This window comes from Calypte anna, chromosome 15, assembly GCF_003957555.1.
Source record: "Calypte anna isolate BGI_N300 chromosome 15, bCalAnn1_v1.p, whole genome shotgun sequence".
Lineage (NCBI taxonomy): Eukaryota > Metazoa > Chordata > Aves > Apodiformes > Trochilidae > Calypte > Calypte anna.
In genome coordinates, this window is record NC_044261.1 from 9,978,593 (window position 1) to 10,116,121 (window position 137,529).

Consider the following 137,529-nt stretch of genomic DNA (forward strand, 5'->3'; position numbering starts at 1 on the left):
TACTTCACGATGTCTTTCAGACTTGGTATTTTTCATGCTTTCTAAGATCCCCAACATCACCTGTGTGGCAGTTGCCAGGTGAGTGTGTGTAAGCAGGGCTCTCAACTCAGATGAAATAGTTTAATATGATTTGTCCTATTTTTCTTAGCTAGCAGTCAACAAAGACGAGCAGAGACTATTCCAATGTGAAAGCAATACTGCAGCAATTTCAGCTGAGTCCTGTCCATTTGATACTCTGCTTAAACTTCAAAGGCTGAGCTAATGCACCTGTTTGGGGGTTTTTTTCAAAATTGTCTGAAATTCAGTGGTAAGCCTCATCCTGCTGTGCTCCAGGGAAGGTAAATGCTTCAGAAGGTGATCCAGACTCCAGGCAGCTTTTCTTTCTTGGTGGGGACCAGTCCAAGAAGCATGGCTCACATCTGTGCTCCCCAGGAAGAGTTAAGTATTTCTTACCTGTGTGCATTTAATTTTGACAGCCCAGAACAGCTCTTCTCTTCCTTCAGTCTGTTGGGAACTCACATGAAGAGATTGCAAGCTTCACATACAAAGTAAAATATATGAAATCTACAGATGAAGAAGTAACTCATCCTTACTCTAATTGTTTCCTAAAAAAGGATTATAGATAGGACTCCCCCTGCTTCATTGCCAGTAGTCTGCCTCATAGCCCGTTTCATGTACACTTGGAGTACTTGGGGCAAAAAATACAATGTCCTTGAAAAGTGTAGCTGTGGCTTATCTCCTTCCTTTCCTCTTTCTTATTTATGTAATACCTGATCTTCATCTCAATGGCCTGACTTTGCAATTTGTCTGAATTTGTTGGCTGAGTTTGAAAACTGATAAAAACTTTTGGCTTCCCCTGTAATAGACCCTTTCTCAAAGGACAGCCTGGCCCTACCCATGCCTAGGTGAGTGCTGTCTGGGGGTGGCTCATGGTGAGAGCTCCCTTTTTAATGCTGCAAAACTTGTTTGTGTTCTGCACTTTCAGCAGTTCTCTTCTGCAACAGCCCTGAGGAGCAGATGCATTCTCTCAGCCATCTTAGGATCCTGTTCTGAGAAAAGCCAGTTCTTTGCTCCCAGGGCTCTTGGGGCAGGGTTTTGCATAGCCATGCTGTTTACCCCAAAGCAGTGCTGTCAGTGGTGCTATGGGACAGGTTACTGCTCCCCCTCTTGACCTGTGGCAGCAAGGAAGGTACTGGAAAGCTTAAGAGACTTTGTACCCTAAACACACATTTTAGGTAATACTGGAGCATCTTCAGAGGTTCCTATGCTCAGGAACCTAACTAACATGCTGTACTTATGGTGGTTTCTGACCAGATCCACCTTTTCTGTAATTTGATGATGAGCAATATAATGATCTAGACTATGGCAGAGGTGCAGAACTCAGCTAGTTAGCATCAAGTATGCAGTTTCAAGCCAGGTAATCTTGTACTGATGGCAGAGCCAGCAGGAAGCTTGTTAACAAGGCATGAGGTGCATGATCCAGGTGCTCCAAAAGCAGGCTCTGGTTACAGGCATAGCAGCAGGGCCTCCTCAAGAGCAGACAAGTCCTTGGTGCTGCATCCTCCCTTATTCTTTGCAAAAGGTCCACCATTGCATCTGGTCTGCAGGTTCTGGTGTGTTCTCTGTCAGTTGAGAGAGCTATATTGTAGCTATTCTCCTTAGGTAAGCCAAGGTGCACACAAAGCAGCAATTTCTCTGGAGATGCTGCAGTAATTAAGAGTTGGTGAATGAAGGAGGTATGCTGTTGAAGAGGAGCAGTGTGAAAGCTTTAGTGAAAATCTGAGAGGAGCAACTAGCTGAAGAGAGAAGCAGCACTTCAGTCAGCATGGCCTAATCATGACTGGGTTACCGGGGAGGAGTCCACTGGACCTCAGCACACAAGGTGGGTACTGAACAATAATTCTGCATCCTCAAGTCCTCACTTTCCTGCAGTGAGCAGCTCTACAGCTCCTGTTCTAGCCAAGTGGCTGCAAGAAGTGTAAAATAGTATCACTTCCTCCTACACAATCACAGACACCAGCCTTTAGCAACCATCAGAGCAGCAACAGGGCTGAAATCAAGCTAGAAACACTCTTAGAAGCCATACATGTTTTACAACACAGTCACAGTCTCTAGAGTGGTTTTTCCAGTAGAAATACTCCTGCTGAATTCACTGCCTGGCTCTGTTTCTGTTAACCCTGAGGCTTATAAGAACAGCAAATAGAATTTCAGGACTTGAAGACTTTCCCCCGACATGCAGTTGCCCTCTAGTGCCCTGCAAAGGGATTACTGAGATCGCTGAGACGTCTGCAGTAGCCAACACCCACTGTAGCTCACGGCGTTGTCCAATAGCGGTGTGTGCTGGCCCTGCCAGTTTATGCTTTTGTGTCTTGTCACTGGAAGAAAATATTCTACATGAATTCACATTTTCATATTAAAAAAAAAATGGGGACTGGTGAACCTTAAAAAAATCAGGCTTTATTTGTCTTCTCTGCTTTCTTATATGTAGTAGAATCCTCTTGGTTTTTCTCTCCACAGAAATCTAAATGAATGTCACCACGGTCAAATAACCATTGCCCTCTAGTGTACTCGTCTGGAAAAGGGGTTGAGCCATACAGGGTGCAGTCTTAATCCTGTCCCTTTTTTTCCTGAGTTGAGATCTTTTGGCTGTTAAATCTTCTACAAGTTAATTTCTTGCCAAAGATAACTGAGGATAATGTTCTACTGCTAAAGCTTCCTGGTAAGGTTTTCCAATGTCATCTGTTTATTTCCTAGTTGTTGTCCAAAACAGGTTGAGATTAAAGGCTGCTACTGCCACTTGATGCACTCCTTCCTGTTGGGTAGTTGTTGGCACACCAAAAGCAGCTTTGGGAGCAGACAAGTTTTTGGTGGACTGTGTTCTGTTTTTTTTTTTAAATCATCCTCAGGCATTATACAGCTGTTCTATCCTTAACTCTCACACCTACAGCTGTAGGTGGCTGAGCAAGCAGGCTGCTGGGCTCTACTCCCCAAGACTGAGAGGGTTTTCCTGACTTTTGTACATCTACATAGTCTGTATGAAGAGCCCTTTATGCATAGGTAGTACCTGTGTCCTCCTGTCTGGCTCCTCTCCTGCTGCAAGTGGGGAAAAGTGCACTGCTGCACAGACTACCTCAGCTCCAGCTGGAAGAATCCCACACCTGAAATTCACTGATGTCTGATCAGAAGCAGCAGTGTAACCCACAGCCTGGAACAGAGCACAGAGGTCACATCTCTCAGTGCCTCAAACTTTGTCACTGGTTATTGAGTACCAAGTAGTGACAAATCCTTGCAAAACAGGCAGTGACTGGGAAGCACACAAGGAGAGCTGCTGGCTTTACAGAACAGCAAAGTCATTTTGCTGCTACCACACCAAAACAATGCTCCAGTTTAGGAAAACACATACGCTCTCCTACATGGACAGGGTGCCTCCTCCCTCCTGCACTCACAGCCATCATTTACTAACCTAGATACAACCTTCCATGCACCACACTTTGTCCAAAGCAGAGTCAGCACATTTTTTAACAAAAGGGTCAGTTACTCATTGGTGAGGAAATCTTCCACCAATAGCCTCATTCAAGCAGGCCAAGACTTGATCACTGTTGTGCACTATTACAAAGCACTCTGGAGCAGTGTCTTGCTGTACCCAGCCTCTTCAGCTACGGTAGGCCTTCAGCAATTGTCCTGCTATCACCAGTCTTTGGATCTCACTGGTCCCCTCGTAGATCTCGGTGATGCGAGCGTCCCGGTAATGGCGCTCAGCCGGCATCTCCGTCACGTAGCCCATCCCACCCAGGATCTGGATAGCCTGAGACAAAGGCAGCGGGTTAGAAAGGAAGCAGGGACAAGGAATCTGTTTTCCAAAGCCACCTTAAAAGGAGCTAAGCCCACTGCAAGCATAACTAGAGGCATGGGGATGACACTCTGGGACAACAGCACCCGTTTGCAGAGGAATAAATAGGTTTAAGGCAATACTGATGTCCCAGACAAAGCTCTAATCACTTCAGAGTTACTTGTTAGGGATCCACGTTCAGCTAAGACACTTTGGTGAAGAACAGAGGAAAATAAATGCAGACAAAGGTCCTGCTTCATTTGCTTACTTATGTCACAAACTTTCTAATAGTCCTGACTGCTCCACCCATGCTCCCACCACCATTGCTGATCCCACTCAAACCCTTGCCACTGTCCTGTATCAAAGCAGGCACAAGAAGACTTCAGTAATACAGCCAGCATAAACCACCACAGACCCCCAAACCAGGAAGATGGCTGTGCTATCCAGCTTTAGCCATGGGGGTGTGTTTAAGAACAAAAAACAACAGAACTGTTAAATTCCATCCCACCTTCCCCAAGCACTCATATAACAACACAAACTCCCTTTCAGCATGCTGTATGTCAGAAACATCAGTTGAGGTAGTTACCTGATGAGCAATGTTTGTTGCAGCTTCTGATGCAGCCAGCTTGGCCATGGCAGCTTCCTTTGGGGAAGGAAAACATCACTAAGGCTGCAGCTCTCACATAAAGGAACACCACACTTGCATGAGAAGCTGGAACACTCGCAGTCCAGCTGTGCAGAGAGACAGGCCTGATCCTTGGTGACAGCTGAGAGATGCCACCCTCCTACCCCTGGCTAGAACCAGGCCAGGGCTCAGCAGACTGCCAGAGCAGAGGCAGCACAGCCCACTGTCTGCTGGTGGGTCACACACTGGCAGCACCCACACTGCACTAGAGCAGTTTGCTTGCCTTGAGCCTGTCCCCTGCGTTGTCACTGCTGGACAAATGCAAGAATGGGAATACCTTTGTGAAGGGCTTCCCATTGTCTTTCAGCATAGCAGCTCTCCAGGTCAGCAAGCGTGCACCCTCCAAGGCCACAGCCATGTCTGCCAGCTTAAACTGCAACAACAAACATGGCCCCTGTTCCAGAAGGCAGCCTCTGCCCACAGGAGAGCAGAACAGACATCTCCTTTTTCCCCCTCCCCTCTCCCCAGCCAGAATTGCTAGAAAAAAAACATATGTCTATTGCAACAATCAGTTTTAACAAGTGTCTGAAAACAAAAATTATTACAGTGTTTATCCCAGACAGTACAAAGTGCACTGTGCCTGAAGCCATGCCCAGGTGACCTTTCCACCAGCACCAGCAATGTCCAGAACTGCCCCATCCGCCTTGCTCGTACCTGCACTGCCTGCAGCTTTGTGATGGGTGACCCAAAGGCCATTCTCTTTTCAGCATAATCCACAGCACAGTCCAGAGCTGCCTGTGCTATGCCAAGAGCCTGGGAGGCAATGCCAATCCTTCCTCCATCCAGAGTTTGCTGTGGAAGACACAAAGTAAGTGTGTTAAATCAAGTCACACATGATCAAACATAATACATTTGCATGTCTGCTCTTTCTGGGAAGCTGCTGTAGCCTTAACACCTCCTTGATTCAGAATATTGCCAGTTATACAAGTACAAAGAGCTATAAAAGGTACTGGACACTGCAGAGAGAGGCCAGGGGTACAAAAAGCAGGGCAGAAAGGAGAGGTACTGCTTCTTAATAGCTAAGGGTGAAGAGAGGGGGGTGCAAAATAAGGAAAACAGCACAATGAGGAGCACCTGCTCTGGAAGGGGCTGAAAGGAACATTACAGCTACACCCCCTGGAACATTACAGCTGATTCTACTTTAACTAAAAAAAAATGGAAATCTGGTCAATTTTCCTCTTTGCTCTCATCATACACAGCTGAAGCAAATGTTTTCAAAATTACTAGTGAATGCCTCAGTAATTTCTTACCTCAAACACCTGCCCATTAGGTTTTTAACCATTTCCCCTCCTCACAATGCTCAGGAAGAATTTAAAGCACAGTGACAGAAGACTTAATCTTCCCAGTCCTGGGCTGAGTGTCTTTGAAAAAAGTGTATTTTCTAAATGGAATGGGCTGGTCTCCAGGGATTTCTCTCAGCCATTTTCAAAAAGTGAGGCCACCAGAGAAAGTAATGAGAAGTTGCTGTTCCACAGCTGCCTGGCTCCTCCTCAGAAGCAACTCAGATTTCATCCCCCTATAGACATTACCCAGAGGTTTTCCTGGGTCTCCAGGACAGCCTTCCTCTACGAAAGTATTTAGGGAAAATGCCATGTTTTCCCTCTATCTGTGGGTACAAACTGGAGGAACAGAGGGTAGGGAAAGAAGAATTAAAATACACCACCCCTGCTGACACATAACCTGGTAAATTAATGATTCATCAAGCTCTATGAATTATTTCTCTCATGTTGGCCAGAAGGGTCAACTGCTTAATGTCACACAGAACAGTTTATGCCTGCAGTTCTCACCAAAGTGATCCCAAGTCTGAAAACGGCTGTGGAAATGGCTGTCTTGGGAAATTGTGCTTTACACACCCACATCTGCACCCTGACCCAGCTCTTACCATGGCAATTTTGAAGCCCATTCCTGGCTGCCCCAGTAGGTTGGCCTTGGGTATCCGACAGTCCTCAAATATCAGGTTGGCAGTGGAAGAGGCTCGGATTCCCAGCTTGTCTTCTTTCTTCCCCAGTGACAGCCCAGCAGTTGGCATGGGAACCAGGAACGCACTAATGCCCTGTAACAAGACCCAAACTCTTAGGAATGGTGCCAACTTCCCACTTACCTGGCTGTCAACAGGCTTTCTCCAAACATTTTTCACAGAAACCACATATCTAGGTAACCAGAAGAGAGGGGAGAGCTGAGGCAAAACAAAGCCAAGACACATCAGCCCCTCCTCAATGCCGACAAAGCTCTAAATAGCTCACAGCTTTTCCAGAGTGCATCTCCTGCACAACCCCTTTAGCCCTGGCCCTTTTTTCTGACTGACCCAACTGAATGCACCTTGTGCTTCAGGGATTTATCCGTAGTAGCAAACACCACAGTGGCTGAAGCATCCCAGGCATTGGTGATCCAGGCCTTGGTGCCATTCAGAACCCACTCGTCACCATCCAGGCGTGCCACTGTGGATGCTGCACCAGCATCACTGCCATTTCCTGAGCGAGACACCAGAAAACAAAAATCTAGTCAGAGGCAGACTGGGGTGCAAACCCACTCCCTGCTCACACCCCCCCCACCATCAGCCCGCAGCACCTCTTGTAACAGCAGTAGTGTCAGCACTGTCCCTCCCATGGGGTTCAAACAGAAGGGGGAAAGGCCCATGTGTCATATGTGGCCATCTCCAGAGCTCTGCCCACAGAGGGGACGAAAATTTTCAGCAGGGACCATGGAGATGTCAGTTGATACCTTGGGAACTGAGACTTCCCTTACACAGAATTGCTGTAAACCACCTTTCTGAAAACTGTTACAATTTGACAGACTTCAAAGTCCATCCTAAACCAGACTAAAGAAAGAAGCTTCCCTAGGTTCTTCTTTGCAACAGAACAGTAACAGTCACATCACCTGGTTCACTAAGGGCAAAACAGCCAATTTTCTCTCCACTGGTGAAGGGTGCAATCCACTTGTGCTTCTGTTCCTCAGAGCCAAACTTGAGTATTGGCCCTAAATAGAGAGACTTTAAGAATTGAGAGTTGAGTTAGTGCATCTTGAAGGCTCAACTCCCTAACATCTAAGTGCTCTACCACACACCAGAACCCACTACAGGAACAGATCCCATTTCTCACATACAATAAACCCAATAAACCCCTGATGCCAGCCTTGGTTCCTGCCCCTCCCACACAACCCAAACCACTTACATTATTGACACTGACAATGACACCGGTGGACGCGCAGCCCCTGCTGATCTCCTCCACAGCTATGGAATAGGCCAGGTAGTCCAGGCCTGCTCCTTTGTACTCCTCTGGCACATCCATAGCCAGCAGCCCTAAGGCACCCATCTTCTTCACCTGCACACAGGGAACAGAGAACTAAGATCCTCTGCACCACCTGTGCCCCAGCAAATACATGCAGACACATGGATATACTCAGGTCATAGCAGGGCTACACACAGAGGAAGAAAGCATACAGCTCCTGGTGAAATGGGAGTCTGACTGTACAGGTTGGTTAAGTGCCCCCCGGTCCCAGTGTCATCAACAAGAGCTGTGCACAGTCACTTCTGCCTAAGACAAAGCTCTTGCTTATTTAAGAGCTGTTTTCAGCATCAGGAAGCAGGGAGCCTTTTGAAGATGAAATAGGGAGATGCTGATAAAAATCATGAGAACTTTACCTTTGCATCTGCTGAGCTTCAGCCTAGGACTGCACAAGGAAAGAATTTTACAGAATGAATGATCCACAGAAAGGTTTGCAAGATGGTGATTTTTCATTCCCATTGAAGCTAGGCCTTGCTCCCCAGAAAATGTAATTGTTGAATACATTCCAAATTATTCCACCCAAAGCTCCTCAGCTGGACCCCTGTCTTCATGACCATAAGCTCTTCTGTCTCATTCAATTTTTCTTGATAACATTTTGCAAGCAGAAGTGAAAACCCAAGCTTTCCTCTGCTTTTATATCCAAGATGTCAAGCTTTTGTTTTTGCAGAAATGAACACGCTACCAGTCTCTGCTTGCTTTAAGAGAAACCAAAAGGAATTTTTAAACAAATATTCTCCTTCCTGTATGGGCACCCAAAACACTAATCAGTCACATCAAATCCAGAGAATGAACAAAACCAGATAGTTCTATGTATGTTTCTTTATCTTAATAAACACTTCACAGTTTTTAATTCCCCACACACATTCAACAGAAAAGACTCAAAATCAAATGTAAAATTCTCAGATAAGAACAGTGAAGGAAAGAGGACAGTATTTTCTTCCTTAGAGTATGATTTTCTTGACTACCTTCCTTACTCCTTAATAGAAAGGGGCATATGGCAAGGCTGCCTCTGACTGTACTTGCTTAGCTTTTGGTTAATAAAACAATATTTACTTTTCTGGAGTTTAGTATTTCATTGTAATGAAAGAGGTGAGTTTTTCTACCCAACATGACTGAGACTATAGTGCTGTGTCTGTGCTGCTTTCCACAAGAGAAGTCACAGGTTTGACTGGAATCCTGTTTCTTCACAGCCCTAGAGAATAACCAACATGCACCTCACATCTCCTGATGACTTCTTTTCACCATCTGAAAGGCACTCAGGTCACCTACGCTTCCTCACTATAAAACGTTTTTATGGTTATGGGCAGTTTATAAAATTATTTCATTGATTTTATAAGTCAGTTGTATAGCAGCCCACAGGAAAGTCAATAAGAGAACTGAAAACTCAATAGCACTAGAGCCCAATACACAGAAACACAAGTAAAGGGCTCAATATGTCCTGTGGGCATGACAACCTCCACATTCAAAGAACTCTCCCACAAGTTCTAAACCAACTTCTCAAATTGGTCTAAACTTCCATTTACTGCTAAGCCAGTGCTTAAAGAACATTTTGCTCCAGGCCCAGGTGGTCCTGCCCCTTGAGAAGAAGGATGCCAACCTCCGAAAGAGCCAGTGGGCCTCTGTCGTGCCTAGCTCCCGGCAGGAGCAGCACGCACCTGCTCGGCTGGGAAGCGGTGCTCCTTATCCAACTGAGCTGCCACTGGCATCAGCTCTTTTTCTGCGAAGTCCCGACAAGTCTGACGAAGCATCTGGTGGGTTTCTGGCAGCTCCACTGACTGGTACACGGTGTGCAGTGTGCGGAGGCATCCAAAGGCCAATGCTGAAAGGAAAGGAATTAAGCGCCGCTGTTTCCCTTCTCGCCTACGGGAGACTTGAAACCAGCCCAGGCGGGACACATGCAACGGGGCTGGGGGCCATGCCGGAGGGACATCTTTTCCTTTGCATCAAGGTGTTGGGACCGCAGCTGCGGCACAAGCGGTCTGGGGGCTCGGCTGAAGGGCGGCACCGCCCGCCGCGGCTGTGGGGGCCCACACCGCAGGGCCTGAAGGGCACCGGGGCGCTGCCTCCCCGCCCAGACCGCGGCTCCTTCCGATCCGAATCGCGTACCCCGCAGCCCCCAACGCCCCGAGGAGTCTCGACGGAGCAAAACCGAGCCCGGCACCCTCACCCTTGGGTGTCCCCCGGGCCCTAGCCAGGAAAGCCGCCGCCGCTGCCGCCGCCATGCCCGCCGCCCGTCGCCTGAGGAGAGTGAAGAAACAGCGCACGCGCCCGCCGCGCGGCCGGCGCCCCCTGGCGGCCCAGCCCCGCCACCTCCCCGCGCCCCGGGCCCGCCCCCGGAGCGGCAGCGCCTGTGCCAAAACGGGAGAGGTTCCTTTATTACTGTTGCTGGTGACAAAACAACCTTTTTGTACAAAAACACCGCCACCCGGCAGCCTGCTGCGAGCCACCAGGAGCCGGCCACCCCCCGGCACTGAAGGGCTGGGCCAGCACGGCTGCTGCTGCCCCGAGAAGGGAGAGCACGGAGCCCCAAGGCCACACTGTGAGATACAAATGGTGCCCGGGCACAGCAGGGAGAGCCGGGCAGAGGCTGCTGCTGGTGTTCCTGTGGCCTTTGCTGCAGAGGAAGAGGCGATGACCCCGCCAGGCAGCTGTCCGTCAGCCCCATCCTCATGGCAAAGCTCCGGGGAGACGGCAGTGCTGGAGTCAGAGGGCTGCACCACGCAGCCTGATGGGACCAGGAGAGAAGGTAAACTCCAGAAAACTGCTGGAGAGGATCCAGCGAAGCACAGAGCTGAGGAATTACCACGTTTAGATCTTACTGCTTCACCATACTGCTTGCTCATTCTCTTCTGCTTTCTAAACACTTGTGGTTTTCTTCCTGAACCCTCAGATAAGCAGAATAAACATCCCCAAGCACCAGAGATGAGGCTGCTGCTGCTTCTCTGCAGCAAGACGCATTGGAAATCCTAAGGTAAACACACAAAGGAAGGCTCTTCCTACAAAAACAGAGGACAGGAAGAGCAGCACCCAGTCCATATAACAAAAGATGACCTTCCTTCACAAGGTGCAGTATATATTCCTCAGTCAATCATGAAAATAGCTGTCCAGGAAGCTTGCTTGCATGGATCCAAAGCACTTGCCTCAAAAAAGAAGTGAAATAGAGTTCATGGTCCTAAAAGGACAAATACTGTAAAGATTTAATGTAAGTTTGTGGGTATGGTCCCTTTGTGGGGTTTTGGGTGGGTTTTTTTGGTTGGTGTTTTGGTTTTTTTAATAGCAGAACACAGTATGATCCCAATTCTTTTCTCTTTCCAACTCGGCACATGATCTAAGGGAACCTGTCTGCACAAATCCTTTTCTCTTGCTCAAACTTTAACCAACACTGAAAGCATCTCCCTTGCATCCAGCACCTGGCTAGGACACGGCATCCACCTGACAAGGACAAGGTCCTACTGGAAGTTCTTCCTAGCTCACTGGCATGATTAGATTTGATCCATGATTAAAGCATCAGAGCACAAAATGCAGAAGGAAAGATACTCTGTGAAACCAAGTTTACCAATTACATTATCCCTGCCACACAGAGAAGAGACTTTATGGAAAATATGTAAGAGAAAAGAAACCTTAGGGAAGCTGCCAAGGTGGGGACAGAGGTTTGGAAATCCCTGACTTCAACCTTTCCAGTGCTGGGTTGCCCTCTTGTAGGGACTTTTTTTCCTGCAGCTCATCTTTTGGGCAAAGACCTTCTAATTTAGCAAACCAAAAACACACAGCTAGAAACTGAAGGGTGCTACTGCTGCCTGCAAGTCTTCTGGTTGTCCTCCAGTTTTCTTTTCCTTATTGCTGAATAGCTGATACATTCACCGATGGGAAAGCAACTGCTTCAGTGCTTTTTTCTCATCACTCCTGGCAGAGGTACTGACTGAAGACAGGAATCCACATTGCTATAAGCATCAAATGTCTCATTTACACCGGGCAGTGCTCTCCTGCTGTCAGCCGCCTTCTGCAAAGCAGCTGCTAGATGGCACTCACACCCCTACACAGCCCCCGACCGTGCAGAGCTGCATGTTGACTGCTACAAACGGCTCACACAGTTGGTATTTGCATACAGTGATTTCTGGTGCTCACTCTGGCAACAGCCTGTCTTCCTTTTAAGAACCTTTATGCAGTGACATAGAAAACAGATGGGAATCATCCAACTCATGAAAAGCAAGAGCTTGCTTCATACAGAAAATATGATAAAAGTAACATTTAAAGGCACGTGGATTTATACTACATACAAATTGATTTCAGGAATGTAAAACTTCCCAGAAAATAAGTAGCAGGCTCTTCAGACATTATCCTGAGAATCTCGGAACACTTTAGGATGAAAAAAACACTTCTGGGCAGTTCTGCCTTGTCACTGAAACAAATGTTTCCCACCTCACCATCATGCCACAAGGCCTTCTGAAGACAACCACTGCAAGAGACATCTCAAGCTCCACTTTACAAGTAGCTTCAACTAATTCTGAGCTAACTAAACAAGATTGTCCAAGCGCTGCTGGAGATGCTGGAGGGGATTGATGGTAGCATAATTGTTCTTCATCTTTCAACCAGGCAGACCTTGCCCCTCCACATTCCCAAGACATTTGTTGTGGTTGGCTCAAGATTAATGCTCCACCCAGAACAGGTCATTTGTTGTGGTTAATCATAATTAAATATCTTCCCAAGAGCTGGAAATTCTTTCATGGCTGCCACCTCACACACTCTCACTGCTTACCCTGCTGTGCCAAAGTTAACGTCATTAATCTGTGAGGTAAAGGCAGTGGTTTCCTACTGCTGTCTATGCATTAACAGGCTCCAGGCTCTGATCCCCACTGCATTTAGTCCTGCTAAAACATAAACTATGCTGAACCTTACACTTAACACAGCAGGTAACCAACTGGATCCACCAGGGAATTAGATTTCAACTGTCTCAAGGAAAAAGTGGAACTAATACTAGAAAATGTCTCTGGTCTAGACACAACTGACCAGCCCAGCATGGGAACAGGAACAATGCCAGTCTTAAGAGTCAGCAAAATAGGCAAAAAAAGGTTTTGTTAGCAGACATTTTTGGGCCCCACCATGGCTGCTGAGAAGATATGGATCTACTCACCACATGATGCCATTTCCTATTGCCAGACCCAAACATAGGTGAAACATATCCCCTGATCTGGCAGTAATTAACTCAGCAGAACTTCCTATACCATAAGTAAGCAGCTAAGCAAGCAAAGCAGGGATGTCAGCTCAGCTGAAGAAAACTTCTGTCAGTTCTCAAACTGTAAGAATCCCATTCTGTAACATTGAGTGATTTGACCTGAGAAGCTTTTAGATACTAATACCTCAACTGCAACAAAGCAAATGAGCTGAGAACACTGCCTCTGTCATATCATCCAGGTTTAAAAGTATAGAGATTGAAACCTAGGAAGTTATTGCTTCCTACACATTTCTAAGTGATTTTCCACATTCTTCCTTTCTATAGACTGATGCCTACCCTCCACCCGAGCAAGACTCACAATATGCTGTCCATCTAAAAAGCAATACATGCCACAGCAAGAGCCAGAATTCCTACACAAAGGAAAACAGGAGAAATGGTAAATATATTGATTAAGTTCTGCTATAAGGTTGACCCCTCAGCTGCAAAATTCAATATTTTGCTCTGAAGAGCTCAAACGGAAATGCTATCAGACTGACTCAATGACCAACCTTGATGAAGCCCCTTTTTTCCTCCTATTACCTATCTGCAGTGAAATCTCTAACAAGACAGAGATCAAGCTGTTCCCAGGGGCCTGGAGGCAGAAGGAAGGTTCCTGCATTGCTTAGAAGCTGAATTTGTCTCTTATTTTCTTTCCCACTGGAGAATATTGGGATGCACCCTAAAAAGCAATGTCAGCCATACTACAAACTAAACCACTGTGCACTAAATAGATGATCTATCCAACCAGAGATCTGCTCTTCAGGCATCACTGGCTACTTGAAGGGGGAAGATTCCTGCTAAGAAATAGCTTACCCAAACAATATGACTTCTTGAAAGAGGGTAGTCACCCAACAGGTGAAACATCAAATGCACTAGAAGTGCAACCTAACTATAAAGACTGTAACAGCAAGAATGTTCTAACAGTGCCTCTGATCCATAACCTAGCTAAGGGACCAGAAGGTAATTGGAAATAGTGAGAGGCACAACATGTTTGGTGCCAGACAGAGAAGTGTTGCAGGGAGATTTCCATTACTTCCATGAGCTGTCGTCTTTGTTTCATGTTTTCAGCCTCGTGTAAGACAAAAAGGTTTGGCAAGAAGCCTTGTTGCACGAGACAGCAACTCCAGTCCAGCCCTGGACATCGGAATGGTTAACGGGATCACAGCATCCAGCAGACACAGAACAATTACTGTCCTCCGTTGTAAGCATAATCGGCCTTGTTGTGCATAATCAACTTGTTGTCCACAAAGTAAAAGCTGTCTGAGCGGGTCTCGTATGGATTTTCAACCATCAGACGGACTGTGAAAGAGAAAGCTCAATTACATTCAAAAGCCTGCCACACTCCACTGGGCACCACATGGTCAGAAAGAAAAGGACTCTGCCATTCTGCTGGATTTACCAGGTTGATGCCCTGTCCTACACAACTAAGGGAAGCAAACCACTCCGCTGAGTGTGCTTCAAAAGCTCTGGCCTGCCCCTTCTTGTTCTTTCTATTCACAAGACAAGTGCTGTCAAAAGCAAACAAATGGGGATGGAGTAATCTCACACAAGGGAACCTTAGAAACTGTTGGAGCCATCACTACAGCAGAGCAGCAATCACATCTTTAAGCAGAGAGGTAGCAAGCATTCCCAACAAGTACACAGGCAGGGTACAAACTCTGCACCTCCTCCCACACCCAGGTAGCCACAGATGGGCCCACAAGCTCCTGCTCTATCCACCCCCCAAGCTCAAACATACCCCCTACAATGGATATTTGCAGAGATCTTGGTAGGTTTAAGACACCTCTCGGAGAAGAACTGGTTCTGTTCCAAAGCAGGAGGCTCAAGCCATAACCAGCATGTGCTGAAAACAGATGCATGGCTACCAAAAGAACCCTTTTTCAGGGTTTCGTTATCTTCTGGGCTATGCTGTTGGGCAACAGTCAGGTAAACCTTGTGACTCTAATCAGTTCTTGCAGCCTGTGACTTGACAACACAGTTGTCTTAGGCTTTAATTTTCAAAGAACTTGCAGCCCAAATGTGTAATTCAGTCAAGGTTACACACAGCTTAAACTAGGAATCTGCATCTATCTATTCCTGTCCTACTCATCCCAGTCACAGCTTCTTTCACAAGCAGAGAGAGGGAGAAAATGAGCATATGCACATACACAAACAGAACACAACTCAGTGTGGGAAAGGAGATACTTACTAAGGTCTTCTGAGAGCTGAGGGAATTCGTAGATGTGTTCACATGTGTTCCTGCTACTGGGAATGCAGAAGCCAAAATCAAAGTCAAAGTTCTTCAGCAAGCGATCTCGGAAGTAATGTCTCTCAATCATTCGAAAGTTTGACACCGGTTTTTCTCCAACTGTGAATTCCACTCTGCAAAAAAGCAGGAAAGAAAAGCTAAGATGACATACCACCCTTCCTATTGGGAAGAACGATGTCTTGGACCCAAGGCTACCTAAGTATCCATCAGTGCATTCCAGAGACACTTTGATATTTGTAGTGTAAGATGGGTTCTCTGTAGTCTTTGACTCAGTTTTGCTATAAACTGCCATGCGACACTGTAAACACCTGGTTCTCCCTTCTTTGTATAAACTCATACTCACGTTGCACCAACAGTCCGGAGGCGGAGAAATGCTGGGGTGAACTGGTAGCGGACAAAGCGGCCTGCACTAGCATCCAGCTCACTGTTGTCATCTTCATCCTCATCATTGTGCTCTAGAAAACACACCAGCTCAGAGTTATTCAGCTAACAGAGTACCACATAAGGTGATACTGGCTAGTGGGTATATCAGGACAAACTATTACTTGAACTGAAAGGTGGCACTGAACTGAAAGGGTAATAATTGGTCTGAGATTCATACTGGCACTAAGTAATAAAGATATGCTATGGCAGCTGGCACAGTCTTGGTGGCTCCAGAGCTACAAGCACCCTTAACCCACACAGCATATTCCCCCTTGCAATTGCCAAAACACATGAAAGAAACTCTGAACCATAACCAGCCACCAAAGGAAGACTTGTCAATAGTACTTCCCCATCTCATAATAATCACTTCACATTTTTATGACAAGTTTTTCAGCAGAGGCAAATTCAGTCCTATGCCTAAAGCAGAGGCATTTAGTCACCAGGACATATCAAAGGACCTTTCTGCTTGGGTCCTGCAGTGCAACTTCTTGGCTCTCTGAGTCTCTTTAGCCTCCCTGCAATGTTAGCATGACATACCTGAAGGAGATGGCTTCGCAATTTCAAACAGCACAGTTCCAGTTTCAAGGTCCCGGATCTTAAATCTGGTGAAGTCGATGTTGTAAATGTTGTCCTCAGGTTTGCATAAATAATCTAGAAGAGAAAGAAACATACAGTAACATTTGAAAAAAACGCTGAGCAATTACCACAGAAATGTCTTCTTTTGCCAGCCCCAGTCCATTAAGACACATAGTGCAAGTTGTTTTGCAGAGGCTTCAGGAACGCGAGGCAAAACTGAGGCAATAAGAAACAAAGGCACACTAGGTGCCAGGTAGCACAGCAAGAAAAAAAAAAAGAGCTCGACAGAAAAGCAGAGATCAGCAACTCAGAGGAAAAACAAAACAATAAAAAAGAAAAAGAAAAAAAGGGAGGAAAAAAATCCCATACACACTAAAAAAATCCAACCCATCACAAACTTTCTGGAAGTTTTAACAAAGCTGAAGGCAGGAGCACACCGCGCTGCGGTCCGGTACCGCCAGTACCGGACAAGGCTCACACTCCTCAACCGGTCCCAACGCCGGGGCACCGGCTGGCAGCGCTCACCGGCCCGATGCACCCCCGCCTCTCTCCCCTCCGTCCCAGGGAGAGGGGACAGCCCGGCCCCGACCCCTCCGCCCCGGCCCTTCGAGGACGAACGGAGCAACGCGGGGCCATGCCCGCCCTGGCCCGCCGGACCCCATCCGAACGCCCCCTCCCCGGGCCCGGCGCTCCCTCCCCGTCCCGCACTCACTCTCCGTCACCCGGCACAGCCCCAGGACGTGCTCGGGCCGGACGGTCTCCAGCGCCAGCAGCTCGGACTCGGTCCAAGGTGTCCGCGGCGCCGTGTCGGCCGAGCCGCGCCGCCCCCGCAGGAGGCTGAGGCCCCCCCCGGTCCCTGGCGGCGGTTTCTTCTCCGGCCCCGCCGCCGCCGCCCTCGCCTTCGAACCGCTCATGGCCCCGCCGCGCCAAGATGGCCGCCGCCGCCCTCGGTAGCTATGGGAGCGAGGGGCGGGGCGGCGGGTCAGGGGGCGGGGGGCTGCCTGGCAACGAGGGGGCCCGAAGCGAGGGGGTCCCCGTCGCCTCCGGGGCCATCCCAGAGCCGCGTCGCGAGTACCAACCTGGCTGGCTTCCTCGTCCCGGGGCGGCAGCACCTTCCTCCCGGGGCTCCAGAGAGCGGGCGGATAGCAGCGGGGCAGGCCGAGCGGAAGAGCTAGGAGTTACCTGGGGAAGAGAGACACAAAACCCAAACAAAAGCACCCACCCCCGCACCCAGCAGCACCCCTCCAGCTGTCCCCGGCGCCGGCAGCACCCAGGAGGCGGGAGATGCGCGCTTCGCTGCGCAGCGGGGGCACCCGGGTCTCCCGTTAATTAGATCACGGTCTGAATCCCGCAGTGTAGTGGGTAATTACAGAGAGCGGTGTCCCCCAGAGAGCCCTGGTCTTTTTAAGGAATGGTGACAAGCGCTTTTCAGGAAGCAGCTACGAGTCGGCGCGGTGTCAGCAAGGGGATGCCATCCATGGCACACACGCCCCAGCTGCTGTCCCCAGGGAGCTGAGACACAGACAGGGGCAGGAACAGTAACAAGACTGTGTGCCCCGAGAACAGTCGCCCAGGGTGTACCTGTACCCTGCGAGGCTCTCCCGGGGCCAGCCAGACTCACAGCTGTGGCACTGTCACCCCCACCCCGGGCTCCGTGTGACAGTGGCAGAGGTCAGATGAGTCTCCTGAGTCTGGCACGAGGGACTAGGGAGGTCCCAGGAGCATCACACCGAAGAAAGGACACATTTCTTCAACCCACCAGCCTGCAGTAGGCACTGAAGAGCCCCTGAGAGTCACCTCCAGCCATTCAGGGAACTGAGGTAAGAACAAGAAACATCTTGCGTCCTCTTTTCAGGCTCCTGCCAACACTCAACACGCTCAAGATGACTGGAAACAGATTCAGAGCAGTGGTTAGTGACGTTTGCTGCTGTTTGTAAGCAGCACACGCCTGCTACTGCCAACCAAATGCTATTTCAAACAAGCCTGTCCATGCCAGTGCTCCCAAATCCTCCATGGCAGATGAGGTTCAGTCCCTCCAGCCCTTGCCCTAGAAAAGGCAGACCAGGGCTCTGAAGTACCTTATCACCTAAGAGCAGGCACCTAGAGGAGGAAGGTGCCACCTTCTCTCTGCTCCAGCTACAGACCCTTCTGACCACCTCTGACACAGATTCAATCTGAAATCAGGGCAGCTTGCAAAACCTCAGAAAGCTGATTACATCTCTGGTACTCCTGACCTGAGCAGGAAGCAACAAAGTCCATTATCAACACTTCTAAGAGGATGTTGAACCGTTCAACTTGCACTGAAATCACCCAAGAAAACCAGCAAGAGAGCAGCAGAGCTGTACCGGAGGCAGGCAGGCAGCGGCAGGGAGAGGCTCCAGGATGCAGCAGTGGTGGGATCGCAAACTGCACCTCCAGCCCGCAGTGCCACCAGCCCCAGCCACGGGCACAAGGCAGAGGGGGCTCCTCCACCACTAGAAAAGAGGGACCACCTCACCCAAGTGACAATATAATTCTGTTTTATTTTCCTTTAACACACTGCTGGTTAAAATCGCCAGGCAGTAGATTTCAGAACATTCCCTCGACCGAACATCCTGGGGAAATTAAAAAATAAAACTGCTACCATGTACCAAAAATAAAATAACCCACCCACACACATCTTTTCCCCCCAAACTAGTCCCTGCAAAGCCAATGCAATCAGAAATAGGCATCTGTGCTTTTCACCCAGGGCACAAGCTTGCTGCAAATCAAACTAAAAAAATGTCACTGCAAGTTGTTATAACACAAAGCAATGGTCAGTAAAATAAAAAATCCTCCCTAAAGACCCCTTGCTACTGGCAACAAGTACAGATGGAGATCTCTCCCCACACTGCTGAGCCATTACAGACAACTTGGGCCTGCAACTTCAAGTAGTTTGTGATGGGTCCTCAATGCCAGCAGCATTTCCAAGCATCCCAGGCACTATACAGCCAGGAACTACAGAGCAGTAGGACCATCTGCCAATGTTATAAGCTGCTACCATGATGGGATCCAAACTTCACTGTCACCTGCCCAGCATTTCACAGTACTGGCTACTGCCTCCTGCCACAAAGCACAAATCCTGCCTCTGCTCTCAGGTTCTCCAAGGCTGCTTTACCAACCTGCCTGTTTCTCAAATGAGAAAGCCCTGAACACACAAAGACCCCATGGAAACCACAAAAAATTCAAGACCCCACTTGGCAGCAAGTTTCCAGACACAGCTTCACTCCAGGGCCTGAGCTCACAGAACAGCCCTGGTAGCAGAGGCAAGCACATCCTCACTACATGTGACTGGAAACAACTCCAGGGCAGAGATCCCACATTTCCCACATTCACACCCTCCCCAGTTAAACTGGTTCAAGCTGTAATTTGCTCCTTGCCTTGAAAACTCCATCACACAAACTCTTTAGCAGAGACCTTAATGCTTGCAAAAGATTATTCATATTTTCCAATAATCTAGCACTATTCTAGGAGGGAGGAAAGCACTTCTGTTTCGTTATTATTTTTACTTTTTTTTTTAATAAAGCTCTTTTTGGGGGGAAAAAAATATCAAAACCTATCAATAACCTGCAGTAGCATCCCACTGATATGCCTGGGGACAGTGCCACCACATCCCTCCCCCTCCCACATCTTTCCCCCCAGTCTCCAAAAATAGTATTTAATATACAGCAATAAACTCTGAGCAAGCCAGAGTCCCAGAAGACATGGACCTGCCTTCACCTCTCCCACCCAGCCCAGCACCATTTCAGTTCAGTTGCTCCTATACTCCTGGGACAAATCTGTTTGGATCCAAGGTGAAAGGCACACACCCCAGCCCCGCTGGGCAGTGTATGAAGCAAGGGTGCAGCACATTCATATAATCACCCCTCTGAGCCTTCACAGCTCCAGCCTGGTGTTGTGTTTGTGCCACTGAGAATACTTGTCTGAGCCCATTTGAGACCAGCCAGTGAGGACAGACTGGTGGAACCAGGCCGACGTTAAAAAAAGCATCCTTGAATTGTATTAGACTTTGGCATTTGTTATGGAGATGCAGAAGAGCCAGTAGGTAAATTAGCTCAGTGCTGGCCCAGCTCCCATTTCCCTTGGATTCTGAGCAAGGATATTTCCCTCCCTGTCACATAAGTGCAAGAAGCCGACAGATCTCTCCCATACTTGAGCACCAAACAGCCTGAAACACTTGGTACTTCACAGCTGCTCCAAATCTCTCACATCAAGTGCTGATGCTGCTCTGCTGCTCCTCTCCCTCCTCCTTCTGTTTTCTACCACAGACAGGCCTGTTGAGCCCAGGCTTCCATGTTCCTGACTATAGCAAATCCCATTTCAACTTAAAGGTAGACCAAGGCACAAAGCACAAGTCTCTTACCTGTTCAAACCCAAACAGTGTGGGTCAAGCCCTTGGTGAGTGAGCTGGGATACAGGACCCCAAACCACACTGCACACAGAAGCTGTAAACACCACACAACAACCAGGACCCAGCTGTGACTCATTGCAGACACACAGGCACCAGACTGTCTGGAAGTTCTCCATCCTGCCTTTGGGAGATTTCTAGGGGAGACCAGACCTGAAGGAGCTCTTCCAGTTCTGTGCCCTGCTAGGTTTTTTCCCCATTGACCTCCAGGGCTGGAACCAAAGATATGTGCAGCTCCCTGCTTCAGCTGTGACTTCTGGAGCTGGCATCCAGGGACATCAAGACAGTTCCCAGTTGATCACAGGGGCAGGGAATGCCTGTCCCTTGGGGAAAAAGAAAAACAACTCTGAAGCTCCTTAAAAAAGAGAAGCTTCTTCAAATAGACTTTCATTCAAAGCCTGTGAGGAAGGCACGAAAAAGAGACAGGAATTAATTTGGCTTTCTGCTCACTGCCACCTGGGACACTCAAAAAGGGTCAGAGCTGTTGTTCTAGTCACACAAAGAGAAGGGGAAAATGGCCTGGCTTTAAGGTACAAAAGGAGGAGCTGATGACAGGGTAGTTAAAGCAGACTTTGGAACTACCACCCTGAGGCTGGATCCAGGCCCAAAAATGAGATCAATGGTGTCATCTTCCCTTTTTCAAGGGGAAGCTTTAATAAACTGTCTTATCTGCCCTCTCTACACAACTGCTTCACAATTCAAGCCAGGGTCTGTTCTGACCCAGCTCCCCACACAGCTGCACAGGGACATGCACTTCATCTGTTTGATGCTGGCTGTCACAAAGCACAAACAGGCTTGTCTCTAACTGGTCTCAGTTAAACAGCATCTTCGACATTCCCACAAACACCTATGGTGGAAAGCTACAGCCAACCTAAACTTTCTTTCCCTGGTCAGTCCCAGGTACTCACTGTGCCCATTTAGCTGGCTTGCAGATGCCAAGAGATGACAAGGGGAGCCAGCCTGAGTATGCCACTCCCAGCCAGATGCTGACTCCTTAACCTCTACCATCCTCTGGTGTTCCCACATTCTTTGTTTGAAGGCTCCTTCCAAGGCAAACCTGGAAGCCCATGAACAAGGAAGATTACACAGCACTATGACAGGGCCAGGAACCCCTCAACCACCAGCTTTGTAGAGACAGAGATGCATAAAACCAAAACCAACTAAACCGAAGACATGAAGGATGAACTATTCTTACTCCCTATTCTTATTCAAATAAGACAAATTCATTTGAACTGAGCAACTGGAACATAACAGATCACACCCTGCACAGCTTTGCCTTAGGGCAGATGATGGCACCAAATCGATGCCCTAGCTGCCAGGAGAGGCAGAAATCTTGTCTCCAACTTCTGCACACCTAAATGCACACCCTTTCTCTCATGCTAGTCAAGGTGCAGAGATTCCTGGGTGAGCCACAAGAAACTGAGTAATTCCTTGCTTCAAGGATGCTCAAATAAAATGCAATCTAAAAGGCCTGGAGGAAAACAGCTCCTCACAGAGAAGCCTACTTTCAAGCCCAGGTTCTTTGCTTAACAAATCAGCAGTTTATGCTTCTCAAAACTGATAAGATCTAAATGTCTCCATGCTCTAGTAACAATCCTAAAAACTGCAGAATCTTTGCAGGCACCACTACCAAACAAAACAGAGTTCATATTTTATAGGAGTTTTATAAGTACTAGAATTTTAGCAGCAGATGAAGCAGACAACGTCAAGCTGGCCACCTTTTCATCCTAAGATCTGTTCTTAAGATCTGCTCCCCCTAAAGCACAGGTTCTTGTTCCAGTGAGGCAAGGACCCTCTTGCTTCTCCCAAAATGACTGTTACCACTCATGTAATTGGAGAGGAGGTAATTAAGGTCCTAGTGCTTGCTTTTTAGCTCACAGACAAAGAATTAGGGTCAGGGCTACAGCAGTGATCAGAAAGGCAAGGGCTCAGTGCTCTGACACCTGCCCCCAACTCCAGTTCTGGAGCTCAGGAGCTGACAGCCCATATCACAGCTTAAGGGTTAGAGGGAAGTAAAGACTTCAGCTGTTTGGGCCAAGCTGAGCAGAAAGGCTGCTCCTCCAATTTCCAGAAACTAGGGAGTTCTGCTGACCCTTTTCAGAAAGACTGAGACACTGCTAGGGATCAAACACACAAAAAAACCACTCAGAAAACTCAGGCCCAGGGAACAGCAGCACAGAGGACACTGCTCGGTCCAACTGCTCTGGATGGAGAGAGCACTTCCAAGAACAGAGACAGCATGAGGTAAAGTGTTCTGCAAGCACACAGCTCACCAGAATTAAAGCTGATCCAAAAGAACCCAACCATAACTGGGCCAGATCATGCTCCTGCCACCCAGAAATGCTAAACACATCAGAGGCCAAGACCATGGGAAGGCAGCTCTGGATCAGCAGGAGCAGAGAGGGCTTTTGCTCTGCTGGCACAAACTCTGCGTGTGGAAACAGAAGTCTCCTGCAGAAATATCCCCAGGAGCAAGCAGGTGACTTTGTCTCCAGCGTTCTGCTGGAGCGAGATTTTTGAACAGATTGAGCAGAGATGTATATGCCCCCTTCCTGGAGGTGTTCAAGGCCAAGCTGGATGAGACCTTGAGTAACCCTGTCTAGCTGAGAGCTGTCCCTGCCCAAGGAAGGGAGGTTGGAGCAGATTATGGGCCCCTCCAACCTAGGCCAGTCTATGATTCCAGTTCTCTGGAGGGCAACAAACCATCTTCCTCTACAGTACTGAAATGCTGGACATCTGCCCCTTCACCACAGGGCTTTGACAAGCAAAAGGCTGAGCTAACTGAAGACATCAACCAACTCCACTGCATTTCCACTGCTGGCAGGCCTGGTGCCTACGACAGGGAATGAGCACTCATAGAGAGCACCCATGAGGTTGCTCTGCTCTGTCCTACAGCACAGGTTGTTCACAGTTCCAGGACAAGGGAGGAAAGCTAACTGCTGGGAAGGCCAAGGAACAAGTCCAGAACCTTCTCTCTGATTCTCAGCTTCTTCTAAAGAAGAGATCACTTGCTATAAATGGCAAAACAAGGAACCGGGCTTAAAATTAAACCTTGAAAATAAAAGAATATTAAAGGAAACAAAAGCCATAATCAATACAGAAAACAAGTGCATCTGATCAGATGCTAACAACATCAGCCTTTCACAGGCTACAGCAGAATCCCTCTGCAATGGATCTAACGTTACAATTGCCAGACTAGGAAAGTCTCTCCTAACCGGTGCAGCACAATCAGGCCAGTTAAATCCTTCTGCTCCTGGTGCAGTTTGCACTCCTGGGAGGGGAACCTCTCCACAGCAGCTGAGCTGCTAGCTGGAGTCTTGGTGTCTTTATGCAGGTGAGTACCATACATTGTGTTGCACGCATTCAGGGAGATGCTGAGCCAGGCTCCATCCTCCATAGTCCTTAGTAACCCAACAGCACAACACTTCTGAGCTCCTGGACAAAACGTGTACCCAGGGCTGTCTTTAGGAGCTGCTTCCCTGCTCAAGGAACCGCATTCCACCCTGTAAAGGCAGAGATCTTGCAGCACGTGGCTTTCTCTGCTAGCATCACCTTCCAACAGCCCCATACACAGAAAACGAGGACTCGTTTTACTCTTGGATGCCCCAGGGAGGATTGGAGGCTGCACATGGTGCAAGGGCCTTGCTGCTTGCTGGCAAGGGGAAGGTAAGCTCCTTCTTACCTGGACCTGCTATTCATTCCAAATGAATCATCTTTTTTTTTAATCTTTTTTCTTTTTCTTTTTTTTTCTTTTCCTTAAATTATGAACAATATGGAGAAATTGAAAGCAACTGTGTTTGGTCCAACTCCTTCCCTCCCAGCCCCTGGGCTGATGCTCTGTGGGGCTTGCTCTCACAATCTGCAGAGGCAGAAGAGGGTTGGAATGAAGACACCAAAGGCCACCAGTATAGGAAACATGAGGCTGCTGTTGTCCGAGGCATAGGGGTTTGGTGTGCGTGGGCCTGACTGAACCCGGTTCTTATTTGCCTGTTTTTTAACACTGGAGCCTTCATCATATTCATCTTCATCATCATCTTCCTCTTTTTTCTCCAGACCCGGGTGCGGCTGCAGCTTTGGAACATCTGTTGGACAAGACAAAAGGTTGCAAGGGAGCAGGATGTAACCTAACTAATCACCCAGGCCACCCCATTCCTCTCTTCCAGATCCAGCATGCACAACAGCAACAGGACACCTGACACCACATCACCATGGCCAGAGCACTCCAGAAACAGGAGTAGCCTGTCCAGTAGTAAAGCAAAGTGATGCCATGGTCCTGAACCTCCCTTGTTCAGGAGCTAGAAGGGCTCAAACTCCAGCACAGACTTATAAAGAAGATGATAAAAAGTTATGGACTTTTCTAGCGCTCTCCACTGCTATCCTAAGGAAATACCTTGTCCTCAAGCTAAGAAGGTAAACAAAGCTCCAGGTAAGAAACACATAACTACTACCTAAAAGATCTCTGTAAATTACTTGTCTCTAGGGCTGCTGCTCACATTCAAGGCCAGAGGGAATTTATCTACAGCTGGTAGCTGTAGCTATAAGGTAAGACTGGCCATGTGTTCCCTTCTTCTCTACCCCATACACAGGAACTTCAGAACCAAACTGATTCTTCTTATTCCAAAAATGATGCAGCTTTGTGCACTTGGAGGAGTAGAACACTACACACCTATTTCATTCTGCAGCTGCACTCTGTGGGAACTTGCTGAAAGATAAACAGTTTTGGCAGAGGTGGGTCAGCAAAAGCTATGATCTCATGGTCTGAGAAGCAACAGGCTGCTCTCCAAGAGGGACGAGTTTTCTGGCTCAAAAACTGTGCTTACCTTCCACTGTTCCTTGCAGAATGTATAGGGCACAGATTTTTGGATTGTCATAGTAGCCCTAGAGAAAGCAAGGAAGGAAATCAGTGCTGTAGCTTTGAAGAAAGAAATATTCCCCCCACCTACCATCACCTCACCTCCCCACACAAACAGCTGCATCACATGTTTGGGAAAGAAGGAGGAAAGGAAGATCAGGGCTCTGCTCATCAAAGCATAATACCTTTACAAACTCAATGTGGAGCTTCCCTGTGAACGTGGAAACCTCTCCCTGGACACTCAATTTTCCCTTTTTGATACTCATGGGAATGATCTCATCATGAGCTGTGCTGTGTCCAACTCTGTCAAAAATGTCCAAGTCCTTCACCACCACGTGGCCATTCAAGCGAACATCAAATACCTTCAGGGTGGAAGAAATGGCAGTGTCAGAAGAGATTCAGGAACATGACAGTTGAGATGGGAACAGAACAAGAAAGGTCTCTTTTGCACTCAGGACCAGAAAGCATTGCAGAAGGCACTTCCCACCACACAGGCACCACTCCCTTGGGAAGGATGCAGAGCCCAAAACCAGCCAAAAGTACAGACACGGAGGCATTTATATTGCTTTCAAATACCCTGAAATCTGACTTCAGCTTTTAAAATAACCTCTACATATGCTGATGTAGAACTGAGGACAGGGCAATCTTATTCTGGTTTATTTATATTTTTCTTTCACAACTTTCTTTCACCTACTGCCTGGAGACTTGCTCCTACCAGGCACACCACACCGTAGGGAGTTAAGCCATTTCTAACTAACAGCCTGCAGCAGAGAAGAGGAAACAAGCTGGTGAGGTACACAGGGTTTGAAGCAGGTAAAATGTTGAACTGCTAACCACATCTGTGAATTCAGAGTGAAAGTCCTCCTAAGGGCTGTAATGACTCAAACTTCACTCAGCACCTGGGGAATCCCAGCACAACCACATGAAGGAAGAGGAACCAAAGATGCCTCAGCCCTTCCGTTTAATCTGAGGCTGCTTTTTGTAAGCCAGCCCCACCAGTTTTATTCTCTGAAATATTTTTCTGGCAGGAAGGCAGCACAGCGTTAAGGAGTGGGGCTCTGAAGAAGCTGATGGAATCAGGGGGAAGCCAGACTACAACACACACCATTTCTTTACCCATTTATCACAGGGCTTTGAGGTCTTCGTGCTTCTGCTTCCACATTTGTACATGAGGGATTTCAGCAGTGGATTTTATTGCTCTAAAGAGCAATAAAGCGGGCTGAATTTAACTCTGTGCTTTCAGGATCAGTTTGAACCAGCATCAAGTCTTTTTACATTAATGAAAATTGTTTTGAGTAGGTTTTTTAACCCAGATCACTTACCTGACTCAACCTCATCCAGCACAAGCATGCTGTTAGGTAGGGAGCAATTGTTAGGAAAAAGGCAAAACCACTTCCTCTCAAAGCCAGCACAGCCTAAACAGATCATAAAATTCTAGCACTAGTTATGTTTAGTTACACATTTGTTTGAAAATTTTGTAATGCAGTTTTCCAGGCCCACTGTGGAGAACTCCAAGTTTCAGAGCCCATGACAGCTCTAGGAACTAAGTTAACCATTGGTGCCTTACTTCACTCCTTTCTCCAGCATGCAGAGCAGCAGAGGCAACCTGGACATGCAGTCTTAGCCAGGAACACACATCAAAGAGAGAAGCAAGGAGCTGTTGTTTACCTTCTGTTGTGACTGTGCAAAGTAGACCTCTGCAAACTTCAACACCAGCACGTAGTCACCCTCCTCTTTGATGGGAACTTCATAGCCAAAGGTTTCCTCATTGTAGCGCTCAGTCTGGTACAGAATCTGATCTTCTGCATTGGAGCGCAAGATTGGCAGCTTCATGCCATAGTCAGAAGCTGGGTTTCAGGGCAAAAAAAAAAAAAAAGAGGAGGGGTTAGTTTCTGAGGTACAGGGAAGAGAGGCTTTATATACTCTAGAATGCTTAACTCCCTAAGTGGCTGTAGCACTTAGGCCCTGGTCAGACCTGCCTCCTCTCCTTGCTCTGACCAGGAGGAGGCACTACTGGAGCAGAAGCCAAGTCCTGTAGAAAACCAGGTCTGGACCTGCTGCAGTCTAAGAGACAGTGAACTCAGTTTCAGAAAGAAGAGTCTGTTTCACAGAGTACAGAGCCAAAGAACCTGGCCCTTGACTCCTGCTTCAAAGAGGAAAAACACCTAGAGTATTTTCACAATGTTTCCAAATTACCAACACTGAGTACAGAACCAAACCAGTCAGTGTAGGACTGACTCGACTCATTCATTCAACAGGTTTGAGCTTAACAATCGATGGCATCAGGCTACAGAGTCACCCTCCTCAAACGAAAACCTGGGGAATGGCAGAAGGGTGAAAAGTATCAGACATATTACAAACCCCTTTCTTCTCACCACAGCCACGCAATACCTGCTAGCTTGAAGACAGGAAGAAGGAAGCAAGAAAGATACACAAGGGTCTCAATAGCACCAGCAGCTCCATCAGCTGCTGCTCTCACAGTCACCCAGCTGAAATGGGCGCTATCTGCAGGCATCTGAACAGCCCACTGGGAAGGGCCCAAACAACATTCCCAAACAGGACAATACCTGAGAAAAAAAACAGAAATCATAAAACTTGCCTCTTCTCAGTCATTATTTCACTACCCCTACAGCAGCCCTCAAAAGATCCTAACCTGACTTGACATTTTATTGCGACAGGCTGACTGTACAAATGCAAACTGATGTGTGCCTTGGGAGCCCTGTAACTCCCCAGCAAGGCAGGGACAGGAGGGGAGGCTGTGGGTACCACCAGCCCACTGGCACTTCAGTCAGAAGTTGATCCTAGAGAAGTTCTCTGATGACAGTTGCCACTTCCAGCCCCATTTCCATGGGAACAGACACTGCATTGGCCAAGACAAAGCAAGTGAACTCAAGAACTAACCCAGCACACGTTGCCAAAGACGGAGCCAATGCAAACGAGCCAGAGGAAATTAATGCCAGCTCTTAGTCTCCTGTTTCACACACAGCTACTCAGGCAATCTTCTGCTTCTCACTACCACTGGAGACTCTAATCACCAGAAATACAGAGTGAAAAGTCTAACCTGTCCTCCCACACAGATATTTTTGGTCAGATACAGATTACAGTGACAGCAAACCAAGGACTCCACAGAAGTCAGCTACCAGAGCAAAGCCTACATTTAATAGCCAAGAAGGTAACTGGAGAGGAAGATCTGTCACCTGTCTGTCAGAGATCTGCTGACACAGCTCTGGAAGAGAGCTTGATTTCATGGTGTATGGACAGGTAGCTCACCAAGGGACAAGCAGCACTAAGCTGAGACTCAACTGTGTTTGGCACCTGGCTGTTCTGTAATTGCCATCAGCACATTCTGTCCCTTAGTGCACAGCATCTGAAGTGGGGCTTGGGGAAAAAAAAATAAGAAGAAGAAGAAAAAAAGGCTTTAATTTGCCTAGAGGCAGTACAGCCCAGAAACTGCTATCCCTAGGTTTCCTCCCAGTCAGCCACATATTTCTGCTGCAGCCATTACATGCGTGTCTACAGAGAGGAACTCAGAGTAAAGTGAAACAATGGTGCAATAAAAGGCCATTGATGGAAAAGCAGTTGAGAGCTCAAAGGGGTAAAGTCTCCTCTGCTGTGCCTGGCACCACTGGCTGAAGCAGGATTACTGGAACAGCCTGCTGCTCAGGAGACACCACAGGCTTTCCTCAAAGGAAGAACATGTCAAAGTATATTCAAAACAGACCCTTTTTTCTCTTCAGCTCAAAAATAAAATTCAAGTCCACAAGGACATTCTCTGTGCAGTCATACACCAGAGGTCTGCAAGGGGAAGCTGACATACAGCTACCAGTGCACCCTGTGTGACTGGGGCAACATTTTCCACACGGGTGAAAAACACCTAACAAACAGTATTAATGTTTAAATGTGATCTCCTCTGTATCCTGAGCCCAAACGGATCTCCATCCAGGACAGCACATATGCAAAGTAGCTGAATGGCATAGGACAATCCTCACCATCCTACATGGAAATAATGAAGGTTAGACATAAAAGTCAACTGATAGACCATCTTCCCTGCACTGCATCACTCACTTGTAACTGACAAGAGCTGCTCAGCAGAGCTCACTTTTCAATACACTTGCCAAGCAACTAAGTTTTGGTGTACCAGTTATCGGAAACAGGGAAAAATTCATATAAACTAAGCATTTTTCCATGGAAAGTAGGAAAAGGTAACCCAAGTGCAAGTGCAGCATTGGTTATCCATCCTTCCTTACTGGCAGACAGAACCTTTTACTGATTCAGTACTTAAAGCACGCAATCATACCCTATCTGTCTCTACTCCTGCTTCAGCCTCTTGAAAACCCTGACAGGACTGAAACTCGGCTGCTTAGAGGAGCAGACCAGCCTGCTGCACCTTCCCCCTCACCAGCCCCAGCACCGGGGCACCCAGCAAGCTCCCAGCTGGGACCGGGCTGCCGGTGGCAGGCATCACCCCGCAGAGTGAACGACTCTGCTGCACAGAGCAGGCAAAGGATGTGCTCACTGCACTGGGAGCACGGGAGGCTGGGCTTCGAATTGGCGGATCTTGCTGTGGAATCTGGGGTCTTCTAGTGGAAAACGGGAAACGAGGAGCCAAGCGACTGCATGCGGCTGGTTTGGCAGCCTGACTGCTCCCATTGCCTTTCCAGTCGCAATCCCACGCCAGCCCTCGAGGAGCGACTTTCCCTCCGGCATTACACAACCCCCATAGCCCGAGGCCGGGAAAACCCGACCGGAGCCGCAGGGCTCATCCCGCCACCACCGGGGCCCAGGGTCCCCCTCCACCATGGGAACAGGGGGTGCAGCTCCGGGCCGGGTCCGGCGGGAGGACGAAGGTGGCCGCGGTCCCGGTGGTGGGGAGGCTGGGCCGGCGCTCCCCGCGGGCCTCTCTGTCCCCTCGGCGGCTTAGGGAGAACAGAATCCGCCCGCGGGCCTGCCCGGGCCGCCGCAGCCCTGCGGGGAGACCCACGGACCCTCCACGGCGGGGCCGGGGGAGGCGGGACAGCGTCGGGGAGAGTCCCGGAACCCCGCTGATAGAGTCGTGACCCAATGACCCCGGCGGAGCAGAGCGGACCCCGAGAGCGGCTCTCCCGACACCCCCTCGGCGGGCCAGGCGCCTGCAGGGCACCGGCATGTCCCCCGCCCTCACCTCGGCCCACGCGGCCCTCCAGCGGGTCCTTGCGGAAGTGGATTCCATTCACGTCCACATGGGCATCGCCGCCCGCATTGACGGCCCAGACGACGCTGTCGGCGAGGCCGCCCGCCGCGCCCCGCAGCAGCAGCAGCAGCGGCGGCAGCACCAGCAGCAGCAACGAGGGCGGCAGCAGCGGCGCCCCGCGCGCCCCGGCGCCCACCATCTCGGGCTCCCGGCGCCGCGCCCGCCCCTTCCTGCTGCCGCCAGGGGGCAGCCTACCCGGCCGCCGGGGCGGAGCGCGCAGCAGCCAATCCGCGCACCGAAAGGAGAATATTAATTTCCCCTGCGCCTGCCATTAGCCGGCAGGAGACCCTCATCTGCATATTCATGAGGCACCGAGCCAATGGGCGGCGGGAGCGGGCGACCAGCCTCGCTCGAGAGGAAAGAGGATGGCCGCGCGCTGCAGCGGGAGGCGTGGCGGCCAGAGCGGAGCGGGCCAGCTCGGAGCGGGGAGTCGGTCCCTGCGAGCCGGCAGTGCCCAGGGCCGGTACCGCCCGTTCGGGAAGGGGAGCGAAGACAGGAGCGGCTACCCGGGGAGGAGCGGCGGAGAGCGGTAACGCTTCCCAGCGGCCTCTCCGGAGAGGGGACGCAGCCCCGCAAGTTTCCATCAGCGCCGGACGCCTGGGGGAAGAGCCCCGCCCCTTCGGCCCGTCCAATCAGAGGGCTCCAGCGCGGCCGGAACGCAAAGTACTGTGGGACAGTGGCGGGAAGCGAGGAGGCCGCTGGGTTGCCCAGGCAACCGGCGGCGCTGCCGCAGCGCTGGGGCGAAGCGGCGACGGAACCGGCCCGGGCGCTGCGGGCAATGTCAGGGGACCAGGTTCGGTGAAGTGACTGGGACAGGAGTCGGGGAAATGGGAGCTCCGCTGCTGTCGGGGGCGACGCGTCGGTACATCCCAGTAGTTTTGTGTCCGCCGTGCTCTGAACAGCAACTCCCGGTACCGGTTCTCTACCTCAACAAAACCTGCTGGTTCCCCCATTCGCACCTGCCGCCGATTATGGGAAAAGGCAGCTACCGTGCCGCCCGGTAAGGAGTGAGACGGTGACGTGCAACCCCTTTGGACCGCAGTGATTTGCTTGAGCAGTAAAACGGCCAAAAAAAGTGGGGAGAGGGAAGGGCGCGGGGGAAAGAGGAGGAGATAACTTCTGACACTGCCGGGGGGGTTCTCCGTGGTGCGTTTTACAGGAGTACATAAGATCCTGCCTTTTATTTCTGGAGAACCTTGGCAAGTTCTTAAGAGCGCTGGAGTGAGACATCAGAGATGGATGGAACTCACGACAAGGTAGGGGGGAGAGAATAACTTGGTGTTTGCCTCCATGTTTGCCTTTCTGTCTCATCTTGGTGTTCCCTCAAAGCCTCATGCCAGCCATGCCTCGTGTCCACACTTTGAGCACCAACTGCATGAGCTGGAGCTGCTCCTAAGTCCCCATAAGGCTTTTTCTAATTTGAGTCTTTTGCAATGTATTTGCCTTTAGAAATAAAAGACTTGAAGCTGCAGATTGTGAACTAAATATAAATGCCTCGGAGGTCTCTTAACAGGACACAGCCTTGGAGAAGTGAGTCAGTGAGAGGACAGTAACCACCCACCCTCTGCTCCCCAACCTGCTCTGCCCAGGTTGGGGTGACCCCAGAGCACATCCCTGCTGCTGTCACATCGTGGTATGGTTGGGGCAGGGCAGATATAGCACTGCTGTGTTCCCACGCCAGCACTGCTGCTGGGAAGGGGTTCCTGAACCTGTAGAGTGGCTCAGGGAACCGCATCCAGAAATGTAGTGTGAAACACACACTTAGCACCTCTCCAAATCAAGCCACCTCCTGCTGGTTCCTGGCAAATGATCTCAGCATTACAGAGCCCAACCCTGGCAGTCAAAGTCTGGGTCTGATCAAACCCAGATTAATCTCCTGTATCCCTGCTGTGTTTGTGACCTGTTGGGTGTCCCCCAGGTTCAGTTAGCAAGAGTACAAGCAGCCATGGCCAGAACAATGCTGTCCAGTTGGCAAGGCTGAGGGAGGCCTCATTAGAACTAATTTGTACTGATTAAAGATGATCCTCTCTAATCTCTCAAGATTTTTCAGTGTAAACTGTGATGAGCTTGAGTCAGGGCTGCAATTGTGTGTGGCCAGGTTGTGGCTGTGAGCTGCAGGAGTCAAGTGAGAAGAGGAGCAGTGTGAATTGTCCACAAGCCAAGGAGACTGCAGGGCTAATGTTACAGAACAGCAGTGTCCATGGGTGTGTACCCTTGTGTTTCCAGCCTGAGACTCACCAGGGCATCTAAGGTTCTATGGAGGGCAACAGACAGCCCTTTGTATGGCCCAAGTGGACCGAGGCAACAGGCCCCAGTGGGCTCAGATCTCACACACACACACACAAAATGGCAGTGGGGGCCCAAGCACTGGCTGGGCCTGGCTGAAACCCTCTTGTGTCTCTGGGAAGGCTGGGGAGTGTGAGGCCAGATGGGACCTTTGCTACCTTGGTGGGCACAGGCACCATGCAGCTGGTGCTAGGACATCTTTATAAACCATCAAGCTGCTAGGCCCAGACCAGATGTGCCCATGAGCAGGAATTGATCCATGGAGATTTACTAGCTACCATTTTGGTATGACCAAGACAGGTCCCTCAGCTGAAGGAGCCTCTTAGGCCCAGGTATGTATGAGCTAACCCAGCTCATCCCCTGCTGTGGGAGTGTCACCAGGGGCTTTTGTGGCTGTGACAAGCCTGAGGTGCCTGTCAAGGGCTCCTGGGGCTCCACCACATCTCACAGCAAAATATCAGCAGCTCTTCCTTGAAAAGGGTTTCCTTGAAGAGTTCACCTTCTTGAACAGAGGGGAAAACTACTCTCTTGCCCCTCAGTCTGAAGATTCAGCCTTTTTGGTGGGCAAGGCACTGAGTATTTTTAACACCTCTGCCTCTCCAGTCAGAGCATCTCTTAATAACTGGTCTGGGTGATTATTTCCCAAGAATCAGCAGCCCATCATGAAGCAAGAGGGATTAACTTAGCATCAGTGAGGAGGGATAGTGGCTTTACTCATCTGGCTGCAGGAGGAGCACCCACCCACCATGGCTCGTGTTCTGGTTACAGCTTCTGGCAGATGGCAGACATGCTGTGATAGCCTGTGTCCATGATGTCCTACACTGCTGCCCCTGAATCATTGAATTGTCACCAATAACTTGATGCCAGCTTGTGCCCTACATGCCAAAGGCTTTGTATCCTGTTACTAATCCCCTGATCCATCCATGCCTTGATGCAGGCTGGGTTTATACCAGTAGCCTGCAGGTGAAAGGCTCAGGACTGTCTTCTCAATCCCTTGATCTTTCCCTGTCCTTTGGCAGCTCTGCCAAAATTACTCTCAGTCTTGAATCAAGTCCTGCCTGGTCTACAGTCCTGATCACTCACAAATGGTGTGGGGCATGTGTTTTGGGCATTAGCCATTTCCTACAGGAAAAAGGGACTGGGATTTTGGATGTCCAAAAAGAGCAGTCGAGAGATGCCAGAAGCAGATCTCATGCCTAACAAGATTTATAAGAAGTCAGGGTGAGCCAGACCCACTGCCTGGGCCAGCTCCCAAACCACACAGGGCTACAGGGCTTAGGTGCCTAGAGGAGACTGGATCTGCCCTGCCATGTGGAGCTATTTGGAAGTCTCCCTGGTCCTAGATTGAAGATGAGAGCAAAAGGATTAGCTCTGGAATTAGATTATTTAGATTGGAGCTTTAATCTCTGACCCTGTCTACACAAGAAAATAGTAAAACTCCCTGGGATTATTTGGGGTTTGTTGTGCAAGTTAAAAGCAGCAAGAGCTGCTGTTGGAAGGAAAAAAAATTAATGCCTTGGAGATCTGCTCTGTCTGACCTGTTCACTGTATCATGGTGAGACCTGACAGAAAAGAGCTACAGATCATTTGGCACAGATCCAGCTTTTCTCAGAAGTAGCTGTGGCTCCAGGACTGCCTCTGCAACAGCACAAACCTGTCCTGCAGCCACCCTTCCCATAGCACTGGTGTCCCTGCATTTCTTGGGAAGACAAACACAGCTCTGCCATGGTACAAACACAGGGCCCTGCCTAAGTAAAGATGGAAGTAGTTCACAGAGATCATCCCCAGACACTCTGATGCCTCTAGAAATGGGTTTACAATTTTAAATAAATTAAGACTGTGTCCTGCCATCTGCCACTGTGAGTTAAAGGTGTGGCTGCCCAGGGCAGGCAGGCAGACCACCCCTGTCTGTTGCCACTGCCTGGCTGTCAGGCCCGTGCACATGGGCTGTAGCACAAAAGATGTGCCCTGAGTCCTCACCAGTCCTCACAGCCTCTCTGCTGCACACAGGCAAGCAGCCTGCTGTCCCCTGGCTCTGCACACACACTCACACACACACACACAGAGATCAGTGAAGCACATTTGTGTACAAGCATTCTCTGTGGCAGGCACGAGCCTACACAGGTCTCTCCTTCCCCATTATGACCCTAAGTACACACACAGCTTACCAGGACTTTGGACTGTTCAGTTTATGACCCTCATCTCCTAAGCACAGTACAGCTGGTGCTCCTGTGAACATGGAGATCTGTAAATACCTGTTTTCTAATTTCTTGTCTCACACCCAGGTTTAAGACTGGACCAGCTCCATAGGTACACATAGTTTGCATACACCAACATGCAAACAAACTTTGCTGTTGCTGCACTCCCTGCTTTTATGTGTGCACACACAAACCTTTCCCAGTGCACACGCCTGTGCAAACACAAGTACACACACACAGATACAAGGAGAAATACAGTTTTTCCATTGCTGGAGTATCAGCCATCATTGCAGCTATGCTGGTTAGCACAGGAGCAGGAAAACAGAGGGAAAATCTTCCTTTGGGACACGGGTCTGTGGACCCCAAGAATCTGAAAGGGAACCTGGGAAGTGAAAGATTTGAGATGAAGGAAACAGGAGGATGTTGGTCCCTAAACTCCCAGTTGGAGTAAGGGGGCAATTGAGAGAAAAAAGCTCCCAGCCAGGGTCAGAAACACACAACAGTGATGATGGCCTTTGAAACCAAGCAGAAATTAGTTGTGACAACTGCAGGTCTGGCAGAGTAGAGGAAGGGAGCAGGAGGTTGGGAACATCCTCGGGGAAGGGTAAAGAAGATGAGCATCTGATGTGTCTGGAAGAAGCTGGTAGGGCCTGGAGGTTATGGTTGTCACCACTGCAGACACATGCAGCATTTCTGAGTGTGAACAAGCTGAAGAGCAGGGTACTGCAGCACAAGGAGGCTCCCAGCCCACTCCTGATACCAATGGTGTTACAGCTCAGCTCCCACAGCACAGCCCCCCTGTGCATATGTTCAGAGTTATGTTTGAAATTGTCTGAAAAGGGGGAGTTGGCTATTGCTGCCTATTGCCTTCCCACCCAGCTCCCATCTGTGCCCTCTCTCCCATTGCTCCTTGCAGCTCTTCTGCTCCTTTGCAAGGCAGGGGGGTGCAGAGGAAGGGACACCAAGAGGCACCTCCAGACCCCTTAGCCACGAGGACAGCAGAAGGAATAGTCCTGCACAGCCTTAGGACCAGCAGTGGCTCTCTTGGCTGCAGCAAGGACTTGGGTCTGGATGCTGGTACAGACTCTGTGGTGTGCATCTGCCTCAGCCCTTCTCTCCCAGCCCAGCCACCACCTCTCACAGGGACATCCAGGCACCACGTCATTTCAACGTGCATATTTATCACTTTCCCCCCCCCCCAAGACATGTATTTGAATTTACTCTTGGTAAACATAACCACAGGAGATGCGAATATGTGCTGAGGAGGCATAAATAACTCCACACAGATAGACACACACACACAGACAGCAAACACAGACACAGTTCACCAAGGGAAATCAAAGTGCAGAGCACGCCCTGAGGCTGCCACCAGTCCCAATGGCTTTGCTCTCATCCACCAAGTCAAGAGGATTTTTCCTGTCTTTGCTTTGCAGCATCTGGTGGGAGAATAAAGCTGGGGAGGAGGAGTTTAAAGTTGCAAATATCCCATGAAAGCATCATGGCAAGTCCTGGCTCTGCAGTTTCCTGCAAACAACTCCAAGGAATGGTTCCAGTTGTAGGAAGTTGTAAGTCTTTCACAGTGTGAAAGGGTGGAGGGGCAAGGGGACCACCATGAGGGAGGAGCAGCAGGTCATATTGTAATGTCCCAGTTGCAGCCAGCCGATAAACCTTCATGTGGGAACATCGGGGCTAGATGCTCCACCTAGGTCCTCTTTTGCCCTCTCTAAGGTGCTGATTCTTCTTTAGCTGAGAATTGTTTTCAACGGGACATCATGCGAACAAACTCTGCAACCAACAAGAAAAGAGAGCCCTGAAGCAGAAGGCATCCATGGTTCCCAACCCAGCTCTCATTCCCGGGAGACAGCATGCAGCCAGGTTGAAACCAGGAGTCCAAACACTGCCAGCAGATCTAGGCTGCTCCATGACTGGCACTGGAGAGCTCACACAAAATGAGCTTTAATCCTGGAATTAGATATGGTGATATGACCCCACTAGCAGGTCATTTAATTGCCTCGGAGTCCTTTCAGTGTACAGTCTTCTTTGCACAAGAAACTCCTTGTGAAATGATACAGCTGAATACAGTGTGGTTTCTTAGGAAGCTTGCCCTTTCACAGAGACTGCAGTGTGAGAGAGCACTAGTGTGCTGGTAGATAACCAGCATTTTTGTACAGAAGAGTTTACTTGGATGGACTTCTTGTTTATAAAGACACAAGTTAACTGCAAGGATTCCCTGGATCTATTTCCTCAGCACTCTGCAGCTTATGAAGTCAATTACAACTGCTCAAATTGAGTGTAAATGCCATCAAATACAAATGTGTTTTCATTCTGCACGTGAATTGCCAAGGAACTAATAACTGCAAAGAGGAGGGCAGTGGAAATTACCCCTTTGACTTCTCCTTTGTCATTGATGAAGCTGTCCTTTGACAACTAAAGCAGTAGCTGACAGAGAAAATGATACTGGGATAGCATTTCATGTATTTTATCTGTCTAACATAATTTAGTTGTGGAAAACATGGAGAGCTACTGTCATGTAATCAGCCAGTGCATTAGAACAATTGCAGTTACCAGGCACTTGTACCATTTCAAAGCCCTCAGAAGCTTCAGTAATCTTGAGGACTGAGGCTCCTTGTCATATAGGAGACTCCAGAATGCCTCGGAGCCAAAAAAATTATGTCTATTTTAATTTAATTCCATTGTTCCCGTGCTTCACCCTTACTGCAAAGGTATGTCTGGATTTGCACTAGGAAAACAAGCAGTTTTCTGTGATGCTCTCACACCTTTCAGCTCTTATATCCACTTAGCCAGCTGATATCCACTACTTCCTTTGCCAGAAACTCTGAGCTTTATTAATATTGCTTCTGTCATGGCTAATGGCTAGGAGAGTAGCCTAACCACTCTTATTTTTCCAAGTCCTTCTGGCATGAAAAGTGGAAGAAGAAATTAATTATCTCTAGGATTTAATGTGACATCTCTAGATGAGATATTTGCAGTCCTTGGAAGCACATCTGGCTCATGACCATATTCTGGCAAAAAGCCACAGAAACCAATTCTCTATAAACCTCAATAACAAGGTGTGCCAGAGAAAATGGAAGGTGCAATGCACTCTCCAAACCAATCCAGACTTCTCACAGCTCTTGCAATGGATTTAGTAGAAAGGAAAATGCCCCCAAAACAGGAGGCTGGCATAGTATGGCATAATATGTTCTGCTTCTCTGTGACAGGACATATCTCTTACTAAGATAGAGTTATGGGAAACCCAACGGAAACTGAGATGCAGCAAGAGATGACAGACAAATGAACACTTCAGTTGAGACATTTCCTGTGTGGGCCAATGCTCTCCATTTTCCTCAGCTGACTAGTTAGAAAAAAAAACATTTCTTGTTTGCTTTTTTCTCCATACTTCAGATACCTGGGCCCCAAGCATGCAAATCTTCGCTTCTGCTTCCACCTCTAAGCCAAAACTCTGACTCATACCAGAGCAGATGGACAGGGAGGGTTCATCCCTTCTCACCTTCAAAATCAACACGCCCATCTCCGTTCAGGTCCACGTCCCGGATGATCTCTTCAATATCCCGGTGCCCCACCTGCTGCCCTAGAAGCTTTTTCATGGCTTCTCGCAGCTCACTGGTGCTGATCTCCCCATCACCATTGGTGTCAAACTGCAAGTACATGAAGAATACCAGCAGGGGAAATGCAGTTAATGGAAATGGATCTCTCTCTGGGTTGGATTTTGTATTGTCTCACTCCTGAGTGTCCTATTTTTCCTGCAAGCCTTTTGTCTCCCTCCTTTTTGGATCCAGTCTGTCTTTTCTCCTCAGAAACCCCTTGTAACTGCTGTGTCTGCATCTGTTTTCCTCTTCTTTGCCTCAAGAGTTTCTTTATCTTAGTGACTTTCTCTGCTCCTCCCTTGTTTTGTGCCTTGCTTGGTTTATTTCTCTGTCTTCCACTGTGCTGCTCTCTCTCCTCCTCTCTCTTCCCCTCTGGGGCTTCTATCCTTCCTGTCTCTTGTTGCTCACCTTTTGGAAGGGCACATGGTAGGGAGCACTCACCTCTCTGAAGGCATCACGGAGCTCTTTGACACCAATCATGTCTGCAGTTTCTGCTAGCAGCTTTGGTCCCATCAGCTCAACAAAATCTTCAAAATCCACATGGCCACCCACTTGGGACAAGATGAAAGATCATGTGTAAGAACTCCATATGTTAGCTAAGATGAGCACACATGTTGCACTTCTGTGTGCCCCAGAGAGGGCTTTGTTTCCAGGAAGCAAAGCACAGAAGGTGCAGGACAGTGGGATGAAAAACAGAGGTAGCTTTACACTGTCTTTATTTTCTGGATCATGGGCTAGGTGGAATGAGCCCAAGCTATTCCATCCTAGGCTGCCATGGACTGTCACATCTTCATGGCATCACGTACTGCCTATCAGAAGCCTGATCTTTCTAGTGGTTATAGCAACCCTCTGCTGCACCTGTGCCAAAAGGTATGGCAAGGACACATTATGATGTTCCTGCATGGCCTGGGCAGTGCCCTGCAGTAGTGGCAGAGTTTTGCTCTACTAGCTGTGACTAATGTATGTCCAACTATTTATTCATTGCATTAGTCCTTTTTCTTGTTTGTCCCCTGTCTAAAAGCTGGCAGTAACACTCCAACTCCTAAGCACTTGTGTGCCGGGGTTATCAGTTGCTCCTGTGCATGACTGGCTGCATGTGTCACAGCTGTTTTCCTTCCCTTGACCAAGTAACTTGTCCTTTTTACATTGTCGTGTGTCAGAAATAACATGTACTAAATATGATATTTCCTACCTGGCTGAGGGTAATGCCCCACACTGCCACAGACAAAAAATGATGGTAGAAAACATGGGGGGCAAAGACAGTTACAGTCAGTCAGATGCTTTTGTCATATATTTCCATGACTTTAGCAGATGCCTTCATCTGACACTGCCAGCACAGCTCACTCCCAGCCCATCCCCAGGCACACAGCAGATCCATGAACACCCACTGCAGAGGGAACAGCCCATCCATCACCCACTCTGACCAAAGCATCTTCACCTTCCCAGGACTGCTCTTCAGTCTGACACCATCCAACAGCAGCTTCAATAGGACAACACCCACAGCTGGTGCACTGATGTCTAACTGCCCACATCAAGGGCAGTTTTTATACCTGACAACTTAAGCACAAAGGACAACCCTTCCACACACTGTTCCCATACAGCACAGTGCACACAGTCTATTCATCTGATAAGCAAGAAACACAGGTATCAACTGCTAGGGACCACAAAGGAACAGATGTTATGGAGTGAAAACGAGAACAGAAAAGAGAAGAAAATAACCCACAACAAATAACGAAGGAAAAGAGTAAGCAGGAGACTGAGGCAGTGATGCAGGGAGCAGCAGCAACAAAGAGGTACAACTAGCTGCACATTACTCACAGTTCATGTTGATCTGCTGGGAGAGCTCTATTAGTTCCATCTCTGTAGGCATGTACCCCATAGTTCGCATGCAGTTCCCCAGGTCCCTGCAGTTAATAAACCCATCCTTGTCTTTATCAAACTCCTTAAAGGCTTCTCTTAATTCTGTGGGAGTAGATGCAAAAAAAGAACAATATTGTCAGTGCCAGATTGAAATACCTTTTCCAAGAAACCTACCCAGAATCAGCAGCACTTTTTAAGGCCAGACTCCTTAAGATACTCTATTTTCCCAGCAGATCTCATTGCAAAGAGGCAATAACTGGAGCAACATTAAGCTCTGCTTAACACAGCAGCATTGCTGACCCATTCCTTACAGGAAAGTTTGCTTAGTCTACCAGTGCCATGAACTAAGTGCTTCTGAACTGCACTCCCTAAAGAATCTGGAAGCAGTAAGTGTTCCCAGCTTTTACCCCTGCATTATAGTATATAGCACTAGTCTTAGGGATTAGCATGTAAAACAGCTCCCCTGGAGCCACAGTATTTTATCATCCTGTACAACATTCTGTGGGAGCTGGGATGGGCAGCAGCTCCCTGACCAGCTTACACCCCATTACTTATTCTCCCACCCTGAAGAGGCTGAAATGAATGTAGATTCCTTCACAGTCAGCACTCTTGCAGTTTTACATATTCTTTCTTTCTGCTGGAGTTGTCACAAAGTATTCCATTATTTTGTCTCCCTTGATTTGCCCCAAATTATTTTATACCATGGTCCTCTAAAACCAGGACAATGCCAGACTGGAAGGGCCAGCTGGTAAATTTTCAGTGGGAAGGAAGAAAGGTGACACAGAAGGAGTGACAAGCCTTACCTTCAATTTCCTCTGGACGTAGTTCTCTGTCCTGCAAGAAGAAAACATACTGTGTTAAAGCCTGCCACAAACATAAGTTTCAGAACAGCAGTTGTTGGTGCAAACAGTTCTAGGACAAGTCAGAAGGTGAGAGAAGAAACAAGAAGGTGATGACATGTTTAATACCATCTACCTAGCAAAGCTTCTAAGCTCTCTCCTTCCCAAGAGGGACAGGTGCTAGCCTGCACTCTTCCCTGTGGAAGCCCCTCTCTATCTCATCTGCTGGACAGGGGGATGAGAGATGCTTCTCCAAAACTGAAGAGATCTGGGCCAGCACAGCCATACGTGTGGCCAGCCCACCTGATTTTACTATGACCTTCATGAAGCTCCGACATTATTCCCCTGCACCAAGTCCTGGAGCAGACACTGGTCCTGCAGCAGTTACAATCTCCTCTAGAGCTCTAATTATACTTCCTACTGCAGCTCCCACTGGCACAGCCAGATCAAAACAGCTGGAAGCAGTCCCTGGAACCAGCAGGTCTATACCATCATCTGCTTGGATCGCTGCTTGATCCCTGCTTTCTGGCAGGACAGACACAGCCACGAGCTCTCTTACAGCCAACATCCCAGTGCCATCTCCTGCAGTCAGGCCACACAAAAAGGTCGAACTTCCCTCTTCCCCCCCAGCCTCAACTCCAAGTACAACCATTTGTACAAACCAGGTATGAAGGCAGACACAAAACAAATACATCATCAAGGTAATGTACAAACCAAATAGGACAAGGATTCACCATGTTCAGGAAACACGGCAACTTCAAACATCCAATCTGAGTTTCTCAGAAGAAGGAGAGGATATAAAAGAGTAAAGGAAAACTCCAACACTGCACCAGGAAGATGAGATAAGCATGGAAACGCACTGCTTTCTGGTTTAAATTCCCTTTCTGATTCCTCTCATGTCTCCCAGGCAAATCCAAAACATTTGAAAATTTGGAAACACAGAAACGTGATCTCTTTTGTTGTCTCACTCTTGGTTTTTCCTCTTAACCATGGGGAGTTTCTCCTTGTGTTCCAGGTGCCCTCCAGCCTCACCACATGTCCCTGCAGACGGTGCCCTTGATCACTTTGAAAAGATGATCCTTTGTAATTTAACAACAGGATCCTCTGGAAACCAATGGTGGCTGGTCAGAGTGCATAGCAAACTAGGACACACACTGTTTTACGTCTGTGCAAGTGGGCTGTGCCAGAAAAATGACCAGCTTGCCACTCATAACCTTCCCAGAGGCATCTCTGTGCTGGATGGAACTGCTGGAGCACGCTGTCACTGCTGTTTCATCCTTCACAGACCTGGTATTGTCAAACATGTCATCCCATTTGTTCCGCTTTCATCAACACCAAGTAACAAACCAATTCAAACTCCTCAGCCTGGATGCAGGAGGCAACATTTCCCTCCTGCCTTAGATGAAAGAACAGATGAACTCCTCCCATGGTCAGTACCAACACTCTGTGCACCAGAGTTCACCAATACTGACCCCAGGAGACACTGCTGGCAGCAGCTGGGCATGGCAGCGGTGCAAAGGGTGCCCTGACTCACACATGGTCACTGCTGCCTTGTCAGAGTGGCTGGGGTAGGACCCAGACCTTCCTCCAGTGCAGTCCTCACAAGACCATCCTCCTCCTCACTCACTGAAGACCGTGTTGCAGCTGACATGACTGACACATGTCAGAGATGGGGCCTTCAGCACTGGCTCTAATATTATTGCACACCAAGGCACTTGTGTTTGCAGGGCTCTGAGCACATCTTTGCACATGCAGATTCTACCAGCAGAGAGCCAGAGACTGTGAATGCAAAAAGAGGGTGAGGGCTTATGTCCCTCCAAAAATCTGACTCAAGCGATAGCTAACGTCAGGAAGAGGTTTTCTGGTTTCAGTTTGGAAGAAGATCCCTTAAAATTATAAAAGGAGGAAAATTGCTTGGGAAGAAATGCGCTGAATCACTCTGAAGCTTTTTGAGAACATATGGAAAGAGGAATAAAACTGTTCAGGGTTTAGCTCCTAGATATGAGCAGAGATGACCCTCAGAGAGCCCATTATACATAATGGTCTTACCCTCCTTTATTTCTGTTCTATGCACAATAAATCCTGTTGGTCTAGAGAGTCAGTAAAAGTAAAGCTTTGTATGAGATACTTTTATTCTACATCAGGGTAGTTAGAGACATCACTAATCCTATTTTGGAGATTTCTGAAGGCCCTATGAGTTTCCAGGGCCTCAACAGGATGGCACCTGTCCAGCTGTGAGCCTTCCACTAATGAGTTGGACCTATCTTCTGTGACAGGTAGCTCTTTGCATGCCAAAGTGTGCTTGTGTGAGAATGTTATGTGCTGTATTTTACTGAAACAACAGAAGGAACATTTGATCACTTAGTGCCTGAAGATTAGAAAGAAAAAAAGCCCTTTGATCCTTAATGACAAATAATTACTCTTTTTGGGGTTGTTGGTTGAAGAAGAGGTTTCAGAAATACAGATTGAGGTGTTTCCTACAGCTGTAGATAGTGTTATTGTAGGACTCTAATGTTTATGTGCAAAAGTATGTTTTGCTTCTTGTAAAGATGCAAGATTGTGCATATTTAAGTATATTTAACACATAATGTTATTGTTTGTATATAAATGCATACATTAGATGTGTATGAAAGCACAAATAGGTGTGACTGAACAGATAGATGCTTTTGCTATTTCCCTCTGTCTGTGTATGGGCAATAGCATTTGGTAGTCTGACTCTATTTGCAAATACGAGGACAGACTGATATTCTTTGGTTTATTTGGCTGGGATTGCTGCAGTGTCAGGCTGTGTACAACAGCGTATAAAGGATTGCATTTGGGTATCTGTGAGGAGGCAGATGAATGTTTATTTCTGCTGGTATTAGTGTTCTCACTGAGCTGACAGGAACAGTATCAAATATGGGCACCTCTGTGGGACAGCTTGTTCCCAATATGGATGCCCTGATTTGCATTTAAGTGCCTATTTAGGCCTTAAACGCTTATCTGAGCAACTGGGAACGAGATGTGGATGTCTTGCTAAAATAACATCTTTGAACACTGGACTCCTCCTGAGTCCAAATTATTTTGTAAATCCTGAAGTCCTAAGTCCTGCTCCTGAGTCCACCTGATTGAGTGTAGGTTTGGATCTATCTTCCATAGCTGCATTTTCAGAACCCTCCTTTCTTAGTGGTTGAGCACGGGGGTATCTCTGCACACCCTTTGGGTTAGACATTTGCCTACGATTGCATTTGCACTTGGAGCTGGAGCCGGGATGCTCGAGACTCAGGGCTGGGGATTCCAGAGCTCCACAGAGCTGGAGCACGGGGGCAGCTCCGCATCCCCAGCTCATGCCCACGTGGCTTGGTGCGTGTCTCACCCAGCTGGGTGTAACTTACGTACAGGCTGCCTGTTTTCTGCGAAGCCCTTCCTCAGGAAGATGCATGCTGGCCCCAGCAGGTTGTGCATGACGGCGCAGTTCTGGGCCAGCACCATGAGTGGACCCTGGTACTCGCAAGCCGACGACCCCTCTTCACTCGTCTGGACAGCCTTATAGCACGTCTTCTCCTCATGGCGGATCTTCCCAGCCAAAGAGCAGCAAGCAAACAACACAACAGAGGATGTTACCTCCCCATCTCACCCAGCCATTCCTCTGCAGTTTCACTGAACCGCATCGCAGAGACATTATTGCTAAATTTCCTTCATCTGCTCCACGCTGTGTCCCCCCCACCGGCCTATTAGGATTTGTACAAAAGCAGTAAGTCCAGGAGTTCACTTTCAAAGGCTGATAAAAGTACAACCAACCAGGAAAATTTCACTTTGAAGTGACATCAAACTCTCAGCACTGCTCACATCCACCCAGACGCAGCCCAAAGGGCCAGGCTCCCACTATCAGCCTTCAGTGAGCTGCAAAGGAGGAGCACAGCCTGTCCCAGCAGCAGAGGTGTCAGCCTGTGCCCAGGGTGAAGCTGCTGGCAGAGCTATGTGGCCCGGGCATCCCCAGGGGATGAGACAGAGTCTGCACGAAACCACTGTGTTAGGTTAGGCTCCAAGTTACATTTCAGCAACGCAGCACCACACGCTTTGTAATATTATTAGAAGGCTGTTTGCAGCATTAGATGGCTCTGCCAACTGCAGGCTCACACTCCCCATGCCACTTCTAATTAGTTACATCCTCAGGGTCTCAGGCAGTTACTGAACTGGCCTCTTCTAATCACTGACAGTCCCAAAGCAGAGATCACAGGCATAATCACAGGATCACATTTTTGTCCATTTTCATTTGCACATTTTCCTAAGTGTACACGTCCTGCTAAACTAGGGGTCCAGAACAGAATCCAGCACTGGATTTTATAAGGAGGCACTGCTTTCCTTTTATAGAAATGCCTTTCCCTGGCTCTGCAAGAAAACTCTTATCCTGATATTCCCATGCAGCTATAAAAAGCCAGCACAACCCACAGGACCCTTAATTTTATAGAATAAACATTAATCATACATCAGATTCCTCTTCAGGAATGATTCTACTTTTACAGACGGTGTTCCCAGGGGTGATCAGAGAAGTCTGTCAATTGTCATTGTCTTTATTAACCCTTTAATTAAATCCTGAGGTGCTTTTCCAGGATAAAAGACCAGATACACACACATGCCCCATTCACACAGAGTGTATTTTATCTACTTGCTGTGTCTGCCATGTGCAATTAAATTGTGCACATGGTTTGTAGTTCACATTTTTTTACATAGTCTTACACCAATCTGCTCAGGTATAATGTCATGTGAATATCAAGCACCAAAACAAAAACCACTCAAAAAGCAAGCCATGGAGAAAGGAAATGATGAAGCAGAAAATTATTTTTGTTGCAGTCATGGATGAGGAAGAAATCTGTCTCTGATTAAATCTGACACATAGGATACTTGTTCTTAAAAATCTGAAAGACAAACATCCATCCACAATTGGCATATTACTGGCTTAGCTAAATGTCAAGGTACCTGTGTTGAACTGCACAGCTTCATGATATCAATGCAATGTATTTTCAAAATTATTGGATTTATTTCCTGGCACATTTTTCAGTTCAATATATCACATAATAGGAATCACTTAAAAGAGCCTACATCAGTTCTGTGTTTAATTCCAGTGAAGCCATATAAAAAATCAAAGGCCCCACAGCCCCTAATATTTATTTGCTGACCCTTCCAGTCAAGAGGTTACACCAAGACACAGAGCAATACCACCCCAATATTTTCCTGTGTGAATAAAGATTGCCAGCTTGATGAAACAGTTGCCGAGAGCCACCAAGGATCCTAACCAGACAAGCTGATGCAGTGCCAGAACAACAAGGTGCATGTCCCAAGGGGGGATCCCTGCCCGACTCTGCTGTTGCAGGAAGGATTTCTGGCATTCAGTATTCACTTTCCCAGCACTCCTCAAGGTCTCTCCTGCAAGTAACCCCACAAGGTCCCTCCACCACGTTCCTCCTGCATCCCAGCGGAGTCAGAAAGGGAGCTGTGCTAGGGGTACAGAGCACAGGAACGTCAGCTGCTTGATACAGGGAAAATGGCAGTGTGCAAACAAAGAAAATGCAAGGACAAGGACTGTGGAGCTCAGTGTCCCTCCCCTGGGCAGCAGGCTACTTACTACCCTTCCTGGCTGATGCTGACCCTTGGCTGTGTGAGACCAGCTGGCTGTTCAAAGGGAGAGACAGGGCTGGTTTATAGACATCTGTAGTGATGCTGAAGGGTGGCAAAGCAAGGGACCTGGATGCCAAAGATTTCCCTTTCCACACAGCAGAAGCACAACAGGGCTCACCTCATCTTCCTGTCTGCGTGTCAGAGGGACTTAGCAAAGCAGCAAGCCCAGAGGGGCCTCTTCATCCCAACAGCAATGCCTCCCAGAGCAGGGAAAGGCAGCCAGGGTGGCTGGGAGACTCTGAGGGACTCTGTGACAGCAGAGAAGTGGAACTGCCAACAACAGACACTGGAGACAAAGACTGAGCATTGCCAGCAGAACGAGCAAGGGACCCCTATGGCAGCCAGTCCCAGACTGAGCCACTCAGTGCCTGGGAGCAACACACATATTTTGGGTTGAAATCAGGTATTCAAGATATCCATCTGTCACCCAAAAGCAGTGTTCACATACATTTTTTTGTATAGTCCCTTCTCTTTACCATTTCAGAAAAAGGAGTTGCCCAAGGTAAACATCTGAGAAAACAGACTAGGATCATAAACCAGCCAAGTAAAGTTGAGCAATGTTTAGAATGATCTGCAAAATCTCCACTATAATCACGTGTGTCATGATCAAAAGAACAGCAGAGCCCCAGGGCCTGTCAGGATAAGTGCCCAAGGCCTTAATTCATGGCTTGCTGGAGTGATGTCTGAGAAATTCTCTAATTCAGCTTTGCAGCTTTCTCTTTTTTGTCCTGCCATCCCAGGGCTTCTAACTAGGAACAAAATGCATCATTCAAAGCAGCTTTTAGGAATGAAAGTATAAATTACCTAGAAGACTGATGACACAGAGTTTATAACTTCTTGAATCCATTTTGACTCAATCAGCCTGGCCACACGTCAGACTTTAATTGCAATTGCCTTGATCATTTTGAGCACAGCTGCAGCCAGCTCCTTTTATTGCAAGTTGGAGGTAACCTACAGGCACTGACGTTGATTTTTCATCTGTGCGACATTTGGGGAAACTTCATCTACTTCTGCTCTCCTTGAAGGTCACCCTGACCTGGGGACTGGTCTCAGCACTGCCTAACTGATAGGTGATGGATTTGCTCCTTGTGTGTCCCAGCTCCTCTGCAACAGCTTTGTGCCATTACTGGCTTTGTTTACAGCAGCTGAGATAAGAAGAGAACTGTGTTTCTAAGCACAACTGTGACCAGAAGAAACTCCCTGCTAGGGAGGTCCTCTCCCCAACAGCTCTCTGCCAGAGGAGCTTTCCTGGGTGGCAAGGTCTCCTGGGTGCAACATCCTGATGACAGTGGCATTTCACTGTCAGCAAGGTTTCCACAGAGGTAGTTCCTCATTGCAATACTTTGGATGTTTAGTGCAACTTTTTAATTTATGAGGAGTGCATTGCATAGCTTTTTGCTGAGGTATTAGATTTGCAGAGCTGCTAAGTGCAAACCATGAGGTTGACAGGTACACAGTGATGCAAGACCTTCTTCAGTCAAACAGAAAATATTTCTAGGGCACGTCATTCCCATTTCAACATAGTCACTAACAGCAGAATTGTTCCTGAATGTGATTTGTCCTGGGAACAACGTAAAACCTCAGCACAAAGCAGACTGCAGGTTGCAGCCTAACAGATACACAGGGCAGCTTGCAGATGAAGTCCAGCTGGGCCCAAGCATGTAGACACATGGACTGTGCAGATGTGTGACATGATGCACAAACACACAGCCAGGGTCCAGTGTATCCACTCACAGAGACATGGACAAACAGATCACCGAGAAAACCATGCTTCTGTACCAAACACAACAAAACTAGATGTGTGCATGCACAAGGAAGGATATATAAAAATACACACATCTTTCTTTACAGACAACTTGTACAGGGACATCCACTAACTAGCAGGTACACACAGCATGACACAAACTGGGAGATGTGTGTGATGCACATGGATTCCCTCCCTACGCACTCCCAACCAACACTGCACACTTGCTCACACACCTCAGCATGTGAATGTTGAGACATAAAGAGCTAAGGACACACAAGTAGCTCAGGTAGGCTCATTAGGTGTGCACATCATTACCTGCCAACAGAACATGTGCAGACACACCCCCATTCCTGTGAACATGGATACATGTCACTAAAAAAATGACACATGACCTGCAGGTCATGTCATGACACATTGTCATGACAGTCATGACAATAACTCTCAACTGAAGCACAGGCACACACAAACTCACTCATATGCTCACACATTGCGTGTGACAGCGTGTGTGCCAGCATGCTGTGCACATCAACAAGCACAAGTTTGCACGAACCCAGCTGTACACACAGACACAGACACAGACACACAGAGCAGGATGCAAAACTACTCTTGTGCATGCATCCACACACGTTTATTTACACACATGCTGTGGCACCCAGCATCCCAGGCTCGAACAGCTGCACTCGCATGAGCAGCTCGTACAAAAAAAGTCTGGTGAAGAGAGCTGAGACCTTCATACACATCTCTGTGTTTCTCCCACCTCCCATTCCCATCTGCTCACGGCGTCACCCCTCCCAAGAAGCAGGACTGGAAATGCACAGCGCACTTTGAGTCAGGGAACATACCTTTTTTGAGAGGTTTCTCAGTGGAGACTTCACACAGTTGCCCATAATATGTTGAGTCTGCCTTTCCGGTGAACTTGGTTATAAAGGAACTGAAGCAATTGATCCCATTAAAGGTATTCCTTGGGAGCAAAGCAAGAAAGGCAGCGCCAGGCAAATCCAAACAGCTACTGGCTGCTGGGGCTTCCCTCTTCAGGGAGCTTTTTCTCTCTCTCTGCCTCTCTCTCCGTGTTTTTACTTTATGTTCACTTTCTTGAAGAGATGAAGCAGGAAGGAGAGGGAGGGGAGAGAAAGAGACAGAAAGAGAGGGAGAGAGAGGGAGAGAGAGTGAGAAGGGGAGAGAGAGGGAGGCGGATGTATAATCTACATCAGATTAATGTTCAAATCCCTCCCACCCCCCTCAATCTGCAGGCAAGATTGTTTCACTCACGGGAGAGGGCTGATTCAGGGAGAATTAAAACAGAGAGGCACCGCAAGAAGTGATTTCAGTGATGAGTTCAGAGAATCCAGCTAGTTTGGGTCCACACAGCCTCTGAATATTGCATCCCTACCCACCCCCCTTCTAACTCCTCTAGGCTTTTCAATCAGCAGAGAGCTAGGCTGGCCAGAAGGCAATCCACTTAGGAGCCTGAAGGCAGAGTCCAGAGCTTGTTTTGGAGCAGAAATGGACCATTTATCTGCGTGGAATGTGTTTCATCTTCTAAATACCAGCAGACCTAGAAGTCCCCTATTCTTTTCCTGCTACAGTGGAAGCAAGCCTGGAGGCAGCCAGCGGTCCAGGGAACCCACAACACTGAGCCTCAGGACAGTAATTTTTAACCACAAGGGAGAGACCTTGAGCCAGTCTTGCAATGAAATTTTCCCAGCTTTCTGTAAGTAGAAATCAACTGATGGTTTACCTGCACAAGCCTGCCAAATGTGGCCTCACACCTGAATCCTACATCCAAAGTGCCCCAGGTTAGCTAATGTGAAACAAAGAATTTGGACATCAGATCCAACCATTCCACATCCATCCAGCACCCAAGTCCCGGGATAATTAAGAGGCTCCTCAACCTAAAGCCAGCTCTAAACTTTATACTTTAGGTCTGTTGTAGTAACAGAATAATCTCTGAAAGAAAAGGGGTGAGTCCTCAATACATCTTCCTCTGACCTCAGGCTGACTGTAAGAGCATTCAGTCTGGAAAGAGATTTAAATTGCAATAAAACCTCACCATCACACCCAGGCAAACAGCATCTGAACAGGACAGTGAATGCACCCTTACCTACAAAGCCATGCCAGCTGCACCTCCACAGTGATAAGAAGCCATGGCATGAAGAACTAAGGCCATCAAGAACCATGAAGACCAAGATGACACTGATCCTACACCTTGCCTATGCAGCAGGTTGGCAAGATACTCAGGTGTTCAGCTGAAAGGTTTCACAACTTTTCTTGTGAGTGAGGTTCCAAACAAAAAGCTCTTCAAAGACCTAACCCATGGGCTGAGTACTTGGACCACATGGTTTCTGAGCAGGAGCCAAGGACTCACTTCTGGCAGCTCTAGGGCTGGAGATCAGAGAAGGATGAACTAGAAATGTCAGAACAAAGAAGGGACTTCTCTGCTTCCACCCTATTGGTGCTGTGGCAAATCAAGTATGATTGTAAAGTGAATCAACAGAGGCTTCTTCCGCTTGAGGAGATGAGTTTAGGATTCCAACCACAAGAGCCAACAGCTTCTCCAGTTGCAGTTGCAGCCAGAAGTGCACAGCCAAGAAGGATGGTGTTTCTTGTTCTTCCTTGTACTAACCACTTCCCAGACTGAAAGCAGTGGAATAGCTTCCTCTCTGATCCCTTCAATGTCTTCTTCACTTCGTTGCCTGGGAAGGAGATGCACAAAGGTCCAGAGGCCCTCTGAAGCAAGAAGCTACAGTGGCAGACACACACTGTTTGTACTCAGGGCTGACTGAGAGAAGGATAGGGAAGGATAGGGAAACTCTGGTCTGGAAGATCTCTATAGCAGAGCCCACCATAGTGGGCTGGGAAGCAGAACCCTGGGCCTGTCTCCTGCTTTCAGTGTAAAGATTCTGACGCTTAGAAAATACACAGTCACTCCTGGGGGCTGTGTCAGCCCTGGGCCTTGCAGCAGGGGACTTTGCTGGAGGATGCTGACACTCCCAGCTCCTATCAAGGCTGCCATCTTTAGCTCTATTTCTCTTTCTTCTCTTAAAGCAGCTAATGGGAGGCTGATCTACCAGAAGTGCCAGTCATTAATAACATCCTCTGTCAGCTGCAGTCATTCCCCAGGTTCCTTGTTTGTTGACAAAGTGCCTTGTCTCCCTTGAGCAGAAGCTGTCACACGGTGAGAAAGGCACCTGGGCTCCTTCCCCAGACAAACGACTCCAATTCCAGAGCAGAGAGGAGAGAGAATCATCTCCCTGCTGCTGATGCATCTTCCCTTGACAGGCAGTGCACAGCCCAGAAATGCCCTGTAAGTGAGAAGTGCCCATCTCCTGCATCTCCCAGAGACAGGGAGCAGAGCAAGGGAGTCAGGCATCTCCTGCCAGAAGAATCCAACACAGCTCTCAGACTGCCACAGGACAGCTGTGGAAGACAGCCTTTGAGTGTGCCTTACAGAGCTCTAAAAGTCTTTCAGAGATGGTGACACTAAATATTAGCTTGTCCCACAGCATCTGGAGCCAGCCACTGAGGCACCCTGACACACTTGCTCTCCTGCTTTTCTTTCCTGCAGATGCAGGCTATAGGAAACACGCAGGGCAGAGCTGAAATCTGCTGCCAGATTTGGCAGGGAGTTCACAATCCAGGAAGGAAAGTGGTGATGGGAGCACACTTGCACAAGGTTTGCAATACACAGTCCTTCAACTCTGCAAGAACTCTGGCAGAGCTGCAAGGGGTCCAAGACACACAATCATAAACAATTTTCTTATCTACTTTTTTACCTTGAATCCCTTAGGAACAACTGAGCAGCACATCACAATGTAGCAGACCGACCCTGCTGACCTCTGAGCAGGAAAATCACTCTCTACCTTGGGGTACTGCCCCCATCACCACCACAGGAGCTTAGAGATAGGAAGGTAGTTGGCAGAAAGGTCATTAGAAGATTAGGTTAGAAGGAACATATTTTCTCCCTGCCTCCAACTGAGGCTGCTGTAAGAGAACAGGATGCTGAGAATAAGTGTGTCAAAAACATTTGTGTGTAGGTGCTGATCTGTGGGTATGCCTATATCTGGGGTAGTCAGTGTGCATGTGGGAGGGCTGCACATGCATGTATACTGGTTTTCCCACACTGTTCTTTGTGGCAATCACACTGTTCTTTTAAGGTCTGGGGCTCTGTTGTAAACTTTCTTAAAATCGGTAGGAACTTTGCAAAATGCAGCTTTTGCCACCTCCCTTCCTCTCTCCTGAGTGCAAGGTGGACAGCAGAGACATCAGCTGATGTGGTTTGGGCACACAGTGAGGTCTCAGCTCACGGGAAACAAGCGTTTGGCACACTGACTGCCCTGAGCACAGAGCTGGCTGGGTGACTTGGCAGTGAACAGGGAGTCATTTAGGTAGTTTAAAATGTCTGGATTCTTTAAAAAGCAAAAGTGCTGTGCTTCGTGCTGGCACCTTTGGCAGAAGCGAGCATTTCATAGGAAAACGTTGGATCTCACCATAGCTAATCACTTGGTAGCTGCCAAAAGCTTTATCCAGTGGCAGCAGATACCCAAGAGCCACAACAGATAGAACAAAAGTCAATCCAACATTTGGGAATGCTTGTAAGACAGTAGTTTTCTTGACAGAAATTCCCAGTGGAAGTATGTGTTTGTACAGGCAGACTGTACAGGCAGACTGTACAGGCAGACTGTACTTCAGGTGCCAGGCCTGTTTCCGTGGGTGGTCTTTCAACTGCTGAACCATTGTATCAGAGGGTTGTTCTCAACAGGACACAAACACTGCAACCCAGCAATGTCAGTAAGTACGAGGGTTAATCTCTGACAGCAGTATATAGTAAAGCTGGGAATTATCATTTGTAGCATCTTTTCACTGATGGTTTTAGCCAAGAGCCCCCCTGCATCCTTTGAAGAGTTAGCATTTTAAAACATGCCACCTTAATTAATTTATCCTAACAGGGCAAGAATTTTTGGTCTATTTTTTCCTTTCACAGAGTGAAGAGTGCACGTATTGATTAGCAGCTTTCAAATCAAGCACACTTTATCTGGTGGCTGGAGATCTGCAGTGTACAAGAAACAACCCAGTCTTGTTTACTGGATAACCCCAGATGAGCCTGAGCATTTGATCTTGTTACCATCTTCCCACTGTCAGTGCTGTGGAGGGCCTTGCTTCAAAGCTCTGGATAGCTGGAACATGCACTGGTACTCTGAACTTCTGCAACTGGCTTCCCTCTCTTCTTCTGGGTCCTGAGCCCTTTTGATTTACATCAAGTTGTGTCTTCTGACCTCGAATGAACCTTGGATGGTTCCATATTCCAGTCAGACAAGTACAGGTCCATCTCAAGGGGAGGCACCAGCAGGTATTGGTGGATGCAGTCCAGATCCTTCTCTGGGGGAAGAAATATTTCTGCAGAGAGTTTGGGAACTGTCTTGGCTGTCAGCTGTTCCAGGAAGAAAGTGTTGCTGACTCATGCTGTGCATAATATTCTCCTCCATTAGAGCAATTGGATCATATTCAATCACAAACAACAGAAAGGTTATTAAAAAGTCCAAGGATATTTCCATCCCTCCCGAGGTAACAAAACCTGGACTGTCAACTTCTGTTTAGAACAGCTTTGCCTCTAATTAGCTAGCTTTATTCTGCCTCTGATGAAAAGAGATGGTAATGTGCCATCTCCTGACACCTTCCATGCAGATCTGGTCCACATATTGAGACCAACTTTCAAGTCCTTGTGCAGAAGATGTGTTGGCCAGAGCACAATGTGTTGTGGTTATTTTCTGCTTTCAAGATCCTCAGTGGTCTACAAAAAGACAAATACCAGCTTGACAGCCCAGAAACTGCTGTGACAATTTGCCATGTATACATGGTACAAAGATTGTTTAAAATAAATGTTACATGGTCCCTTCCCTTTGCTCAGGGGGGAGAGAATTGTGAATCACTCTCTGTCCGTCTGGGACTGATGCAAAAGCAGCTAATTCTGGTTTAGCTCCTTCACCTCTTTCAAAGTAAAAGAGACAGGAGAGCAATATTTGGCTGGCACAGAGAGGTGCTACAGTAACTGTGGCTCATTATTTAGGTGAGCAGAGGTCTGAGAACCAGTCCATACCAAATACTCCAAACCAACCCTGCAGCACTACATGACATACATCACCAGAGAACCCAGGTCTGCCTCACTCCTATACTGAGTAAGGATCTGACAACACCTTTAGAAGGATCCAACAGCCTTTGCCAGTACGAGATCTCTGGCTATATCTCGACACAGCTGGTCACAAACTACTTAAATCCTTTTAGCATTATTTCAGCAGAAGGCAGGGGGATTGCTGACGGGTTTCTACTTCCTGCCTTCAGCTGTTGTGACATGATGCCTCACAACGTTACACGGTTGCCTTCCAAAAGCAGAGAATTTATTTCATCTGTGTGGGATGAAGCAATGCTATATATTCTTTCCAAAGATGGTTGCATGGTGCAAAGTACTCCAATGGAAGAATGGGTAGAAGAAGTATTAGGATATCACTAATGCCTTCATTCATAGATAATACTGAGTTCATGGTCTTACGAGGGTACAGGAAACTACTGAAAACCTAAATATCACCCTATAAGCTATGATAACTGTCGTAATTTCTAAGCAGGCATTTGATTGAAATTGGAGAATTGCTCAAGTTCATGGACACTGCTGTTCCTCTCTAAGGTCACAGGAATGTCAGAGGATAATTGAAAGGAAGCCCAAAGTTAGCTTGGCGTCTTTTACTGGATGTACACCATGTAGCTGCTTGTTATTGGAAATCAATACCACTCATGGGCTCATCGGGGAAAAACAGTTACTGAAGCTGCAGTGCTACAGCAAACCACAGCTAATTCAGCTGATAAACCTGCTGCCCAGCCACTACATCTAAAACTAAACTCCCTGAGACTTTGTTCAAACCCAATATCGCATGAAACAAAAATGAAGGCAGTATAAGATGATGAAAGGTACAGTGTATTCATTTAAATGATGATTAATTATTTATTGAAAGATTTTGTTCTCTCAAAAGATAAGCTGAATGTAACCAGAAGGCTTGTGTATTTCAGTGCAGCAAATCATGCTGCTGTATATTTCATGAATGGAATGTTTAATAAATGTTCTTTTAGCTTGGTTTTATTTTCATGTCTTTCCATATCCTTCTAAAACTGATTTGTTTAAAAAGGAAATCACTGACCAAGATTAATGCTTGCTGGTAGACCCACTGCAGGCAGAAAGCTTATGCATAGCCCCTCAGTGATCCTGTATGTCTGGCTGCCATCCCTCAAGCTCTTTACAAGCAATAAAGGTGATAAATTTTTCTCCAAGCTAAGCAAGAGGGAAGCTGAGTGGATGTGCTCAAGTGGAACAATATTTTTCTGCATCTCTTACATATAGAAAACACAAGACATATCTTGGAAGTTATGGCAGGTGTCAGCAGGCAGGGATGTACATATAGGACAATTGTTTCAAACACAGAAATGCATACACATGTTCAGAGGTGTTTGCATAGCCACGCAGAACATTCAGCAGGGGCTGCAGGCATACAGGTTGTGTGTCTACAGACAAGACTTTAACCAAAGGCTCTTTATGCCAAGCTACATGCATGGACATGGGCTGTGCCAACGCATGCGGGGATGGCGGCTGGGTGAGCCCCACGCTGATACCCTGACCCCTGCAAATACACACCTGGCCATCAGCGGGAAGCACAGACCGACTTACACCACGGGGACGGCTACGATACACTCACCGGACACACTCACCGGACGGCCCGGGGCGACGGGAGGGGTGGGATCGGCAGGGAGCGCCCCGGGGCTGCGAGCGCGGCGGGACGGGGCCGAGGGGGCAGCCGGACCAGCCCGGACCGCCCCGCTGTCCTGGGGGGCTCCGAGGGGCAGCCGGACCAGCCCGTACCGCCTCGCTGTCCTGGGGAGCCCCGGGGGGCAGCCGGACCAGCCCGTACCGCCCCGCTGTCCCGGGGAACCCCGAGGGGCAGCAGGACCAGCCCGTACCGCCCCGCTGTCCCGGGGAGCCCCGCGGCGGAGGGAAGGGGTGCGAACGGCCGCCCCAGCCTCAGCAGCTCGGGGGGTACCACCGGCTGCAGGAGTGGCCCCTGCGGCCCCCGGGACACCGTTCCCGCTCCGCGCCCTTTGAGGACCCCTTTCTGGGGCCGCAACAAGCCTTCGGAGGCGCTGTAAGAAAAGAGGAGAAAAAGCCGGGGGAGGAGACGGTGTTTCTTCTATCTTTTTCCCTCCCAGCCTGTGCACCCACATCTGGCACCAGCCAGCTAGAACCACGCAACGGGATCAGTGTCACTACGGTGGCTGGTCACCTCTGAGCCAGAAGCAGGCAGCCCTTTCACCCCGGTTACTGTGCTGATTTAACATGGTAAACGAGTAGCTGCTAGAGCCTTGTCCTCAGTTTTCCAGGAGCCCTGACACGCCGCTGTGTCACCTGCCCTACAGCGCAGTACAAATCCTGACTTTGACCCTTGCCAGCCCACCAGACAACACCTGAAAGTTCTCAGGAATACACGAGGGCAACTGAAAACTGCCATTACTGAGCCATTAGCCACTCTCCCTCAGCCCAGCTCTCCACTGGCAGAGCTCCAAGCATGGTGCTGATGCAATGACTGCTCTTGGGCAAAACTCCTGTTAGTGTCAGCTGAAGCTTCGCTGGAAGAAACAAGGACATCCTACAGCTGAGGAGACCAGAAGGGTGAGAGACTGGACAAGGTACATTTTTCATACCCACTCCCACTGGTTCTTGACACCTGCTTCCCTCACATACTGCCCCAAAATGGGGCCACTTCTGTTACCCTGATTTGCTATGAAGTCCACTCAGTAGAACTGTTAAGAAGAACTGTTAGGAAGAACTAAAGCTATAAGTAAGGGAAAATGGAACAGGACAAGAAAAGGAAAATTATATAGGAAATGCAGGAAGATTCCTTCCCTATTTTAATGGTTATGTGTATGATGACACTAAAGCAGAAAGAAGAGAAGGATACAGATAGGAGAGGCTTTTAACTCCCTGTACAAATAGAGATACAAAAGCCCCTTTGGCCACAGTGCTAGCAGAAGAAGCCTGTACATGTTTAATGATTCCCTACAGCATTGTTTGTCCCCTCTGATCCCCATGCTACCAGAGGCAATTGACAGAAAACTGTTGGGGAATCACTTCACTGAAAAATTTAACAGTCAGGCAGGGTGTGAAAGCTAAACGGCTCTGAAAACGGTCAGGTCTCACATGGCAGGATCGTTTGCAAATTAATATTGCATAGCAAAGGCCCGGAAAAAGCTCTTCTTAAATACACCAGCTAGGCTAAGGCTGTGGCACAGGAGGAATAATGCGACGAGGATGGGCACGTTTCTGTGCTGCAGTACCCATACAGAGCCGTGCTGTGAGCCTGGTGCCAAGCTGCTGCTGCACCATAGGTGCTGCTGCTGCATCACCTCTGCCCCAGGAACCCTGATGCCACAAAACTGTGGCATTGTGGTCCCTGCTGTCCCGCTCTCTGTGCTGCCGTTGCTGCTGTTGTCACATTAATAAGCTGTGTCCTGCTGCCAGGCTGCCACCTCATTGCCATCCCAGCTGCTGAGGGATTGCTGCTCCTCTGCTGTTACAGACGCGCGACTGCTCGATACTGCACTGGTGATGAACTGTCCTCTAGGCACACTACAGGCACTGTAGGACTGTCATGCTATTCTGTTTTGATGAGGTGCATCACCACACTCCTTTACCATTTGGCCACTCCAACGTTATCCTGCTACCAAACCAAAATGAAGCCAAACATCCTCCCCACTCTCCCTTCTCTCGACACTTTCCCACTTGGCTGCATTATCACACACACATCTCTTGCCAGGTACACCTGTGAGTCACTGCACTTGCACTGTGCACTGAGCCACCGCTGCTGCAGGGACACTGAAAACACTGCTGCCCCACTGTCACAGGAAGAGTATAACCAGCCAGAATTTTCACTGCACTTCTGTCACCAGGTAAGCCTGTGGTGTTGCCCTTGTGCTCACTCACAGCCGTGCTTCCCAAACTGCGGCATGGTGGTAGCACCTCACTCACTGACTTCTGGTACAACAGGACAGAGCTCTGAGATCAGTGCAGCCCGCAGCTAACATCCCACCATAGGTAATCACTGCTGTATAGAATAGCTCCCACCTGGAATATTGTATTACTACATTATTAGAGTGATAAGCTCTTCCGTCAGGTTACAACACTACACAGTTATCACACCCGTGCACTGCCAAACTCCTACCACATGGCACCAGTATCACATCTCTGTTCTGCCACAGGATTGCATTACCACACCACTGCATTGCCAGTGCTGTGCTCTCCAGGCACCGGGTGCTGTGCGGCTCTGCACGCTCACCCGGCACAAACTCCACAGCAGAGCGCTCTTGTGCAGCTGCCTTGCTGATCCAGTGTGCAAACATGTCATTAGACTAAGATGACATCCTGGCTTATACTGACATATCATTACACTACCCTACATTTCCTAATTCATGTACCACTCAATTACAAAATGCTAAAATGCCTTAAAAGAGTATTATTGCTTTGTAGTATCAGAACATCACTGCACTGATAGAGTATAAGCTAAATTAATAAAATAGCACTGCATCCTGTATCCTGGCAGTATCTTAGCATTCTCTTAGTGTACACACCCACGGTGCACTATATTGCTGTGTTGGTTATATAAACACAGCACTTCTGCCTTCACTGTGTCTTTTTTTTTCTGCACAGCTACAAATCTGTCTCCTTCAGATACAACCCTGTAGTCCTGGGCTGCTCCTTTTTGCTGTTACTGCAATAATGACATCCTCTGTGAAGTCATCCCTGCAATCTTTTCTGCCTATCTGATTGTACCACTGTAGTCTCTGCATTTGTGACCACATCACTGCACCACTGTGGAACAACAGGGTGAGGATGTTCCACATCTGTGGAGCTGGGATAAGATATACTGGTGCTGGACCACAGCACAGTGCTGCTGCGGTTCTGCATCACTGTGCTCCTCTCTTTCTATGTACTGCAAAATTACTGTTTTAACTGTTTCACAGTGGGCTGTGTGGGCTGGAGAGAAGTTCTTGTATTAAATAAAATTGTCTGCCGAGCTGTTGCTCTCTTCTAATTACAGCGTGGAGCAGACTGGTGTTACAGCACCCACAGAATCATAGAATCATAGAATCATAGAATTAGCCGGGTTGGAAGGGACCTCAGAGATCATCTAGTCCAACCCTTGACCCACCAGAGCAGTTGCTAGACCATGGCACTGAGTGCACAGCCTTGCACTGAATCCTGGACACTTCTATGCCTATGACCCTGCCTCAGCCCAGGTGCAAACTGCTCTCCTGCAGGTGTATAGTCCTCATTTGTCTCAAAATATCACTCACATTTTTACACAATGCTGAGCATTTGTTTCCTCACTCACAAAATGAAAATCTTCATAATTCAGTTCCATGACAGAATTTCCACAGTTCTTATCATTGGGCCTTTATTCACCCCAAAATGTTTATATCACTACAAAAAATATTCACATCTCTCTTCTTGTAACCAGCTGTGAATCTGACATCACAGTTGCCCATTCTGTATACACAAATCCCCTATACGGCCCTACAAGCCAGTCCCAAAATCTCCACTATATGATCATTCTCTCACAGTTACTTCAAAAAAAGCATATGAGAGATGAATACAGAGAGAAATGGGAATAAATAATATTATGCTAAAAGAAAGATGCTGACGTTTGTTTATAAGCACTGGTGCAAAGTACCCAGTGAAAAGATGAAAATTAAACTTGTACCTGTGTCTTTTCTGTAAGAGGCATTGTTCAATAGCACAGTTAAATTTTATTATGTTTAAGGCTTTCAGAAGTGTCTTACAACACCGGAATGCAAGCAGCAGATCAGGTAAAATAAAGATACAATTGGGGTAAGGATTTGGTTCAAAACCAGAAAGGTTTCTGTGAGTGGGAGCCCTGGCACAGACCTGTTTGTATTTCTGACACTTTGGGGACGTACAGTACCTTAGACTTAAAATCTTTTCTCAGATACGTCTTCACTTTCCTCAGAAAGTGACATCATAAGTACATCACAAACCAGATATGAGCCCATAGATTTCTGAGCATGGTGATGAAATGTTGATTTTTGTAACCCAGCTGAGCACCAAGCCACTCACCAGGCCCTTGCTTATTGCTACTACAGAATTTTAATCTACACTTCTGGCATACCACAGGCACAGGGAGGGGAATACTCGTTCTGAGTTAAACACAAGTGTAACATTCATAAATAACAGACTGTCAGTGAGGAATCAGATTTGTTGAGGAGAACAGATGTGCTTTGACTTTTCTCTGGAGAAGACAATATGAACAGAAGTAGACAGTACTTCCTGACACCAAATTAAACATGTACGAGTGCATCACCTCCTTCCACCCAGTTACATAAATTCTTCTCATTCTCTCCATAATCTTAATTTGAATGGGCACCCTACAAAGCCCCCTGAACCTGCTGGAAAAAGAAAAAAAAAAAAAAAAAAAAGACAAAAAAAAAAAAAAAAAAAAAAAAAAAAAGACCTGGCAACACCCCACCAAAATCATATTTCTGGTTTAACTGATCACTTCCAGGGTTGGAACTCAGCTGGCTTATACCTGTAATTGTGCATCTGGGAGATTTCAGTCACATTAATCTTCCTGGAGATTACATCTCCCAGTAACATCCCTTAATGGCTCTAAAAGAAAATTTTGACCCATGTCCCTCTGCCTTTTCATTTTTAGAGGATGGCCCTGTTGGATAATTTCACTGCCAGAAGCAGTTAAAAGCGACAGCTTTGTACCAAAAGAGATTGCAAACACTGAAAGCATCTGTTCCATCCTAACATAGTGACTGGGAAGGCTTCAGAATTGGGTCAGGATTTTTTTTTTTTTTTTGGTCGTTTTCCCCACTACCTTCTCCTGACGGCTTCTGCCATCAGAAATGATTCATATGCTGATTGTACAGAAACGTACCATAAGGAGATGTAAACAAATACAGCAAAGCAAGGCGGGGAGCCAGAGAGATGGAATCTGATAAGTGAATACATTTTTAAAATCTGTTTCTCTGCCTCTCACCCTCAGCAGGCAGAGCCGTAACTTCCCCCGGCGGCAGGGAAAGCACCGGCGCTTCCCCCGCCAGCACCACCGACAGCACTGCCCGGAGGGGCGGGAGGGTGGCCAGGGGCTGCGGGCGGCCCCGACCCGCGCCCCCGACCCGCCGCAGAGTCCCCCTGGGGGCCGGCCCCGCAGCGGAGGTGCCGCAGCGCCGGGAGAAGTTGGGCAGGGGCGGCCAGGAAACTGTGCGTTTATAGCTGCGAGGGCTCTGGAACGAGGAGCCCAAGGTCCAGGAGCGACAGGAGGAGGGGGCGCGGGGGGAAGGAGAGAGAGGAGGGGGTCGAGAGGCTGTTTGCCCCTTACCTGGCCAAAGACCGAGCTGAGCATGGGGTGCAGCTGGTGGAAGAGGGGGTCCGCTTCTACAGACCGATCGCTGCCGCTGGACTTGGTGGAGTACTTGCTGCTGGATTTGGACAGAGGTGAAGCGCTTTCCGAGAGCTTCAGAGACTCTCTGCTGGACCTCTGCCTGTGACTGAAGAAAAAGTCCTCCTCTGCCTCCTCCCCATCCCTGTCTGAGAGCAGATGCTGGTCCTGGGGGTGACTGTGGCTGGCGTGCGGCGGGAGGTGCTGGTGATGTCGGGATGTCCGTGCCGGTTCCTTGCCGCTGCCTCTCCTTGGACCTCCTTCCCCCGACTCCGGCTGGCTCTCCCCCCGTCCATGTGACAGCTTCCCCGCGCCCCTCGCTCCGTCCTCCCGGGCGCCCGGGTGGCAAAGCGGCCTGCGGGCACTGGGCTCCCCGGGGAGCAGCTCCTGGCTCTGCTCACTCCCCGCCTGCCCGCCTTGTCCTCTGCCGTCCCGGGCGCGGCTGCCGCGGGGCTGGGGCTGGGCGCCCGCCGCCCTCCGGCTCCCCGCCGCCTTCAGCAGCGAAGTGCGGGACTCGCTCTTCGCCATGGAGGAGCCGCTCATCGCGAAGCCGCTAGAGCCGCATCCCCGGCCGGGCGGAGCGCTGCCGCTGCGGGCAGGGCTGCGGCGCGCCGCTCACGGCATGTCCTGCGGAGACCCGCTTAAATCCCGCACCGCGGCCCATGTGACAGCGCAGACAAAGGCCGCGGAAGGGGCGCTCCGGTGGGGGCTGACGGGCACCGTTCCCCCACCGGGGCTCCCCCCGCGCCGCCTCCACCTCTCCAGGTGAGCCGGGGCCTCCCCCCGCTGGGGCCGGCAGCCGAAGCGGCGCTGCCGGAGGGGGGGGGTTATGCGGGAGGCGGCGTGCGGGCAGGGCCCGGCCGCCCCGGGCCCGGCGGGGAGGGGGACGGCGGGGCCTGAGCCCCCCGGCGCGGCAGCGGGTCTGAGCCGCGGGAGCATCGCCCCCGGCGGCGGCGCGGACGGGGAGGGCGGGGGCGGCGTCCCAGAGGCGGCGGGTAGGAGGAGGAAAGGCCGGACCCCCGAGGCTCCTCCATCTCCCTGGAGGGAGGTTGGTGCTTCCCAGGGCAGAGCAGAGAAGGCGAGCACCCCTGCCCCGAGGGGGAACACACCTGCCCCGCAGAAGGTGCCTCCGCTGTGACCCCGGGACCCGCACGGGCCCACCGGAGCGCCTGGTGCTCAGCCGACAGTAACGGGACCACGATGCACACCGGCTCTATAGGTCAGCGCCTATAGGTCTTGCCGGTATAACAGAGGATTCAAAGGGTTAATCCAAATCCCAGATTTCCCAAAGGTCTGGAGATGGGGCTCGGTGCTCAGCAGCTGCCTGTCTGACAGCCCAGAGGGGAAGTTTTGATCCAGCCTTCAGAATGTACACAGAGACACCATAAAAGGATCTAAAAATGAAGGAGTTTGTACCTAAAACGCCAATTGCTTAATATATTTGTAATCAAACACAGGTAATTAAGTGGCAACAGGTGGTTCAATAATAATGTTCTGTTTAAAAACAGTAAAAGATAATGGTGTCAAATCAGACATATGTTCCCAGTGAGGAAAGGACCCAGCTCCTCTTGCTCATCTTCAGACTTCAGACACTGATTGCGCCTCACTGCCTGATTTGGATACCTCAGCAGTTTATGCACCCAGAAAGATGAAGGTGTGATTATCGCATAATAAGCTTACTCATGCTAGCTCTGCTCTTGCTGGCACATGCACAGCAGTTACTATGTGATGACACAGCCTTCTCTGCAACAACCCAAGTGCAACTTCTCACACTGCAGCCTGTGCTGCTGTGCCCCCAACACCACATCCAGAGAAAAGCTGCTGCAGAAAGAGAATTACACTGCAGCCCTGGCTTGCTGTACTCTGTGCCTTCAGCAGTGCTACCAACACCAGATGTGCAGCAGCCACCTGCAATTCCTGCACAAGGTGTCCTCCATCTGTCCTCAGGGGGCAGAGCCACTTTGGATGCGTGGCAGCAGCTGTCCTGCTGGCTAAATGGGCTGTTGAAGGGGGTTGTGATGGTGATATTTCTTGAGCAACAATTTCCCATTCATACCTGCACTGTCATTTCACCTCCTAATTATAGCCAAGGTACCTTTTTGGGGGGTTGGGTTTTGTCTTTTTTTTTTTTTTGGTTGTTGGTTGGTTGGTTGGTTGTCTGTTGGTTTTTTTTTTTCAGAACAGGCAGCTCCTGTTTGCTATCAGCAGTGCAGAACCACAGAGCATGGCTGGATGAAGACAAGCCCTAGCTTTCTATGCTGCAGCTGCACTGCTGGAGTCATGGCTGCTACTGGCCAGAGAGAGCAGAAGGGTGAAATGAACATTTCTGGATACCTTCCTGTCCTGGGGAAGTAAATTCTGTCAGGATGCAACATTGCCTCTAGAGAAGTTGTCATTTTTGGAGTTGCAGCTGGTGCTGACAAGGCATTGCTGTGAAGTTCATACAGATAAGATTATTCCTGTCTAGTAGGAATAACTAACACTGTTTCCTCCTCCTTGGGGTCTTTTGAGCTATCCCTGAGGACTGTAGCAACACTGCTGTCTACAGGTGGGTTGCAGCTCCTTGCATCCATCACCTGAGCACTGCAGTATTTGGAGCAGATGCCTCATTAGTGAGAACGGACTCACCAGCACTTGTGTGATTCATCACTTGGGAGAGGACTTTAGGGATCAGGGCAAGAAACAGCTTGACTAACAGAGGTATTGACAGTGCAGGCAGAGGCCCTGTTGCAGAACTGGGCAACAGAACAGCATTAACAGCTGAAAAACCTACAAAATGTGACAGAGTGAGAACACAAATCAGGAACCTGACTGTCCACACCTGTATTTGGGTTTCAGCTTGGAAAAAACCCCGGCTGCTCAGAGAATCTGAAGCGCATCCTCCTCACAAACCAATTTTGGAGGTTCTTCATGTATCTCCTTTTCTAGATAAATTAATCTCAGGATCACAGTGGCTGCATGGCATTCACTGCATACTAAAGACCTAGCTATTCTGCAGCCAAATGCCAGGGAACAACAGTGCCTGGCTACAGAGAAGCACGTAATTCCAGCACAGCTGAGCAGTAAGATGCACAAGGACATAACTCCAGAGAGAATGTGGCTTCTCTTCCATCTGGCAGCACAAAGAGAACAGCCCTGAAACCTCAAGACACAACAATTATATTACATAATGTACATGCTTGCTGCCTCCTGAGATGGAAACAAGTTGACCCCCCATTTGATTCAGCCAGAGCTCAAGCCAGAGAGGGGCTGCTCTTCCCTCCCCATACAGAGGATCCTGGAGTGAGCAAGTAGCCCGGGGCCAGCGGGGGAAGGTGGATCCAATTCCAGCTTGCAATGACAAATACAGCACTGCCTGCAAGTGTCAAATCCTGTCTTTCCTTAAAAATGCTGTCAAAAAGCATCTGTGTGAGCAAATGCACGAGTGTTTCTGTGTTCACTTCTTTTTTGGCTTCACTTGTGTAGAAAAAAATTTTGGAAAAAATTGAGGACACTGCTCAAACAAAGAGGGGCTGCATTGCCTGCCCTGAACTTGGAAGAATGTATTTCAATTTCAGTTCAAGGCAACTGCCTTTCAAGCCCAGAAAAAGACTTTATAAAATGTGTGAGAACTGCTCATGAAAAAAATTCCCCCTCAAGCTGCTGATGGTAAGGTACAAAGAGTCTGTAATGTTTTGAAGCAACTTCCTTGGTGCTAGCTTCTCAGCCTTATTGCCTCTCACCTGCATTTGCAAGAACATCACTGTCTAGGGTAAGTATGACATTATATGAATAATCTGCCAAAGGACAGGAAAATCTAAACTGGCCTGGGCTGAGAACTGGGATACTAATCAGGAATCTGTCCTGCAACAGAAGAGGAACTAATTTATGGCCTCACTTTTCCCTTTACTATGTCTCCATCATTTTTAAAGGGTTTCAGAAACAGTTGTTTTGATAGTCATTAAGATGCCAAGTATCAGTCTTCTGGCATATTGTATTTGGACAGGCATGTGTCTGCCTCCAGAGGAAGCAAAAAAACTGACAGCTGGAGATTCTGTTTGCTTGAAGACATGGTATTGCTCTTCAGATTTTACACCACAGGAGAGGAATAATCCCGGCAGCATTACAAAGGCATTATTGTTCTGGCTGTAATCCCTGTGCTGAAATCCACCCTGGTTACTTGCATCTTGATTGCAAACAGAGAACTTCCCATTGTATTTGCCAGGACAAGCCTGGCAGATGGACTGGCAGTCACTGTTTTCTATGGTCAAATAGTGCCAAAGGGAGGAAAGACTGCAGTATGATCCTGTAATAAGCCTATGAAAATGGGAAAAGAGGATGAAAGGAGTGGAACAAAAATAACAGTCCACAAGAGGAAGTGATGAGCTACAAGAAAAACACAGTTGTAGGAAAGATGACAGAGAGAAGGGGCAGAAGAAATGAGTGGGGAGAAAGGTGAAGCTCCTCATACATGATAAGGTAATTACACAGGGCTCACCAGAGGGCCAGGCAGAGCCCACAGAGCTGGTGAGGGAAAACCAGGCAAAAGCAGTCATCAGTGTGGAAGCAGGGAAGTGTTTCTAAAGAGAAGCAACAAACCTTTTCTCTATGATACTCTATGAAGGCACAGACCTGGCTTGACTCTACAGCTCTGTGTTGTGGGTATGCCAGAGGCAATCCAGAGCAGAAGACCACACAGAAGTGATGCCCAAACACTTTCTTAGTTTTTTAAACCAACATGAAAGAAGATGCAATAAAACCTCTGCTGCTCAATTAGTAAAATATGCCTGAGCTCACTGAGCCAGCATGTGTGGCCTAACTTACAGGCTCTTGAGAAGAGGCCCAACCTTCCCTACATTAGGCATGTAACAAAAGTAAACAATTTTCCTGGAATTACTTCTCACCCTACCTCCTTCCCACACACCCTTTTTGAACCTGTCTTCCAGTTCACACAGCTAGGAATGCAATTAATTAAGCTGATACAGCTGGCTCAGCTTTGCACTTTTAGTGCCCATGGCTGGCAAATGTCACCTCTTTCTTTTGTATCAGACATCTCTTGCCAAACTACAATCAACTTCACAGTTACCTCTGGGTAGAAGGTGGTACTGTGCAAGTGGAGGTGAACCACAAGGCAGGCAGAAAGCACACTAAAGTGGTTATCTGAGTACAGGTTCTGGGAAAAAATTACTCTGAAAATCCCTGAAACAAACCAGACATGGTTTTAACAGTGACAGTGGTCCCTCTCTCCATTTACCACAGTCTCAAGGCATAAAATGATAATGTGCCACATAGCAAGGGAATGCTCAACTGGTTTGCTTGTCTCTGGATTACATTGAGAGCAGCAATTAATGCATGAAGGAAAAAATTAAATCACTTCATAGTTTTCTGCTTTCAGATGACCTGAGCTCTAGACAAGAGCAAAACTTTTCACAAGCCCATGCAGATGTTTTGCAGTCACAATACATTACATATGTGATGGATCGGGATGACAGGATTATGGCTACTTTTTAGAGAGATAGGTGGATCCTTCAGCTGCATTAAAAAAAATATCCTGATTATCAGGTAAAAAGCCTGCTTTTTTTCTGACTAGAAACATTTAATCTTTGCCAGATTGAAGAAAAAAAAAAAAGTTTTTTATCAACTGCCTAAAGAATTAATTCAGAGAACGAGTGAATGGACTGATGGCCAGATACTTGAGGTCTGGGTTGGAAACAGTTGGGCAACAAAGCTGAATAAATTGCTACTGCTTGCTCATTGCCTGGCAGCCTGATTTCCTGGCAAAGAAAACATCTTGTGTATATTTTGGGAGAGTGTTACTTTCCAATGGGAAGGGCATTAAGGTGTATCAAGAGTATGATACATCAGTCTTCATATTTTATTTTGCCACTATTGATGCACCTGGGAAATCAGAATAAAAGTAGATGCTGTTTTTCATTCTTTGACCCTTTCACTATGACCAACTAAAATAAGAGCTACCATCACGGAATAACTCAGTTACACAACATAAATTCTGTTATACAACAAACAGGCAAGAGTATGAAATAACTACAGTGAGTTGAAATTCATCTGGGATCAGCTGAAATGAATCACTCAGTATCTCCAGGGCAGCTGTTCTCTCTCCATAGAGCTGCTCTCTTTCCAATATTTTATTTAATGAACACTGATACTGGTACATAACCAGCACAGTTCTGGTAAAAGATAGCTGCAGGGAGAGACAGGCTTCAACATATCTGGGCTGTAACCAGAAAGGAAGATTTATGAGTTGCAGAATATGGTCAGGTTTCTCTTAGCAGCTATTTCAGATGAAAAATTCTAGCCCTAGTACTGGCACAAGAGGGTGGACAACACGTGGCCTGTGGATGGATAACATCTTGTTTCTGTAGGAAAGCTGCTCCAAACTCCTGTCCAAGCATTACCAGCTTTACCACCTTCCTGCTGAGTCAGCAGGGTAGCAGAGGGAGCTGGGGCAAGATGCTGCTGTGTCATTGGCACAAGAAACTAAACTAAGGCAGTGAGGATTCCTCACCTTGGAGACCTTATTTATTTATTTAACAATAATTTAATAATAGAACTGATGTCCTGAATGAATTACAGCTTAGGTAGTTACAGCCTGCCTAAATTGACTTTCCATCTTGGATAAAATAATTTGCCAATTCTACAAATAAGCTAGTTGCAGGATGGTTTTTTATGCCTCACTTCAGAGGGGTGCTGCATTTTGGTAGCTGATCTAACAACATCTCATTAGAACTGTTATCAAGTTAGATTGAATAATGTCGTTTTTTTGTAATTTCTGGCAAATCCTGTTAAACATCTAGAGAGGCATTTCTACTTCATTGTTATTAAAGGAACAAATTAACTCATGTAGAATGAGCAGTTTTATCTTGTGCAGTAGCAAAAAACTGGCTTTGCAGTTTTCAAGCTGGCAGCCTAGACTGGAGGATAAGTAGGGAGTGGGTATCAAAGTCAGAGTTACTGACCACTTACTGCCTGGCATTTGGTTGGCATCACTGAATGCCACATTCTGACATCTTTCACCACAGTGCAGTGTACCCACAGGGGTCTGAGCTTCATGCCTTAGCTCCTTTCCATGGAAAGTGCAGGCAGTAATGCCTGGTTTCCAAAGGTGTTCTCAGGTCTTTGGATTTAAGACTTTAGGTTCAGATACCTAGTACAAGTGTTGTTGGCTTCTAAGAATCATTTGATGCGGCATGTACAGAAACCAGAGAAAACAGAGAAAACAGAAATCTTCTGTCTCTGGATGTGATTTCTAAATGCACGTGCTGATATGTTCTTTATCTTTTGAAATGGGATTTAGGAAGGTGTTCATATTTGCTGTCTGAAGCTCAGGTTCACATCTCTTCTTCTGCTTATTAATAACATGAAACTCTATTAAAACTCTGTTTCCTGCATCAGTTTACTAGGAAGGGTCTCTGTTTACTTTTTGAGCTTGCTCAGTCTGAACAATATGTCTCAGCTGAATCAGTCTCCTGAAGAAAATCTCCTTAAGACAAGGAAATATGAAGGTTCATATTCAGAATATGCCAATTTGTTAGCTTTAACGTTCATTTCTAGGCTTTAGTAAAATATTTATCTATTGGGAAAAGCTGGCAATTGTCTGAAATAGCTGAAGCAGTATAAGGGAAAAGAGATGATCATCTGCAATGAGTTAAAATCTGAGGAACCTTACTTTGTAAAGGCTTACTATTAATTATGAAATTTTTCTCTCCTTTCTTCCTTTTCAGTGACTTTCTGGGATATTCACAGTGGGAAAACAATTCCCAGATTCCCAATTTCCAAGTGCTTTCATCTATTTACCCAGCTCAAAAATAGCTAATGCATGGTAGGATCTTATCAGCACTAGCACTTTATGAAATATCTTACTTTGCTAAATTACATCACTTAAACCTGTGCATGACAGCAAGTTATACTCCTTCTAGTAGTACAAAATATTTTAAAATATACATTGACTGAGCTTAGATGTACTGTTAATTTCTAAATGGGTTTGTGCATTAAAGGCATGAGGACTAATGACAGACTAGGCAGATCAAACAGAGTTTTTTTTCCTGACACTCCAGCTCTGAAGGACTCAAGTGTGGATAAGGCTGTTATGTAAGACAGGCTTCTGGATATCACTGAAGGGCTTTACAATTAAGGTGGAATATTACCAAAAGACTTAAACTGAAAACCTGCAGCTATTAGAAGGATTAGGACTTCGCAGTGGGCTAGAGGAGTAGATAAAATGTCAAAGTCATCTTCTCGGCTGTGATCAAAGGCAGAAAAGGCTGTGGCACAAACAGCATCTTGGAGGGAGGGAAATGTATCTGCAGCATCACATCATCACCATCATTAATAACAACAACAACAGCTCGTGCAGAGATTACAACCTACAGCAGCAAAAGACAAGAATCTGGGGTGCAGCCTGGAGCTCCTCCTGTTCAGCAGCAGGTGTCCTTGCTCATTTCCCCCCTGCAGCTGCACTGGCTTTCCCCAGGAAGAGCTTTGGAGAACAGAATTCACATTCCTTAACCTGTGCACTGGCCAAAAGGAGTGAGCACCACAGCCCACAGGGCTCAGTGCTACATAAACAAACTGGGGGTTGCTGGATTTATTTTCTAGAGATTGATTCCTTTTTTTTTTTTCTTTCAAAAACAAGGATCTTATTGAACCTTCAGAAGATGTCAATTAGATTGCTTTATGTTTTACAATCTGAAGATATGTACAAGAAGATTTTCTTACACCATTGCTCTAACAATTAGCTGAATCTCTCAGGTTACTCAACATCTACTGGGTCATAAATCTGAGTCCTCTTCTACATAGCATGATTCTACTATTAGTGAAGTTCCAAAGTTAATTAACAGTTCAGTTTACTGTCCCTGGCTCAAAAACTTGGGGATTATTGAGAAGACTGAAATAAATACACAATGACAAGCAAGAATATATTAACTAGATCGATTAAATAGTTCCTGAAATGCTACACTGTAGCCATATTACCGTATTTACAACTAAAATTTCAACATTTGCTTCTGTATAATTCTGAATACTTATAATGCAAGCTGACAGTCTCTCATGCAACATATTAGAAAACCACACTAATAAAATAGGACTTCTTATTGCTGATAATGTATTTAATGAAAGAAAAAATGAGAGTTAGAATATTTATACTGAAAAAAGTTGAAGTTTAACAAGCTGGGATTTGAAAATAATACCAGAGACAGATAGAACAGAGCAAAGTTGCAAGCTACTCTTTGTAGTCCCTGGATCCTCCAGCTTCATAATACACATTTTTAATGAAAATCAGTAGCTCTACACAAATATCCACAGGAGGCTGTGGACATAGGAGAGTGTCACAGGAGACAGGATATGCTGTGGAGGAACACACAATACATCTCCAACTCCAGAGCAAGACTATTTTTGTTGCCTGAGCAAGAGACAGCTTGGTAGCAGTTACAGGAAACTGAAACTACTTAATCTAGATTCTGCATCAAGTGAGCTTAGCACACCCTGACAACAGGACTTTTATACATTGAGAGACATCATCAACTTCAAGCCATATTTCAAATCCTTCAGAGAACAAGGATCTTTAGGATGGTTATAAGTATTTGCTAGAGCCATGTATCACAGAACGATTGCTTTGTTAATTTTTATAATGATGATGATTTGGCTTGGATAGAAGGATGAGATACTGAATATTTAAACCATTTAACCTTCCAGACTCAGGAACTCTGCAGAAAAAGACCAACAAAAACACACAGTGGCTGAGCAGCTGAAATTCTGACTGATTACTGGATGTTATGCAAGCCCTTGCACAGTTCCCCACAGTGATCTCTGCTGGCAGGAGAGGATGGAAATTGTAATAAGAAGCAACACTTGTCCATTACAGCAGCAGTACAGTGAACTGTACACATGTTCAAACAAGATGTCAATGCTAGAGGCTGCTGATTACCCAGACAACACTTCAGTAACTAACCCCATCTCAGCCTGTGGTGTTGCCTCACTCCCAGATGGGGAATAGGGAAGTCTTCCCACAGCTATTCCCCTCAATCCAATGCTATTCCTGGAAGCACAGTCTGGTCATATTATTTGAATCCCTATTCGCAGCAGAAGCACTGATCTGGGACATTGCATCCTGTACCCTTCAGAACAGCAGATCTTTCATGGGTCCTCCCGTGACCCAAGAGCCAGAAGGGCAGCATGGGAGAAATCATCTGCAAGAAAGCCCTAAATGAAGAAATGACAGACGTTTCCCTTGGAGAGGGGGCTTACTGGAGTGTAAGGAAAACAAGCCCCATCCCTCTTCCTCTGTGCACACAGGCACGCACCCTAGAGGCTTTTGCAAAGCCACAGGAATGGAAATAATTTCATTTGAATCCATCAAGCATTAAAATCCCTTCGCTAAGGGATTGAAGTGAAAAATGAGCCGGAGACAGGAATTAGGAGCTCACTGCCTGGGCTGTCAAAAGGGATTTTCCCCAGATAGAAAACAAGCAATTGGAAATGCAGGGAGGTAAATCCTTTCAGTCTCAGATGCATATGAACTCTCTTGATTTCTTCTCCTAGCCCCCTCAGTTTGGGGCTCATGCAGCCAAACCTGGACACATCTCCTAGTATGCTCTCTGGCCATCCCATCCCTGGGATCCCCTCCTAGGGGTCCAGTCCAGCACGTCAGAAGCCTTTGGCAAATGGGAGGTGGTGAGGCCTGCAGAGAAGTTGGCTGCACTACCTACAGTGCACTCACGGGTGCCCAAGGCACCAAAGGGAAAGCAAGGTAGCTGCTGAAGGATGAACCAACAGCTCTAAGAACCATTTTATCTACTGTGTAAAATCTTCTGAAGAAAGAGATGCGGAGCAAAGTTGACATTATAGTTATAATCACTGCACATTTTAGTTTACCACTCAAAAGAAAAAAAAAAGCATGACACTCCATGCCCCAGAAACATGGTCTCTTTCTCTTAATACCAATACAATTATCTCTGTACCATCTAGAGTTTGTTGATGTTTCAGAGATTTATTTGCAGAGGATTAGTTTTTCCAAAATGAGATTGAGATTCAGGAAAATTCTGTGGCAGTTAGGGAGAGTTGGGGCTGCTGTGCAGAAGCCACTTCCAGTCCAGGTTCCCATCTGAAGCACAGAAAGTACAACTCACGTTCAGAGATCTCTGCTGTCTTATAACTGAGTTTCAAGAAAGAAATTATCATCACAGCAGTGTTTGGTTTTCTGCAGGGCAGACTTCCCCTTCAGCAGGTTGCCAGAACTGAAGGCAACAATTATTTATAGTGCAGCTTCTGTATGAAGATAACAAACACAGCACAGTAGCCCACTGTAAGGAAGGCCATTACAGCTCTGGGTCCACAGCACTGTCATGTAGCTAAGACAGAGAACACCAAAGAAACCTATGGATCTACCACATGGCCTTAACAATGTGCTGGGACTTCTTACTCACCAAACTGTACACTGGTCATATACTGGGCAGCCAGTGGTCTACTTAGTGAAAAGGAGTAGGAAGAGAGAATTAGAAAGAAGAAAATGAGAAGATTAAGAGCCAAATATGCAGCATTTAAGATATAGAAAGAAGCAATAGAATTACAGGAGCCAAGAAGCCATCTAGCTGCAGTCCACCAGACGCATGAAATAGTGGAAGGATAGGACAGAACCAGAACAAGAACAAGGTAAGCATTCACCAACAGGATCCCTGGTGCTGTGTGGTTTTGAATTCCAAAGCCACTTAACAGAACAGACAACTTGAGGAGGTTTAATTTAACATAAGATCCAGTAATTTTCATGTATGCTAATATGCTTCAAGATAAAAGCCATAGTTACTTAGATGCAAAGGTGTATGTGTTCATAGTAAATATTTCCTTTAACACATGCTGTCCTCTACTGTTGTGTAATATGCTTTCCAATTGTTCTGTGACTCTCTCTGGTAATAATACTACCACTTAGGTGGTGTTTCATAGCTATAAATCACACTGTGCTTAATCCAGGGGGTATCATTATCTCTGCTTCACATGTGGAGTCATGGAAGCACCTAAAGATGAAATGAGTACATGAAAAGATTGAAAAAAACAACTATAGTTTTATAAATTATAGTGTTAGCTTGTAATGAAGAGAAACCTCAGCAAGTGTGAGCGGGATTTGCTGGCAGTAAAAAGACTGAAGAGACCCATGAGAAGAGCTCATGTTAATGGCAAGTCAGGGACAAAAATGGACAGAGAGAAAGAAAAGATAAGGTGATAATGCAATGGCCATGGCTCAGAAATAATCAGTAAGAGACAGTTTAGCAGCTACAGTATAAAGAGTTTGTGTTTTGTTCATGCTGATGATATTCACAGTTGTTTCTCTGCTCTTTCAGGAGCTGATGAGTTACCAACTGAATCCTACACCAGAACCAGAGCACCCAAACAGCTGAGCAAAAGGTTAGGAAAAAGGGCTGACTGAAGTCAGCTGGTGCCTACAATATTGGGAGGTGGGGGTTGATCTGTATATCTGAAAAGTCTATGTGCCATCCCCATTTTGCTGAAGATGCTGCTGCACTGAACCTGAAAGGTCTGGTTATAAATAGCTTCTCCCTGCAGCTCCTCAATGAGCCACTGAGGCGGAATGAGTCATCTCTGCCAGCTCCCTGGCCCCCCCAAACCGACTGCGTCAGGTTGGGAGCACGGCTGCCAAAAGCAGTGGTACACACTGTTCTCTCTCAAAGGGCACTGGCCTTGGGGGACAGGGGCACTAAACAACCTAGCTCTACCCATTACTCATAAGAACTCAAAAACCACATTATTTTGTGAGTAAAAATAATATAAAATCCATCAAGAGTGTTGAGAAACCAAAACTAGCACACCAGCCCCTTCCATCCACACCGCTATTCATGCTACCCTGGGTTTCAGATGGAGTTTCTAATCCATGAACTGGTTTTTTAAGGAAACGTTTGAGTTGGTCTTTGAAAATCAACCTCTCATTCTACTTACAAAGAACTTCTCCTTACCAAGACTTGGTGACACTGTTCACTGAACGATCCCAACAACAAGTAGGTGAGCTGACAAATCCTCACCTCTAAGTGAGGAGTGCTGCCAGGCACACCTCTGTATTTCCTATGAGGAAAGACATTGAGAATCAATTCTCCTTTCTGCTATCACCTCTTTTCTCCTCTCTTTTCTCACTATTATCTCTTCTCTGTCTCCTAACAAGGATACAAAGAATATCTGTTTTCTCTTGCGATGTTTTAGAAACTTAATACTTTGGTCCTTTGTATATGAATCAAATTGAATCTGGATTTCACTGCAGGATATTTTAACCATAGCTGTAGTCCTGTCACTTGCCACTTGTATGCAGACAGAGCATTCAGTACCAGACACAGGATATAGACAGAGATATCACAATACACATGAAAGAAAATTATATCCTCGTTTGCAAAGATACAATTTGAATCACTCCGTGAGATACCACCAGTGTACCCAGAGGAAGCATCTGTCCAGACAATGGGAGAGAATGCCAGTGGCAAAGGCTCCAGTGACTACTCCACAGTAGAGAGGATGGGATGGTAGTTTCCATATTTCTGAAGTACAGTATACATTTTTATTAACGAGCAAGGAAAGGGAAACAAAATCATTCCTGCTAAGAAAGGATAAGAACTTTGACAGAGCAGCTGAAACTATACAGCTGCTTAATACCTGGGAAGGCCTGCCATTAGCAATGGTCAAATGTTTTAGTTTGGTCATTTAGGTCAAACAAGATGAGAGGAAAAAAGTATCTCTGAAAGTAGTTCCTTCTGATGAACTGGTTACTCTTATCTACTGGCAACTCTTATCTATTTCCCTTCTTACCTGACCTCTCCAACATCCAGGTCTGTTTCATACTCATCTATGGCATTCTTCAGCCACTCCAAGCACAGGGAATTCCATCTCCTAAAGACAAAAAATGAAGAAGCAATTAGCCCAAATGCCTCCATGGCATCAACTCTAACTACAGGTGGGTTCTCTGTCTGTTAGACTAGGATAATTTTACTCATTCCCTAGAAAAGAAGACCTTTTTCAGACTCTAGAGATGCCTGCCATGATGAGCATGGTATACAAAGTGAACAGAGATAATCAGATGTTTTCTATAAGCAACATCCACTTGCAAAAGATAGAAATCCCTGCTTGTCAAGTACCAAAACATCATCAGGCTTGAAAACTGGCAAAGGAAATTTTTTCATGGAAAACTTCAAGGAATAGGGGAAACAGGTTTAAAAAGCCAAATTAACCCAAAGCAAGTTCAGGTCAGAATAATGCAGGACTCATCATTTAACTCTGTTTTCTTTTCTGAATCCTTCTGCCACCATATTTTTTTCTCCTTTCTGCCCCACTGGGTCCTTCTCATTTTCCTTTCTGCTGATTCCACTGCATTAAGAAGGCATGTAGATAAAGTGAGCTTTTCTTAAATTGCCAAGTAGCCTGATAAATTGTATGAATAGAAGAAAAATTCTCCTGATGGAACTAAAACATCAAGCATGGCTAGTCAGCTGTTGTTGCCCAAAGGCATATCCAGTCCCCTTGGCTGTGCTGCATGGGACAACAACACAGGCATGAGAATCACAAAAAGCCTGATTGTCCTCATGTTAGGAAACCAAATTGCTCCAAGAACTTCCAGCAGATCTCCAATAACACTTTTATAGCTGTCTCTCACTGATTTTGTTATAGAGCATCAAGAAAACACTGTAGACCCACATCCAAACCTAGTGCCAATGCACTGAACAAAAAATTACCCTGTCTCAAGGGAGAAGAAAATGAGTGGGTACAGAAGAAATGAGAGAAAGGAAGAAGAGCACATGGAAGAAAAGGAAGACCAAGCAATAGCAAGAAAGAAAAAAAACTTTGTTTTTTTCTCTGCATGCCTTCTCTTGCTTCTTTCTCACAGTCAAGTTCCCCCCTGCCCTCTTCCCTGGGCAGTGGGATAAAGGGGTCAGCAATACTGTGCATAGCTGTGACTTTAAACTGAAAGTGAGTTCAAACTTGACTTTTCAAATTCTAGAGCTCTGGAAGGGCACAGGCAGGAGGTAAGAGCATCCCTAAGGAAGCAAGCCTTTTCTGGCAGAGCTGCTGCAGCAGCAAAGCTATTAATAAATGTTTGCAATCTTTTAATCATTCTGCTAAATTGCCATCGTGTTCTTGCAAACCCCATAGTGTGTCAGTGCAGCTGCCTCCTCCTGCCTGCCTCCCCGTGTTCCTGCATGTGAGTGAGGGGGAACATCAGGAACATGCTCAGAGCTGAGGGCTGCTAGCGCGTTAGAGGGAAAATTATTTTGACAAGTGACTTTTTAAATCTTCCCTGTTCCAAAGAAAGCATCCCTATTAGTTACATCTATGAACAATACTTTCACCCCGTTTTCCTTCTCCAGCAAATCCTGCCTGCTCAATCCAGACACTAAACTTTTCTTCATGAAAATACCACATCTGATCTGCCATGGCTTGGGACCTGCTACCTGAAAGGCCATGTCTCTTGCAATGGGATAGTGCTGTACTCACAACCAGGTAGCAGTCACTCTGCTTTACACAAAGATGTTTTCAGCAACAGAACATTTTTGTCTGCTTTGTCCAAACCACTATGGTGTCAATAGCCATCAGGATACAAGACACACGTTTGGCTTCTCAAGCTCATTCTACAGGGTCAGTCAGAATGGAAGTGGACTGGAAACCTGCGATCCTATTTCTGGCTTGAGATAACACTTCAGGGTGCAAAGGATTAACACTTTAAATTTTCTGTTTGCCTCTTCATGAGCCTAAAATGTATTCATAATTCTCCAAACTAAGATATAACAGACAAAGCCACCTTCTAACGTCATGGTGGAGATCAGCTTAATCCTTTGTCTGTTCCCTCCTCCAGCTCAAACTCTCATCTTCATCCTAATTATAATAGCATTTGAAATTAACATGGTTTAAAAAAAGATGCCAGCTTATATAATATTCTTATTGCTTATTAATGATTTCAGAAGGGAGAACGAGTTGCTTTGCATCCTGGGAATTATGCAAACTAAGGCTGAGCTATACCTTGCTGGGCTCCACCAGTTTCTTATTTGGAAACACGATGCATAAGGATTACCATGTAGTAACAGATGTTAAGGCTTTTAGTGAATGACAGCCCTGCCGCACATACTTGAACAACAGGACACGACAGGCATCACATCTCACTGTGATTAGCCTTGGGCACTCTTCAGAGGCAGAAGCCTCCAGGCGAAGTGACTTTAACCACCCTGTAAGTGTGATAATCCCCAAGACAGCACAGCCTGAAGAGTTTGATTGCTGTGAAACATGGGAGCTCATGAATAATAATAAAGAAAACATCAGGCTGGGTATCGGTGACAGCCAAAAAGACATCCTTTTGGATATGGAGACTTTAAGTCCATTACTTAATCTAAAGTTATTTATACCCAGTCCTTTAAACATCACCTCCTCTACAAAGCTATAATGTGTAAAAGACACTGAAGAACTGAGCTGCAGAATTCCTGTGTGTCCTTCAGTTTTCTGTCTTTGCCACTGGTATCTTTCTGTTGGAAAATACAGGGTAGAGTAGGAGGGGATGTGAATGGGAGCAGGAGCTCTGTATCTAAGCTATAAACTGCTGCATCTTTATTGAAACATGAACTTCAACATAAGGTGACACCATCAGTCTCTGACACTAAGAGACTATGAAAAGACTAATGAAGTTGCTTGCCCCCACACTTACAGAGAAACACCTGCACATCCCCAAAATAAAAGAGCTCAGTATGTATAATTTACATAAATTAATGAAATAAAATTATTTTTCAATTATTTTTTAATGTCTGTGGTCTGACTCACAGATGTTGCTTTTACAATACTGGGTAACATAATAACAGACAAATAATAGAGAGTATATTTGCTTTTTCAAACAACAGTTTTGTCTATGCAGCAATATACATAAAATGTTGAGAGCTCAAGTTGAATATATGTTTTAAGGGAACCTAAAAAACACTCAAAATCATCATTTTAGGGAGAAGTTAGGAAGAAGTTCTTCACCATGAGGGAGGTGGGACACCAGCACAGGTTGCCCAGAGAGGAGGTAGAAGCCCCAACCCTGAAGGTTTTTAAGGCCAGGCTGGATAGGGCTCTGAGCAACCTGATCTAGTGGGAGGTGTCCCTGCCCATGGCAGGGGGTTGGAACCAAATGATCTTAAAGATCCCTTCCAACCCAGAAAATTCTATGATTTTATGCTTTTTAAAAATCTGACATCTTCCATAAAGAAGAAATTAATAGTTACTGCTCAAAGAGGTGTCCCTCTGTGTGCCACAAAGTGGCCAAGTGGCAGGAGTGGGGACAGGGATGGAGAAGAAACAGCCCAAGTTAAAAGAATCAATCCATCTCCTGAAGACAAACCATCACACAGAAAACTTCCTGTGTCAGCATATTTAGAAATAAATGGGGTTGTCATGCAGAGAGCACTGGCCATTAAGTTATGATGCTGAGAGTTCCATGTGCTTTGCTAGCCTTGCTATTTCAGCAGCTCTGCCCTACCCTGCTATTTACCCTGAGAAGTCCCTAGGTGCCTGTTCTGGTATCAACCACAAGGAGCCATGCTGTGCAAAACCACTGGCTCCTGTGACACCACAGGATGAAAATCCTGCTACCTCTACACATCCTACAGAGCAGAAAAAACAAATCACACTTAACTGCCTCCAGCTTAGTTTCCTGACTAGTTTTCCTGAAGCAGGTACTAGTTTTAAACTATGCCCAGTGCATACCACCAGTTCCAGATGCATCTCACATTCTGTCTCTAACACAATCTTGTACCTTGCTGGCTGGAAGAGTGGCACCTGGTTTGGCACAGAGACACAGCCAGCCCGGGCTGCTGACATACAACAGGTATATGCTGAAAAGTGGGGAAAAGTGAGCTCCCTTAGGAAAGATGGAAAATGAAACCAGATGCCACCAGTACTGAGAGAGAAAAGAAACCAGATCTGATCCTTTAGATGACTTGATGGAACCTGCTCATGTTCAGAGGCAATAGGACCAAATTCAGCTCTAATTAAGTCACTAATGTTACAGCAGGATAAACATGATCTTTCAAGCATCATAGGTATGAAATAGGGACAGAGAAGGTTACATAGCAACAACAGCTTGAGTTCCAGCATGAGCATTGTGGAATTTTACTGAGGTGGCCTGAGGGACAAGTCTTGGGTCAATTGCCTCCAGATCATCTCAGTATGGCAGATGCCATCAAGCACTGCAAGAAGGTTGTTGCTATGTGCATCGCCAGAAGTTTTAGCTTGGGAGTAAGCAGCAGCAGGCAGAAGCCAGGTTAAGTGCCAGCTCAGAACCCCATGTTTTCAGGGCAACTGGTGAGTTCAGCCTAGCAAATGCAGCAAGGTATTTTTTAATTTGCTTCTGTCTTCATGGTGCACATAGTTAGGAAAGGTGACCAATATTTACAGTCTCTGACTCAGGTGCAAGCATATCTTTAGGGAAAAAAAAATCGAAAAAAATAAAAGCAAAAAGCCCCAGAAGGGTTCCCCAGATAAGTCAGATGTTATGCTACCAGTGCTTTTTGTCTTCTCCAGTCTGTAACAACCACTGCCTCTGGAAGTCTGTTTGCACTTCCTGGTCTTTGTGAGCAGCCCCAGTCAGCACAACACAGAGTTGCTGCTGCTTCTCCCCAGCTGCCTGCAGACACAGCACCCTGCTCTGCAGGGTTTTCAGGGGTTTTCACTTCTGTGCTGGGCAGCCCCATACTGCAGCTAAAATTGGACCAAGCCAGGACCATGGGGGTGGGGAGGTCTCTGTCAGAGTGGGTCAGGCAAAGAGTTGAGACTCGTGTGCCCCAACTAGGCAGTGACTGACATTCTTTCTGCACCAAGCTGACACCAGTATAAGCCAAGAGCCTGCAGCTGCCCAGGGGAACTCAGCCATACCCCACCAAGCAGCTCCATCATAGACCTCTGTTCCCCACATGGCTGCTGCTGCCCAGCTGGATCCAGGCAGCAGGCAGGGATGATGTAAGGTTGTTCCAGGGGGGCTGTCCTGCCTCCTCTGCACCACAGCTGCTGAGTGATGGAGGCACTGGAAAATGTTTTTCATTGCCTCCCTCATTAAGAGACAAGTGCTCTGTGGAAGACATCTCTGTTGCTCTAGGCTGCTGGAGTTACACATAAAGCCATGTCAAGAAAGGATTTTTCAGTATATGGCAACACAAGCAGATGTATCTTACTGCAAAACAGGACCCTGGCTTAATCTGCACATGGGAATTCAGGGGGAAGGAAAGCAGAGAGCAATGATCTGCAAGACAAGCAACACTAGGGACATCATTTTTGTTTCAGTGGAGGCTCTGCATCAACTTATACATGAGGAAGGTGACTTAGGGTTGGCTATTTTTATGCTGCAAGAGCTTCTACTATCACAATTATTATATTATTTAAGTGCTTAATAACTCAAAAATTTATTTATAGCATTCCTTGAAGGAGAAAAACATAAAAATGTTTCTGGAAATTTACTGAGGAAAAGTCTTCCAGGATCAACAATGACAACCAGCATTACAAATTCCATCTTCTGTATAAGAGCCACTCAGCACAGCACAAAATACTTTGTCTTGGAAAGTCAGCAAGACTCTCTGAGGCTGTTTTATGTTTATGGCAGTATTTTCCATAACATTATGGAATATTATACACTTCCCTCTAGGTAGCAAGAAGTTAAAATGCCTCTAATGCTACTGGATTCTTTTTAAAGGATCGATTTTTCAATTACACATAATTAATAGTAATTATCCTTTATCTTCAGAGACCAGAACAAAGAATAATTAATCCATCTTAACATCCCTATTAAGGAGGTATTAAATATGTGGGGTTTTTCACAGCACATTACATAGGAGCTTATGTGGCCTACCATTCAGTCCATGTTCCTTAATGCAGAAAGCAAAAAGAAAAGAGAATCCTGAAATACCTAATGTTCCAGTTTTGGCCTTAATTTAATTAACTTGTTTGGAAACTGCTGTTTGCTTCTTGCAGCAGCTTGCTGCAAATAAAAAGTGTGCTGATCTCCCATACAGTGAAGCAGTTGTACTATATTTGATAACTAACATTGCATAAGTGGATAGATATTTTTACTGGGTTTTTAACATGTATCTGTGAGCAAAGTATTTGCAATTATTTCCATTGCAGAGCAGAAGAAAAGTGAAGCTTGGAAGCCTAGGGCCAGCTTCTCACTTGGCACAAAACGTTTTTGTATGCTGTTCTCCAACACTGGCTTTTGCTGCAAAGGAAGGGAAGACTCCTGGCTGTGTGCATTCTCAGCAGCACCTCTCAAACTCATTGACACTTATGCCATTTATCAGATCTTAAAATTTGACTTCAATCTTGCAAACTGGCTTCCAATTTTCGATATCTTAATGGAACATTACCTTACAACACTTGGGATGTCTCTCAGAGCACACAGTCACTATGAATCTGAACTGAAATTTTCTGTTCTTTAGAACAAATAGAACAGGAGCAATTTTTTTATCTTTAGATAAAATAATCAAAGACATGTGAAATTACTATTTTAATCTTCAGTGAGTAGTCCCAGATCACACTGCAAGTCACTGAAAGACACAGAAACAGAATTTGCTTCAAACACATGGCTTTGCAAGACAAATATTTCACGTGGCAGAATGACAGCAAAGATGAGGGCAGTGCTGCAGGCATGGCAGCTCTGGTAGAGAGACCAGCACCCTCTGGCCCATGATAGCTTGGGTGCTCATGATTAGTAATTATATGCTAAAGTGTAGCTTTTATTCCTACATGTATTGATCTGAGGGATCCTGAGCTCAGAAGAGGGGAGGGGAATAGAGAAAATGGAAGAGTAAAAAGGAAGGGACTGAAGGGAGAAGGAAAATGTCCCAAATGTTAAATGAAAGCATCTGCTTGAAAAGCTCCAGGCCAACATGCTCAGAGAGTGCACTCTTCTGTGTCAGTGACCTTGTGAAGATAAACTGAACAAAAAGCTTCTGGCAATATCAGACAGAGGATTTAAGGAGTGGTTTTAATTTTAGCCAGATAGTTTTGTATTTTTGACTGTAGGGTTATCTGGGGATGCAATACACATAGAGTGCCACCCCCAGCTCTGTTACCACACCTGATGGCAAATTCAGTTCTGTGTTTCAAAGGGGGAAGCAAAAATCATGGGTTTGGCTACACAGGTAAATTGTGGTATCACAAGAATGGAGTACCAGTGCATCCTAATTTTACTCAAAATATAATTATGTGGCTACCTTATGCATGAACAACACAGAGAACCTACACTCCAACACAAAATCCCCTGGTTCCTTCTACTCACAATATGTCTTTGTTCTGGATCTCCAGCCTGACAGCTACTTACTATGAAAAAATTGTTTCATTCCCCCTGTGCTTCAGGTACCTCACCTATAAAGTGGAAACATCCCACTTAAAAAGAGTGCAAGGATTCACTAACTGATGTATATTTTTTCAGTGAAAACATTTGCTGGTTATTTTAATTATAGCAAATACATAGAGGTTCTAAGAGCTGTCTGCATACAATAAAACACACATATAATCAGGTCTATTGCAGCTTATTAGCACAATTAATTCTACATAATACAAATGCAGTATAACCCAAAATCAAGAGATTATGAATGCTATATAAATCCAAAATCATAGAATCACAATGTGTTGGGTTGTAAGGGACCTTTAAAGATCATCTAGTCCAACGCCCTTGCAGTGACTAGAGACACCTTTACCTTGATCAGGTTGCTCAGAGCCCCAGCTCTTGATGGGAGTCTAGTTCTTCAAGCTTGGAGTAAAATATCAAATCACTAACTGAAATGGTAATAAAAACAACCTGGACACATTTGGAATAACCCCTCCACATGCACACTACCACACATAATAAACACAAGCTGGGAAAACAAGACCTCAGTATTCCTCCTGCACCCCCCTTGCATCAACACTTGATTGGACAGTCAGTGATGAACACTCATGCTGACAGAGAATCTTCTATCTGGAGTTCTCAAATTGCTTACAAATTGTCTCTAACATGTACAGACAGTGCATGTTATTTCCCCCTGTCCCAAATACTCTCTTCTCCATAACTTCAACTATCCCTAGGCCATATTCTCTCTCCAAACCTACAGGAGAGACATCCATTCTCTCTCTCGGCAGCATTCTTGACCCACTCTTCAAACTCAAGAGCATTTTCTGATTTTTTTTTCTCCCTCAGATTTTCTCTTAGGAGACAGTTCTTTCCCACCTTGGCTGTATAACTCACCATCACTTGCAACAGTTTATTGAATTACCAACACTGGAATCAATACAGCAAAGCTGGCAGAGGATGAGTATGAGGAGGCAGGAAAACAAATGTTGTAACCTTTTAGTGCTGTACTGCCAGCTCAGCACACTGTGATGCCTGACCGGACTCACAGGGCTTGTACCAACAGGCATTCCCTTACAGGGAGCTGTGGTGGCTCAGGGCTGTTCTCTGCATCCTCCAAACCAACAACAGGGAACTAAAGGCAACATGAAATGCAGCAGGGAAGGGCTCTCTCTTTGCACTGTGTCTCTCCTAATCAGCCTTCTGAACCAAAACCAGACGGCTTCCCTACACACGGGGCTCAGCCTGCAGCACGCACAGTGCACACGTCGTATCGGATCACAGGGCAGAGTGCACTCACATGGTCTGCTGGTCAGAGACCCAGCTGCAAGGGGAAGGAAACAAGGGAGGGCACAGATGAAGGCAACCAGGGCAGCATGAGACAACATGAGCCCAGTCAGAGGGTGGATTGGAGGATGCCACCAGAAAGACAGGGGCAGCAGGCAAATAAATACACCTTGGCAGGCATGCTGGGAGGCTAAGAGGGACCTCACTGCACAAACCCATGGGAATATGCTTAATGTCACCAAAAAGGTGAGAATAACTCATCATCTAGAAGCTCACTGCATTGATATATGAAACAGATGACAGATAGATCCCATTTTCAATATTAAAACACAAAGTTGTACAGCAAAGATCAGTGCAGTGCAGTCTCACAGACAAAATGCTTCTATTTGTATCAGCATTAGAAACTGACAAACTTCCTCAGCTCCTGTGAGCATGGCCCAAAAGAACAGGTCTCTTAGGCAGTCTATACTGGACTTTGTACTTTTTTCTCCCCAGGAAACTCGTACTCTGCAGTTTCAGAAAAATATGACTCAACTATGTGATCACAGGTGAATGAGGGAGGAATTAACAGACAAATGGAGAGAGCAGCACAGCAGGCATCTATTTCAGAGGGCAGAAGTTTATCACCTAGGACAGGGTTTCCACTGGGTTTATGATTGTTTTCTTTGTCTAGAATTAAGGTCACTGAAGAAGAGGTTTCCACTCTGAATTAGCAATAAGGTCCCCATTAACTTAAAGTGCTCCAGCCTCCTTTGTGATTTGGCTGCAGGTACCATGGTGAAAGTGTTTCTTCCATGAATTTTACACCGCTCTAACTGGATCTTACTCCCACCTCACATTCAGGTGCTCACCTCATGCCTTTCCTTTAGCCCCCAACCTTCCCCTCTTCCCCGTTTCTTGCCTTGTCAGAGCTCTCCCTGCTTCCTCAGACCATCTGTCAGAGATCACAGCTTTGAAAACCTCTTCAGAAATAATTACAAGAGGTAATTCTGTTTGGCAGTTTGCTCAGCTGTTACATTTGTTAAGACAGTGAGTACACGTCTCAAAACGCTCCATACCCAGAGCCTGCAGAGCTGAGAATGCTGCAGCACAGTTCTGTGAGGCAGCAAAGGCAGAGACACCTTCCAGGAGCACCGGGGTGACACCAGACCCTAACAAAGCCCCCAAAACGGGTCTGTCCTTACCCTCTTCCCCAGGCCCTTCCTGCGGCTCCTGTCAGACGAAGCAGGGGTGTGAGTGCTGGGCTTCCCATCTCCATCACTTCGACTTTTTGGCACAGGACAAGGCGGGCTTACCCGAGGTGGATTGGAGCAGTGGAGCGAAAGGGGCTAATGCCAAGTGAAATAATCTTCAGTACGATCAGCGGAGCTGAGGGGTAGCAGAGGGGCTGGGGGTAGCAGAGGGGCTGGGGGTAGCAGAGGGGCTGAGGGGTAGCAGAGGGGCTGAGGGTCTGGGGTTCCCTTCTTGCCGCCTCCTCCTCCTCAACCGCCCCCTCAGGGCGGCCGCGAGCCGCTGGCGCCCCCACGCGGAGGGCGCGGGAAGGCGGCGAGGTCGGCGCGCGAGCAGACCCCGGCGGGAGGGGTGGGGAAAGGCGGCATCGCGCATGCGCACACACACGGCTGCTGGGTGAAGGCGATGAGGGGCCGGGAAGTCCTCCCTCTGCTCCCGCCCCTGCACGACGACGATTGGCTGCAGAGCGCCCGGGCTCCTCGCCTATTGGCTAAGAGCAACGTCAGTCTGGATGGGGCGCCGCCGCCATGGTTCGGTTCAAGAACAGGTGAGGCCAGAGGCGGTACCGCGAGTCCCGGTCCCGGTCCCGTAACGCTGACTCTGCGCTCTCCCGCAGGTACGTGCTGTGCGAAGTGATCTCGGAGGACCCGCGGTGCCGGCAGTGCATCGAGGACCGCGCGGTGGGCCTCGCCATCCGGGAGGCCATCGGGCGGGTGCACGGGGACTACGGCCTGGCCTGCTGCTCCATCTCCTTCACAGGTGCCGCCCCGGGCTCTCTCGGGGGATGAGCGGGCTCCTCCAGGGAGAGCCGCGGCTGAACGCTGCGTGTGTCTCCCCGCAGTGAAGTACCTGAACGCCTACACGGGGACCGTGCTGCTGCGGTGCCGCAAGGATTCCCACAGACTGCTCTGCTCCGCGCTCCCCTTCGTGAGGCAGCTGGAGAGCCGGAACCAGCGCTACCCCTGCGCCCTCAACACTCTGCATGTCGGAGGTGAGTGAGCTGCCCCGGGACTGGAGGCCCCTCCAGGCCTGCTGAGGCGGCAGGACCTCATCTTCTCGCTCTGGGTGTGACGGACGCAGTGTCCTGTGTCACCAACTCAGCAGCTTTTAGCGGAGCTGAGTAAGAAAGAGGCAGCAGCAGGTCACTGTTGAAAGTCTCATTGATTCTCCTTGAACCTTCATCACATTTAACACAAAAGCAGAGCAACAAATACTATATCACGTTATTTTCTTTTCAAAATATATTTTCAAAGTATAGTATTCATGTCCTCAAAATTATCCACTCAGGTTAATTAATGGGCACTGCATGTTAGAAATTATTCTACCACTGAACCTTAGCAATGGGGAAATGAGGCTTATAGCCTCTTAGCACTTACAGTAATGAAGTTGTTATCTGGGGCATTTGTCACTGGATACAATGATCTTCACACTAGCACCTCTGAAACACTGGGTTGTGTAGATTGTTACATACTGTTCTTGTGACTCCTACAGGTACTATAAGAACATGTCAGAAGTTTCTAATTCAGTATAACAGAAGACAGCTGCTGACGTTGTTGCAGAACTGTACAAATGAAGGTGAGCTCCACCAGCTGTTTTCCTAAAACTTGGCCTCAGTCCCTGGGGCTTTTGGACTCTGGGACTTCTGGATTCTTGAACTGAGACATGTTCCTTTTGTAGATGTTGAGGATATTCCAGCATATGTGAAGTGATCAAATTATGACCTTCTGTTGCTCTCTTTATTGCAGAGGAAAGACGGTGTATACAGAAGTCCTTGTTGAGCTGTTCCCTTAAAGAAGAGCAGTCTCAAAGTGGAGATGAGGAAGATGATGGCACAGAGACAGACTGAAGGTTACTTGTTCCTTAGTTACCGTTCACCTCTGTCCTGTACTTGTATAATCAAGATGCTGCCAGAGTTCTTAAATAAATTTAAATAAATAATAAATCAACTCCCTACTGTTATACTTAAGATTACTTGCTTATCTCACTCTGTGAGTCAAACCCACCTGTACACCTAAGGAGTGCAGCAGCTCCCTGTCATCTTCATGCTGAGGTAGAAGTGAGCTTTAGGCAGTTGGCATGGACAAGGAATGTAACTTTTCTCACTTGGTACAGAGAAACCATTAACATTTTCCTGGGTTTTTTACCTTAAGTGCACCTGTTACCCATATGGGTTATCCATTGAGTCACAAAAGCACCAGTTGTGCACATAGGAGCAGAGACTAGAGGGAATGCAAGGCAGAGCTGTAAGGCTCAAGTCCATCCAACCCATTATAAAACTCATAGGTACAAGTACTGCTTAGATATTTATTAAGTTTACACCAATCAGTTACAGGAAAGTAGCATTGCTGGTATTATCTCCTGAATCCATAGGAAACCAAGATAGAACCTGAAGATACTGTCCTGAAGACTGCCCCTGCAGAGAGGACAGTCTTCCTTTCCTGCATCAATTCCCTTGTTCTAGTGCCTGTGAAATGTGGAGGTGAGTTACACCAGCTCCAGCTATTCTGTCTCTCTTCCCAATGCAAAGAAAAATTGATTATAAATGCAGAGATAATAGAACACAATGGGTACTGGTTAGACACTAAGTAGTTACTCCTGTTCCATGGCTTTAAATTACTATAACAATCAGGAAACAACAGTACTGTGAACACAGCTCACTGCATACTTGACTCTTTTACAAAATTGCTTTCTCTGCCCTCACCAGTAGCTTTCCAGTGTGCATGTGAAGCATTAACAGTAAACCAGGTATCTTGTCTGAGGATTTCTGCACTCCAGACAAGCTGTGTTGTCTCCACCACGTGTAGTTAGTTGTGACCAAGCGTGAAGTCAAGCTGGTTTCAGAGAATGTTTTCCAAGTTTCCTCTATCCTCCTGTAGCAGTTGAAGTGTTCTTTCCCTCTCCCCTCCTTTCTCTTTGGTACTGGCTCCCCTGTGCACATGCTGAAGTGCCTTGAGGAAGTACTTGTACTATATGGAGCCTGTTGCTTTCAACTCAAACATCAATATATTGATAGAAATTTTTTAAACAGGGACCCAAGCAATGACTTTACCACTGCTGTTGGAATGCCTGACTCTGGGAGTCAAACTCAAAGCTTCCTTCTTAGGCCAATCACAGTGGCAAAGGGAGAGAGAGCACACCAAACTGAAACCCAGGCAGTGCCAGTGGGGCTGAAGATAACAGACACCCACCAGTCTTGCACTGTAAGTTATTGCCAGCTCCCTGTCACAAATTCTGGCAGCAGGAATGTAAGACTTGAATCTGTGCAGCTCAGTGGTACAGTGCTCCCCACTGATAGGAGAGTTCAGTCACAGCTCAGGCACTGTGCAGTACTGTACGTGGGTGTGCTTAGGAGTTATTGCAACTGTTGGCCTTTACTGGAACATTACACCCAGAGTTCATTTTATTCAACAAAATCCACACCACTTAACTCAGCAGCTCAAACCAAACCACAAGCAGTGCAGAATGTGACCACCCAAAGAAAGAGAGAGGTCCAGAAGAGGCATGTTTTTAGCCTGAGGGGCTTAGCACAGATCAGCTTACATCCCAGAATGAAGCAGAAACAAGCCCTTATCCCAGCACAAGAGACTCCAGTTTCTTTCTGGGGATAAAAGTTATCTACAGACCTCAGCTGTGGGTTGTTCTTCCAACACAAGAGCAGCCAGTGCCAAAACATATTCAGGTAGCTATCAAAAGCCCTAGGGTGGAGTGTTTATTCTAGATGATCAGGTTACAAAGAATGTGTAGCCCATAACTGGCAAAACAAACAAAAAAAAAATTAGCAGCCTCACTCACCCACATTAAAACATATTTGAACAACTGAGAGAAGCCAGGAGGTTCCTCCTACCACTAGTGCCAGAACACATTATGAAATACACAAATTCATCAAGAATCACTCCAAAACCAAACAGCCAAGTTCTGTTTTACACTCACCTCAGCTTTAAATCTTTCCAAGCCAGGAGAACAGGAGGAATTCTTGCTCTTTAGAAAAGAACAGATATAGCAGCTAACACTCTAAAGCCAGGAAGCTCTTTTGCCCATCTCCAGTGCAGCAGAAACCAGTTTCTCAAGAGAGAAGTTTAACAGCTTTACTGAAACAGCACTACTGTCACAGTTGGATGGACTTCTGCCCATGAATACTTCCAGGGAAATAAAGGCTTTCTGCCTCTTCACTTAGGTAATACTGCAGTATTCAGGCAGTGCCACACAGCTGTTAAGGCTTTCATACTGTTTATTAAGCCAAAAGAACTGACTTGGCACGGACTACAGGCCTTGGCTGATTTGTCTCTGGGATGTTTTTCAGAACTTTGTTTCAGTATAAACTGATTAAGCAGCTGGAATTAAAAGATCTTACTTCAACATATACTGACATGGTTTCCTCCTGAACCCTCTTGAAGCCCTGGAAACACAAGTTTAATCTGTTCAAATTGAAATACTTAAACTATAGCAGCAAAACAAAGCAAAACAAAAAGAAAACCAGGAGAGGAAATTTCTCTTGAATAGCAGAATCATTTCGTGTGAACAACAGAGGTGCTGAACAACAACTTCTGCTTCTGTTTCTTTCTTTTCTTGCCTCCCTTTTCCTCTGTGAAGAATTAAAATGATACTGTCATTTCTTCTCACGGAACAGTAAATACAACACAGAAATGGTAACTGGTCTTTCCCAGTCTAAATGACTTTTACAGGTCTGTGAAACTTCCAATGAACTAACTGAACACCAGGCAGATTAAGAAAATAAATAGTGGAGACAAACTAAGGGAGACTCCACTCCACCTCTAATCCTGCCTAACTGATTCTGCAACAGCAGATCCTGGGACAGGCAGCAGTTTGTATCACTGTCAGCCATGTCCAAGAACACTACACCTGGAGCTGACACTTGACTTCACTGAACCTACCAGACCCTCCCATCCAACTCTCTCCATCATTCAGTTCAGTCTCCAAACAGAAGCCAAAGATAAGCACCAGAACTGAGCATTATAAATAAGTTTTATCAGCCAGGACCAGGCTTAGAAGTGAAGTTGATATCAATTTGTTTCAGACTACCTATTTCAAATTTCAGCTAGCAGTTACCTTGACATTTTGGTCAAACTGAAGTGGTAGTTCAGTAGCTCAGGTATTTTTAGTTTAGAAGTGCATAAACTGAACTTCCTCAAGATAAAAATTAAGTTCCAGTAAAGACATGGTAAACATGATTGTCAAAACCCATCTTTGTCCTAACAGAATGTTTTTGATCTTTTTAGCTTCCACTGAGCTGCTTTAAGCTGACAGAAGCTCTGGTCAAACTGTTCACAGCCTGACAATTTTCAGGACTGTTCTGCAGCAAAGTTTTGGTCCCCAAAAATGCTGCTCTCACTTCTCTCAAAGGAAAAAGGGGAAATAGTAATTTTTTTTCACTTCAGAAATTTTTCATGCCTCTCATCCTGCCTTTTACCTGATAAATGATCAGCTGTAGACGGTTTGTCCAGTTTCAGGAGGGCTGCCTCAATTGCTTGGCTGAAGGAATTCTGGAAGCTGGGCACAGGGACACGGTCAGAGCTGTCACTTTCTCCATCACTATCTGCTGGCACAGGGAGAGCCAGAGTGCTCTCATCTGAAAGAAAGAAAATGTCTTGAGAGTCAGAAGGCTTTATAAAACTTCTGCAGAGCCCATGTCCCTCCACACTTGAGATGTTTCTTGGGAAATTACGAGAGTTCTTAGCTTCATGGTAAAGAACTTGAAGTAATACCAGATTTTCTTACCTCTTGCCTTTGGAGCAGATTTAGGCCATGATTCTGGTTTTGCCTTTCCAACTCTCAACATCTATCAAAAGAGTTGCAAGATATGATTAAATCCCATGTTCTCCAACAGTCCTGCACAAAAATCTAGGAACTCCTGCAAGCATGCAGTGTTGTCTCTAAGATTTATCCCACATTGTTTATGTGGAGGAAGCCAACTGTGTTCTCAGCCGAATCCCCAACTAAGACAGAAGTAATCTGGACAAGATTTACTCTGCTACATGGCTTACCTGGGCAAACGAAGGGAAGGGAGACTCTTCCTCTAAACTCCCACAGAGCAATGGGCTGACCTGGCTGGCAGCAGGTGACAGTGGAGTTGGAATAGACTCTACAAAAAAAGCAGCAGGTAATTAGAGACAGCTGCATTTGTCAAAGGCACTTATTATGCTGCTTATGAGGATGAAGCAGAAATAAAGTTTTATTATCTTATGTAATTAACCATTTTCATCTCATCAGTTCCATCCATTAGTCTTGCAGTGAGACCTTTCGGGCTCAATTTTTAAAGGGAGATTTTAAGTTGGGGTGGTGGTGTTTGCTTATTCTGGGATGCTGTGTGGTTGTTTTTCTTTTGGGCTTTTTTGGGAATCTTTTGTCTGGTTTGAGAAAAACATTTAAGAATAGTTTCAGATTTTTATGAACTGCAAGGTAAAACACTTGCTGAAGCATCACTGGACAACAACCTAACTGAGTGCTCATCAACTGTGTTTTATTTTAGTATAAAGTGGTGAGGAAGATGAGAGAGGGTAGAAAGACAAAATGCCAATAGCGTTTTACTGGCATACAAACTTTTCTTCCTTTTTCAGATTTTTTTTCCTTTCTTCTGCCTCAGCCAAGATTTAAAACATGGGGTAATTACAGTGCAGATATCATACTGTCAAGTAAATCTCATACTGTGAACCAAAGGTAGTAAAAAGCAGACAAAGGATAAGAACACTTCTTAGCCATGTCAGCCTTTTGTGCATGAACTCATGAACAACCTAGGAAAGCAGCAGTCCTTGATTTTAATATCTTAACTTGATGACCTGAGCACTAGATCCCCAAAAGAATGATCAAGAGGTAGATGTGTTTTCCAGATGCTCACCTGTCTGAAACACAGGACTTCTGCCAAGAGGAGACAGACAGAAGCTCTGATGATCAATGCTGTTAGTTTCTCCAGAGCAAGTGGTAAAAGCAGGGAACTGCTGCAGATTCTCTAAAGCAATATGGACCTCTGGATCTAGAAAGAGGTTTGGGTAGGACTGTCAATATGCAAGTTGTTTCAGGAGTCTAGGAGGTACCGATTCAATTTTCTTTCCACCCTCTATTTTGGAGCCCAGTACAAGCCCTGCTGCTGGATGGAAGCAGTTCCTAGGCATTTTTTTTTCCTCCAATTTTCTATCTGTATAGTGAATACTATAAAAACAGAAACTAAAAATCCTGAGATCTATACAGACCATGGAGATAGCTGTGCCCTTAAATGCCCTCTGTCTCTCCCATAACATGTCTCTCCCATAAGTATGAAGCAATTGCATAACATCATTTAACATCCTGACTGACCCAGCTGTAACACAGACGTTGTTTCTAATACTTTGTAATCTTTTTCCAAGTGCACACTGCAAAATAAGGGCTTTAGAGCTCATCCTAGAGCTCAAGGAATCAGCTCAGAAACTAAAGATGGCTGGAAATCCACCAGTTATGCTCAAGCATGACTTACATTTTCCCTGTTTCTTGTTTTCTTCTATCTCAATTCTGCGTTCACGTCGTCGTTCATCACGAGCTTTCTTCTGCCGGAGACGTTTCCTTTTTTCAAGGTCATCTAGGAGCAATGCACAGCATTGGGTATAAAAATCTCTACACCAATATTTTGTCAATATTTTCTCCAGCTTTGAAAACAATTCAGTTTACATTTCAGTGTTCAGTTACAACAAATCAGTAACAAAACATGCTTACAAACAACATATGCTCTCTCAAGCATCAGGCTTTTTATTCTTTGTGTAATTGTTGTCTATAAAAGCAGTAAATTGGTGTTGTTCTGTCTAGAAGTCATCAGACAGCTGGTGCAAAAGAAGTAAAGCTGTTCTTTTTTTTGCCACCACAGGATAAGAGCAACTTCCCCTTCAGCCTCACAGATATGAGAAAGGTACCAACCTGAAAACAACTCTAAGGTCTCCTTAGAGATGATGGGTGGCTTCAGAGCCAGTTCACAAATGCTGAACTCACAGGTCAGAGGCAAATGGCAGAGGTAACGATGACGCTGTCTGATATCCTGATAACAAAAGAGCAGATCTATTATCACAACATCACAGATATATCATCCCAAGGTCTAGAGACTGACATAGTGATGGAGATATAACACCCATCATTCAAAGATGATTGATCTGTCTGGTTCAAGCTGTATTATATGGGAAAGAAATTTACTTTTTTTAGAGACAGCTTCAAAACCAAACCAATCTTATGCTTGCCATTCTCTTCTAGAACTTGCCACCTTCTGAAACTAACAAAAAGCTAGACCACAGCCTACTGAAAATGCAGCATAAGTTACTGCACCTTACACAGATGCCCACCAAAGCCTACCCAGTTGCCAATTATTTATTACTGAAGTTAAAGAGTCTCATCTGCCCACTGTAGTCATCAATCAGCTAAAACAAGGGCGTTTAAGTATTAAGAGGCCAAAATAACTACCTCTGTCATTGAGTAGCCAGTTATCTCCACTACAGCTGCAGTTATCTTCTCTGGGCTCTTCTCCAAGCTGCCATATTCACGAACAAGGCATCGAACATTCACAGGGTGAAGGTACATGCACTGCCCATCCTCCGCTGTAAGAGAAAATATCACCACTTGTTCTTTGTCTGGTAATCTTCAAAACCCTTTTCCCCACCTCAGTACTTCTCCAGTAAAAAACTTAAACCTCCCTCCTGAGTTTGTGTGGGACCTTTATCACACAGGGGTTAACTGGATCTCATGAAGTCACAAACATTTTCCTCAAAAAGGATGCCAATCTCTGCCCTCATATTTCTAGCATTTCATTGCACTGACCTTGATAGAAATAGTAAAAAAGAGAGCTGCTAAGATGTCCACTGCTAACTGTCTCTTTTGATTCTTGGCAGCTTGGTTCAGCTGGATTTGGTTCTTCTGTTGTGTTCATATCAGGTTCCCCTATGGTGTCCACTTCAGGTACTTCCTCTTCATCCAGCATGGCTTCTTCTGCTTCCACAGGAGGTGAAAAGGAACTTGCCAGATGTGAACAAGGCTCCACAAGCTCCTCATCAAATGCAGAGAGATATTCCACACCACACTATCACAGCAGAGAGTGCACAGTTAGTACCACATCATTCCCTTTACAAGGTTATCATCTCTGCAAAAATCTTTGGCATCATTTCACCATACACTGCAGTGTAAAGTGGCAGAATTAAGTATTAACAAGATCTGCCAGAGCAGAGTTGTCACACACCTTTTTCTCTTGGGGAAGTGCAGGCTCCACAGCCTTGGAGCTTTCTAGGACCAATTGTTCTACAGCTGCATTGATTCCAGCAATACCATTTTTCTTATCCTGGTCAGCAGATAGTGCTGCTTCTCGCTCCTACAGGCAATTCAGAAAGAAAAGTTTCAATTTACTATTTAAGCCAGTAGACTATCACTATAGTTATTTTTAGTCTTGAATTATACTTCAAGTTATGCTAGATCTATAATTCATCTGTGAGAAGGAGTAAGCCTTGAATAGAGGCTTCTTGTTACTGTAGAGCACACCCATTGTAGAATGCCTAAAGGCTCTGATGTTCTACACATTTGCTCATGTCTGTCAGGTAGGAGTTAGAAGTTATGCCAGACATTGCTGGATATAAAAGGGAAACACATCTTCCTCTGAAAGCTGAACTCCTCTACAAATAACAAACGAATACCATTCAGTAAAAAGCATTCTGTTATCCTGAACATCGTGCCAGATACCTAAGGTCCAAAGGTTATAGTTTCCTCCTAGATTTATAATGCTATTCTAGCAGCAAACATCACCACCTTACATGTATGTACATCCTGGAGACCAGAATAATCACATACAACTGCTTAAGCAGCAGAACAGAGATGCTCAGTACTCAATATGCTCTTAAAGCCTGCAAAGAGGTTCTCACCTTAAGTTCCTGGATAGCTGCTTCAATAAAGCAAGCCTCTGGGGTGTGTTTTTCTTCCTCATACTGTTTTAGTAATGCTGCTTTCTCCTCCAGGATCACCAGCTGCAAGACCTGCTCCCTAGATGCCAGAAGCAGCTTTGAATACTGACTGTGCTGATCATCTGAACAGAAAGAGCACCAAATCATTAACATCCACTTGTAGAGGCACCAGTTTAAACTGCTGTTTCTTCCAAAGGTTTGTTACTGCTCAATTTTATGAGTTAATCCACCCCAGGGCAGACAACACTTACTAAGAATTTTATACCTGCCCTGCTTCACACATCTCCCTCAGTTGCCACACATCAAAAAAGTATAAATTTCTGTGCTGTGGAAGCATCATCTTTCAGAAACCTTGAGTGATAAAAACTTCATGCAACAATGCAGTCTGCAGCTTCTTCCTCTTTCCCACACACTGTAAAATATCACAGCTAGAAAGTTCTGCAGAAGTGACCTCTGTTTCAGCTTGAACTTGTTTGTAAGCACACAAGTATAAAAAAATCAAGCAAAACATTATCATGAGCTTTCATTATCAAGCACAGCAGAAATAGGCTAAAGAATTGCAAGTAGAGCAAAAAGTAGTCTTTGTTATTAGAGAGCTATCTTATCTGTAAACTTTAGAGTAACCATAGCATATTAGTACAGTCCCTATACTCACTGCTCCCCAAGGGTCCAACCTTGTCTGTAGAACACCAAGTTAATGCTCAAGTTAATGCTGAATTTGCTGTGTTTAGAATGTTCCTGCACGATGTACTCTAGGTGGCCCTGCTCTGGCAGGGGGAGTTGGACTAGATGATCTTTCGAGGTCCCTTCTAACCCCTAGGATTCTATGATTCTATGATTTATTTTGTTTGGTTTATGAAAGTATTTAAAGTCCTTCACTTTCAAATACTGAGAAACATGTAAGCACACACACTGCATGCTGGTTACCCATCATGTGTTCAGAGGTTTGACTTTTTACAGAGTATAAATGCACACAGCCTTTCATAAATGTGACTACAAAATGAAGGGTGCTAAGACAGCCCATAAAACAGTAATGTTATTCCTTTAGTCACAACTTTTTTGTGATACTAACATATAAGATGATGATGTATTAGTCATAGTACTTGACTGAAGAAAACTGAAGTAGTCAGGCAACAGATATTTGGAAGTTTTGCACTAAGTTTGATCATTTCCCCATATCATTCACAGATTTTAGTAGACAAGTGAAAACCTTGTTAAAGATTACATCCTTGAAATAGTTTAGAAACAGAGACAGTTATTTTTGCTAAGCTGTATAACAAGGATCCAGGAGGCAAAAAGGGACACTGAAGAGCCCACAAAAGCAGCAGGAGTCACACCATTGACTGTACAATACAAAATACACAGCAAATGCATACCAGTGATAAAGAATGCTCATGGTGCAATAATGTGAAGTGAAACAGCAAAGACTAAAAAAAAAAAAAAGAAAAAACAAAGCCAACCAAAAACACAGGCAGACATCTTGTTATTAATATTATTGATGTGTGGTCATTAAGGTTTTCAGCAGCTAAAACCCACGTGACAACATGGTGATGCCATGGTAAATCCTCTCTACCCAAGTCTTAGAAGAGTTTGGAGCAGGATGCCAACCCCCAGTGCTCAGTACACTCACCTCCAATGCAAACAGGCTGCACCACATTCATCCACTGAGATTTGGGCAGTGCTGTCAGAACACCTTTCTCTCTTCTCATAAGTTGCATGGTAATGATATCACCAATTGCATATTGGCGTGTTTCCATAGCAACAACACTGCAATGTAAGGAGGAGGTTAGTAGGATAAAAATAACATTCCAAGAAGATGCATCAGTTTATATCAAATCTCACCTCTTGAGGTCCTTCTTGTGAACAGAGCTATAACAAATAGGACATTTACTCCAGGCCTTTTCACTCAAGGAGAGATAGTGAAGGATACATGCCCAACAGAAGATATGTCCACAGCGGGTGATCTTTGCTGCAGTTGGTGGGTACAGACATATTGGGCAAGAGGGCACTTCATGGCTACAAATTCTCTGAAATGGCATGAGAAGAGTACAAGCTTTAGACTTGGAAATCAGCTCCTGTGCTGCAGAATAAGCCAACTGTAAGATCTACTCTAACATACTAATCTTCCAGCTCTTTAGACTGCTTATTTAGAAAGAAATGAAGTACACTGTGAACTAAGAACACCTTCAGACTACATGGAATTAACTTCAAAGTCACCCATCTGAAATGTCTACTCTAATGACATCAAAAAAGTGATTCTTCTCATGTTTCCCATCATATATTCATCATCTCTAAGAGCAGCATCTTCATCAACCCAACTCAGACAGTGAGGAGACAGCTGTCACATCACTTACACAAGCAGACTTGTGCAGCCCTGTTTAACTGTGAGGCTGAACTTACCTATTTCCATGAACAAGCCAGTTTAGTCAGGCACTCTGTTAGCATCTGTACGTCGCAGAGACAACTGCCACACAAGCACCTAGATTTTTCAGCTCCCTTGTATTGTCAGGTACCAGTATGGCTACACCACACAAAGATTACTCTTGGCTGATATTAAGTTTCTACTTGAGGCAGCCCAAACTTCTGACCACACTTCTCAAGAGATTTTTCATTTTGTTGCTAGGCAAGATGGACCACCTATGCACAAAATAATTCTTCAAAACTCTACACTCCAGTCCTTTTCCATGGACTCCTGCCCAAGTTTTCTGTTAATATCTCGATCACAAGGACTCTGTCTACAGAATGTCAGATACTATTTTTGATGAGCTCCCATCTGCGAAAGCAAGGAGAAGCTGCTAATTTTCCTAATAGATTTTAGCACTTCTCTTTTCCTGTCATGAAAGTATTTGATAATATATTCCATGACAGATCTTTCCCAGTATTGTGGGAGTGACAGAAGAGGCCTTAACTCAAAAACAGCTGAGGTTTACGTAACATCACAGAGATAAAGAGGCAGTGAAAGACAGGGTGAGCTTCTCAAGGAGAGTAATAAAAAAAAATCTAGCCCATCACAACTGACCACTTGCTCCACAAAGTCCCAGTTGACCAAGGTATCTGGATCAGCAAAGTGGACTGTGTAATCCTGTTCTTCAGAGACAACAAACTGGCAGCTGGGGAAAGGCAAAGAGACAGATGATCCACTCAGTTGTTTCTAAAAATTCTTTGAAAACAGTCCTATAGGATTCTCTGAGCTTCTTCTTTGTCCAGCAGAAAACTGCTGGATGCAGTCAGTAAATTCTACTACCATTAAACAAAGAGTTCAATTCACAACCACATTTCCAGAATACAGGTGTGTCTATTTTCAGTTAGACACAATATCACATACTAACTACAGAATGAGCCAGACTGAGTGGTTTTCCAGAAACATGTAGGGAACAGCCAGCTCCATCAGGGATCTATTAAAAAAAACAGGGAAGCCACAATTGGAAAAAATATGCCAACAAAAACTACAATGCCTGGGTTTCCTGCAAAGAGGCTTCACTACAAGAAGGCACATAAAAATAGGGAAAAATCAGGAGTATCTATGCTGAGAATAGTTTTTATTATCTTTAACATGATCAAATACAGAAGTCCTGAACACACATCAAATTCCAGTGAAAGTGACCAGTATTTCCAGTCAAAAGCAATTCTGCTGCTGGATTACTATACTGATCATCATTTGGGTTATACTAGATACCTAGGAGCCTGGGGAAAAAAAAAAATTAATCAATGGCTTAAGAAATAAGACTCATATGAATAATTGCTTCTGGGACTTAAAAATTCACATTAGCTTTCATCCAACAACTGCAATCCCTACTATATCTCAACATACTTGTTGTTTTTTTTTTTAAAAAAAAAACCAACACCACCTTCGGTAGGGGAACTGCACAGGTCTTCCCTAGTGGAGCATCACATTCCACAAGGGATGCTACAGTATTAGAGCAGAAGACTAATTGGTTTGTATCTAAAGGACTCACTCTATCAGATACCTTGTAAATAGGTAAACAACCCGATAGATTTTTATCCCTTTCAGGTATAATCATTAGCATTAAAAACACTATGGAGAAGTAACTTCAACCAGGAAAAGCCAAACAAGCAGTCAAGGTCAAACACAATTCCCTGGCTGATCATCCCTCACAGCTCAGTGTCTCTGTGGAAGTCTAAGAGCCCTGCTGGTCTTCCACTCACTTGGCCTGTAGGAAGAGCTCCTTGTTGAAAGGTTTATGTCCCCACTTGTTCCTTTTCCCCCAGTTGCCATGTCCATTCCCATCAAAATGGCCTGCTTGGCCACGGGGTTCAAAAGTGAAGTTCAGTAAGTGGTTCAGATTAATCTTCTTGGGACCAGAGAATTGGGCAGGGCTGAACTCTGCCCGCCGAGCCTCTGCTACCTAAGAGACAACAGCATTTATTAGAACTTGCTAGAATATACAGCAAAACCATCAGTACAAGTTGATATCCAGCCCCCACCAGTGATTACGTACAGATACGCAGCATCCGCTCACTCACCTTCTCCCACTCCAGTTCTGCAAATCAAGCAGTGCAGCGTTAGAAGTGCATGAGAACCTGAAAGTTAGAACTGAGTGGTCTTACCCCATACTGTGCAAGAGGAGGAGAGCATAAAAACAACCCACAGAAGGACAAGTAAAAGCTGGCAAAACAGAGGAAAGCTGATCGAATCCTGGCAATATTCTTTCAGACAGCCAGTAAGTAATACAGAAGTCTGATTACTATTTACACAGGTTGTACTTGTTTGGGTTAGTTTTCATATAACAAAGCAAAGAATGAGAGTTCAACAAAGACAGCAAGTAAGTTCTGACAGTCAGCACTTAGGTGAGCAGTGTTGCTCATCCACTAAAACCAAGAAAAACAAAGTGAAACCAATCAAAACCCACAAATGGTCTACAGTATTTTGACCCACATCAGCATAAAAGCCTCATTCTGGTTTTACTCCACCTTCATGTCATCAAGGTTAACAGGATTACTTTCCCAATCCCACTATGACATGCAAATGTATACACTGAAATAGTTAGACAAAGTCACCTCAGACTTAAAAGCTAGAAACTATTACTAGGTATTTTCATGAGATATGTACATGGCCTGTCTAGGTACCCATTCCTCACACGGTATTTTTAAGTCTCTCAGAGCAGAGAGCTCTCCTCTTCTGTTGTTGCCAAGTTGTTGTGCTCACACTCACTCTGGCATCTCAACGATGTTATCACCTCTTATGGCTCCTGCCCTTCCCAGCCCAGGAGCTGAACACAGAAGACCTATCTAAGCAGGTCAGAGTGATCCTCTCGTCCCAAGAAAGAAGGCCTTGGAGGTATGGCATTACAATTTCTCACCTCATCTCGTCTTCCACCATTACAAGAGCTAAAAAGTCTGCCACTTCCGCCACTACCTCCCCTTTGAGGGGGCATCTTGTTAAAAGCTTTGCTTTTCTGTGAATTGGAGCGACGGGACTGACTGGAAAAGTTCTCATTTTTTGAATAGGAATTTTCTCTTTTACGATTATAACGCTGTTTGGATCCATTTGCATTCTTTCCATCTGAAAGGAAAAAAAAACAAACAGGAATCAGCTTGGCTGTCCATATGTACTGCACCTCAGCCACTGCTTTGGGCTCTGGTTAAAAGGCTTGTGTTTTATCAGGACATCAACCCCCTTAGCAACACAAAGTGTTCCACCCCTAACACTGCCCAACAAACTGGTCAGAGAGTACAAAAGATGGATGTATTTGCTGTGCTTTTATTAGAATGACTGAGTTTTCTTTATCCAGTGAAGTCTCCCACTTTGCAAGACCCCATTCCCTGCTTCAGCTCCGTTCTGCTCCCTATGCTTAAAAAAGACCCTACCAGATACAACTCTGGCTTTAAAATACCCTTTTCTTTCACAAGGTCAACACATGCTAATCGATCTTGAAGCACAAACTCAACACTTTTCCCTTGCAGGGCACATACCAAATATCTAAGTACTAAGTCCACCAACCTTTGCAACGTTTGCCTGAAACCAGCCAGCCCCCAAGTCACACTGGACACTCAGTAAGCATGACATAAACAGTAATACTCATACAGCCCTTAGATCAATCTTACAAAAGCCTATTTAGTTTCCCTTTTCCCACTTTGTAGTCTTCCCCATCCTTTCCTATAAATCTTACATAGTAGGCAAACACACCACTGTGATTCAAGATCATTTCTCATATGGGTAGTTTTCAATACCAGTGTCTCCAGTTTTCCTCTTCCCTGGCACCACTTCCAATCTACTTGAGCATTTAAAACAGATGGAATAGAGAAATTCACACCAAGTCTCACTTTTTGGTTATTTTTTTCTCTCCCACCTTCACCCTCAAAAAGAGAGGGGCAGTGAACTGAAAGGTCTGTGTGTTTTTGCATTACTGAGAATCTCACTTCTTAAGAATAAGTACTAAAGTGGTTTGACTGGGTTTTGTGGTGGCCTGCTGCTTCTTGCTACAGAAGTAAAAGGACACTATCATTACTTTCACATGATATGACAGAGCCACTTTGCAGACAAACTTCATCACCAGAACTGATAATTTACTCTGCTATTTGCCAGGCTAATCCTTTAATTCAGAATTAAACCAACTCCATCAGAACCACAGATGTGTAACTCAAACACATGCTTGCATAGTTTGCAATGCTATAATGCACATCAGGCTAGAAAGACATGGGCTGAGTGTTATCAGGAAAAAAAACATACCAGAAGCTGCCAAGTACTGAGGGTGTGACCAGGTCTGGCTGAATGATTACTTTGATAGACATTTTTTTGAGAGTGTTTGTAGGTAAAAAGGCTATAATCAGCACCACTGAGACTCTGGTTAAAAAAAAAGTAAGTAATTTTGAAGAGGTTTGGACTATTACTTCAGTTATTCAGGAGAAGAGCTTGTCAATTTAGAGTTCAACCACTCTCTTAAATCTGCATTTTCAGTGGAAGAACTAGAGGGGCACATGTCCATTTTGTCTATACCAACTTTGATGTTTCTCTGCAATCATCAACTGCGAAAAAGTAACAGCTCAAGAAGAGAAGTTCAGTCTAAAGTGGGTCTCTACAAGGGCCAGAAACAAGGAACAGCTTGTACTTGCAGCTGACAGAAGAACTGCCTACTACTTACAGTTTTAACACTGTTAGTCACCATCAATATTCTCAGCCAGCTGGTTTACACACATTCCTGTCATACTACAGGACCTTTCAAACAAGCTCCAAGAGCCTTTTGGAGTCACTAGAATGACTCTCACATTTTATAGCAAAGTCCCCTCTACCTGTGTCTTTTTAGGAAGGATCTTATGTAACAGTCTAACAATGATTCAAGTGTGATTTTACTGACTCCAAGTTTACTGTCACAGAACAACACTCTCATGATGATATGATCCCCTGACATCTGTGATTTCTCCTGCTATACATCACATTCATGTCCAAAGATCCAGAGAGAGGAGATCAAGTTCCAAGGATTAAAAGCTGCTCTAGGTGACCACTTCTGTCCTGCAGCTGCAGTGCTGGCTTGCTATGGGGGTGAGAACTGCAGCTTCCTTACATCTTCTTGGGCCTTTTCATTTCAGCAGAGCTGTGCTGAAGCCAACTGCATTGCATAAGGGGTTGGGATGGTGTATCACACTCAAGCCTCAGGGTGATTTCATGAAAACACACTGAAACTACTGCTAAGGCAAACATCCCAGTGAGCAAGAGGTGACTGAGCAGTCACTCACCCAGCTAAGCATGCTCCCAATGTACTGCTAAGGCAACTCAGGAATGTTTGTGAGAACTAATGTTGTCCCTCAGATCTTGAGGACTGCAGAGAAACCCAACAAGCCTATTTTCCCTTAGCTGCTGTACTCCATCCTAATGGGATGTGACTCCTGTTGGTACACTAATATAACCCAAATAAACTTTTCTGATGGAAACTTAGAACTTTAGTTGAAGAACTTTAGTTGAAAGATAGCTGAAACCTAACTTCCACAGGTATCCTATTGCTGAGGAAAAAAAAAAAAAAAGCTTTACAAATCAGTTAAGAATTCTTCCAGTAATGACTGCCTAAAAAGTTCTTCATAAGTCTTTCATGTGTTTGAATTCAAAGTTAAAATTTCACCATAATTGCATAGTAATGCCAAAACCTGGGGAGCTGTGGGTAAGCCACCTCCCTTATCACTCACTGCAGCCTATCCTGTGGAACATAAGTTAATATCAGGTGAAGAGCAGGTAATACTTGGTTACCTAGGACCCAAGCACTTTCAGAAAGTCCAAAAAGGAGTTCAGACCTCTAAGTTACTCATTTTGTCCACGCCCTGTAACACAATGCTGCTTTCTCAAAGACCTGAAGTGACACAGTTGAAACAAGCCAGGGAGGAAGAAGGAAATTAGTACAGCAATGATGTAGCAACCTGTTGACGCTCTCACATGTACTTCAGGACTAAAAACACTAGTTTGAATCACTACTGCCCCACTTCTAGGTTTTAGGAAAAAAAAAAAGATACAAGGGTGCCAGGCACACTCCACTCCCAAACAGGTTTAGCAAACAGGAGGCAGCTCAGGTCTTACGTTGGGAAGACAGCTGACAGGAACCATAATGGCTCCTCCTGACTGCTGTGTCAGCAAAACAAGCTGATTGCAATGACAGAAATAACACTTGGGTTTCAATGCCAGATGTGCAAACATATGTAACTAACTCTGAGCTGCTCCAAAGTAGGTTACTGAACCACAGCCAGTGAGGAGAATGCTGGGTATCGATAGAGGACTTCCCTATGCAAGGTGTAAAATCACACCTGAGTACAGAACAAAGTTAAAGTTTCTCTTACTAAGCCCTGGCAAACATATGTTCCTACTACACAAACAAAGCTTTGGCTCTCAAGCTGATTCCTCCAGTGCTAACAGAGAGAAAGCATTAATCCTTAAAGGCTGAGGAGAGCAGGAACCGCAGCTCACCTAATAGGGAACAAAGCCGGAAGAGGAAGGAAGAAGAATGCAAAAACAAGCAGGGACCTGACACGAAGCCTATCAGAACCCAGCTGGGAGACAAACAACCCGACACGGGGAAGTTCACCTGCACCACAAACCCGACTCCAGCATGAGGCAACCGAACCCCCCCCGGCCTCACCCCCTTCCCCGTCCCGGGCTGCCACCGCTCTGACCCAACCTCGCCAGGGGCCTTCGCCATCGGCCGGGACCCCCAGCCAGAACCCCCTCCCTGCTCCCGCGCCCACAACCGCCCGGGCCCCCTCCTCCGCCTCAGCTCTCACCGCCTTTGGGCTTAGACTCCCCCGCGGCGGGACCGGCCGAAGCGGACCGCGGCTGCTGCCCTTTGCTGCCGGCCGAGGTGCCGGGCGGACCGGAGCCGCAGGGGCTGCTCTTGTCCATTCCGGAGGCGGAGGCGGGGGTCGCGCCGGGCGGGCTCTGCAGCATCAACGGGCGCCCCGGCGGGCGAGCGGCGGCCCTGAGCGGGGGGGCACGGCGGGCACTGGCGGAGCCGGCGGGGGCCCAGGCTCATGGCCCGCGGGGGCGACCGGCGGGGGCGGCGCAGCGCGGACTCGGGCTTCTTCATGGCGACATCTTCTCGCTGCTCAGCTCGAACCGGGAAAGGCCGCGGGAGGCCTGGCCGGGCCTGCGGGGCTCCGGGCGAAGAAGGAAGGCGCTGCTCACGGAGCCCCGCGGGGCCCGGCGCTGCCTGTCGCCCGAGTGGTCGGGGCCACCCAGGCACCCACCGGCTTCTCGGCGCCGCCCCGGCCTCGACCCCGGCTCACCGGAGCCGCCGCCGCTGCCCCGTAATGGCGACGAGTCGCCCGCAGCACTGCCCGGGACCCGGATGGAGCCCTTCCCGGACGGACCCGCGGGCACCACGGGACTCGTAGTCCCCGCCCGCCGCCAAGCACGCCGGGACCTGCAGTCCCCGGGACCGCTCCCTCCTCCCCCGAGCTCCGCACCTGCCCCGCCCGCTCCGAGCTCCCGCCCCGCCACCCAGCCCCGCCCGGCCGGCACAAAGGGCTCGGGACCAACCCCGACCCCTCCGGCAGCGCTCCCCAGCACCCAGCCCCGCACCGCCATGCGGGACGAGGCACCCGCCGGCACAGCGGCACCGAGCGGCCAGAGAGAACGAGCGGGCGGCCCAGACCCATCGCGTCCTTTATTCTCCACAGCGGCTCTCCAAGGGGCAGCAGCAGAACAGAAACAGCTCAGGCTTTGCGGCAGTACATCCAGCAACAAAACAGGGAGAAAATTATAAAAAAAGCCCCCACCCAAACCACATCAGAAGAATCAGAGGGGCTTGGGACAGAAAGAAATAAACCCCACCAGTTCCTAAGCAAGTATGAGCTGACAGTACAAGGGGTTAAGCTTGTGAACTGCTGGCCTGGGAAGGTATAAAGAACCAAGTATTTCCACTGAGCTGTAGCACACAACTGTAAAATTAAAAAGTTACTCTATAAAGCTTAATTTAGGTGTTACTTTTTAAACTTCAGAAGAGCAATTCCCAGGTTTCTTACAAAAAAAAAATAAAAATGTAGTGGTAGAGTGCAAAAGAACAGAGCTAATAAATAACATTTCAGTAGAAGTCTCACAAAAGCCCTTTAACTCCTGCTTGCTCCCTATTATCTATTACCCTCAGAATTAATAACTAAATTATGAGAGTGGATAAGAGTGTTTAGTTACTCTGGGTCTGAGAAAAACTGTCTTACAAAGTCAATCATACACATTCACATAGAAACAAGAGTGCAAACAACACATTGAAAAGAGGGTACAGAACCATAAAACAGAGGCAAAACACTACAATTTTATTAGCAAAGCAGCTTGCTCTGGGAAGAATACAAAGGAAGTGGGTTATGGTTTGGTTTGGGTTTCTTGTTTGTTTGGTTTTGGTTTGGTTTGGTTGTTTTCTATTTTCTCCCTAACTACAATAAACACATCCTAGCAAAAGCCCTGTCCTTGCCCTTCAAGGCCAAGGTCTGCTTCCCCAGCAAGGCTGAAGGCACCAGGCTTCATACTGTTAGCACAACTGTTAGCAACTGAGTAATGAGATCAGAGACCAAGTACCTCTGAGGAGAAAAACAGTAACAGGACCCAAGCTAACGAAGATGGAGCAACTGGTCTCATACATCACAAAATCCTTCCCTCAGAGCATTACCAGGTAGGATTATATTTCCTGTCAAACTCCTATAGAAGAGACCACTAGGAACTCAATATTAAGTGTTGTCTTTGGAGAGTGGAGGAAAGGACTTAAATAGAGGGAACTGTGAAAGAGAAGGGGAAGAAGGGGAAGCGTATGCAAGGGAGACAGAAAGGAACATATCGATATTGGTCTGCAAAGAAAATCTGAATGGAATATCTTGTGTCTGCTGAACTTGCCTCTCTAGAACGACTTACCCACCAACACTTTTGCTGGATTTCTGAAGTGCACATAACATTCAGTGGGAAGACATTACGAGCAAACACTTATCCCCTTTACATGATCTGCAAAGTTGAACCCTGCATTCCTCCAGAGACTGAACATCACACTCCACAGCATCTTGCAACTCTTCGGACACGTCCGCGTCCTTTACCACAGCTGTCTGACCACTCACGGTTACCTGAAATCAACAAAGAAAAGCTTTCACAGCCGCAGGCTCCCCAGCCAAGCGCTCTCTCAGCTTCCATTATGCCCACGGAGGTCCCAGCCCTCCAGGCACCGCCCCTCAAGCCCCGCCCCCGCGCAGTGCCCTGCAGCCATTGGTCAGCGCCACGGCCCTGCCGCCCGCTCATTGGCCAGGACCGGGGTGCGTTCCCTTTCATACCAGCATGCCCCGCGCCTCCACCCGTTGCCGTAGCGACGGGAACGCACGGTTGCTACGCAGCCCCGCAGCGCCCCCTACCGGCGCGGCGCCTGCCCACCGTAAGACGGGCGGGAGGAGCGGTACCGCCCGGCGGCTCCATCAGCGGCTCTGGTACCGGGGACGCTGCAAGGGAACAAGGAGGAAACAGCTAAGAGCCCCCGCGGCTCCCTGCCACTTCACTGCAACACCAGATGCCACCCGAGCGCTGTCCGTTGCCTCCAACCGGACTCAGACTTCTCAGCATACCCAGGGAAGCAGCTTCCGAGGTTCTTCTCTGTAAGGACACTGCTACCAGCAGGGACTCTGGGTGCTGCCAGCACACGCAGGACACTGAGCTTCTCTTCAAGGCTCCACACACCTACCAGTACAGTCTTTCACTGCATCAAGACACTGGGAGATAGACACTGGGCAACTGGACTGACAGGACTGCTGTAACTCCTGCACGTCCCTGACAGAGCACGGTCCTGCTGACCACAGGGCTCCCCCGTGCAGCTCTGGGTTCCTGATTTACTCATGCATTTAGCTCAGCATTCAGATATTCTGAACATGAGAAAAGAACTCTATGATAGGTGGTTATTCACAGGTAAATGGGGAGGAACACAAGCACTGTTAGGGAAAAACAGAAAACAGCTGTGAAACTTTTAAAGATGGAATACATATAATATTTTTATTAGCAAAGAAGCTGACTTTGGAAAGTAAATACAAGGCAATTTTTATCTTTTTTTTTTTTCCCCCTCAACACACCCACCAACCACTCCAGAAAAATTCCTGACCACCAAGGTCTGCTTCCTCGGGAAGGCTGAAGGCACACTAAGCTGCAGCTGTTTCTGTGCAATCCTAAACAATGACCCAGAGCTCTAACCAGCTTCAAACATAAAAGTATTTACACCATGCACAAGACAGAAAAGGGAATGCTTCTTCCCAAGAGGCACTTAGCTGCCAAATTTCCAACAATACATTGCAAACTGGGACTCTCAAACTTCTGCAGATGAAATCACAAGGAACTTAGAACTAACAAAGTTCTCACCTAAAAGTTGACTGCGTATTTTCTGTCATTGATGTGAAATAAAAAAATAAAAAAAAGCAATTAAGAAGCAACATATCCTTTTTAAGTACAAGGATTCCATTAGTTATTTCTTACAAATCATCTGTTGTTTAGACAGCTAAAAAAAAACCAAAACACAAATAGTCCACAGCACTCCCTAGATCAGCAGGACTAAGCCCAGACACTGCAATTTCCCTCTGAAAAGTCACACCACATTCACAAACTGTACCAATGAAGCACGAGGTCAAGCAATCATGTTCCCTCATCATCCTCCTGAAGCCTACAACACTTTTCAAAAAACAGGACATACAGCTGTGCTGCAAGCAGAACATTCCAGTCAGCCATTATCTCATCACGTCCAACAATTCTCCAATGAAAAAACGCCCCCTAAGCCTGCGAGCATATTGCTGCTCTTTTGACATGTCCATCACTCACGATTACCTGTAGTGAGCAAAGCAGCAGAAAATTCATCAGCAGCAGGCACCCTCCAGGATCACTGCCCAGCAGTCTCACAGGTGCCAGCACCCCCGGGCCGGTGTCAGGGCCGTGGCTGTGCTGCAGCGCTTTGCCGCTGTCAGAGGCTCGGGCACCGGCTCAGCAGCCGCTCACATCCAGCACCCGCTTTCCGGGCTCTCCCGCCGACCACCGCCAGGACCGGTCACATCCTCCCACCTCCTATCCAGCCCGGAGCTCCGGGAGCGGGTGCAGCCATTCATTGCCCGGCCCCGACAGCATTTCGGAAGGAAGGCAGGCGCCCGCCGCCCGGCTCGGATCTCCTCCTTCTCCAGGCCGGGCCGGCTCCCCTCACGCCGCTGCCCTCTCCGCTGCTCCCCGTTCTGTGGAGCTTCCCCTCGGCGACGGTTTACAAGATCGCGGGAGCCTCCTCCCGCCTCGGCTCTCACCGCCCCTGGGCTCACCCTCCCTCACGGCGGCCCCACACGAGGCAGATCGCGGCTGCCGCCCTTCGCTACCGGGCGCACCGGAGCGGCTCCTGACCATGGCGGAGGTCACTGCAGCACCAACAACGCCCTCGACCCCGGCTCACCGGAGCCGCCGCCGCTGCCCCGTAATGGCGACGAGTCGCCCGCAGCACTGCCCGGGACCCGGATGGAGCCCTTCCCGGACGGACCCGCGGGAACCACGGGACTCGTAGTCCCCGCCCGCCGCCAAGCACGCCGGGACCTGCAGTCCCCGGGACCGCTCCCTCCTCCCCCGAGCTCCGCACCAGCCCCACCCGCTCCAAGCTCCCGCCCCGCCACCCAGCCCCGCCCGGCCGGCACAAAGGGCTCGGGACCAACCCCGACCCCTCCGGCAGCGCTCCCCAGCACCCAGCCCCGCACCGCCATGCGGGACGAGGCACCCGCCGGCACAGCGGCACCGAGCGGCCAGAGAGAACGAGCGGGCGGCCCAGACCCATCGCGTCCTTTATTCTCCACAGCGGCTCTCCAAGGGGCAGCAGCAGAACAGAAACAGCTCAGGCTTTGCGGTAGTACATCCAGCAACAAAACAGGGGGAAAATTATAAAAACAAAACAGAAAACTCGTAAAGAACTGAACACCATCAGTGCTTACAGAGCACAATCAGTAATTGGGCAATACTGTAGATGGATATAAAACCTCAAAGGTAAAACTGCTCCAACAGCTCTAATAGCAAACAAGCAGCCTTCTGAAAAAAATAAATACAAGGAAGACTTTTTTGGTATTTTTCCTTTTTATATCCACTATGTAACATGATCTGCTATAGCATAATCCCTGCCATTGCCTTTGAAGATCAAGGCCTGTGTCCTCAGGAAGGCTGCAGTAACTAGTCAGTCAGCACACAGTCCTTGTAACCAGGTGCAAGTTTCAGTACCAGTCCGTGGTTCTACCCAGACTTGAAAAGAAGAATAGCAACTTGGCCGAGGTAGAAGTAGATGAAGTGCTTGGTCTCATGAGTCACATAGCTGCCAAAGTTCCTTCCCACGATGCAGTGCCAAGTGGGATTGTATTTCTTGTCAAACTCCTGCAAAAGAGAGAGCCAGAAATTAAGAACTCTTCTAAACAGGTACTCACTTTCCAAGCATGAAAGGTACAAAAAGAGCAGATGCTTTTAAGTACTAGGATTATCTTATTTACATTCTTATTGTTCACCTGCTGCTTAGATATTAAAAAAAAACCCCAAAACCTACAAATCAGTGCTTCCCATCTGAACCGTGCTAAGTTTAAAATACTATTTTTATTAAGGGAAAGTAGTCTCTCATTCCATAATTCATACTGTGATCTGAAACTACAGTCCTAGAGTAAAACCAATGTTATACTCACAGAAAGTAAGGAGTGATTTCAGTTTCGTTATTCAGCCACAACATGCGTGCTGAAGGACTAGCTACTTTGTGGAAAATTCTCTGCCACATACTCTACCACCAGTACCAACAACAAATCTAACAACTAATGCTGTACACATTTTAAACAAACCCCCTGCAAATTCTCAATAGTTGCTACAAACATTACCAGAAAAATGTAAGACTGAACTCTCTTCCACTGTCATAAGATACTTCCTGCAGCTAGTAAAAAAATGCCTGTTTTGTGGGCACAGCAAACCAATATTTTTTTTAGTGGAAGCAGTCATTCTGCTTTAGCTGAATTACTTTTTAAACAGCTCTTCCACTCAGATCAGTTTAACTTCCACTGACGCTCTTTTGATTTCTCCATTCTACCGAGTTGACAAAGCAGGAAATATAATCAGAATGAGATCTTTCCCATGTTTAGTATTGTTAATCCTACATAAAGAGTGACACAGACTTTGAAAACAACAGATAATCAGTACTACCAGCATTTTTTGTTAGTTTTTATTTTTGTCTTTTTCCTTGTGATACTACATAAAGAGATATGCTATTGCACTGACTTGCAACAAACTCTTTCCCTGCAATTTCTGACCCTTCTGGGCAGAACTGTGAGCAGATTCTTAAGATTAAGTTCAATAAACCTGAAACCAAGGACTACGTAAAACAGGCTTTCTCTCAGAGGAAAAGCTTAGGAGAGGTTTTGAAACCTTAGGAGATGCTCTGTAAAGAGCCCCTGTGTTGTGTTCCAGCTCATCAGTCACAGGGACAGTCACCTGCCTCTCTGTTCACCTGGACAATGGGACAGCAGCAGCAAAGACTTATGGTACTGCAAGACAAAAGTATAAAGACCTAGAAATGTGCATGGAAAGGGTGGAGAAAGGAACATCAAGACACCTACAGCCTGCAGAGAAAGTCCCAACTTGATTATCTAGTGTCTCCAGAACTTGTTTCTCTAGAGCTACTTGCCCAGCAGCGTTCTCCCTGCTTCATTTCTCATGTGCTCACAGATTTCAAGAAGTTACAAGTGAGCACTCACCTTCTTTATGTGAGCAGCGATGTCCTTCTCGATGTTGTACTTCTCCAAGGCCTGTGTAGCACACTCCACAGCGTCTTGCTGCATCTCTTCTGACATGTCCGCATTCTTGATCACTGCCTTTCGGTCACTCATGATTGCCTGTAGTGAGCAAAGAAGCAGAAAATTCAGCAGCAGCAGCAGCAGGCACCCTCCAGGATCACTGCCCAGCAGTCTCACAGGTGCCAGCACCCCCGGGCCGGTGTCAGGGCCGTGGCTGTGCTGCAGCGCTTTGCCGCTGTCAGAGGCTCGGGCACCGGGGAACGGCTCAACAGCCGCTCACCTCCCGCTTCCCGGGCGCTCCCCCCGGCCCCGACACAGGCACCGCCGGGACGGGTCACACCCCGCCGGCCACCGCCCCCCCCAGCCCCTCTACAGCCTGGCGCCGGCCGGGGGCCCCGGGAGAGGGCGCAGCCGCTCCGGCCCCGTCCGCTTATCCCTGCCGAGGAGGCGAAGGGAGCCCCGCACGGCTCCAAGGAAAGTCCCGTCTGCACGTTAAGGGTCCCGGTAATGGAAGGCAGCTGCAAGGGAAGTGCCCTGGCACGGGTGAGCTGCCGGGGTGCCCGGACACCCACTGCCCAGCCTCAGCCCTCAGACGGGATCCAGCCCCTCGCAAAGTGTCCCCCCCACCCCAAGCTCCCTGCCACTCACGCCGCCCCCTCACCGTTTGGCGGGTGCCGCGGCACAGGCCCTGTGTGGAACGGAGCGGGCAGTGCTCACAGAAGCGCTCACACTCCACTCGCTCCGCCGCCGCCTCGGTTTAACCGACCCGCGCCCGCCGCCGTCGCCTACAAGAGCCCCTAGCCCCACCCCCTCCGTATTAGCTGCCAGCCATTGGTCATCGCCACCACCTCCTCGTGCGATCATTGGTCAGAAATGGCCCTTCTCGTAGCGTTTTACTGCAGCAGTTTGTTTCAGACCGGCATGCCTCGCGCCTGCATCTGTTCCCATAGCGACGGGAGGCCGCGGCGGTGCGGGCCGGGCCGCGGGCGGGAGGGAGGGAGCGAGGGTTCTGTGAGGGCTCGGGGTTCCCTGGGGCCTCCACTGGGGCGAGCCTTGGGCCATGGCGCGTCCGCAGCACTCGCTTGCGGGTTCGGCTGTTCTGGTTGCTCTCCAATGTGGCGCAGCGTCTGCTCTGGCTTGTTTTCTTGGTGGCTGAGCTGCCTGTACGTGGCTGGTCTCTGGTGTCTGTACAACGGCCTGTGACTGCAGCGTGCGAGAGGCTCTCCTGATCACTCTTCTGGTAGGCACAGATCCTCTTTCGCTATAGCTGAGGCAGGTTAAAAAAAACAAAAGCAAAAAACCAACCAACCAAAAAATAAAAAAGAAAAAAACAAAACAAAACAAACCAACAAACCAAAACCAACCAAAAAGGTCCTAGAACGCTTATGACGCTTATAAAGCGTAGAGTGAAAAAAAAAAAATCTTAGGTGTTGCCTAATTCTGTAGATAAGATACGAGAAAATAATGGTAAGGTCTAAGGATGGTGCTGGAAGTCTGACCGTGGAAGGGAGGTGGCAGGGAGAGCAGCTGGTGCACGGGGAGTGCTGCCACGGGTCTGGGCGTGATGGAATCCTTCGTGAGAAAGGATGAAGTAACTTCTTCGTAGTTACAAAACTGACAGGATTTCTGGATTTTTCAGGCAATGTGAGAAGACGAAGAGCTTTTGCAAAAGACACAACCTAGCCGATAAATTCCCTAATTTGTGCCAGTGTTCCCCACAGGAACCCATAGCAGCCCTTCGCTCCTCCCCCTCCCTCCTACTCCTCATGAAGTGAAATCACTTGTGAAATCACGGAAATACTCCGTGTGGGATGTGCTGGGGATTTCGGGGGTTAGGGTGGGTTTTTCTTCCCCTGTGAGGTAACCTCTACCAGGAGGGACTCAGCACCGGGGTGTCTGGCGGCTGTTCGAGGCCGGTTCAGCCCGGTGTCCGTACCCGATGTGGGGCTCCGGGCCTGAATCGCGCGTTTCTCGGAGCCGGGCCCCTCCCGTGGCCGCGCCCTCCGCCGGTACCGGTGCCGAGGTCGTGCCCTCGCAAGATGGCGGCTGCGGGGCTCTGCCCGTCCCGGGCCCTGCTCGTCCGCCCCGGCGGGGCTCTGCGGGCTCTCGGCGGCTCTTGGCGGGGCCTCGCCGCGGGGCCGGAGACACATTTCGGCTTCCAGACCGTGACCGAGGCGGAGAGGAGGGAGAAAAGTGAGGGGGGCGGCGGGGTCCGTCGTGGAACCTCAGGGGAGGGCGGGGTCGGCAGGGCTGGAACCTAACGGGGCGCTTGGCTGCGGGGTGGAGGGGTGAAGGGGTGTTGGGGATGCGTTTGGAGCCAGGCTGCTGGATTGAGACCATACCGAGAGTCTCGATGAATAATATCAGCGTTAGGTCAGCTGGATTGTTCCCCTCGGCTCTGGAGGGGTTACGAGGAGGGGCTGTGTTTTTCCTAAGAGACGTTTGTCTGGTGACGTTCTCACTTTGATATATCTATAAGGAGTTTTAAGGTGTTCTGTTTCAGTTCCACATGGTCGCAGACTCACATGAGGCAAAAAAAGGACGCATTTCCCCTCCAGGGGAGCGTTTTTAAGAAAATCGCATCCCATTCTCGTGTCTTTTCTTTACAGTTTACCAGGTCTTTGAAAGTGTGGCCAAGAAATACGATGTAATGAACGATTCAATGACTCTAGGGATTCATCGGGTGTGGAAGGATATTCTCGTGCATAAAATGAACCCCTCCCCAGGAACACTCCTTCTTGATGTTGCTGGAGGAACAGGTGAATAATTTTGATGAGTTCCATGTGACAGTGCTGCACTCTTTTTGAACTTTTTGAATCTGGTCTGAATTAAATCTTCTTAATTTGGTTTGGTTTGGGTTTTTTTCCCCTCATTTCCATCTTTAGAACTGGAGAAGCATCTACTACTTGGTTTTACTAGAGAAGGGTTGAGAGCAAATTTCTTAGTGTTTTGTAATATCTTTCTCCAAAGCTCTGAAAGTGTTAGAGTACTGACATGATATGTTACAGAAAACTTGATTTTTTGGAAGTTGTGGACTCTGTAATATGTTCCCTTTACATACACGCTCTCCCATGTGTGAGATTTTTTTATCTGTACAGAGATAAATACAGATTAACTCAGTTTGATGTTCAGAACCTTATGTTCCATTTTCCTGGGGTCAAGACATGTTCAAACCCATGTATCTCTCTACCAAAACCAACACAGGTGACATTGCCTTTCGGTTTATTAACTACGTCCGCGCTTCACGAGAACGGCAGCTCCAGAGGAAGCTTCGGCACCATCAGAATCTATCGTGGCAGGAAATTTCTGAGAGTTACCAGGAAGACAAATCTAACTCCCTGGGGGATTCCCAAGTGGTGGTCTGTGACATTAACAAAGAAATGTTAAAAGTTGGGAAGCAGAAAGCACAACATCTTGGCTACTCTGCAGGTAAGTCACTTGTACTGTTTCAGCAGCATGCCTCATAACAACTTAATGCTCAACAGCCACCAGGTAATCACCACTTCAGGGTTACAATATACATCATACAGCCATGATGTATGTATACTACAGCTGTGCTTGCATATTTGCCAGTGTTGAGTCACTTTTTCACTTAGCATGTATGTAGTACACTGCTCAGATATATAGTGATCCTCTTAAATAATACTTGAACTTTCAGAAATACATATATGGAAGTGCCTGTGAGGTCTGGTACTCATCTGTCCTTCCAAATTGCTTAAACTACTGTTTATATCTGGGCAAGTGAATCTTACTTTACTAAAGCAGATAATGCAAGAGCTCATCTGTAGATTGATCACACTAAACATCTTACAGTGGGTGTTTTAAGAATCAAGGCAGCAAATGAAAAGTGCAAGAACTAAAGTGCATTGTGAACCTATAAAACCTTTCCACAGTTAGAACATATGAGAAAATGAATTATGTTAAATGTTAGTTTGCAGGTCAATGGATTAATTCAGTGATATCTAGAATTTGTTGTGGACCACGCCAACCCTGCTTGAAAAGCCTGATTTTAAGAAGTAAGACATAGAGAAAGAAGTCCTGCTTGTGGCTCAGCATTTGTATAATAGTAGTTGACCCTCTCTTCATTTAGGGATATTTGGCAATTATTTTAACAATGTAAAGTATACCAGGAGGTTCCTGAACTCTGGTAGAATACACCATTATATATGCCCTGGGCAGCCTCTGTGTATGTGGTACAAGATCTCCATGTCCTTCCACTGGGCCCTACTTCAACCTACAAATTGTGTAGGACATATGGAACAGATTAGTAACACAAAGAGGCTGAAAGATAAGGTGCTGGCATAGGTTCTTGCAGCTGCTCTTGCTCCCTGCTGGAGCTGCCAGGCTGTTGCCTGCCTGCCTGCCTCTTCCTTTTCTTTAAAAAAATAACATTAAAAAAATTAACAAAAAAACCCCATTAACATTATAGGATTGGTTCTTCCAGCTCTTCCAGACTGCTTATGTCCTGCTTATCTGAGCAGCTTGCCAGCCTGTCCAGAACTCTATGCATCATAGTTTGGGAATACCTGAACTGTACCAGTATTGTTAATTATAAAAGCTTTATGACAGTAGCTCGGGACCTGAAATAAAGCTTGCTGCTGCCTCCCAGCTACTATAAATTGAGCATTTTTTAAATTTGATGCACTTTTTAGGTATATTTGTCACTTAGCAAATTCTCAAAACAAATATTTACACTTTAAATTTTCTCCCCATTGCCTGGGTTCCCTTATTGCCCAACTGTGCCACAGTTCTGACTTCCTACTCTTTTTCACTCCCTTGTCCAACACACACCCATTTAATATGTCCTACCTTCTTCTTGGCATGCTGTTCTTCCCTGTTGCAGTAAACTCATTTTTGAGCTTGCTTATCTGTGATGGTCTGAGGTCAAAATTTGCTTTTTCTTAAAATTGTAAGGGACAGAGTTTTCTTTCACTATATTCCTGTCTACAGTTACCAGCAGTGTGTGTGTGGGGGGTGCATGCTGAAAAGAAATAGGTTAATAGGTGTGTTGCACAATTGCTGATTGTGCATTTTGGGCAGAAGGAGTGATAGGCTGCTCTGCACATGCCCCACCTCCTCAGGCCAGACACTGACAGCCCCTTTTTATGTATCTGCTTCCAAACACCAGGCCTGGGATTTCACCACGGCGTAGTCTGAGAGGCAGTTTTCCTGTTGCTTGAAACCTCTTGATGCTCACTTTTTAGGTGTCTTTTCAAGCTGTCTGCGTTTAAAATAACACTAATAATTGCTGCTTTAATAATGTTACATGCCCCTTTGTGTGTAATACTTTCTACAATTATAACTGTGTATATATATTGTAAAAGTGAAATTTGAATGTCTCCTGGCAGCAACTGTTGTATTCTGCTCTGTTTGTCTCTCCTCCTTGTAATTTTCTAGGACACTGCTCTTTGAAACTGTTGCTCTCCCTTCTAGGAGACTCCTAAGTTTTCTCTGGTTTTTTGTTGTTTGGTATTTGAGTCACCAAAAACAGTGACTTTAGGAACCATTAATTCTAAATTGAGCAGTCTTCATTTTGGTATAAATAACCTGGACATCCTTGCTACAGAGACAGATGTGGCCTTGATCCACTGAGGTTTTAGGAAGCAACACAACAGGATCACACAGTGACAGTGCTGATGGAGAGAGTGTGGCTTTTGGCTGAGTAAGGCACTGTGAACACAAGTTGGGTATATGCAGAAGAATGTTTTGGCTGATTTGCAACTTTAACTACTTTTATTGAAAGACAGATGTATAGTACAGTGCCTTAAAAGGTTTGTGAGTATAAACCAAGGTGTCTTTTGAAATACTAGTTTTAAATATCATGTGTTAATAAACCATTTCCTTCTGGAATAGATAAGTTCTAGTCTTTCTGAAACAGTCTGAGCTAGATAAGGTCTGTTCAATATCATGTCATTGTTTTTTACTACAGGTTTATCCTGGGTGCTTGGGAATGCTGAAGAGTTGCCCTTTGATGATGACAAGTTTGATGTTTACACAATTGCATTTGGAATCCGAAATGTAACTCGTATTGATTTGGTAAGTGCTGCAGTGTGTTCTGCCAGGGGTCCTTACAGCTCACCTGAGCTGGTTTTATTCTAGTGGAGAAAGCAAAGGAGGAACTCCTTTGTGTAAAGCAACATATTTGACTACTCCTAAAGAATTTAAAATTAGTGGCATGTAGTGTGCAATTTGTTTGAATGAAGAATACAATTAAATGCCCCACCTTTGTCATAAAATTTAGATTTACACAAGTTGCACCCAATCCTTCCAGCTTGACAAGTCTCTTTCTTAGGCAAAAAAGGGCTGAATGCTACAGTCATTCCCCATCTTCTCCTGACCTATGGTGTTACTGGATGTACATATGCACAGTGCAGTCAGTCTGTGTGTCTCAAACCTTCCTGCAGCACCTGATGTTATTGCACCCACGGTGGGTCCAATGCTTCATGCCCTGTTCTGTTTGCCTGCATGAGCCAGCAGAGCTTCCAGAGCAGAGTGGGAAGCACCCAGCTGCTGCCACCACTGCCATTGACCTAACCTGTTACACTGGCTGGTAATAGGGTTTCCTGTGAAGAATAGGTATGATCTTAATTAGGGTGAGTAGTACCCTTTGTTCTAAACATTATCTGTCCCTCAAGAATCACTGCCTGTCTTGTGGGTGAAGATAGGTCAGATCACCTGTCTAGCTGGACCAGTTGTCTGTTATGGAGGGTATGTTACAACTTGGCAATGCTCCTACTGTGAAAGATGTAGCATTTGGGTCCAATCCACCTTGAGCAGTTTGCTTTTGAACTTCTCTTAATGCAGGAAGCCTTTCATGAGGCTTTGTCTGCACCCATCTGAAGCAAAGTTCATGGGTGCAGCAGTCTGGTAGCATAGCTCCTGGAGACCTCATACAGAACATATCCAAGTGGCCAGTTCTTTTGCAGACCTCCCATCACTCCTGTGTACTGTTCAAATTTTATCCCTTAGAAACATGACAGGTGAAGCCAACCTGCAGAGGTTCTTGAAAACAACTCTGTTGTGCTCTTGTATGAAAAAGCATTCAGCTGTATTAAGAATTTTGTCTTGGTGGTTATTAGATTATTTCTTTTGGATATAGGGTGGAATTTTCAAAGTAGCTAAAGATTGTCTTCTTCCCTCTCCTTCTCTGTGTTTTTACATATTGCTCATCCAAAACCCAGTACCAGTTCTTTAATCCTCTGGGTGTGCCTTACTGTACAATAAAATCTTTTCTCTTGATTAAAAAAAAATTCTGTCATGACTTGTTTTAATTTTCAGCTTCTTGTAGCTGAGTCACCTTCTTCCTTTTGGGTTTGGTCTGTAATTACAAGAACTCTGCTGGCAAACATTCATCAACTAAGAGCAGAGGAAAAAAAGAAAAATTGCAAACCTGGCATCACAATTTTGACACAAAACCTATAAATCTATTTGTGTAACAGCAGGAGTTTTCATGGATTGTTTTATTGTTTGTTTGGGTTTTTTTTTAATTGGGATGCTTCTCCACAAGTAAATATTGAGAATGCCACTAGGGTTGATCTTTACTCCCCGGAGCTCATCACCAGGCTGCCAGCAGATGGCATGGTAATAGGTAGGTGCTGTTCTACAGAAACAAACTTATCTCATCTGCTTTGTCTCAGGCACTCCAGGAGGCCTATCGTGTGCTGAAACCAGGAGGAAGATTTCTCTGCCTTGAATTCAGTCATGTCAGCAACCCTCTTCTTTCCAGGTAGGAACATGGTGGCACTGTGCCATGTCACAAGGCTTTCTAACTTGTACTCAGCCAGAACAAGAGACAGAGACACTCTGAGGCCACCTCACTCTGCACTTTTTACATCAGATGCAGACTCCATAGCATGGTGGTACACAGATCAACTTGTGTTGGAGAGGGCTGGTTTTAAACTTGTTTGTATTAATGTATAGCTGCTGTCTGTCTGTGCAGGCTCTATGATCTGTACAGCTTCCAGGTTATCCCAGTTCTGGGTGAGGTTATTGCTGGTGACTGGAAGTCTTACCAGTATCTTGTGGAGAGCATCCGGCGCTTCCCCCCTCAGGTATTTTTCTGAATTCACTAAGACACAAGATACAGTCTCAGCATAATCTTGCAGGCATCTGACTTACAGGCCTTCAGGTTGTAGTAATTATGAAACTATTCTTTTTCAGGAGGAGTTTAAAGCAATGATAGAAGATGCAGGGTTTTTTAAAGTAGATTATCAGAATTTAAACTTTGGCATTGTTGCCATTCACTCAGGTTTCAAACTGTGAGTCTACCATATAGCAAAGCACAGGAAGTGTAATTTTCCTAAGGCATGGAGGGGCTGGAATTTGAACACTGTCAAGACTGAAGAGGAGTTTAAAAAACTTGTGCAACACATACGTACTCAGCAGTTGGGCCCAGAACATCCGCTGCCTTTTTTACCCCAAGGATCCTGTAAATGAAGGCACACCTGTGACTTTTCTTTCATTTGCATTTCCCTTCAACATAAAGGATGTGGCCATAACTGAGCCATGCACACAAATGAAGCAACTTCAGTTCTTCAGCTACCAGTGGTGTGGATACAGAAATAGACTGGTCTTTGAATCAGCTGCCTCCATTTTCCAACTGAGCTTCAAGGAGGCAATCATACCAGTGAGCAGCAACTTGGATTGATCAGATTTTTGTTAAGCTGGCATTATCTTTGTCATGTGGACTCTAAGGGATTTTCCCCATGATTCCTTCACTTCTTTCAAAGGTAAATGGAAGGTTTGTCAAATAAACAGCTCTGAATCAACTTCTTTTCATTTTAGTCAGTATTTTAACATTTAGAAAAAAGAAATTACTGTGACTGTATTGAGATAACGTTTTCTCCTTCATGTGAAATCTGTTTTGTTGATGCAAGACCTCTGCATAAAAATTTTGTGTATCTTTTTGTTCTTTGAGCTGTTAAAGAACAGATGCTTCTGTAGCAGGATACAGTGATAGAGGAGGCATAAATGTATATTCTAAAGTGACAGCTGTGCAATGAACTGATATGAAAATTTCTCTCTTCTGAAAACTGGGAGATGAAAGGATTATTTCTTTTAGCTTACCAGTTCACTTGAAATCATAAAAACAACGCCATGTATCTAAACTCCAGAATTTGCACTGGAGGTTGCACATGCTGAAAATAGGCTTCTCAAGAACTGAAAATGAGTCTTCTCTATCATGGAAAATATCTTCCGTTGTTCTCAGTTACTGACTGGTGACATTAATAGATTAGCTCAGGCTTAAGGTGCTGTGGATTCAGGGAGGGAAATGAAGGTGGAGGAAAGAGGATGTTCCTCTTTCATTCACAGTGGAAGAAAGAGGGTAATACAAGCACTGTAAGGGCAGAAGGGTAGAGAAAACTCTTAAAGAGTAAACACATTTCAGGAGTTATATTAGCAAAGAAGCCATCTTTTGACAGAAAATAAATACAAGGAAGACACTTTTGCCTTTTTTATAGCCACAATGAAAATACCAGCTGCCACAGCAAGATCCCTGACCATTAACAATACAACAAAAGACCTGAAGATCAAGGTCAGTTTCCTCAGGAAGGCTGAAGATAGGAGGCTGTTTAGAGTCAGTGTGCAGGTCTGTAACCAGGTGCAAGTTTCAGTACCAGTCCGTGGTTCTACCCAGACTTGAAAAGAAGAATAGCAACTTGGCCGAGGTAGAAGTAGATGAAGTGCTTGGTCTCATGAGTCACATAGCTGCCAAAGTTCCTTCCCACGATGCAGTGCCAAGTGGGATTGTATTTCTTGTCAAACTCCTGCAGAAGAGAGAGACCTAGGACTTCAGGATTTTTGTGAGAATTGTACCAATATCATCTAAGAGGGTTTTTTTTTTTGCAATGATACATCACTTGCTGCCAAGTATCACTTTTAGAAGGCAATTAAAGAGCAGCATATGCTCTTCAGTGCAAGGATCATCTGTCACTTTATCTGCTGCTTAGTCAGATAAGAAAAAAAAATGCTTCCAAGCTGAGCAGGAATAAGCTTAAAACATATGTTTGGCAAAGTAACTTCTCCCCCAAAGTCACACCAGGATCTCAAACTGTAATCTATACAGACCAAGATATTACTTTGACTTTATTAAATGCTTTCAACAGAAACGATGAAAGTACTCGGGATGGTGAAATTCTCTTCCACTTCTTTGACACCAGGTCATGAGACTTTATGTTCTTCCTACACACTGTAGTCAGGAGTCTGCTGTAGCATTAAAATAAACTTGTGTACAGGTCCATTGTGAGTTAAACCATGCAGGTAGTGGTTATACAGTACAGTGTCTGACAGCCATCAGCTGAACAGAGGTTTTGTGAGAACATGCAAGAGTTTGTGTTCTGCTCAACCAAACCCTTCAGCTACTTGCAGCTCAAGCAGGCTCTGAGTAGGAGTCAAGAGAGAATATCTGACAAACTGGAAGCTATGAACCATCTGTTCTGCTATAGCACATATTATCTTACATGTGATGGGAGGAAAAAAATCCCACCCAAGCCAAACCCACTTCTTATTACAAGATCAGGAACCTGCCACTTGTCAAATAGGTTCTGAAAAGAGCCCCTGTGTTGTGTTCCAGCTCATCAGTCACAGGGACAGTCACCTGCCTCTCTGTTCACCTGGACAATGGGACAGCAGCAGCAAAGACTTATGGTACTGCAAGACAAAAGTATAAAGACCTAGAAATGTGCATGGAAAGGGTGGAGAAAGGAACATCAAGACACCTACAGCCTGCAGAGAAAGTCCCAACTTGATTATCTAGTGTCTCCAGAACTTGTTTCTCTAGAGCTACTTGCCCAGCAGCGTTCTCCCTGCTTCATTTCTCATGTGCTCACAGATTTCAAGAGGAAGTTACAAGTGAGCACTCACCTTCTTTATGTGAGCAGCGATGTCCTTCTCGATGTTGTACTTCTCCAAGGCCTGTGTAGCACACTCCACGGAGTCTTGCTGCATCTCTTCTGACATGTCCGCATTCTTGATCACTGCCTTTCGGTCACTCATGATTGCCTGTAGTGAGCAAAGAAGCAGAAAATTCAGCAGCAGCAGGCACCCTCCAGGATCACTGCCCAGCAGTCTCACAGGTGCCAGCACCCCCGGGCCGGTGTCAGGGCCGTGGCTGTGCTGCAGCGCTTTGCCGCTGTCAGAGGCTCGGGCACCGGGGAACGGCTCAACAGCCGCTCACATCCAGCACCCGCTTCCCGGCAGCTCCCGGGGGTACGGGAAAGGGGAGGCAGCCGCTGGGGAAGGGCCCTGGCGCGGAGCACACGCAGCACGGGGAAGACTGAGGCACAGCAGTCGGTGCCCGGGCCGGTACCCCACGGGAGCCGTTCCCCCGCCCGTCTCTCCGCGCCTCTCACCGTCCGCCGGGCGCTGTGGGGAGCGCAACAGCGTTGCTGTCAGCGCAGTGCGTTCCCGCCCCGCCCCCTGCTCACCGGCAGCCTGCCATTGGTCACCGCCCCCGCCACCCCGAGCGCTCATTGGCCCCGACCCGGCCCCCAGGTTAGGGTTTTATTTGAGCGTTTTCTTTCAGACCGGCATGCTTCGCGCAGGCGTCCGTTCCCATAGCGACCGGCGGCTTCCCCGCAGCCCGACTGTACCCGAACCTCCTGCCACGGGCTGCAGGTGAGGTACCGGAGAGCACGCCCTGCTTGTCCGGCAGAACGGATGCTAGAGGGGATGTTCATGTGTACGGGAAGCCTCCAGTCCTCCATCCCCTACCCATCCTGGATCAAAACCACTTCTTCCTTAAAGCACACCGTCTGCAGTGCGTTTTAACGTGCCCACCGGCGTCTGAAAAATACCTTTCCAGAAAGGTATTTGGACCCCCAAAGGCCGTTTTATAACTCGTCCCAACCCAGGTCACAGAGGCAGTGAATTAAGCTTGGTAATCTGAGCCAGGCCTCTGTTTCTGTGTTAGGATAAGCCCTTCCCTAAGATTCCCCTTATGAAGAGGAAAGTCAGCTCCATGGAAGGGGTTCTGCGTCTTACAAACTGCACTTGATCATCTTTCCTATTTACGTGTCTGTTTTCCATTTGTTTTTCAGATGAAGTGACCTCTGATAGAAATCTTGTACCCATGTTTACTGACTGTGATTGAGTAAGCTCTAAACTTTGTTCTTGCAATAAACTGAATCCATCAGACTTTTTACACCACTGTTAAGGCACCCTTGGCAAATGTCACCCCATTTCTGCAACTCTCCCCTTTGTTTCTTTTTTTTATTTGCTTTTTTTGTTTGCTTGTTTTTTAAATTAAGCAAGATGTTCTGGGAGAGCCCCAGTGCTCTGTTTTGTGTAGTTTCACTTTCCCTGGGGCAATTTCTGCTTCCACCGTTGTCAGCAGCCATAAAATTGCTACTGAGTCTTCCATAGTTGGTGATGTTAATAACAGACTCTGACCTGTGTCTATAGCAAACAGCACAGGATGACTTGGAAGAAAGGCTTTCAAATACGTGTTGGTGGGAACTACCTTTCCCCTGTGGAAATAAAAAATGCCAGAGCAGTCATCCACCTCACTTGAAATGGATTTTTCACATTAGTACATTATGGTTACCTGCTCAGTGTCACTTGGAGCAAAAGTATCATAACTGCAAGCAACCTTTTGCTTTTTCTCTGAGGCAAACTCAGAAGAATATATTGTCCCCAGAATATTAAAACTGGATAATGGAATACTTTTGTTACTCTAGAGCTTCTCAGAAATAACTTTGGACTTTAGCTCACAGGGTTCAGCATTCCAGGTAGAAGAGATGCATTACAGCTTTGCTTGCTATCAAGAGCTTCTGTTAGTAACTCTGAAAGTTAGGAAATTAAGAAGAGAATTTGTCTGGTTTAGCAGAGCAGATAAAAGGGCTTAAGAGACCTTCTCTGCTAGCAACCCAAAGAAGCTTTGAAAAGTTTCAGGGCCCCAGTAAGCAAAAAAGATCTGTTTGTGATATCTGCAGCACCAGCAATGGTTCTTTTAGTACTGAACAGGTTTGTGCTGACAGAACTGGACCATTTTACAATCTTCCTAATGCTTACAATGAACTTCAGAAACACCCATGAATCTCTGAGGAGGTGGCTGTTGTTTGGTAGCTGCAGGCAAATTTCTGTGTGCTTATTAAGATATGGGTGGTTGAAGGAACAGATGTGATGACTACTGCAGGAAATGTCAGTGTGGGTGAGATACAAGTCATTTACAAGAAACATTAAAGCCTGAGATACATGGCTTTAAAGAGAAACAGAAGAACCTTACTTGCTAATCTGGAAGGTAGAACTTCCCTCAGGTCAGAGCTGCAGGGGAAGGCAGAGCAAATACACATAGGAGCTGAGAGCTGGAGTAGAGGAGGTACAGAAGAAAACTGGGTAATGGATAAGACATGGTATTCCCCTGCAGATGGAGGTTAGATTGTAAACACTTTTCAGCTGAGGCTTTTTTTGTGGTTGTTCTGTTGGACAAAGATGATCCCACATTCCTGTATCTAATAGAGATTTTTCCTGGGGCTTAGTTACAATAAAAATATTAAATAATCATTATTAGCAATAAAACAACTTTCTTTTTGTTTCTTCAATAAAACATTTTTCCATAAAGCTGGGGAAATGTCCACCTTGAACTTTTATTTGTAAACCTGGAATCCATATGCTATGGAATATGGAAATCCAATTTCACATGTTACAGACCTGTAATAAAATGGAAAACCTCAGCAGGTGTAAGTGAAGTTATCTCTGTGGTCTCCAGGGAAACTAGATACATGTACATCATCTTAGCATCTGGCCTCTTTTTACTGTTTCATTTAACCAGATTTTCTTTCTTTTTGCTGAATCTATTAACCACTGAGTGAAAAAAAAGAGTTATGTCACAAATACACATCGTGTTTGCCACACTGCAGTTACAAGGAATTTGAAGGTAGTGATTACATGAATCCTTAACTCTAACTTGTCTGGGTTTATAAATGGCATTGTGGCAGAGTCCTGTAAAGATCTGACCCAGACACAGCCACATTGCAGTGACTGCAGGTGAACCAGCACCACGGGAGGATTTGTCCCCAGCTCAGGGTGCAGCCAGGCCCAGCAGGGGAACAGCCCCCTCCACACTGGAGACCCAGAGGGCAGACTGGGGCACTAACACCTTCTGCCCCACAGGCAGCTCATCTGGGCTCTGCTGGGGTTCCTGCTTTGGTGGTTGCAGGTGTCTGCACCAGGGCTGTAATTCCCTTATTAGTGGTGAAGTTGCAGCAAAACCCCTTCATTAAGGGAATGTGTTTTCCACTCTAGCTGCAGCTTGGGCTGCAGGGAACAAGCCTCAGGCAGTCTGTTCTCTCACTGGAGTGTGTGGGTAGGGGAGCAGCAGTGAACTGGCAGCTTGAAGCTTGTGCTGCATTGGGATCATCTTTGTCCTAATTGCTACTTTGGTTTGGTTGTTGCTTTTAAATAACTACTTGATGATATACTGGGCTGGAAGCTCCTGCAGCCATGCAGTTCACTCTCCAATTCCTCTTCCTCCATGTAAATAACATTGTCCCCATTCTCTCTGATAGTCAAAGGAGGCAGCCAAAAAGAGAGAACCAGGGTGGGATTCTCAAACTGGGAATTCTCTGCTAACATACTCATTGTGTGGATTGAATTCTCATGAGTTATATATGCATCATAAATTACTTCTAAGCTGTGCCTGTACCTTTGTAAAACTTCAGCATTTGGAGGGTCTGAACCTTGAAAAGCTGAGACTAAAGGACTAATACTGTGTTGCATCTTTACAGAGAATTGGGTTAGTGAGATTAAATAGAGACTTTAGTTCAACAACCACCCTTGAAAGAATTAAGGTATCATAATGACATGTTTTATGTGTATGCATATATGTATACATAATCATATGTATATGTTATGGAAGCTTAAACAAATAATGAAGTGACAGCACAAATGAGAGTGAGAAGTGTTTCTTACTTTCAGACAGAAAAAATATGACAGGAAAAAAATCAGTTCCAGAAAAAAACCCAATTCAAAGCTTACCAAAACTTTGAAGGTACTGAGTGAAAGCAGCTCCTACCTGTGATTTCTTATACCAGCAAAGGCAGCTGTAATCCTTTTTACTCAAAAAGCCTGGGTTTTCCATTAAATACATGGTACATAATGAATGGCCCATGGAGGAGCTTGACAAAGCAGTTTGCACACATGGTATGCAGAGCAAGCTGAACCTCCTACCAGTACTATTCAAACACTTTGGTCTTTTTTTCAGTGTTTTTCAAATTCTGATACTTCTAGTATGTTTGGTTGTCTTTTGAGATGTTAAGAAACAATGCATGTGTGTCATTAATCTCTGTATTACCTCTTGTTTGCAGGGACGTGGAAGATCCAGTTCATAGGAGAAAGAATTCCTATGGCTTGCTCAGGACTTCCTCTGGCAGGACTTGAGGAGACCTGTACTGAGCTTGTGGTGTTTATGATGCACAGAAAGATGTGAGTAATGACTCTCCACTGCAAAAAGAGACACAATGTGCAGCATGGATGATAAATTACAATCTGATGGGGTAGTTTCTGCCCTCAGAGGGAAGCATGTGCCTGCACTTCCTTCTCCTGTCAGGTTCTCAGGAGCCCCAAGAGCAGAGGAGTAGTATCCTACTGAAGTGCTTTACTAGCACTCCTGAAGGAGATTGCACTGTGGCTCAGGATGTAACTCTATGCACTGGAAAAGATCATGGAAATTTTAACAAATAAATCTGGATTCTTGAATCTGTATGTGGATGAGGCACACAAATGGTGCAGCTTCTAATGAAACTGTTGCCTACTGTAGCTCTCTGCTAGCAATGTCTGTCTGCAGCACTAAAGAGTGCTGGAGTACTTGCACTTCTAAAACCTGTTTTTAAAAAACAAAACAAAACAAACACTTGTTATAGTGTATATTTAGTTCACTGTGCCAACAAAACAAAAATGCCCAGTTCACAAGTAATCACATTCTTTATTTACAAGTTTAGAGACAGGATATTTTAAATAACCCAAACAGCAATGCTCTGGTTTTAACAAAACAGTTGTTTAATCTAGGAATTACTGCCAGTAGTATCATTAGAGGTTAATTTCTGACATACAGAAATATTTATGGCAAAGATTTTTAACTTTAGAGTCACTATTCCTGTGTGTTAAAAGTTCTCTTCCTCAGATTATGTACAAGTCCTGATATTTGTGACAATAAAAATATAAAGTAGAAAATAGAAGGTAACCTGTCCAGACATGGAGGCACAGAGATAAAATAGAAATATTTAATAGAAACAAAATATTTGAGTGAATAAGCTTCTTAAAATGCCTTTTCTTCTGTAATGAAACTCTGAGTTCTGTCTGCACAAGAGAGATACTCAGCAATGGGATGGACTTTTCCTCAGACTTTGTTACTTCTGACTGGGTCAGAGCTGGGGCTGAGCCAAAGGTGAGCAATAGGCAAATATAGCCTTCCAGCCACTCTTGTTTTACTGACAAACTTCTTACAGAAAAATAGTGTTCTGGGGTTTTTTAATGTTCTCCTTAAAGCCTTTTAAGTCACTTAGTGTCTTAAAAGAATAAGATCAAATTCATTTTGCTAAATAAAACACTGCAGTGATCTGTCATGCTGCCTCCCAGCTTTATAAGCATTGAAATTTCCACAGCACTACTCAACTTTTTACACCATCCTCCTTCTGTAAATTGCCTTCCAAGTGCTCTTCTTCTGATCAAAATACATGCCAGGTTCTTCAGCTGTGGCTGCACAAACCTTAGTTTTCCCAAATAAAATGCTGAGAAGGTGTTTGGTATCTGAGCTTTCACTGAGAGCCCTGCAGAAAAGTCTCTTGTTCTTCCAGCTTTAGTAAAGGGATGTTACCTGAATGGAAACAAAAAGAAACCATGTGAGTCCAGCTGTAAGGTACCTTCTGGGTAGCACAACCTAGCAGGAAAGTGCTTCTCCAGTTTATTCTATGTGCATACAGGCAGCTTAAATTCTGTGTGTCTGCTTAAATAATTGCTCAACACATGCAGTGAGCAAGGTTTGCGTCTGCACGTTTGGACCAACAGTCTGCAGTTCATTTTTTTCAGGTGACTTCAGTTATTTATTCAGTTATTTATTTAAGTACTTCATTATTACCAGGTGGTATTTCTGAAAGTAAACGCAGCTATGGCAGCTCACATTCTTCAGGTTAATTTCAGCAGTATTAGAAGGTTTTTATAAGCAAGAACAATACCTGGTGGGGCTACAAAATATTCCTCTACTTTCTCTCTGGCATTTTTCAGCAGCTCTTTTGTGCAGTTGCCTTCTGTAACATCATCTTCTCTGAGATACAGACACCTGAAGAGCACAGATTACTCATCTGTTTTTTAGCTATCCCATGAATAAGTATGGTTTACCCCTAAGCCCAGTTTTAGTCTTAAGTGGTAAGAGAAGTATTGGCATATTTTGCAGTGACTAAGGCTGCCAGGGCCAGGTATCTGGGAGCAGCATGTGCAGGTCCCTCACAGCAAGTAAACACAAAAGAACTGGAGTTGAGTGCAGCCCTGCTGTGCCAGTGACAGCTCCTGGACGAACCCCCCCGAGGGCTTTTCAGTAAGCAAAGGGACCGAATAACCAAGGTGAATCCCAGGGAAAAAAAAACAACAAAAAAAAGGTTACAAAACTCTATCATATGCTACACGAACAGGCAAAAGGGGCTGCCAGGATCCATTACCTGTCCTCCAGGACCGAGTCCATCGGTTCTACGCCCTCGGTGTTCACTTCCTGGAGCAGGTCTGCAAACCGGATCGCCTTCCGCAGCCGCTCGACGCCCTCGGCATCGCGGAAATCAACCAAGGCCAAGTGCTCCAGGTGCTCCAGCACCTCCACCGTCACCTCCTGCGGCACAGAGACAAACACGGGCAGCCCGGCAGAGCGGTGCTGGCTGCCCGCTGGTGACCAACACCCGGTACTCTGATCGCTCCCCTAGCGAAGGGCAAACCGGAGCCAGCGCTCGTTCCGGTACCTCCCCCCGGGACAGAGGGGGCCGGGGCCGCGCTGGCGCCACCCGCTCTCCTACCTGCGGAGGCGGCCGCTGCTCGCCCTGCGGTGCCGGGCCCGGGGTGTTGGTCAGCAGGGCCCGGGCGGGCGGAAGCCTCCGCGGCAGCGCCCGCAGCCACCGGCCCAAGCGCAGCACCCGCATCGCACGGTACCGGCGGTGCCCGGTGCGTCATCACCCCACGCCGGAAGCGCCTCAGAGCGGTGCCGGCCCGGTGCCGGTCGCTCCGCCGCCGCCGCCATGAACAGCGTGGGGGAGGCGTGCACCGAGCTGAAGCGGGAGTACGATCAATGCTTCAACCGCTGGTTCGCTGAGAAGTTCCTCAAAGGCGAGAGCGACGGGGATCCCTGCGGGCAGCTCTTCAAGCGCTACCAGCTCTGCGTGCAGGTGCGTGCCGTCACTTTCCGCCCTCGGTGCGCTTCCACCGGGATTCTCCTCGCTGCTCTCCCGGGAGCCGCCGGAGGAGCCTCCGCCCGCAGCCGCGCACCTCAGCGCGCTTCTCGGCTTTTCCGTGTCTCCTGTTGGTGCCGGTCGTGGCGTGTGACACCGCTCGGGTGTCTCTCGGTGATGGGTGACACCGCTCGGGTGTCCCTCGGTGATGGGTGACACCGCTCGGCTGTCTCGGTGATGGGTGACACCACTCGGGTGTCTCTCAGCGGTGGGTGACACCACTCGGGTGTCCCTCGGTGATGGGTGACACCGCTCGGGTGTCTCAGTGATGGGTGACACTGCTCGGGTGTCCCTCGGTGTCGGGTGGCACTGCACGGGTGCTCTCGCCGTGGCCTGTCGTGAGTGTGCCTGGCTCAGCCCCCGTGTAGAGGCTGCAGTAGGTTTGTGCCACGGGGCCTGGGCCACAGCTCAGCAGCTCTCAGTACACACTTGAACATCTCCAGTACTGACTCCTCCTCCAAACAACTCTAAATTTCCTTTTTCAAAAGGTGCTTTGTACCAAAGGTGCCATCACTTGGCGCTATAAAGATGTGTCAAGTTTAATTGCTAGGCTTTGGTTTTCTTCTTTTCAGAAAGCAATCAAGGAGAAGGACATACCCATTGAAGGCCTGGAGTTCATGGGCCCAAGCAAAGGAAAGACTGAAAACTCCTCCTGACCAGGGCTGTGTGGTTGGGGTCTCTAACATGAGCCTTTGGACTAACCCAGCACCACCAGGTCTAAGACTGGGAGCCACCTGGATGGGATCTTTGTTGAGCTGCTTTCTAGGAATTGATGAATCTCCTCTGCTTGTGCAAACAGACAGCCACAGCAGCAGAGACTGGATCAGGTGGTAACTGCTGCCTCCTTTTCAATGGACTGTGGTGGTGGTTCAGCAGCTGACAGCATGAGAAGCCATCTGAACTAACTTCTATTGAATGTACTCTGTAACAGGAGAATGCCGATCAGGGTAGGCTAAGAGAGCAGTTGCTTTGTGACCAATTTATCTTGCTTGTTTATATAACACTTAAAAGTGCTTAAAAAGAGAGGCTGGTTTACTTTGTCTCATCTCTATGCTGCTGAATTTTGGTGGAAGAAGTTTATGTGATTCTGAGTGCCAAGAGGCTAAAGCATTGTTTTGTGTCAGCATCAGAGGTGGTGTAAAAGCACTCCCTGGGGCCTGCAGTAATGTAGCCATGATAAATATAACCAGGTTATATTTTGTTGAATACTGCTCAGTAGAATCTGGCTATGACCTCGAGGAGGGACAGAGGTGGCCTGCAACAGAACCTGAAGGCGTTTTTACTGCATTGGCTGCTTCTTCAGCCTTCCCTAAAGTACTGAAATTCTTGAATTCTCCCTCATTCCTGCAGTCCAGCTGCAGGGCAGCCCTGCTGGTAGGGATCCACAGCACCACAGAGCTCTGGTTGTGCTGTGATCTAACCATGACCAATGCATACTGTGACACACTGAGGGAGTGGTGCACAGGGGAGAAAAAGTTGTTTTCATTTGTGACACACATATGGAACACTTGCTGCAACCAGCCTGCAGCTTCATGGGAAGCAAATCTGTGAGCAGCATAGATGCTGACACACGAGAAAGTTTAGGAGCTGATGGATGACATTGTGAAGGCACAGAGAGCTGAATGTCTTTGCAGCCACTTCTCTCCCAGGAGGGGCTGAAAGAAAATTGCCTTCATGACTCAATAAACATTGCAGTAGCTGATTACAGAGCATGTGCTGAATGTATATAATGAATTTTAATCTACAGGATCAGCCTGATACCTGTGCATCTGGCTGCCAGCTGTGGGGTTACAGTGATCAGTGAAACCAGACATGAAGGAGAGAGTCATGTCCTGTGCTGCCTGTGTTCCTGTTGTTGGTGTTGTCAGGCACAGCTGCAGGCACTGAACTTGATGGTTATTCAGGCACTTGTTCCTGCACTGAAACCTGTGGGAATTCTCTATGTTTTAAGCAAACACTGAACAAGGAACTAGGGATTCAGATTAACAAAAGAATCACATCTTAAATTCACGTTCAGAGTTTTTATTTAAAGGACCTTCACACGAGTACAGACAGAGGTGATGACCCCATCCAGCTTCGTTGCAAAAGAAGCTCAAGAGATTTTTAAGTAATGGTTCCCTAAAGGATGGTTCTCATGCAACACTGGACCAAGATGGGAAGAGCCAAAGCTGTGGCTGTGGCCAGGATCTCAGTGCTCATCTTCATAACCAGTTGGGAGAGCATTCACATGGGGGTTGTGGAACAGAGTTTTGTTCCCATCACCCCAGGGGAAACGCTGTTGGAGGAAGAAAAAAGATCAGGTTGTGTCAGCTAAGTGAACACTACAGCACAGAACATCAACAGCAGTGTGGACCCCAATGATGGGCTGACATGTTCAGGAAGCTGGCATCTGCTCCTGGGCTGTAGGAAGCAAGAGTTGGAAAACAGCTGCCACTACCTGGGAGCCACCATCTCTAGGCAACAAGATCTTTGATCTTGCTTCAACATCAACTGTGCTATACTATGGGACCCCAGCTCTGAGAATTCAGGATCTCCTCTGTTAGCTTTTAGAACTTTATTCATTGCAGGCCAGTACAGCAGCTCTAGGACTGAAAAGTTTTTCAGCAAGACATTAGCAGGATTGCTTGGGAGTGGGAAGGCCTGTGAATACCACGGGTGCTTCACCTGAGCTGTCAGAAGCTCTTGCTGCTTCAGGAATAAAGCCATGAGTTTAGGTCATGGCTACATACACTGCACTGCATGTGGTGGGCAAGAAAGCAAGAGACCCAGGGGTAATCTCAGCAGGTAAGAGGCCCTTTCCTGGCAGCAGTTACCTTAGTCCTGATCCGGAGGTGAGCGTAAGGAATAAACTCGGGTCTCTGGTGCTCCTCCTGTGCCTTCAGGTAGCAGTTCAGCATGCAAACAGCCACACCGGGCAGAGCCACCACGAAGGTCAAGAGCCTCCACAGGCGGGCTAGGAGGAAGGTCACACGAATTACAACAACAATCACCGTTCCCGTTGCCGCTCCCGACCCCAGCGCACGTTCAGTACAATCGGTCCGAGGCCGCGGACCGCCGCGCCCTGCCCCTGCACAGACCATGGGGCTCTCTCCCCGTGCCTAGCGGGAGAGCGTTCCCGTCCCTCGGGGGGTCCTGGGCTCTCGTTTCCAGCCACACCTCCCCGGAGGAGGCCGCCGCCCCGCGCCGGGGCTCACCCCGGCCGGGACCCGCCGAGCGTCCCGAGCGGCGGCCGTCAAGGGCAGCGCTGTGCCGCCCGCGTCCCCGGGTGCGCCCCCTCGCTCCGTACAGCCCCGCTACCTCCGCCGCCCTCGTGGGCCGCGGCCGACATGCTCCGGCCCGGCGGGGAGCGCAGGGCGGCGGTGCCGCGCAGCAGCCGGGAGACCTTTCCGAGCGCCGCCATGCCCTCCGCCACCGCCGCGCACCCGGAACCGGAACCGATGGCGGCGGAACGGGGGCGCGGCGGAGCGGTGCGCGCATGCGCAGTGCGCCGCAGGGGCAGCCTGACCTTGGGCGGGAGGGGATGGGGAGCTGCGCATGCGCCAACCGAGGGGCGGGGGGAGCCGTTAGTGACGTAGAGGCGGCGTGCGCTGCAAGGGAGGGAGCCGGCGCCATCTTGGGGCTGAGGGCAGGGCTTGGGCGGGCGATGCAGGTGCAGATGGGGGAGCGTCCCAGGCATGGGACTAGAGCTAGAGCTGTGGAGGGAGTGAAGTAGCCTGGTGCTGTGTGGTGGGCTCCAGAGGGGCACGGACCGGGGTATCCACAATGGGTGTCAGTGGTTTGTGCTGGCTTCCACTGGGCATGAAGGGTAGCACCGCGTAGGATGTGTGTTTTTTTATGGGGCTCTCTCACATTAGGGATTAATCTCTTAACTGGGGTATAAAAACTCAGTCATGACAGTAAAATTATGTTAAGGGTGTACAGTTTTGTAACCACTGATGTGGTTTTAATTATGTGGGTTCCTGGGATGATTTTCCTAAAATAACAACATCAATTGAATAAACATAAGCTCTCCGGGGAAAAAAAATTAGTTTGCAAGTATCTTAATCTCATTTTATTATAAATATTTATTGGAACTTGGTTGCTGCTTGACCTTTGGTAGATGCCATGAAGATTGGGAGCATTTTCAAACATAACCCTGCAGTCAGTGGAGAGGATTCCCATAGTGAACGTGAAGTGGAAAAGCAGAGAACAGGGCTTCTAGGAAGGGCTGGTAGGAGGTCTGTGAGAAGATGACACAAAGGAATTGTATTTTCCTCCTAACAAGGTACGTTTGCTCATAGGAAGAGGACGTTTGCCTGTCATTTAAAGCATCTGCAAAAAATGAGAAGGAGCTACAAGAAAGTGCAAGAGCTCTGTCCTGGTTTGGCACTATGTCAATACACAGTGCTGCTCTGGCCAGGGGTAGCACAGGCTCCCATTTCAACTCCATCCCACTGATGGCTTCTTGGTTGATAAGACGGAAGTATGTAGCATGGCTGGGTTTCTGCTAGAGCACGGTTCTTAGATGGTAGGGACCTCTGTTTGCTGCTGAGGAGTATAATTTCTTTAACCTTTTTCACAGAGAGCATGGCTCATGTCCACATCTACTGTGTAGCATTTGGGAATTATAAGGTGGCCAGGATCTTGAAGGCTGTTGTGAGACTTAATGTAAAGCTGGTGCTCAGTTTTTTGTTTATCTTTCCAGTTTAAACTTTGGTTTGTTTGTTATCTCTAGCTTTTAAATCACTAATACCCCTTAACAGTAATTTGCCTTCATATTCTTTCATTTAAGAAATTCATTTTTTGAGCAGTCCTTGTTTCCATACCAAAAGCAGCTGTTCCCCAGTGTCTGTGGCTACAGAAGTGTTCTGTCTTCATGGACCTGCTGCATTTTGTGCAGTGCAGACCTTACACACGGCAGCTCACTGTGCACACACCTGCTTTGCTGAGTGAGGTTGGGAATGTCCTGAAGTTCTTGTCCACCCTGGAGGTAGATTTTGCCTTTCTCTGTATCTTTCAGATTCAGGTGTAGCCGTCAGGTAATGGCCCTAAAAATTGGTGAGTTCTGAGACAGGGAGATTCTGTTGTAATTCAGAACCAAAGGCCGCTTTCCAGAGACTCGTCTTTCACCTTCCATGTTTTTCCTCGCTGCAGCTGTGGCCCGCAGGGAGGACACAGACAGCATCGGGAATCACTGACGAGGTGCGGTTTGTAACAGCTCCGACACCGCCCGCTGGGGCTGCAGGCTCTCGGCAATGCCGGGCTGGTCCGCCGGGTGGCAAACTGCTTGCACGGGAAGCGTCTCTACGTTTCGGAGGTTTGGAAACAAGAAACAGTTCACTGCGATTTCAGGCTGTAATCAGATCTCTGTGCGTTTTCAAGTTTTCGGGGACCTGCTCGTCCCTCTCGATAGCAGCGTTTGCTCCATCAGATACCGTCGTAACAAACGCTGGGGCCGTGCTGTAGAGATAGTGCCTGGCTCAAACTTCACAATTTCCGGGTGGTTCTTCTTCTCCCTGTAGTCCTGGAACTGCAGAAATCAATATTCTGCCATCTGTAAATCCTTTGTTCCCCTTTTCACCAGGGCTTTATCAGCTTTGTAAGTGAAGAAGGGAGGGGGGAAGAGGGCGTTGAGAGAGCCATTGTCCCTTCTCTCGGGAATGGTCTGGAAGTACTATGCAAATCTTCATTTGAAGACCCTGGGAACTGGGGGAGGGCTTTAGCTGCGCGCTCAGTAGGAGGGGAGCTCTGCATCCCTGCTCACACACTCCTGCCTAGCGCAAGGAGCTGGGAAGAGTTTTTTTAACTGGTAGAAGAGACGTTTTACTCTTTGTACACTTCTGTGAGGCTTTGTGCCTCTGCCTGCTTCTTCTAAACGTGCATAAGAACTGGGTAGGAGAGAGATCCAAGAGCTGCGATTAGCAGGGATGGAGTCAGAAGGGTGCAGCATGCAGGGTGCCTGGCACCCTGGAGTCTCCCACCAAGCAGCGGTGAACGTTTAGCCCCACTGCCGGCATCAGCATAGAGCACAGCTGCAGGTTCAGTCGGCAAACAATTCAGCTGGTCAGGCGTACTGGAGTAAAATAGCTCACAGTTTTCAAGTTATCACCCTGTAGCCAGGTCTTAAAAGCCTCCTCTTAGAGGTACAAAGAGCAGTACCTGCTCTGTGAAACCCTGCAGCCTGTCCTGGCTCGGCTCAGGGCTCTGTGTCACCTGTTTTGTATTAGGGCAGGGTGACCACTAACTGCCAGTGTCCTGGGAGCTGTGCAGCCATGAGGCTGCTTAAGCTTCGAGGAAAGGGAAATACCCTGACTGCAAAGACAGTGGGGTGAGCAGGACAGTAGGGAAGATGGAGTACGTAATGATATCTTGGCATTTTTGTGTTTATAGAGGCAGTGAGAGTCGTTCTGATTTTCTGACCTTCATTTTCATGGCATCAGTCCCACTGTCTGTTTTTCAGACTTTGAGGGGTTTTGTGTTCCAGCAAACCAAAAATTGCTTTCAAACAATGACAGCCCTGGAAAATGCATCACTATTTCTCTGCAGGGCTACTGAGAAGATGCAGACTAAATTTTAAAAATATCACCTTCTGTCACAGCCTTGGGAACACATGCCATGAGACCCGATTCTCTGTTCCCTCCCACATTATATCCAGTGCAATGTAAAACACACGTGGTTTGTTCTGGGAGCT

At 46.8% G+C, this 137,529-nt stretch overlaps 13 protein-coding genes across 16 annotated transcripts; 4 read left to right on the top strand and 9 right to left on the bottom strand.

Annotated features, from left to right (window-relative positions):
• Positions 1 to 2,437: 2,437 nt before the first annotated feature.
• ACADS (acyl-CoA dehydrogenase short chain) lies at positions 2,438 to 10,061 on the bottom strand. The gene is made up of 10 exons (XM_030460533.1): positions 9,966 to 10,061; positions 9,454 to 9,617; positions 7,685 to 7,834; positions 7,392 to 7,503; positions 6,834 to 6,985; positions 6,397 to 6,567; positions 5,169 to 5,306; positions 4,792 to 4,887; positions 4,416 to 4,472; positions 2,438 to 3,805 (listed from the first exon to the last, which is right to left on the bottom strand). The coding sequence occupies exons 1-10, from the start codon at positions 10,018 to 10,020 to the stop codon at positions 3,653 to 3,655; spliced, it is 1,248 nt and encodes a 415-aa protein (XP_030316393.1). The 5' UTR covers positions 10,021 to 10,061; the 3' UTR covers positions 2,438 to 3,652.
• Positions 10,062 to 11,504: 1,443 nt separating this feature from the next.
• On the bottom strand, positions 11,505 to 17,184 carry UNC119B (unc-119 lipid binding chaperone B). The gene is made up of 5 exons (XM_030460555.1): positions 16,970 to 17,184; positions 16,219 to 16,332; positions 15,602 to 15,713; positions 15,199 to 15,371; positions 11,505 to 14,309 (listed from the first exon to the last, which is right to left on the bottom strand). The coding sequence occupies exons 1-5, from the start codon at positions 17,169 to 17,171 to the stop codon at positions 14,197 to 14,199; spliced, it is 714 nt and encodes a 237-aa protein (XP_030316415.1). The 5' UTR covers positions 17,172 to 17,184; the 3' UTR covers positions 11,505 to 14,196.
• Positions 17,185 to 19,794: 2,610 nt separating this feature from the next.
• On the bottom strand, positions 19,795 to 30,921 carry MLEC (malectin). The gene is made up of 5 exons (XM_030460425.1): positions 30,697 to 30,921; positions 27,204 to 27,382; positions 25,721 to 25,897; positions 25,504 to 25,561; positions 19,795 to 24,765 (listed from the first exon to the last, which is right to left on the bottom strand). Exons 1-5 carry the CDS (start codon positions 30,902 to 30,904, stop codon positions 24,536 to 24,538), a joined length of 852 nt encoding a protein of 283 aa, XP_030316285.1. The 5' UTR covers positions 30,905 to 30,921; the 3' UTR covers positions 19,795 to 24,535.
• A 5,527-nt stretch (positions 30,922 to 36,448) lies between these two features.
• CABP1 (calcium binding protein 1) lies at positions 36,449 to 63,000 on the bottom strand. Of its 3 annotated transcripts, none has more exons than XM_008502808.2 (7): positions 62,398 to 63,000; positions 44,935 to 45,111; positions 41,521 to 41,551; positions 40,676 to 40,819; positions 39,299 to 39,408; positions 38,761 to 38,908; positions 36,449 to 37,034 (listed from the first exon to the last, which is right to left on the bottom strand). In XM_008502808.2, exons 1-7 carry the CDS (start codon positions 62,998 to 63,000, stop codon positions 37,009 to 37,011), a joined length of 1,239 nt encoding a protein of 412 aa, XP_008501030.2. In that variant the 3' UTR covers positions 36,449 to 37,008. The 3 variants fall into 3 exon arrangements, with proteins under 3 accessions (XP_008501030.2, XP_030316392.1, XP_008501031.1); XM_030460532.1 differs by lacking the exon at positions 62,398 to 63,000 and adding an exon at positions 49,804 to 49,848; XM_008502809.2 differs by lacking the exons at positions 44,935 to 45,111; positions 62,398 to 63,000 and adding an exon at positions 49,804 to 50,088.
• Positions 63,001 to 86,744: 23,744 nt separating this feature from the next.
• POP5 (POP5 homolog, ribonuclease P/MRP subunit) lies at positions 86,745 to 88,238 on the top strand. Its single transcript, XM_008502810.2, has 5 exons — positions 86,745 to 86,843; positions 86,913 to 87,055; positions 87,138 to 87,287; positions 87,788 to 87,871; positions 88,042 to 88,238. Exons 1-5 carry the CDS (start codon positions 86,824 to 86,826, stop codon positions 88,140 to 88,142), a joined length of 498 nt encoding a protein of 165 aa, XP_008501032.1. The 5' UTR covers positions 86,745 to 86,823; the 3' UTR covers positions 88,143 to 88,238.
• Positions 88,239 to 88,580: 342 nt separating this feature from the next.
• RNF10 (ring finger protein 10) lies at positions 88,581 to 106,026 on the bottom strand. The gene is made up of 17 exons (XM_030460275.1): positions 105,433 to 106,026; positions 101,532 to 101,734; positions 100,378 to 100,577; positions 99,230 to 99,320; positions 98,053 to 98,237; positions 97,841 to 97,977; positions 96,172 to 96,332; positions 95,499 to 95,627; positions 95,084 to 95,342; positions 94,730 to 94,863; positions 94,196 to 94,313; positions 93,762 to 93,863; positions 93,150 to 93,284; positions 92,299 to 92,396; positions 92,033 to 92,093; positions 91,725 to 91,883; positions 88,581 to 90,878 (listed from the first exon to the last, which is right to left on the bottom strand). The coding sequence occupies exons 1-17, from the start codon at positions 105,593 to 105,595 to the stop codon at positions 90,802 to 90,804; spliced, it is 2,412 nt and encodes an 803-aa protein (XP_030316135.1). The 5' UTR covers positions 105,596 to 106,026; the 3' UTR covers positions 88,581 to 90,801.
• Positions 106,027 to 107,959: 1,933 nt separating this feature from the next.
• Positions 107,960 to 110,563, top strand: LOC115599228 (basic proline-rich protein-like). The gene is made up of 2 exons (XM_030460701.1): positions 107,960 to 108,270; positions 109,582 to 110,563. The coding sequence occupies exons 1-2, from the start codon at positions 107,960 to 107,962 to the stop codon at positions 110,561 to 110,563; spliced, it is 1,293 nt and encodes a 430-aa protein (XP_030316561.1).
• A 167-nt stretch (positions 110,564 to 110,730) lies between these two features.
• Positions 110,731 to 113,239, bottom strand: LOC103536619 (dynein light chain 1, cytoplasmic). The gene is made up of 3 exons (XM_030460280.1): positions 113,096 to 113,239; positions 112,396 to 112,533; positions 110,731 to 111,040 (listed from the first exon to the last, which is right to left on the bottom strand). Exons 2-3 carry the CDS (start codon positions 112,525 to 112,527, stop codon positions 110,903 to 110,905), a joined length of 270 nt encoding a protein of 89 aa, XP_030316140.1. The 5' UTR covers positions 112,528 to 112,533; positions 113,096 to 113,239; the 3' UTR covers positions 110,731 to 110,902.
• Positions 113,240 to 114,298: 1,059 nt separating this feature from the next.
• On the top strand, positions 114,299 to 128,288 carry COQ5 (coenzyme Q5, methyltransferase). 2 transcript variants are annotated; one of them, XM_030460278.1, is made up of 8 exons: positions 114,299 to 114,627; positions 115,044 to 115,193; positions 115,639 to 115,863; positions 118,364 to 118,470; positions 120,072 to 120,160; positions 123,959 to 124,050; positions 124,473 to 124,525; positions 127,740 to 128,288. In XM_030460278.1, the coding sequence occupies exons 1-7, from the start codon at positions 114,474 to 114,476 to the stop codon at positions 124,523 to 124,525; spliced, it is 870 nt and encodes a 289-aa protein (XP_030316138.1). In that variant the 5' UTR covers positions 114,299 to 114,473; the 3' UTR covers positions 127,740 to 128,288. The 2 variants fall into 2 exon arrangements, with proteins under 2 accessions (XP_030316138.1, XP_030316137.1); XM_030460277.1 differs by lacking the exons at positions 123,959 to 124,050; positions 124,473 to 124,525; positions 127,740 to 128,288 and adding exons at positions 120,374 to 120,485; positions 120,595 to 121,202 and having other exon boundaries at positions 114,304 to 114,627.
• On the bottom strand, positions 121,809 to 123,840 carry LOC103536620 (dynein light chain 1, cytoplasmic). Its single transcript, XM_030460281.1, has 3 exons — positions 123,786 to 123,840; positions 123,298 to 123,435; positions 121,809 to 122,201 (listed from the first exon to the last, which is right to left on the bottom strand). Exons 2-3 carry the CDS (start codon positions 123,427 to 123,429, stop codon positions 122,064 to 122,066), a joined length of 270 nt encoding a protein of 89 aa, XP_030316141.1. The 5' UTR covers positions 123,430 to 123,435; positions 123,786 to 123,840; the 3' UTR covers positions 121,809 to 122,063.
• A 43-nt stretch (positions 128,289 to 128,331) lies between the features above and the next one.
• GATC (glutamyl-tRNA amidotransferase subunit C) lies at positions 128,332 to 130,579 on the bottom strand. The gene is made up of 4 exons (XM_030460279.1): positions 130,431 to 130,579; positions 130,086 to 130,249; positions 129,606 to 129,709; positions 128,332 to 129,247 (listed from the first exon to the last, which is right to left on the bottom strand). The coding sequence occupies exons 1-4, from the start codon at positions 130,551 to 130,553 to the stop codon at positions 129,189 to 129,191; spliced, it is 450 nt and encodes a 149-aa protein (XP_030316139.1). The 5' UTR covers positions 130,554 to 130,579; the 3' UTR covers positions 128,332 to 129,188.
• On the top strand, positions 130,490 to 131,897 carry TRIAP1 (TP53 regulated inhibitor of apoptosis 1). The gene is made up of 2 exons (XM_008502815.2): positions 130,490 to 130,796; positions 131,432 to 131,897. The coding sequence occupies exons 1-2, from the start codon at positions 130,650 to 130,652 to the stop codon at positions 131,513 to 131,515; spliced, it is 231 nt and encodes a 76-aa protein (XP_008501037.1). The 5' UTR covers positions 130,490 to 130,649; the 3' UTR covers positions 131,516 to 131,897.
• A 968-nt stretch (positions 131,898 to 132,865) lies between these two features.
• LOC103536690 (cytochrome c oxidase subunit 6A1, mitochondrial) lies at positions 132,866 to 134,304 on the bottom strand. Its single transcript, XM_030460282.1, has 3 exons — positions 134,157 to 134,304; positions 133,673 to 133,812; positions 132,866 to 133,134 (listed from the first exon to the last, which is right to left on the bottom strand). The coding sequence occupies exons 1-3, from the start codon at positions 134,257 to 134,259 to the stop codon at positions 133,048 to 133,050; spliced, it is 330 nt and encodes a 109-aa protein (XP_030316142.1). The 5' UTR covers positions 134,260 to 134,304; the 3' UTR covers positions 132,866 to 133,047.
• Positions 134,305 to 137,529: the final 3,225 nt, after the last annotated feature.

Bases quoted from the DNA above. Each gene is read 5' to 3' on its own strand.
- POP5 (XM_008502810.2), top strand. From the start codon at position 86,824: ATGGTTCGGTTCAAGAACAG. The intron at 87,056-87,137 runs GTGCCGCCCCGG...GTCTCCCCGCAG, and splicing joins CTGCTCCATCTCCTTCACAG to TGAAGTACCTGAACGCCTAC. The intron at 87,288-87,787 runs GTGAGTGAGCTG...TGACTCCTACAG, and splicing joins CAACACTCTGCATGTCGGAG to GTACTATAAGAACATGTCAG.
- GATC (XM_030460279.1), bottom strand. From the start codon at position 130,553: ATGCGGGTGCTGCGCTTGGGCCGGTGGCTGCGGGCGCTGCCGCGGAGG. The intron at 129,710-130,085 runs GTAATGGATCCT...TGTGCTCTTCAG, and splicing joins GACTCGGTCCTGGAGGACAG to GTGTCTGTATCTCAGAGAAG. The intron at 129,248-129,605 runs GTATTGTTCTTG...GTTTCCATTCAG, and splicing joins ATATTTTGTAGCCCCACCAG to GTAACATCCCTTTACTAAAG.
- RNF10 (XM_030460275.1), bottom strand. From the start codon at position 105,595: ATGCTGCAGAGCCCGCCCGGCGCGACCCCCGCCTCCGCCTCCGGAATG. The intron at 101,735-105,432 runs GTGAGAGCTGAG...TTTTCCTTTCAG, and splicing joins GGAGTCTAAGCCCAAAGGCG to ATGGAAAGAATGCAAATGGA. The intron at 90,879-91,724 runs GTAAAAGGCAGG...AATTCTTCACAG, and splicing joins TACAGCTGATCATTTATCAG to AGGAAAAGGGAGGCAAGAAA.
- LOC103536690 (XM_030460282.1), bottom strand. From the start codon at position 134,259: ATGGCGGCGCTCGGAAAGGTCTCCCGGCTGCTGCGCGGCACCGCCGCC. The intron at 133,813-134,156 runs GTAGCGGGGCTG...CCTTCCTCCTAG, and splicing joins GGCCCACGAGGGCGGCGGAG to CCCGCCTGTGGAGGCTCTTG. The intron at 133,135-133,672 runs GTAACTGCTGCC...TTCCTCCAACAG, and splicing joins ACCTCCGGATCAGGACTAAG to CGTTTCCCCTGGGGTGATGG.
- MLEC (XM_030460425.1), bottom strand. From the start codon at position 30,904: ATGGTGGGCGCCGGGGCGCGCGGGGCGCCGCTGCTGCCGCCCTCGTTG. The intron at 25,562-25,720 runs GTATTATGCTTT...TGCTTTCTCTAG, and splicing joins TCCACATTGAGTTTGTAAAG to GGCTACTATGACAATCCAAA. The intron at 24,766-25,503 runs GTAAGCACAGTT...CTTGTCCAACAG, and splicing joins TCTGCAAGGAACAGTGGAAG to ATGTTCCAAAGCTGCAGCCG.
- ACADS (XM_030460533.1), bottom strand. From the start codon at position 10,020: ATGGCGGCGGCAGCGGCGGCGGCTTTCCTGGCTAGGGCCCGGGGGACA. The intron at 7,504-7,684 runs GTAAGTGGTTTG...CAATTCTTAAAG, and splicing joins TCATTGTCAGTGTCAATAAT to TCTCTCTATTTAGGGCCAAT. The intron at 6,986-7,391 runs GTGATGTGACTG...TGTCTCGCTCAG, and splicing joins TTTTGCCCTTAGTGAACCAG to GAAATGGCAGTGATGCTGGT.
- TRIAP1 (XM_008502815.2), top strand. From the start codon at position 130,650: ATGAACAGCGTGGGGGAGGCGTGCACCGAGCTGAAGCGGGAGTACGAT. The intron at 130,797-131,431 runs GTGCGTGCCGTC...TCTTCTTTTCAG, and splicing joins GCTACCAGCTCTGCGTGCAG to AAAGCAATCAAGGAGAAGGA.
- CABP1 (XM_008502808.2), bottom strand. From the start codon at position 63,000: ATGAGCGGCTCCTCCATGGCGAAGAGCGAGTCCCGCACTTCGCTGCTG. The intron at 38,909-39,298 runs GTGAGTGCTCCC...ATGTACTTGCAG, and splicing joins TCCGTGATGCCTTCAGAGAG to TTTGACACCAATGGTGATGG. The intron at 37,035-38,760 runs GTGAGAAGGGAT...TGTTGGTTGCAG, and splicing joins TGGGCGTGTTGATTTTGAAG to AGTTTGTTCGCATGATGTCC.
- UNC119B (XM_030460555.1), bottom strand. From the start codon at position 17,171: ATGAGCGGTTCGAAGGCGAGGGCGGCGGCGGCGGGGCCGGAGAAGAAA. The intron at 16,333-16,969 runs GTGAGTGCGGGA...TTTCTCTTCTAG, and splicing joins GCTGTGCCGGGTGACGGAGA to ATTATTTATGCAAACCTGAG. The intron at 14,310-15,198 runs GTAAGTATCTCC...TCTCTTTCACAG, and splicing joins TCAGCTCTCAGAAGACCTTA to TCCGTCTGATGGTTGAAAAT.
- LOC115599228 (XM_030460701.1), top strand. From the start codon at position 107,960: ATGCCCCGCGCCTCCACCCGTTGCCGTAGCGACGGGAACGCACGGTTG. The intron at 108,271-109,581 runs GTAAGGACACTG...GGCCGGTGTCAG, and splicing joins AGCTTCCGAGGTTCTTCTCT to GGCCGTGGCTGTGCTGCAGC.
- LOC103536620 (XM_030460281.1), bottom strand. From the start codon at position 123,429: ATGAGTGACCGAAAGGCAGTGATCAAGAATGCGGACATGTCAGAAGAG. The intron at 122,202-123,297 runs GTGAGTGCTCAC...TCTCTTCTGCAG, and splicing joins TCGCTGCTCACATAAAGAAG to GAGTTTGACAAGAAATACAA.
- COQ5 (XM_030460277.1), top strand. From the start codon at position 114,474: ATGGCGGCTGCGGGGCTCTGCCCGTCCCGGGCCCTGCTCGTCCGCCCC. The intron at 118,471-120,071 runs GTAAGTGCTGCA...GCTTTGTCTCAG, and splicing joins ATGTAACTCGTATTGATTTG to GCACTCCAGGAGGCCTATCG. The intron at 120,486-120,594 runs GTATTTTTCTGA...ATTCTTTTTCAG, and splicing joins TCCGGCGCTTCCCCCCTCAG to GAGGAGTTTAAAGCAATGAT.
- LOC103536619 (XM_030460280.1), bottom strand. From the start codon at position 112,527: ATGAGTGACCGAAAGGCAGTGATCAAGAATGCGGACATGTCAGAAGAG. The intron at 111,041-112,395 runs GTGAGTGCTCAC...TCTCTTTTGCAG, and splicing joins TCGCTGCTCACATAAAGAAG to GAGTTTGACAAGAAATACAA.